At 46.6% G+C, this 144,179-nt stretch overlaps 2 protein-coding genes and 1 non-coding gene across 3 annotated transcripts; 1 reads left to right on the top strand and 2 right to left on the bottom strand.

The window, feature by feature from the left end:
• Nucleotides 1–40,480: 40,480 nt before the first annotated feature.
• DTL (denticleless E3 ubiquitin protein ligase homolog) lies at nt 40,481–71,735 on the bottom strand. The gene is made up of 15 exons (XM_040427581.1): nt 71,604–71,735; nt 67,719–67,841; nt 67,437–67,535; nt 66,766–66,827; nt 66,476–66,596; nt 66,030–66,095; nt 64,651–64,766; nt 61,150–61,223; nt 60,886–60,989; nt 59,709–59,813; nt 54,021–54,133; nt 45,289–45,375; nt 44,914–45,046; nt 43,254–44,056; nt 40,481–41,219 (listed from the first exon to the last, which is right to left on the bottom strand). The coding sequence occupies exons 1-15, from the start codon at nt 71,650–71,652 to the stop codon at nt 41,157–41,159; spliced, it is 2,118 nt and encodes a 705-aa protein (XP_040283515.1). The 5' UTR covers nt 71,653–71,735; the 3' UTR covers nt 40,481–41,156.
• Nucleotides 58,625–58,757, bottom strand: LOC121000220. Its single transcript, XR_005778844.1, has one exon. It is a non-coding gene; the product is annotated as a U6atac minor spliceosomal RNA (small nuclear RNA).
• Nucleotides 71,736–71,922: 187 nt separating the features above from the next.
• On the top strand, nt 71,923–136,353 carry INTS7 (integrator complex subunit 7). The gene is made up of 20 exons (XM_040430396.1): nt 71,923–72,086; nt 74,374–74,503; nt 77,081–77,227; nt 79,233–79,370; nt 88,802–88,848; nt 89,018–89,217; nt 92,661–92,783; nt 93,815–93,932; nt 95,042–95,176; nt 96,164–96,261; nt 99,144–99,383; nt 99,744–99,881; nt 101,614–101,820; nt 102,833–103,027; nt 105,457–105,560; nt 106,658–106,726; nt 106,981–107,113; nt 119,549–119,647; nt 132,189–132,374; nt 135,940–136,353. Exons 1-20 carry the CDS (start codon nt 71,987–71,989, stop codon nt 136,234–136,236), a joined length of 2,904 nt encoding a protein of 967 aa, XP_040286330.1. The 5' UTR covers nt 71,923–71,986; the 3' UTR covers nt 136,237–136,353.
• Nucleotides 136,354–144,179: the final 7,826 nt, after the last annotated feature.

Here is a 144,179-nt window from a genome sequence, read left to right as displayed (position 1 = left end):
ACCGACCCCTTATACTTTGTCATATTGCTTATTTAGGCCTCATGCACACGGCCGTTGTTTTGGTCCGCATCCGAGCCACAGTTTTGGCGGCTCGGATGCGGACCCATTCACTTCAATGGGGCCGCAAAAGATGCGGACAGCACTCTGTGTACTGTCCGCATCCTGTGCTCCGTTCCGTTGGTCCGCAAAAAAAATATAACCTGTCCTATTCTTGTCCGCGCTTTGCGGACAAGAATAGGCAGTTATGATAAAGGCTGTCTGTGCCGTTTTTTGTGGACCGCAAAACACACAACGGTTGTGTGCATGTAGCCTTAGTGGGCTTTATTCCTCAGCTAATGCTGGGTAGATTTGATTATCACAATTCATGGACTGGTATTTGGTGTTTTTTAGATATCTATGGTTTTGAATTATTTATTACATTAATTATATTGTTATTTATATTAATTTTATTATTACTGGTAACCCTTAAAGGGGTTGTCTCCCCTTACGCCATGACAAATGTTCACATGACGCAAAGGAATCTGATCACCGCCACGGCCAGCACGTCAAACCGGGTGTTTTTAGCGAAGGAGCCCAGCTGAGGAGATGGGACCCAGTGCTGGGGAGCAGGTAAGGCTTCGTTCACTTCTCCGGCAGCCTGATGGATCCCCATTGACTGCAATGAGGTCCAGCGGTGATCCGGGTTTGCCAGGTTTCAGCCGGATAAAAACCTTTGCATGCAGACATTTGTGCCGGATCTCCAAAATGGAGATGTGAACACAGCCTGCAGGTGTGCCTAGGAGGAGAAGGAGGGTAGCCAAAGATTTAACAGACCCCTTTAACGGATTAATGGCGAATTTGTACTTTAAAGCTGCATTGTGAGTACAGTTGTTAGTTCATTGATATTTCCTATCAGACTAGGGGCAGATTAGATTGGCTGGCACTTAGTGGTAATGCAGGCTGCACCGCCGACACGTGACAGGGAAGATGCTTATTCATAGATTAACTGTAACCGTACTATAGACTGTGCATTTATTGAATAAAGGGCTCCTGACAATCAGGATCCAGAGCATGAGTCACATCACCGTAGAGCAAGCCACGTCCCTGTGCGTTGACTATCCAGTGAACGCTGACGGCTTAGACGAGTCACAACAGCTGCGCCTGAAATTCGAAAAGGGAATGAAATAATAGCAGGAATCCATTCATCTACATTACTAGCGTAGTAAAGACTAATTGACGCCGCTGATCTGTTGCAGGATGATTAAATTCTGAAACAAAAAGCACTCGAATCCCCCACACAAGTACAAAGTGACACCTACAAATAGGAGCTTAATAGGAAGCCCTATCACTTTAATCAAATGTCTGTTCCCCCAGAGTCCCCACACAGCAACGTTTACTAAGGATAGTCACATAGATTCACAAGGTTGTGTTCGGATGTGCTGCAGTGGTGGGAGACGTGCTGCTGGACAGCTGCTAAGATTGCAATGCCCCATATTAAAGGCTAAAGCCGTGGTATGTTGCCTTTAACCAGGGCCGGACTGGGACAAAAAATAGGCCTGGGCATTTTTGACTGAGCAGCCCAATCACATGACCCCCAACAGGCCCCACCCCCTTGCAGTCTAGGGGCGGAGCCAAAACCGGAAGCACAATTGAGGGGCAGGGCCAGCCACCAGTAAGATAGGAAGGCTTCAGCCAACACACAAGCTTTGCAACAACCAGCATACAGACCTTGCAACAATATAGGAAGCTACAGAAAAGTCTTATAATATCCTCAGTGGATCTCAACCTCCCCATCCTCCACACCCTGTACAGGTCAGTGCCCCCGAAATAGCACTCACAGTTCTCCAGCAACTCTGGCAAATACCACCAATTCCGTACACAGGTGAACCACAACACCACCTCACTGACAGCTTTTTCCTGGTCTGTCAAAGACAATACTCTATTGGCTGGGAAGTCTGCTGTGATGCGCAATTTCCGCTCCAAATTGAAAGCTTTGTTGGTAGCAGAGAATGCTGACACTCAGGTGGATGCTTGCGGAATGTGGAGCTAGCATACAGGTAATAAAATGTTATCAGAGGCAGAGCAGACAGATGTAAACGAGCGCCGGTCTGTCAGGTACTAGTGCAGTATACATCAGCCTGCTCAGATGACCAACGCTCGTTTACATCTGCCTGCTCGGCCTCTGAGCAGGGCAATGAGAGGGAGGAGCTACCTCAACATCTGCATCGGGCATAACGGCCGTGCCCGGGAAATGGAATAGCGGCCGTGCCCGGCCGAACACAATCAGGCTAACCAGGGGTCAAGTCCTGGGAAAAAAAGTGTGGGAACTCACCCAAGTGCCTCCGCGTGATGTCACAGCGTGCGTCGTTCGCAAAGGGCAGGGGAGGTCGGCTGGAGCAAGCAAATACAGTATTTTTTGCCCTATTAGACGCACCGGCCCATAAAAAGCACCTAGGTTTTAGAGGGGGACAATAAGAAAAAAATATTTTTCATTACACCTCAGGTCAGACCACCAATCAGACCCCCAATGTTAATCAGACCTCAGCTAACAGCCCCAATAATATCCCCAATGTTAATAAGACCCCAATAAGACCTCAGATCAGACCCCAATATGAATGACCCCCAATCAGACCTCAGCTAATAGCCCCATGCCTCATAGCATCCCTCAATAGCCTCATAGCAGCCACCAGTGCCTCTCCATCAGCCCCCCAGTGCCTCTCATCAGCCCCCCAGTGCCTCTCATCAGCCCCCCAGTGCCTCTCATCAGCCCCCCTGCGCCTCTCATCAGCCCCACAGCACCTCTCATCAGCCCCCCAGTGCCTCTCATCAGCCCCCCAGTGCCTCTCATCAGCCCCCCAGTGCCTCGTCTCATCAGCCCCACAGCGCCTCTCATCAGCCCCCCTGCGCCTCTCATCAGCCCACAGCACCTCTCATCAGCCCCCCTGCGCCTCTCATCAGCCCCTCTGTGCCTCTCATCAGCCCCCCAGTGCCTCTCATCAGCCCCCCAGTGCCTCGTCTCATCAGCCCCACAGCGCCTCTCATCAGCCCCCCTGCGCCTCTCATCAGCCCCACAGCACCTCTCATCAGCCCCCCTGCGCCTCTCATCAGCCCCTCTGTGCCTCTCATCAGCCCACTGCCCATAATATATGAAAAAAAAACCACTTACCTCTCCTGCTCCTGGACGCAGACGCTCCTCTTCTCCTGCTGTCGGCTGTGCTGTGAAGACTGCGCACAGCATGACGTTGTCACATCACAGAGCGACTCACTCCTGTGCGCACTGCGCAGCCTGCAGAGCCGACAGCCGAGGACCAGGTAGCGGTGAGTACAAAGCATTCACCGCTTCCTTCCTGGTCCTTTTGCCCTGAAACTTTGGGAACGGCGTTCCTGCCATGAAAAAAGTGCAGGAACGCCGTTCCCACCCGTTCCCCCTCGACTCGAGCCCTGAGGTGGCCCGGCCCACCGGGCAAATGCCCGGTCTGCCCTGTGGCCAGTCCGCCCCTGATGCCTAGAGATGCGCGTCTGCCCTGTCGCCCTCACACAAGACTCCAGAATCATAATTAGGCTTTCCTTCACCAAGATTCAGTTCACTGCATAGCCCCGTACCTGGGGCCCAACCTTGGCACCTAACACAGGACCACTCCCTGCCAGCATTCCATCCTCTTACTCAGTGTCTCACAACTGATAGGGGTTACACACTGTAGTTCGTTCTTCCTGACTAGCAAAAAAAAAAATGACATCAGAACGTTGTATTTGGGCCTGGAATTCCCGTTCTTTTGGAGTAGCAAGGAAACCTGGCATCAGGACATTGTATTAAGGCTTGGGACTCCCCTCTAAGAGCTAAAACTGAGAGCTGCTTTGTATGAGCATCCCTGACTCATTCAGACTTAGGTCACCCTTCTATTACAGGGACAGCCATTCATCTGAAATGAAATACCTGGCTGGATGTGGATGGTCGAGGCGTCCCCCAGCAAAATCAGCTGTTTTCTAGAGATGTTGAGAGAACATCAGCTGATGACTCCAGTGGCCACATTTTCAGTGAACAAGGAGTGAAGGAGTGACAGCTCCTTTAACTTAGGGGTTTGCTACGAGGTCTGAATTAATTTAGGGTTCTGGTCAGAGGTTAGAATACATTTTTTGGCCTGGTTTGGGTCTGAATTAATTCAGAGGTCAGGTCTGGGGTCTCAATTACATATACAGCAAGCTGTAATGCACAGTGTGCTCTGACTGCTTTTTCCTGCTTCCAGTACATCAACTTCAGGAACTGAATGTTCACTTGTCACCTTATATGTATAATCCACAATTGATATTGACACAATATAATGTTATTCAGTTCACTACAGTATGTGGTTCCAATGTTATGGCTGATTGGTGTGTAATGTACTGTGCACCGCAGTTGGGCAGCCATATAGCAGAGCAAGTTTTTATTGCAACTTTAATTCTGATGCCCTTTCCTTAGGTTAGGCCATCAGTGTTTGATTTCTTGGAGTCTGCCATGTCCCCTTCATAGTATACACAGGCACAATGCACAGCCCCTTTCTGCAGACCATGCCCAATTCTAATAGGCCACACGTCCTTTTCATGACATGGCACTGCCCCCTCGGTGTACATTTGGGTGCCAGAGCTGCATCTGATCCCACACACAGGTTCATGGAGGACTGTAGTACGGGAAGTGCCAGAATGCCTACTCATGCAATAGATCTCTCCATTTTTCAGGAGCCTCCTGGATATTCTTCTTTTTTCTTTTCTTTTTGCTTTTTATCTCAAACACAGAATTAAATTAAACATATCGCAAAAAAAGTTAAATACAAAAGCAGAGAAATAAAAATTTAGAAAATTTAGAAAAAGAGTCTCTTAATGGCTTGGATAATTAAAGCATCCCAAAGTTACAGATTTTTAAAACTAGGCTCTGTCAGGAAGGTGAAAAATAACAGGAACGGGATAAAAATAGTGAAATTTAAAAAAATGTCTTTCTTTAACCATATGTACCCTGCTATAAACAAAAAAGTTGAAGTATTTCAGGGGAAAAAGAGCAAAAGTATGGACACTAATGGGAAATGTAATTTGCATCAGCCCTACCAACACTTTGCTATGGGGGTAATAATTGTTCCACCTCCCAGTCGCACACATCGGTTGTGCTGCACTCAGGGCTCGGACTGTTGTGTGCTCCTCCAGTCCCAGGCTGTAGAGAACAGAGAGCTGCTGATTGGTGGATTAGAATCTGATCAACCAATCAGCACTTCCCCTCAGAAACATGACTGATAATTGCTGTTACCAACTGTCATTCCTGGTTGCCGGCTGCAGGAGGAGGAAGATGTCTCCCAGCTCTGCTGCATCACAACCGCCTCTGTCTGCAAGAGAGAAGCATCCGTGTGTCTGTAGTGAAGTCTGCGCCCCCTCTTTAGATCATGGTAAGTTCTGACATTGCAGGAGGGGGATCATTACTGTACCAGGGAACTGTATGGGATGATTTATGTGTATGAAGAGGTTCATCTAAACCTCTGTATAAGACGAGTGGAGCTGTTCATAGCAGCCAATAAGGTTCCAGCTTTCAGACTATTTGGAAAGTGCCTTTGGTTCATCTATTCACTGCCCCCTCTATTGTACTGGTCACTTCCCACCCTAATTTGCAGATCACTGCCTTATCTTACAATTCACTTCCATATATTACTGGTCACTGTCCTAACTTACTGGTTTTACCCTACCTTACTGGTCTCTATCCGCCCTATTTTACTGCTAACTGTCCTATCTTCAATTCACTCAGATTGATGATATAGAACACCAAAGAAGATATGTTGGGAATTATGGGTTATCTCAATGTCATGTTTTTGGGTATGGTCACGAATCAGTAAAATCCGTTTTTTACACTACAATTGGGGTTATGGATGATATTTATTGTGACTGACTCTCACAACTTACCCATTATTAATTATTGTATCGCCCATTATCGTATGTATCAGTGGTCCTAATAGTCTGACATTTCCACTGTCCTGTCTTACTGGTCATTACCCTATCATACTGGTTATTATTCATCCTATCTTACTGGTCTCTGTCCTATCTTACTGCTTACCATCTCCCCTATCTTCCTGGATGCTGCTCTATCTTACTGGTAATTGTTCCCCCTATTTCACTGGTCACTGTCAATGGTCACACAAACAACAGCAACCATGATAACACCAAGGTAAGGAGAGGCGATGATTAAGGCTACTTTCAAACTGGTGTTTTGGCTTTCCGTCTTTGAGATCTATTCAGGGCTCTCACAAGCGGCCCAAAACTGATCAGTTTTGCCCTAATGCATTCTGAATGGAAAAGGATACGATCAGTATGCCTCAGCTTGCCTTCGTTACGTCTCCATTCCGCTTTGGTGTCCGTCTGACGAAACTGAGCCAAACTGATCCGTCCTGACACACAATGTAAGTCAATGGGGACGGATCCGTTTTCTATGACACAATCTGGCACAATAGAAAATGGATCCGTCCTCCAATGACTTTCAATGGTGTTCAAGACGGATCCGTCCTGGCTATGTTAAAGATAATACAAACGGATCTGTTCAGAACGGATGCAAACTTTTGTATTTGTATAGAGAGGACCGGCACTCGCTTTAGTTATGACTTTCAAGTAATTTTAATGGTCACATACAAGTGGTAAGTGACGCGTTTTGGCTACTATGAGCCTTTGTCAAACATAATCATTACAAGCAACAAACAAGTTTAAATAGCCCGCGATGGAGCCGGAAATTACGTAGGTAACCATGGCAACATCGTAAACAAAGGGCACAACAATACAGAAATAAGATTTTTGTAAAAGAATGTCATTAGTTGTCAGGGCACCATGCTTTATAGTGCTGTATTTTGCTGCACATTGTTATAGTGGTGTATAATGCTAGAAGCTGCAAAAAAATCCGCTGGAAAAAATGTCATAAATTCACAAGGCACCATGCTTTACACTGCTGTAACATGCTAAGCATTATGTTGTAGGTACAGAATGTTATATAATAATGAATATTAAATACTTCATGCTGAATGGTAAGCTTGCGTAATACTATATTATACTTTACAGTGCTAAACACCATACTTTACAGTGCTATATTTTGCTGCATATTGTTATAAGGGTGTGAAATGCTAAAAGCTACATACTGCAATGAATTCGCAGGTACAGAAGTCATAAATATACAGGACACCATGCTTTACAGTGCTGCAGCATACAAAGCATTATTGTGATGGTACAAGATATTAGATATTAAACACTATATACTAAACGGTGAACTTACGCCCTGATCAGACACTAAATGACACACATTTTGGAATGCAAGTTCCCTGTGGAAGAAAGAATAAGGGAACATGTTGAAAGGGTAACTACAGACTATATCTTAAAGGAAACTGTTCAGATCATAGTCACGATTTAACCCCTTAGGTTCTAGGGTTTGCAGGCGATGAATCCAGTAGGCTTCTCGTTTTTTAAGCATTTTAAGCCTGTCTCCTCCTCTCCGGGGTAGTGATACGTGTTCTATTATCTATAGTGTTTACTATCTAATATCTTGTACCATCACAATAATGCTTTGTATGCTGCAGCACTGTAAAGCATGGTGTCCTGCATATTTATGACCTCTGTTCCTGCGAATTCATTGCAGTATGTAGCTTTTAGCATTTCACACCATTATAACAATATGCAGCAAAATATAGCACTGTAAAGTATGGTGTTTAGCACTGTAAAGTATAATATAGTATTACGCAAGCTTACCATTCAGCATGAAGTATTTAATATTCATTATTATGTAACATTCTGTACCTACAACATAATGCTTAGCATGTTACAGCAGTGTAAAGCATGGTGCCTTGTGAATTTATGACAATTTTTCCAGCAGATTTTTTTGCAGCTTCTAGCATTATACACCACTATAACAATGTGCAGCAAAATACAGCACTATAAAGCATGGTGCCTGGACAACTAATGACATTCTTTTACAAAAATCTTATTTCTGTATTGTTGTGCCCTTTGTTTACGACGTTGCCATGGTTACCTACGTCATTTCCGGCTCCATCGCGGGCTATTTAAACTTGTTTGTTGCTTGTAATGATTATGTTTGACAAAGGCTCATAGTAGCCGAAACGCGTCACTTACCACTTGTATGTGACCATTAAAATTACTTGAAAATCATAACTAAAGCGAGTGCCGGTCCTCTCTATACAAGTATCTGCGGACCTTCCCTGGACACGCGCACCGCATCGCTGACAGCGGAGTGCCGTCTGTATCTTCTTTGGAGCAAACGGTTGTATTATCTGAACGGATCCATCTGTGCAGATCCATGACGGATCCGCACCAAACGCGAGTGTGAAAGTAGCCTAATTATTATGTCCACTGCTTTTGGTAGTTCACAGCACAAGGAGAGATTTATCATTCCTGTACACCACAAAACTGATAAACAAAAGTTGCAAATTCTGTTTAAAAATGTTTGAAGGCTACTTTCACACTAGCATTGTTTGAATCTGGCGTTCAATTCCGACACCGGAACTGCCCACTAGATCCGGAAAAACGTGTGAAGACTGATTACATTTGAATCCTGATCAGGATTTTGATCACAATGAAAAAATGCATTGGAGAAAACGGATCCGCCGTTTATGGACTTTAACTTTTTTTTCACATTTTTTCACATTTTTCGGGTTTAACATGCAAAAGCCGGATCCGGTTTGACTGAACACACGGCGCCGGATCCGGCGTTAATGCAAGTCAAAGGGAAAAAGACCAGAACCGGCGTTCAGTCAAAGTGTTCAGGATTTTTGGCCGGAGGTGCTACGGTTTTCTGAAATGCCTGATCAGTCAAAAAGACTGAACTGAAGACATCCTGATGCATCCTGAACAGATTGCTCTCCATTCAGAATGCATTAGGATAAAACTGATCAGTTCTTTTCCGGATTTGAGCCCCTAGGACGGAACTCAGCGCCGGAAAAGAAAAACGCTAGTGTGAAAATGACGTTTTTACTGCCAGCCTCTCCATTTTTTGAAAGGGGTGGGCTTGGAGATCAGCCCCAGAAGATTTACTTGATGTATGCCAGTTTTCTGCTCTAAATGATCGAAGTGCATCAGAGGATGCACTTCATTTTTAATCAGGCATGACCTTCATGATAAATCCCTCCTGCTCTTGATAAATCTCCCCTGAGATGTTTGGTGAGTGGAAAACAACTCCAAACATGTTCTGACAGTTGCAGGCTATTATGGGATGATGGGAGTTGTATTACTACAGCAGCACTTGCTGAGCCAGAGGTTGGAGACCATTGTTCTAGAAGTTGAAATAATTTCTTGCATCAATCGTTTTGGTTTTGGTTTATTTCTAGTTTATATCAAGTTTTATAGTTCTCCTCTCTGCCTCCACAATTGCCTGAAAATGATTTATATGTTGTATTCTTCCTTGAAGGTGTGCACATGTCCATTTTGTAGAAAGGATGACATCACAGCTACAGAGTTGACCGTCTGATAGCCTAGCTCGACTACCCACCTCTCCTGAAGACCCCTCAGTCGAGTGGAGGACATCATCTCTGAAAGAGGGTCCCACAGATGCATCCTAGCAGTTTGAGCACCACTCCTACAAGAAGAGTCAATGCCCTGAGTGATTTCACTGGGGAATTACTCCGGGTGGTACTTGTGTTGGGATGCACCTCTGGCTGACTATCATCATTCTATAAGATAATGATTTAGGTGTGTGCTGTCAATAACCCCATAAAGATTTGTGAATGTTTAGATTAAATGGCTACTATCAGACAACCAGGAATGGATGTATAACATCCCATGATCTATGCAGCTTATCTGGATACTTCATGCAGTACGGGAAGTCTAAGTGGCCATTTATGGACAGGTAGGAAAGATAGTTAGCTAACAAATGAGAAATGCATATATGAGTGATAATGTAATGATCAAAAGAGGAGAAAATGTGGCAGGAAATAATTAACTCTGATTTCTTGTATTAATCATTACCAGAGTTTTGGTTCATGTCTGGTTTCTTTCCACTTTCCTGCTTCTCCTCTATTGATATAACATTCAATTATTGCCTGGAAATGATTAATATGTTATATTCCTAGTTGATGGTGTGGATATGTCCATTTTGTAGGAAGGATGACATCACAGCTACAGAGTTGACCGTCTGATAGCCCAGCTCGACTGCCCACCTCTTCTGAAGACCCCTCAGCATTTTGAGAGTTGGGTGGAGGACATCATCTCTGAAAGAGGGTCCCACAGATGCACCCTAGCAGTTTGAGCACCACTCTTACAAGAAGAGTCAATGCCCTAAAAGCGTGATTTCACCGGGGATTACTCCGGGGTGGTCCTTGTGTTGGGATGCACCTCTGGCTGGCTGTCGTCATCCTTTTAGGTAGATAATGAAGTGAGTGCTGTAAATAACCCCATAAAGAAGCGGGAATGTTCAGATGACATGGCTACTATGAGGTGGTCAGGAAGGGATATCTAACATCCCATGATGTATACAGCTTACCTAAATACTTCATGCAGTACATGCAGTTTAAGGGGCCTTTTCTAGACAGCTAGGACAGATAGTTAGCTAACAAATCAATGAAAAATGCATATATGAGTGATAATGTAATGATCAAAAGAAGAGAAATTGTGAAAGAAAAGAATTAACTCTGATTTCTTGTATCAATTATTATCAGGGTTTTGGTTCATGTCTGGTTTCTTTCCACTTTCCTGCTTCTCCTCTATTGATATAACATTCAATTATTGCCTGGAAATGATTAATATGTTATATTCCTAGTTGAGGGTGTGGATATGTCCATTTTGTAGGAAGGATGACATCACAGCTACAGAGTTGACCGTCTGATAGCCCAGCTCGACTGCCCACCTCTCCTGAAGACCCCTCAGCTTTTTGAGAGTTGGGTGGAGGACATCATCTCTGAAAGAGGGTCCCACAGATGCACCCTAGCAGTTTGAGCACCACTCTTACAAGAAGAGTCAATGCCCTAAAAGCGTGATTTCACCGGGGATTACTCCGGGGTGGTCCTTGTGTTGGGATGCACCTCTGGCTGGCTGTCGTCATCCTTTTAGGTAGATAATGATGTGTGTGTTGTCAACAACTCCATAAAGATGTGTGAATGTTCAGATGAAATGGCTACTATGAGGTGGTCAGGAAGGGATATCTAACATCCCATGATGTATACAGCTTACCTAAATACTTCATGCAGTACATCCAGCTTAAGGGGCCTTTTCTAGACAGCTAGGACAGACAGTTAGCTAACAAATCAATGAGAAATGCATATAAGAGTTATAATGTAATGATCAAAAGAGAAAATGTGAAAGGAAAGAATTAATTCTGATTTATTGTATCAATCATTATCAGGGTTTTGGTTCATGTCTGGTTTCTTTCCACTTTCCTGCTTCTCCTCTATTGATATAACATTCAATTATTGCCTGGAAATGATTAATATGTTATATTCCTAGTTGAGGGCATGGATATGTCCATTTTGAAGGAAGGATGACATCACAGCTACAGAGTTGACCGTCTGATAGCCCAGCTCGACTACTCACCTCTCCTGAAGACCCCTCAGCTTTTTGAGAGTTGGGTGGAGGACATCATCTCTGAAAGAGGGTCCCACAGATGCACCCTAGCAGTTTGAGCACCACTCTTACAAGAAGAGTCAATGCCCTAAAAGCGTGATTTCACCGGGGATTACTCCGGGGTGGTCCTTGTGTTGGGATGCACCTCTGGCTGGCTGTCGTCATCCTTTTAGGTAGATAATGATGTGTGTGTGTGTGTGTGTGTGTTGTCAACAACTCCATAAAGATGTGTGAATGTTCAGATGAAATGGCTACTATGAGGCGGCCAGGAATGGATGTCTAACATCCCATGATCTATGCAGCTTATCTGTATACTTCATGCAGTACAGGCAGTCTAAGGGGCCTTTTCTAGATAGGTAGGATAGATAGTTAGCTAATAAATCAATGAGAAATACATATGTGTGATAATGTAATGATCAAAATGGTGAAAAACGTTAAAGAAATAAATTATTTCTGATACCCTGCCTGCCTGTAATCTAATTTTATTCATATTAATAATATATTCTGTTGTGCTTGAGAAAATTATACATATATACGAATAAAACCTTTTTTAAAAAGAATACCTCATATCTTGAGGACCCGTCGAGCCTACTATCAACACCCCCACATTCCAAGAAGACAGAAGACAAGGACACATATCTCTGGAATATGACTGCTCGCATTCTAATTAGTTGTTTACCATGTTCAATACTACATGCTCTTTGCATGCTGTATGTGACTATATTGTAATCTTACAATATATTGTCATATAACTTTATTGTAATCCCCTGCGGGAACCCTTAAAATGAGTGGAGAGGCAATTCTACTTGAACTAGATGATCGCGTTAATTATCTTATGAAGAATGCCTTCATTAAAGTGGGCAATGTTAACCAGTTGTTAACTGCCTATTTATATGCATCTGGGGGGGTGTTGCATTTAACTCCACAAGGACATTTCTGAGTGTCCTTGCAGAGTTAGGATACTTTCACATCTGCGCTTTCACTTTCAGCTATTGATATCCGTCATAGGATCTCAAAAGTGGGGAAAACGCTTCAGTTTTGTCCCCATTTTTTTGTCAACGGGGACAAAACTGAACTGAAGGGAACAGAGTGCACCAAAATGCATTCCGTTCCCTTTCATTGTGTTCCAATGACACACACAAAAACGATGCAAGCAGAGCTTTTGAGTGCGTCCTGGGATGCAGAGCAAAACGGATCCGTCATGACTCACAATTGTGACAGATTCGCTTTCTCTGACACCAAAAAAACTATTCTGTCATGGCTATTTTAGAGATAATACAATCGGATCCGTTCGTAATGGATGCAGAAGGTTGTATTATCATGACGGAAGCGTTTTTTCCTGATCCATGACGGATCCAGCAAAAATGCAGATGTGAAAGTAGCCTTAGCAGTTGCAAGGACATCATGCAGCTGCAGAAGCAGTATTCCCCCTTAGCTGGGGCTAATAGGTTGGCCTCTGTTACAGGAGAAATCAGCAATTAAAATAAATGTTAAAAAATAGATGTAAAAATGTATAAGAATTATAAAACACCACCAATCAGGGCCATTGCAGGGGTCCCAAAAGATCCAGGGCCCAAGCCCCAATTCATATGGCTCCAGTCGACACCCTACCGCTCGCACTAGCACTAAAGACATTTTAGGCTACTTTCACACTTGCAGTAGCAGGGTCTAGCAGGCATTATAGTGATTGGGGCCGGAGCAGACTTCCGGTGGCATGGTGGGCTAGCGTTAGCACGGATCCGGCAGGCTGTTCCCCCGCTGGAACAGCCTGCTGGACCCTGCTACCGCAAGTGTGAAAGCCTTAATTGCTTTACTTGCTGCATAGACACTATCAAACATACAGGACTATACAGCAGCACATACTTCTCATATCCAGACAGGGCCGATCCTACACGGGGTGCAGTGGGTGCCCCGCACCCCAGCGCTGCGGCCCTGGTGACAAGTGGGGGCGGCCGCGGCCGGCGGCAGGGCAGAGCAGGAGATGAGCGCCTCCATTGCGGAAGCGCTCATCTCCATAGTCATCTGTATTGCCGTCCTCAGGACGGCAATACAGATGCCTGTCTGTGCTGCGGCAGAGGAGGGAGAGGTGTGTCCCCTCCTGTTCCTCTGATAGGCTGCCGGCTTAGTGCTGGCAGCCTATCAGAGGCCGGTGATGACGCGATGACGTCATCGCGTCGCCTGAGCCGTATAGCGAGGGACACAGACGGAAGAGTAAATAATGACGCAATGCTGTGGGGCTGGTGTGCAACTTTTTCCAGGGCTGGTTTTTATCCCCAGTCCGGCCCTGGCCGAGCGAGCCGCCGGGACTTTTTTTTTTTTTGACTTTTTTTTTTTTGACTTTTTTTTTTTTGACTTTTTTTTTTTTTGACTTTTTTTTTTTTTAAGCCGAGCAGCCGAGCCGCCGATTCGTGGGGCTGAAGTTGTTGCCATAGAAACATTGTAAAGGGGAGGAGTTAGTAAGATAACCACGCCCATGTGGGGGCGCCAGAAATATTTCTGCACCCAGGCGCCTGTGACCCTAGGATCGGCCCTGTATCCAGAGCCTCCCAGGTGACGTCTACTCTGATGTAGATGTTTTCTTTCATCTTCTCCTAGGCAACTTATTTCAGCCATGCCTCATCTCTGCAGAGATTAACACATAGACATCTTAGGTTCCTCACTTTTCTATCATTCTCCCCATCCTCAAGTCCCACAAGTATTATACTGCTGCTCTCTGTGCTCCCCAATACCCCCAAATACTATCCAGAAAAAATAATAGTGCCAAAGAGATAGTTCCCCCCATAGTAATTGTGCTCCTCAAAGCCCCACCAATAATAATTCCCTTCATTAGTAATAGAGCCCCCTACAGTGCCCCTGTTATAGGATCCATCAATTATTAATATTTGGAATTTAATATTAATAATTAATATTAATAAATAGGCAATTACTACTGACTCCGCCTACTTCCTATCTCTATGTCTCTGTTCCTTTACCTTTCTGAACTGAGTGTCTGTACTAAACTATAGTGGTATTTTGATTACCGTATTTTTCGCCCTATAAGACGCACCTAGGTTTTTGAGGGGGAAAATAAGAAAAAAAATGTTTTAACCAAAAGGTGTGCTTTTGGTGGGTTTTGAACTAATGGTGGTCTGTGCATGACACTACTATGGGGGATCTGTGGATGGCACTGTTATGAGGGGATCTGTGGGTGGCACTGTTATGGCGGGATCTGTGGATGGCACTGTTATGGGGGATCTGAGGGGGGCACTGTTATGGGGGGATCTGTGGATGGCACTGTTATGGGGGGTGATCTGTGGATGGCACTGTTATGGGGGGTGATCTGTGGATGGCACTGTTATGAGGGGGTGATCTGTGGATGGCACTGTTATGGGGGGAGATCTGTGGATGGCACTGTTATGAGGGGGGTGATCTGTGGATGGCACTGTTATGTGGGGGTGATCTGTGGATGGCACTGTTATGGAGCGGATCTGTGGATGGCACTGTTATGGGGGGTGGATCTGTAGATGGCACTGCTATATATGTGTCACCCACAGATCCCCCACCCCATAACAGTGCCATCCACATATCCCCCACCCCATAATAGTGGCATCCACAGATGCCCTAATATACCGGAGCTAAACCTGTGGGAGGGGCCGGTGGAATGCAAATGCGGCGGGACCGGTGCGGTCACTGTACTCCGGCCCCACCGCTCACTCACTGCTTTATTGCCTAAACCTTTTATAATAATAACTTTAATTGAAGTTCCGATTCCCAGCCCCATCTGTACTACTTACTAAATGTCCTGTAGCAGGCAGAGCAGGGCGGATGGCCGGCCGTAACTCACTGATGTCACGTGCCTTCGCCGCCTACTTTATGAATGAAGTAGGCGGTGTAGGCACGTGACATCAGTGAGTTACGGCCACCCGCCCTGCTCTGCCTGCTAGAGGACATTTAGTAAGTAGTACAGATGGGGCTGGGGATCGGAACTTCAATTAAAGTTATTATAAAAGGTTTAGGCAATAAAGCAGTGAGTGAGCGGCGGGGCCAGAGTACAGTGACCGCATCGGCCCCACCGCATTTGCGTGACACCGGCCCCTCCTCCCTCCCCCCTTCAGCTGATACATCGCAGTCTGCGATGTAAAATGGCAGCATTCTCCCCATAAGACGCAGGGGGATTTTCCCCGGGAAAAAGTGCGTCTTATGGGGCGAAAAATATGGTAAATACATTTATTAAAACAATACAAAGTTTACAGTCCATTATTTTCTACTACGTATATATTTATATACATGAACTATAAATATACAGTATATATTTATACATATATATATACGGGGGGCGTGGCCTAGACTGGGAGCGCAATGGCTCACCAAAAACTTGGCAACCATCAACCCCTGTAAGACCCCACTCCACAAAAGATGCCTAAGAGGGGTAAGAAAGAAACTCCTAAGCTTCTTACAGCTTTTTTTCCGACGGCGAACAATGGTGCTCGCGATCCCGCCACCGCGAGACAGGCCGCTCCCGATGGAGACGAGCCGCAACAAGAGAGGACGGAGAAAGCACAGCTCAGTCCCACAGAACAATGCGGTACCTCTTCTCCCATAAGGTCAGATCATAGTTAAGGGGAACAAAGCCCGGGATCCTCTCCTTGCTCTTCATCCATGAGGGCCCCTGCTACGGGGCATAAAAGGAGCAGCAGACGTGCCAACAGTCCGCCATATTCTCAGCTAGAGTCACAGGAGTCCAGATTTGCTGTATTGCAAGACTCGCCTACCCCTGCCTCGGCCACCGCCAGCCCTCTCAAACAGAAAGCATGATGGGAGACTACATTATCCTTCTCTGCTGTGACAGATAATCAGGAGGGGGCCTCTGTTGAAACGCAGGAGGATGAACTCACCTTCACTACTACTAATCAGGCTGCCACCGAGGCCTTCCCGATAAACGCCATGAGAGCGTTAAGGCAATCTATCCAAAAAGACATTACACAAGCACTCACCAACATCTCAGCCACTGTAGATGGCTTGGGAGAACGTATTGACCATATACTGTAGAAACAAAATTGGGGGAATTCTCCTCGGCACACAACAAACTAGTTGATGCTCACAATACCCTATCAGGGGAAATGGAGGTCATGAAATCCAAAATGGCGGACCTAAACGACCGCAACTGCTGCAACAATGTAAAATTCTGCAGCATTCCAAAATCCGTATCAGCAGACAACTTGGCAAAATTCCTCCAGAAACTGATCATCACTACACTCCTCCATGCTACATATACGGATGTACAGGTGAAACTTGAAAAATTAGAATATTGTGCAAAAGTCCATTTATTTCAGTAATGCAAATTAAAAGGAATTGCATTAATGCAGCTTAAATCACAAATGCTTAGCCTAAACATTCTATCTACAGTCAAAAGTGAAATCTCGTCTAATACTCAATTCCCCTGGGCTGAACACTCCGTCACATATGCAGCGTCCCACTAGCTTATGTGAGAACTGCAAAAGCTTGTTTCTGTCATCTGTAATTTCATGCCGCATTGTATTATCATGTGAAATCCCTTTTTACCAGGCTGTCAGGTGCACCACATGCATCTCACCACTAGATGGGGGTAGCACCACCGTATATATAGTGCAGTTCAGGCCTAGTTAGGAAGTTGAGTCAGTTGAGAGAAGAAGTAGGAGATGAAGGAGTGAGAGTGCAGCTGCTAGCTGTGTTTAATGCAACGCAATTCAAGGGAAACAGAGTGGATATAAACACAAAGGACAACAGCCATTTATTCAGGCTTTAAGGACCTTTGGATCCAAGGTGAAGGACTTACTAGCTTCTGGCAGCCTCACCATTAAAGAGCTGGAGAAACAGAACCAGATTAAGGAGCTGTGAGGCAGTGACAGGCCTCACGGCTGCTAGAGGAGAGATATGGCAGGAGTTTCCATTTCTTCGCTGTCAATCAGCAGTTCAGAGGCCGCACTAGGTGGAACAATCAGTCTGGGATAAGAGCCCAGTCCAGACTGTTAGGAGGAGGAAGAGTCTGTGCAGCAGAGGCCTGGGAAGGCTCTGTACAAGTGGGCTCAGCTGAGCTGGCTGAGGGGGCACGGGGCTAGGTGTTAGCCTGAACTTTGGGGGACTCCGCGAGGTCTTGGAATCGACGGTCGCTAGGCCAGAGTCAGGAGGACTTCTGGGCCACAATCCCTCAAAAGGTACTGGACTTTGTTACAGCCTGGAAGTGCTGGATTGTTAGGCTGGGAAAAGCCGCATGTTCTTCCCGTGTGTAAACGGGGCTTTCAGTGAAGTAGGGAGTCCTCCTGTTTAGTTAAAGCCCAGCCGGGCAGGTGTTTTATTTGTATTGTTTTTTATGGTTTTTCTGAGGTGCCAAATAAAAACAATGCCCCTAACCCTGTGGTCGATGAAGATCATTGTGAGAATAACCCCCGAATAAGAGACGATCCTTTACATATGGTGGAGGATGCGGGCAATAACAACAGCAGGTTGCTAGGGGCAACGACCTGACGGAAAAGAGCAGGTGCTGCTGAATGTTGCCAAGGAATTGCTGTGTTGCTGTGCAGTGATTTAAAGGGCCGGAAGCCTGCTTGTTCGCTGGATCAGGTGCTGCTGGAAAACTGCTGGTTAATCTGGACCTTTTTTTTTCTGAGGTGAAAGCTGTGCAGGGATTTAAAGGGCACGGTAAAAGAAACTGACCTGTCAAAATGGCTGCCAAATGGTGGAGCGCGTGGGAAAAGTCCTGTATGATGATGATCGGGGGGATCCCGCTGGGGGTTATACTAGACTCCCGCCAACAAATGTCTCAGGTCCTGCCCGAAATTCTGGACTTTGTAACAAGAGGGCCATAGACAACAACTAAGGTGTTCCTTACCTTTATAACAGACTATGGCCCTGTGCAATGGGAGCTCTTAAAATGTGAGACCCTGGAGGTGGAGTTTGTGCTTGCCAAAGACTTCCCATTATTTTGGCAGCTGTGGAGCGGAGAAAATGCTACAAATTGTGTACCTGGAGAATCTGATGAACAGCAGATATGTGCCGTTGCCAAGGGCAACCGTCGGGAAGACAAAGAGGTGGAGAGCGGTGCGGTTCTCAGGAGTGCATATCTTCCCTGCGACTGTGTCCGGGGTCCTAGAGAGGAAGTGCGGAGGTGCAGTAAAGCTGTTGCTAGGAGCAACCACAACCTTGATGAGTCTGTGGGAGAGAATGTCACTGCTTTACCGGAATGGTTGATTACAACAAGGGGTAAGATCGTTCCAGCAATTACTTGTATAGCTGACAAAGTGGCAGTGAGCTCAGCTCTGGAGGGTGGGCATGTTAATGACCCGTGCCCTGGTACCTCAGAAGCCGTGAACTGGGGTGTGAGCCGGCAGCAATTGCTACCTGCCGAGTCGGGAGGTGTTGAGACACCGGAAATAAAGACTGCTAAACAAATGTGTGACATTATGGTAAAGGACAGTGCAGTCCAAGTGTTGGTGGACACCGAAAGCCAGGTGAGCCTGGTACATGCCAGCTTGGTAGCTGGGGACTATGCGAGGAAGCTGCACAATGGTTTAAGTGATATGACCATTGAAAACAATGGTGCCAAGTTTGCGGATAGGCATAATGGCAATGTGAACAAAATATATATAAAATATATAAAACAGCCTTTTGTACGTTGCCTTTTTGGTGCGTCGCGAGTTCCAATAGGGAAGTGGGCAATGTTCACATCTATAGATGCGTTTTCTTTAAGTGGACCGCGCTGCACCAGGACAGAGCTGAAAATATCCTCCCTTCCAGATCTCACAGGAATTTCCTGGACATGGGTAAGCAGTCAGTTCACTCGAATTCACCTTTTCTCCAGGAGGATCTGGAAGGGAGGATATTTTCAGCTCTGTCCTGGTGCAGCGCGGTCCACTTAAAGATAATGGCAATGTGGATACTAGTGAAAAATATATTCGGTATAAAAACGCTGATTGATGTTGAGAGCTCACAGCTGAGTAAACCCACTGTAGTGAATGTGCAGGAAACTGTGGCAATGCTGAGGGGTGTACCACACTTACCAGAGGTGGATGTGCAGTCTCCACAGGTTTCTATGATTAATAAAATGTCCCAGGTGGGGATTGACTCATGGGTGCCCCTAGAGGTCAGGGTTAATAATGACACGAGCAGTATAAGTGGCGTATGTGCCGTGACAGTTAGCAACTCCGAGAGTGAGGCTACCATGTCAAGACCCAGCAAAACTAAAGTGGTTACTAGTAGCGACCAGATGACAGTTATATCTGACGAGACGAGAGTTCAGTCGGGTGACAGCCTAGTGACTGAAGCTCATATCCAGACAGTTGTAGATGACCTGACAGGACAGTACAGCTACAAACTTGAAGATGTTTTCGCTCGCTCTGCACAGTCCCAAGATACACTAGAGATGGGGCTAGCGGTTCTCGCAGATCAACTGCAGGAATCTCCAGAGGAGTCACAGAATGAACTGAAGGAACTAGAGTCACTAATAGAAGTGGAAATTCTCCAACTTCAAGAGGAACTTGCAGCTTCTGAGCGATCCAGACTTCATGCAGAGCAAGAAATAGATGTGCTGGCTTATGAGGTTCTAAACAGTGCCTCAGAAAAATCTGCTCTCTTGGAGGAGAAAATACATTTGGAAGCCAGAATGGCTCAACTTGATCAAGAGTTGCGTGATTGGATGGTAGACCTGGACCACCAGAAACAAATTGTGTCTAAATTGGAGAAGAAACAGAAGATGTTGGACAAGATCCTGGCTGAAGAGAAAATCACCTCGGCCAGATATGCCGAAGAACGTGACCAAGCGGAGACTGATGCTCGAGAGAAGGCGACCAAGGCCCTCTACTTGGCCAGAGCTCTTGAAGAAGTACTTGAGGAGCGAGATGAATTTGAAGTCCTCAGGTGCTCCGTGAGGTCTTGGAATCGATGGTCGCTAGGCCAGAGTCAGGAGGACTTCTGGGCCACAATCCCCCAAAAGGTACTGGACTTTGTTACAGCCTGGAAGTGCTGGTTTGTTAGGCTGGGAAAAGCCGCATTTTCTTCCCGTGTGTGAACGGGGCTTTCAGAGAAGTAGGGAGTCCTCATGTTTAGTTAGAGCCCAGCCGGGCAGGTGTTTTATTTGTATTGTTTGTTTTGGTTTTGCTGAGGTGCCAAATAAAAGCAATGTTTGGCCCCTAACCCTGTGGTCGATGAAGATCATTGTGAGAATGACCCCCGAATAAGAGACGATTAGAGTTGAGCGAACACCTCTCCATGTTCGGGTTCGAGAAGTTCGGCCGAACTTCCCAGAAATGTTCGGGTTCGGGATCCAAACTCGACCCGAACTTCGCCCCGAACCCCATTGAAGTCAATGGGGACCCGAACTTTTCGGCACTAAAAAGGCTGTAAAATAGCCCAGGAAAGGGCTAGAGGGCTGCAAAAGGCAGCAAAATGTAGGTAAATCCCCTGCAAACAAATGTGGATAGGGAAATGAATTAAAATAAAAATAAAATAAATTTAAATTAACCAATATCAATTGGAGAGAGGTCTCATGGCAGAGAATCAGGCTTCATGTCATAGCAGAGAATCAGGCTTCACGTCACCCACCACTGGAACAGGCCATTGTCAGATATTTAGGCCCCGGCACCCAGACAAAGGAGAGAGGTCCCATAGCAGAGAATCAGGCTTCATGTCATAGCAGAGAATCAGGCTTCATGTCATAGCAGAGAATCAGGCTTCACGTCACCCACCACTGGAACGGGCCATTGTCAGATATTTAGGTCCCGGCACCCAGACAGAGGAGAGAGGTCCCATAGCAGAGAATCAGGCTTCATGTCACCCACCACTCGAACAGGCCATTGTCAGATATTTTTAGGCCCCGGCACCCAGACAGAGGAGAGAGGTCCCATAGCAGAGAATCAGGCTTCATGTCATAGCAGAGAATCAGGCTTCAAGTCATAGCAGAGAATCAGGCTTCATGTCACCCACCACTGGAACAGGCCATTGTCAGATATTTAGGCCCCGGCACCCAGACAGAGGAGAGAGGTCCCATAGCAGAGAATCAGGCTTCACGTCACCCACCACTGGAACAGGCCATTGTCAGATATTTAGGCCCCGGCACCCAGACAGAGGAGAGAGGTCCCATAGCAGAGAATCAGGCTTCACGTCACCCACCACTGGAACAGGCCATTGTCAGATATTTTTAGGCCCTGGCACCCAGACAGAGGAGAGAGGTCCCATAGCAGAGATTCAGGCTTCATGTCATAGCAGAGAATCAGGCTTCATGTCACCCACCACTGGAACAGGCCACTGTCAGATATTTTTAGGCCCTGGCACCCAGACAGAGGAGAGAGGTCCCATAGCAGAGATTCAGGCTTCATGTCATAGCAGAGAATCAGGCTTCATGTCACCCAACACTGGAACAGACCACTGTCACACATTTAGGCCCCGGCACCCAGACAGAGGAGAGGTTCATTCAACTTTGGGTTGCCCCGCAATATAATGGTAAAATGAAAATAAAAAAATGATTGAATGAGGAAGTGCCCTGGAGTACAATAATATATGGTTAAGGGGAGGTAGTTATAAATGTCTAATCTGCACAAGGGATGGACAGGTCCTGTGGGATCCATGCTTGGTTCATTTTTATGAACATCAGCTTGTCCACATTGGCTGTAGACAGGCGGCTGCGTTTGTCTGTAATGACGCCCCCTGCCGTGCTGAATACACGTTCAGACAAAACGCTGGCCGCCGGGCAGGCCAGCACCTCCAAGGCATAAAAGGCTAGCTCTGGCCACGTGGACAATTTGGAGACCCAGAAGTTGAATGGGGCCGAACCATCAGTCAGTACGTGGAGGGGTGTGCACACGTACTGTTCCACCATGTTAGTAAAATGTTGCCTCCTGCTAACACGTTTCGTATCAGGTGGTTGTGCAGTTAGCTGTGGCGTGGTGACAAAACTTGTCCACATCTCTGCCATGCTAACCCTGCCCTCAGAGGAGCTGGCCGTGACACAGCTGCGTTGGCGACCTCTTGCTCCTCCTCTGCCTTCGCCTTGGGCTTCCACTTGTTCCCCTGTGACATTTGGGAATGCTCTCAGTAGCGCGTCTACCAATGTGCGCTTGTACTCGCGCATCTTCCTATCACGCTCCAGTGCAGGAAGTAAGGTGGGCACATTGTCTTTGTACCGGGGATCCAGCAGGGTGGCAACCCAGTAGTCCGCACACGTTAAAATGTGGGCAACTCTGCTGTCGTTGCGCAGGCACTGCAGCATGTAGTCGCTCATGTGTGCCAGGCTGCCCAGAGGTAAGGACAAGCTGTCCTCTGTGGGAGGCGTATCGTCCTCCGTTTCCCCTCAGCCAAGCACCAGTGATGGGCCCGAGCTGCGTTGGGTGCCACCCCGCTGTGAACATGCTTCATCCTCATCCTCGTCCTCCTCGTCCTCCAGTAGTGGGCCCTGGCTGGCCACATTTGTACCTGGCCTCTGCTGTTGCAAAAAACCTTCCTCTGAGTCACTTCGAAGAGACTGGCCTGAAAGTGCTAAAAATGACCCCTCTTCCTCCTCCTCCTCCTCCTCCTCCTCCTCCTCCTGGGCCACCTCCTCTTCCATCATCGCCCTAAGTGTTTTCTCACTTAGACATAGAAGTGGTATTGTAACGCTGATAACGGCGTCATCGCCACTGGCCATGTTGGTGGAGTACTCGAAACAGCGCAACAGGGCACACAGGTCTCGCATGGAGGCCCAGTCATTGGTGGTGAAGTGGTGCTGTTCCGCAGTGCGACTGACCCGTGCGTGCTGCAGCTGAAACTCCACTATGGCCTGCTGCTGCTCGCACAGTCTGTCCAGCATGTGCAAGGTGGAGTTCCACCTGGTGGGCACGTCGCATATGAGGCGGTGAGCGGGAAGGCCGAAGTTACGCTGTAGCGCAGACAGGCGAGCAGCGGCAGGATGTGAACGCCGGAAGCGCGCACAGACGGCCCGCACTTTATGCAGCAGCTCTGACATGTCGGGGTAGTTGTGAATGAACTTCTGCACCACCAAATTCAGCACATGCGCCAGCCAAGGGATGTGCGTCAAACCGGCTAGTCCCAGAGCTGCAACGAGATTTCGCCCATTATCGCACACCACCAGGCCGGGCTTGAGGCTCACCGGCAGCAACCACTCGTCGGTCTGTTGTTCTATACCCCGCCACAACTCCTGTGCGGCGTGGGGCCTGTCCCCCAAACATATGAGTTTCAGAATGGCCTGCTGACGTTTACCCCGGGCTGTGCTGAAGTTGGTGGTGAGGGTGTGTGGCTGACTGGATGAGCAGGTGGAAGAAGAGGAGGAGGAAGCCGAGGAGGAGGCAACAGGAGGCAAAGAATGTTGCCCTGCGATCCTTGGCGGTGGAAGGATGTGCGCCAAACAGCTCTCCGCCTGGGGCCCAGCCGCCACTACATTTACCCAGTGTGCAGTTAGGGAGATATAGCGTCCCTGGCCGTGCTTACTGGTCCAAGTATCTGTGGTTAGGTGGACCTTGCCACAGATGGCGTTGCGCAGTGCACACTTGATTTTATCGGATACTTGGTTGTGCAGGGAAGGCACGGGCCTCTTGGAGAAGTAGTGGCGGCTGGGAACAACATACTGTGGGACAGCAAGCGACATGAGCTGTTTGAAGCTGTCTGTGTCCACCAGCCTGAATGACAGCATTTCATAGGCCAGTAGTTTAGAAGTGCTGGCATTCAGGGCCAGGGATCGAGGGTGGCTAGGTGGGAATTTACGCTTTCTCTCAAATGTTTGTGAGATGGAGAGCTGAACGCTGCCGTGTGACATGGTTGAGATGCTTGGTTACGGAGGTGCCAACGTTCCTCCAGAGGCGGAGGAAGAGGCCGAGGCGGCGGCAGCAGCAGAAGAGGTAGCAGGGGGAGCCTGAGTGACTTCCTTGTTTTCAAGGTGTTTACTCCACTGCAGTTTATGCTTTGCATGCAGGTGCCTGGTCATGCAGGTTGTGCTAAGGTTCAGAATGTTAATGCCTCGCTTCAGGCTCTGATGGCACAGCGTGCAAACCACTCGGGTCTTGTCGTCAGCACATTGTTTGAAGAACTGCCACGCCAGGGAACTCCTTGAAGCTGCCTTTGGGGTGCTCGGTCCCAGATGGCGGTGGCCAGTAGCACACGGACTCTCTTGGCGGCGGGTGTTATGCTTTTGCCCACTGCTCCCTCTTTTGCTACGCCACTGCCTCTTCCCACCCGTTCCCCCACCACTCGAGCCCTGAGGTGGCCCGGCCCACCGGGCAAATGCCCGGTCTGCCCTGTGGCCAGTCCGCCCCTGCCTGTAACGAAGACCTGTCCCCTCTCCTGACATGTCTATTTTAATATTCCCCCATGTAATAACAATTCTGGAGCATCTATTCTTATGACTCTTGGTTGTCCTATTCCTCTATTATTCCTAATACAGGTTAAAAATTAATTACTAGCAGTTTGCAGTGACGTTCCAGATGGGTGTTACGTGTCGGGGGGGGGGGGGGGGGGGGGGTGTCCCTGCACAGTCTGACACTATCCAATCAATGCTGCCTGTTAGAGATGAGCGAAGTATTAAAACATCTGATTCGGCTGCTTATGGCTTAGGCTACTTTCACACCAGCGTTTTCTTTCTGGATCCGGCAGGGTCCAGCAAAAACGCTTCCGTTACTGATAATACAACCGTCTGCATCCGTTATGAACGGATCCGTTTGTATTATCTTTAACATAGCCAAGATGGATCAGTCGTGAACTCCATTGAAAGTCAATGGGGGACGGATCCGTTTTCTATTGTGGCAGATTGTGGCAGAGAAAACTGATCCATCCCCATTGACTTGCCTTGGGGGTCATGACGGATCCGTCTTGATCGGTTTCCCGGGACGGAAAGCAAGATACAACATGTTGCGGTTTGCTCTCCGGTCTGGGAACGCAACTAAACGGAACGGAATGCATTTTGGTGCACTCCGTTCTGTTCAGTTCAGATGAGCTTACACTAGAGTTGTGCCTACATATAGCACAACCACACAAGGTGAGCCTCCTTTTTGGAGACATTTTCTTACTATATACTGTAGGGATTTCCCAAATGGTAGCCTTCAGATAAATACATAGCAGCCTTTATTCGGTGAAAATTTAAGTAATAAATGTATTTTATTGTTGGCACACAACAAGTCAACAGGCGGCAGTGATCGGCTTACTCCAGCCAACACGTAAAGAAGAAAAACAATTTAGTCTGGTGACATCACACAGGTATTGTTAAGGTACAGTACCGTAATCCCCACGGAGTGGAGGGGCATCTTGCTTTGTCCTCTGTCTCTCGGCAGAGACCCTCCGGCTTTCGCTCAGCTCAAAAACCACCCAGCTATCCAGAGCTCCACCGTCAGCCAGGTAATAACACAAACACCACCTGACCCTGCTGGCTGACTTTTTGTAAGCCAGTCAAAACCCGGCCTGGACCATTGGGAGTAGCCACCCGCCCAGCACTATGGCTACTCCCAGTAAGAGCTGTCCCAGATTAGTTTTTTCACAGCTATGCTAACTACTAAAGTGTCCATCAGCAACTGCTGTGGACATATGCACTACTGGCTCCTACTTCACCGAGGCCAGGAACCTCGGTGACACATATCTTCCATCTATAAAGGTCCCTTGTGCCTTTCTACATACCATTTTTGGATAGCTTCCCCTTTAGTTACTTGGGGTGTTATTATTCCTCTTCCTACGATATATCCCAAGTATTGAGCCTCTTCCAACCCCATGGCACACTTACTTGGATTTATAGTGAATCCGGCCTTTCGTAGCGCATCTAGGATGCTTTGACCTTTACTGAGGTGACTCTCCCAATCTTGCCTGAAGATCACTATATCATCCAAGTAAGCGGCTGTATATTCCCGGTGTGGGCGTAAGATTTGGTCCAGAGCTCTTTGGAAGGTGGCGGAGGCCCCTTTCAACCCAAAGGGCATCCTAATGTACTGGAAGGACCATTTCGGTGTAGAAAATGCAGTTTTTTCCCCAGCTTCTCTCGACAACAGAATTTGCCAGTATCCCTTTGTAAGATCCACCCTTTGTAAGATCCAGGGTCGTTATGTGTCGAGCTGGCCCTAGTCTCTCAATGAGCTCATCCACCCGGGGCATGGGATAAGCATCTACTTTGGACACCTCCTTTAATTTGCGGTAGTCATTACAAAACCGCCATTCTCCATTGGGCTTCGGGACTAGCACTATGGGACTAGATCACCCACTTTTCGATTCCTCAATTACCCCCAGTTTTAACACTCTCTGGACCTCTTTGGAAACTATCTCCCTTCAGGCCTCTGGTATCCTGTATGGTTTTAAATTTACTCGTGCCTGAGGTTCCGTAAAATCTCATGTTCCACAACCTTGGTTAAGCCAGGGGATTCTGTAAACCAGTCCCTATTCTGCTGTAACAGGAGCTGGCATTGGTATTTTTGGGAAGGTGACAGGATTTCGGCAACTTTTACATTGTCGATGGTGGCGTCTGGTTGGGTCAACAGACATGGGCTCCCAGGAGGGTCCCTATCCTTCCATGGTTTTAGCAAGTTGATGTGGTAGATTTGATTAGGGCTTTCTCCTACCTGGCTGATAGGTAGTTAACTTTGCCCACCCTCTCAGTTATCTTGTAGGGCGCTTGCCACTTGGCCAGGAACTTGCTCTCTACTGTGGGGACTAAGACTAGAACCTGGTCCCCTGGACTGAATTGTTGTATATGTTCGCTTGCGCCTCCTGTGCCTGGAGCATATGCTCTTTCACAATAGGTGTTATTTGAGCTATTCGCTCCTGCAATGTAGTAACATGTTCAATGACACTATTGTAAGGCGTGACCTCACTCTCCCAGGTCTCCTTAGCGATATCCAACAGGCCTCGTAAGTGCCTTCCATACAACAATTCAAAAGGTGAGAAACCTGTTGACACTTGGGGTACCTCTCTGATTGAGAACAGTAGATAAGGCAACAGGTAATCCCAGCCATCTTTCTCTACCACTTTTTTCAACATGGCCTTCAAAGTTTTATTGAAGCGTTCCACCAGGCCATCTGTCTGTGGGTGGTACACTGAGGTACGCAACTGGGTAATTTTTTAATACCTTACAGAGATCCTGCATGACCCTGGACATGAACGGGGTCCCCTGGTCAGTCAGGATCTCCTTGGGCAGCCCTGTTCTGGAAAAATCTGGAACAGTTCTCTGGCTATAACTTTAGAGGTAGCTTTCCTCAAGGGCACCGCCTCAGGGTATCGGAAGTTTGCGACTGGAGAGGTTACTTGGCACGTAGGGCAGGATTGGCAGTAATCCTTAATTTCTCTGTAGCACCCGGGCCAATAAAACCTCTGCAAAACCCTTTCAAGGGTTTTATCAGCCCCTAAGTGTCCCCATTATACATGGCTATGTGCCAGGTCCATTACCATACGTCGGTATGGTTTAGGAACCACGAGATGTTTCACTAATTCTTCCCGGATTTTAGTCACCCGGTACAACAAGTTTTCATTCATTGCAAAGTGAGGGTACCTTTCGTCTGCCCCTGGCTCTTGATATGCCTTATTGACTACCCCCATATTGTTTAAGGCCCCTTTTAGAGTCTCACCTCGGAACTGAACAGTCCCAAAGTTTCCACGAGACACCTAAGTCAGGGACCATCTCCTCAAGGGCAGACTCCTCCTCATTCTCGCCTACCATGGCGAGAATGGAAAGTCAGGGACCATCTCAGGGTCTAGGAGCACGGGGCTGTCTGCGGCCAGAAGGGAGTGGTTGCGGTACTGCCTTGGCCCACAGGTCCCAGAACACAGGACAGTCTTGCCCAATAATCATCTCGAGCATCAACCCCTGCACGACCCCTACCTGGTGGTACACCGTACCCTCTTCTGTTTTTAAGGTGACCTGGGCTATTGGGAAGACCTTGGTATCACCATGAATGCAGGTGACTCCCAAGGAACCAACTTATGAGGAATACGGGCTCCCCGAGTCCAGAAGTCCTGTTGTGGGGTTGCCATTCATATTAATTGCACAAAAAGGAAGTTCTTCCTCAACATTAGGAACCGCACTACACGCAAACATTGAGGTTCGTCTCTCCACAGAACAGTCCATTTGTTCTGGGCTGATGGGACATTGGTCTGCCATATGTCCCAGGCCATGGCACCTCCAGCAGATGACCTCTCTTAATGACGGTTGTGGCGTTGGTTCTGGTAGACTCTTGGCCTCATAACGTCCACCCTTCTGCACTTCAGAGTCAACCCGCGCCTTCCAGTAGGGGGAGTTCAAGGATAGCTAGGGTCGGCTCTACGGCATAGTACCTCTCTACCAAACCTATTAAGTCATATGCAGTCTGCGGCTTTCCTTGTGCACTGTACCGGCTTAGAGAGCGCATGCATGGATCGGTCCATTACGACCCGCTCCACCATTTTGGCTGGGGACGAGGTGCAGTAGATTAAACATTTGGGACCTGGGAGGCTTGCCTCTCTGAAACCCCCACTGGTGCACCCTCTGAGCTCGGACAGTGATGGTTACCCCCAGACGTGCCAATATTTCTGCCTTTAGTCTGGAGTATTCCCGTGCATCCTGCAACGATAAGTCATAATTCTCCTTCTGGGGTTCGCCTGAGAGAAACTCTTGTTGAAGCGCCGCTGCTGCTTTAACCCAGGACATCAATTGGAAAACTTCCTTTCAACAAAAAAAAGTCCATTCAGTAATTTAGGCTACTGGCCCTTTAAGAGTCCAACCAGAGGGGGAAAAACAGCTTCTGACATTTTAACTTGTTGATGCTTCAAGCAATCCTGGGTGTGCCCACATCCGACACCAATTGTAGGGATTTCCCAAATGGTAGCCTTCGGATAAATACACGGCAGCCTTTATTCGATGAAAATTGAAGTAATAAATGTATTTTATTGTTGGCACACAACAAGTCAACAGGCGGCAGTGATCAGCTTACTCCAGCTGACAGTACCGTAATCCTCACGGAGTGGAGGGGGATCTTGCTTTGTCCTCGGCAGAGACCCTCCGGCTCTCACTCAGCTCAAAAAACACCTAGCTATCCAGAGCACCACTGTCAGCCAGGTAATAACACACACACCACCTGACCCTCCTGGCTGACTTTTTGTAAGCCAGTCAAAACCCGTGGGGAGTAGTCACCCGCCCAGCACTATGGCTACTCCCAGTAAGAGCCGTCCAGGATTAGATTTTCACAGCTATGCTAACTACCAAAGTGTCCATCAGCAACTGCTGCGGACAAATGCACTACTGGCTCCTACTTCACCGAGGCCAGGAACCTTGGTGACACATATCTTCCATCTATGATAGTCCCTTGTGCCTTTCTACAATACGTAAGTTATCACCCTATGGTGCGCCTTTTTTTGTGCTTCCTAGCTGAACACTGCCTGCACAATCATCAGTAGTTGGTGCAATGACAGGGAGAGGCGATTGCACCACTCCCCGTCATTGTACCCCTCAGATGCTGCATTCAGGGGCTTTGCTAGGTTTAAACATTCGGGGCCTGGGCCCCTGATGTTTTGTCCCAGGCACCGAATATCCTGCCTGCCAGCTAGATACAATTGTATTGCAGAGGACGGCAATACAATTGAATCTAATGCAGTGGAAGAGCTAATGGACCTGTGGTGACATCACAGGTCATGTGATCAGTAAAACAGGCAGTTGTTGAGAAGGACCTGCAATGATGCCACCATCATGTGACCAGTGCAGGAGAGGAGGGCAGTGAAGAGAAGACCTGGGGGAAGAAGCTGTGGTGATGTCTTCTACATGAGGAGAGGTAAGTGAAGGGAGAGGCAGAGCAATACTGGGAGTTGTGGTTATTTAACTGGGACTGTATGTTAGGGCTAAAGGGAGGGATGTTATTTATATGGAACTGTATGTTGATGGCGGCTATGGGAGAGAGTGATGTTATTTGCATGGGACTGTATGTCGGAGCGGGCTGTGGGAGGCAGTGATGTTATTTACATGGGACTGTATGTTGATTGCGGCTGTGGGAGGGAGTGAGTTTTTTTTTACATGGGACTGAATGTTACCAAGGTCTGCGGAAAGGAGTGATGTTATTTACATGGGACTGAATGTTGAGGGGGTGATGTTTACATGGGATTGCATGTTGGAGGTGGCTGGGGAGGGGGTGGTGTTATTTATATGGGACTGGATTTTGGAGGGGTCTGTAGATAGAGAGGGATGTTATTTACATGGGACTGTATATTGGAGGGGGCTGAAAAGAGGGTGTGATGTTATTTGCATGGGACTCTATGGTGAAGGGAGGGAAATAGTGTTATTTACATGGGACTGTATGTTGGAGGGGGCAGGAGAGATGGAGTGGTTATTTACATGGGACTGTATAGTAGAGGGAGGAATATAACTACAGGGGGCACTGCAAATACAGGGGACATTAGGCGTTATTACTACGGTGGGCTCTATAGGAGGGACTTATAGATCTGCCTTATTTCTATATTTCTACTAAGAGCACTATGGGGGGCCTTATTACTACTGAGGGATCTGCAGAGAACTTTATTACCACTGGGGGAACAATAGGGGGGTCTTATTTCCACTGGGGGCTCTGTAAGGGTATTATTAATACTGGAAGGCTCTTCTACTAATGGGGCACTCTTGGGGAGCCAGAGCGTTATCACAGTTGGGGGCACTGTAGGGGGCCATATTACTATTGGGGCACTAATTTTTCTTCAGGATAGTATTTGGGGTATTGGGGAGCACAGCGAGCAGCAGGATAACACTGGGGGGGACTCCAGGTTGGGGGATGATGATAGAAATGTGAGGAAGCTAAGATGTCTGTGTGTCTCACTCTGCAGAGCCGAGGCGGCTGAGAGAAGTTGTCTGGACCAAATAGAGAAGATGACAGAGAAGATCTACATCAGAGGAGAAGTTAACTGGGAGGCCCTGGATGTGACAGGTATCTGCTGCTGTATAGCAAGTACATCAAAATGCAGTGTGCGGGGGGAGGGGTGGCCCTGGATCTTTTGAGACCCTAGCAACGCCCCTGGCCGCATTCATACATGATCGCAGCATCTGGTAGAAATAACAGTGTAAAATAAAATAAAAAAGTCATCCATTTGCTTGCAACGGGCCGGCCGCCACCATCTTAATTGAAGATCTACCCCACAAGTGACCCCATTTTGGAAAGAAGACACCCCCAGGTATTTCGTGATGGGCATAGTGAGTTCATGGAAGTTTTTATTTTTTGTCACAAGTTAGTGGAATATGAGACTTTGTAAGAAAAAAAATATATAAAATCATCATCTCCCGCTAACTTGTGACAAAAAATAAAAAAAAAATTCTAGGAACTCGCCATGCCCCTTAACGGAATACCTTGGGGTGTCTTCTTTCCAAAATGGGGTCACTTGTGGGGTAGTTATACTGCCCTGGCATTCTAGGGCCCCTAATGTGTGGTAAGGAGTTTGAAATCAGAATCTGTAAAAAATGGCCGGTGAAATCCTAAAGGTGCTCTTTGGAATGTGGGCCCCTTTGCCCATCTAGGCTGCAAAAAAGTGTCACACATGTGGCATCGCTGTACTCAGGAGAAGTTGGGCAATGTGTTTTGGGGTGTCATTTTACATATACCCATGCTGGGTGAGAAATATCTTGGTCAAATGCCAACTTTGTATAAAAAAAAATGGGAAAAGTTGTCTTTTGCCAAGATATTTCTCTCACCCAGCATGGGTATATGTAAACTTCCCCTGAGTACGGCAATACCACGTGTGACACTTTTTTGCAGCCTAGGTGGGCAAAGGGGCCCACATTCCAAAGAGCACCTTTCGGATTTCACCGGCTATTTTTTACAGATTTTGATTTCAAACTACTTCGCACGCATTTGGGCCCCTAAAATGCCAGGGCAGTATAACTACCCCACAAGTGACCCCATTTTGGAAAGAAGATACCCCAAGGTATTTCATGATGGGCATAGTGAGTTCATGGAAGTTTTTATTTTTTGTCACAAGTTAGTGGAATGAGACTTTGTAAGAAAAAAATAAAATAAAATAAAAAAATCATCATTTTCCGCTAACTTGTGACAAAAAATAAAAAGTTCTATGAACTCACTATGCCCATCAGCGAATACCTTAGGGTGTCTACTTTCCGAAATGGGGTCATTTGTGGGGTGTTTGTACTGTCTGGCCATTGTAGAACCTCAGGAAACATGACAGGTGCTCAGAAAGTCAGAGCTGCTTCAAAAAGCGGAAATTAAAATTTTTGCACCATAGTTTGTAAACGCTATAACTTTTACCCAAACCATTATTTTTTTACCCAAACATTTTTTTTTTTTTATCAAGGACATGTAGAACAATAAATTTAGAGAAAAATTTATATATGGATGTCGGTTTTTTTGCAAAATTTTACAACTGAAAGTGAAAAGTCATTTTTTTGCAAAAAAATCGTTAAATTTCGATTAATAACAAAAAAAGTAAAAATGTCAGCAGCAATGAAATACCACCAAATGAAAGCTCTATTAGTGAGAAGAAAAGGAGGTAAAATTCATTTGGGTGGTAAGTTGCATGACCGAGCAATAAACGGTCAAAGTAGGGTAGTGCAGAAGTGTAAAAAGTGGCCTGGTCCTTAAGGGTGTTTAAGCTAAGGGGGCTGAGGTGGTTAAATAGACACACCAACCTTTTTAAATTTGTGTAACTTCTTTTTTGTTCGGAAAGTTGGTAACCCTAACAGAACCCCTGCTCCCCGGTGACCCCCATAACTTTTTTTTTTTATAGCTATGTCTACAGAGATGTGTGGGGACTCATTTGAGGGAAATCTGTAAAAAAAAATTTACAATACCATTTTGGAGTGTGTATGACGATCACTTTTTATTCAATTTTCTTGGGAGATAAAGGGATTTAAAAAAGGGCAAATCAGCCTTTTTTTATTTATTTTTTCTGTTACATCCTTCACCATATGGGCTAACTTTTTTATATTTTAATAGTATGGGTGTTTTTGCATGCGACGATGCCCATAATTGTATTTTTTTTTGTTAATTTTTGGGGAAAGTGGGCTGATTTTATGCTTTAAGCTTTTTTTTATAATTTAAACACTATTTTAATTTTTTACTTTTTTTTTTTATTACTTTTCATCAGATTGCAACTTCTACAGAATAATGAAAACTGCTCCACTATTCTCGATAGAAATCACTATATCACAGTTTAGTGCTGCCTGAACTGGGATATACTAACCTGTTGCTGCCTGAACGGGGATATACTAACAATGAGCCTGGAAGCCTAGTACAGGCTGCAGCTCATTTGTAGAACAGGGTGCTTTCCCTAATCTCCGCTGGGGTAAGGCGCGTATGAGCAGGAAGCCCGCGCTTCCGTTTTTTAACACTCTCAGATGCTGTGGTGACATTTGACAAATGCCACAAGGGGGCTCACAGAGATTTATCGCCCAAGGGTCCACATGAACCTGAAGCCAGCCCTGATCACCTACCCAATACCATCCCTACAGTGAAGAATGGCAGTGGCTGCATCATGCTGGAGGGATAGGGAGACTGGTCAGGGTTTAGAGAAAGCTGAATGGAGCAAAGTACAGAGATATTCTTAATAAAACCTGATCCAGAAAGCTCTGGACCTCAGACTGGGCCAAAAGGTTCAGCTTCAAACAAGACAATGACCCTAAGCACACAGCGAAGACTACACAGTAGTGCCTTAGGGACAACTCTGTGAATGTCCTTGAGTGGCCCAGACAGAGCCCCATCTAACATGTCTGGAGAGACCTAGAAATGTCTGTCCACCAACCTGACAGAGCTTGAGAGGACCTGCAGAAAATGCCCAAACCAGGTGTACAAACCTTGTGGCATCATACCCAAGAAGCCTGGAGGCTGTAATCGCTGCCAAAAGGAGCTTCAACGAAGTCCTGAGAAAAGGCTCTGAATATTTATGTCCAGGGCAAGATTTTAGTTTTTCCTTTTCAATAAATTAGCAAAGATTTCTAAGGTGAGGTTTTCACTTTCTCATTATGAGGCATTGAGTGCAGAATGATGGGGGGAAAGTTTTTTTTTTTTTTTTTATATATTTCAGCGCAAGGCCGCAACATAAAATGTCAACTGTCTGAAAAGGTCTGAAGACTTCCCAAATGCATTGTATACAACTATGGTGTGATGGACTGCCCGTGACATCAGTGCTGTATATTCCCATTTTCTGAAAACTTGCAACAGTAGTGCACACATTTACCATTCAATTGCTGGCGTCTCACAGTACATGGTAAATCCCATATAATCTTAACTTGGCATATCATTGGGGCAGTTTCCGTGGCACAGTTAAGTGCTGAGAGATACAATAGCATGCATAAACACAATATAACACAGCTAGGTGGCATTGCCGCAAGAGGGTCAAACTGTAATCCATAGCAACAAGACACATTATTATTTTTTTGTAAGAGGTGCGAGGCCAATTTCCAACGCTCTTACATGCCTCAAGGGTGGTGCACAATTTCCAAATGGATGGAAAAACTGCTTATAGAAAAGAATTGTATTACTCATCCAGTGCTCTAGCCTTAGGGTAGCATCTCTGCAAGTCACTGTTGTGGCTCGGCGGCAGGGATCTGTATAGCAAAAGAACCACCTAACTGCCAATCAGGCATTGCTAATATTTCCTCTCCATACTCACAATGATTGCTGTATGGTTGAGAGCAGAGTTCGTGAACAGGCAGAAGTTTTTTGCATTGTACACAAGGGTATAAATGACTGTTTCCATGTTGGCTGCGCACTCCCCCTCCCCCTAAACCAAAGTTGTTCTTATGTAGTACAAAACAGAGCAGAGTTCAGCAACCTTCAGCTGTGAAACTACAACTCCCAGCATGCAAACATGCTCTGGTGTTCTTGTAACTCCCATTAAAAGTGAATGAAGCATTCTGAGAGTTGTAGTCTCAGAACAGCTGGAGAGGGTATAAAGCGCCTTCCTACCTATCCAGTGCATCTCCATCCCCTGCCGGCAAGGAGTGCGACATGCTAACTCCATGCACATTACTGGTGCCGTCAGCAGAAACAGCACATGACCACCGATTGGCTATGTGCGGGGAGTCGACATGTCACACTTCCTGACCGGTAGCGGCCGAGACAAAGTCACTCAAGGAACCGGGACGCTCAGAGAAGGCGATTTCCCCCCCCTCACTCTCAAACTGAGCCCGGCCATCCCCCAATTTTTTTTTTCAGGGTCAACGCAACCCCTTCCACTGCGATTTGAAGCAATAATCTTAACATAGTTTACAATGAATGTATAAACTGTAGGAATAGACATGCTGGAGACAGAAGTTACTGGCTGCCTTTGAGGCATTTGTATTTCCATATATATAAGAAAAGGTCACTTCTGTATTCATTACAATAAACATCTCGGTAGGTGTCGTATCCGAGCCACTGGACCGCCATGCAATATGCCATCATTAAACCCCTCCAGCCTTGAAAATCTCTCCAGACATTCAGAAGTCAAAAAGAGGCACAAACACTATTTAAATCATCCTCCCCTTTACTTTTAGCACAATGATAGCTTGCAGTAGGTATCACAAATTCTGTGACCAAGTCATAAAAGGACTACCACAGATGCCTCCCTATGTGATCAGGCACCAAGTTGCAGCTCTGTTTCGCGCAGAGCAGTAATAATGCTACCGTACTGTACCTTAGAATTAATTTTTTTCATGCCCAAATCCAACAACAAAAAAAATCACTGCACGCACCAGCCGATTTTGTATTTATAGAGAAACAATGCTTCTAGGAAAGAGTACCTCTGTACGTATAGTACCAGACAAAGCTTTTATGGCAGAGTACACTGCTCTGGATTGAAGAGGACTACAATCTGCAGGACCAAGGAGAGGGGAGTATCTACGGCGTCTGGTTTGGGTTATGGCTTGAGCAGTTTGGGGGATCTGTATTGGTCGAGTGGCTCAGGCGTGAGGACTTTATTTAGGGGGCATGTATTTGTTCAGGGTGTAAGGGATGCTAAACGTTGATTGCAGAACACATGACTATTTGGCTTCACACTAGTGGCACAAACACTTGATGGTTATAAAACATACCAAGTGGCAGAATAAGCTTGGTGGTTGCATGTTAGACTTGGTGGTTTTTGGAATGTTTCAAAACTTAAAAAGGGGTTGTCTCACAACCACTACCTCAAAAAAATGGGGCCTTGCCCTGAATGAAGAGTAAGCCAAGCATGCACACTGTCCTCTCCTGTCACTGGTATGGGACTTCCAAAAATATCCAGACAAGCACGATCTGCTGCTTTTTTTCAGAGTGGTGAATAGAGGGGTTGCTGTGCACTCCTCACTTGGGGATCTGTTCTTTAGACATTAACAGGTCCCAGAGGTGGGACCTGCACTTATCAATGAGCCACAAATTTCCCAAATGATAACACCCCTTACTCAGTCACTTGATCTTCCTTCATTCCAAAGTGGCCAGATCCAGGCCTACATCTCACAGTACATGTGGCCTCAGCCACACACAGACTCGCTTCCTGCTATCAGCTCCCTTATATTACCTCTTCTTGGTCAGTGCAATGAGAAAACTGGTAACTGCTAATATTAGAGTTTAAAGAGGACCGGTCACCACTCCCGACATGCTTGTTTTAATGGCTTATTGTATTCATCATGTAATAACCGTTCTGTAGCATCTAGCCTTATGGCTTTATGTTGTGCCATTCCTTTAATCTGTCAACTAGAAGTTATGAATGAATTGCTAGCAGTCTGCAGTAAGGGTACAGAGGGGTGGTAACCAGTCTGAAAATGGCAGCAGTACACCCCCCCCAGCTGGTTACCTCCCCTCTGTACCCTTACTGCAGACTGCTAGCAATTCATTCATAACTTCTAGTAGAAATAATAAAGGAAAGGCACAACATAGAGTCATCAGAATAGATGCTCCAGAATTATTACATGGGGAATGCATGAAGCTATTAAAACAGGCATGTCAGGAGCGGTGACAGGTCCTCTTTAAACACACCTCCCCAGTGTCCTGGAACCTGCAGCACCAGGAGGGCTGAGGTATGTCCCATTCAACTGTCTCTGCGTCATTAGGATCATGTCATCTCCCAGCTTCACCAGTCACCTGCCGGCAGCCCCCCAGCAGGTATTATAGGGTCACACGGATCACGCTGCTGGGCTGTGTAGGATGAGTGTGTGACCGTATCATGGCTGCAGGGGAGCGCAAAATATGCTCCTTCAGGTGGGGAATGAGCAGCAATTTCTTAGACACTGAGGTCTGCCCACAAGTAGTGAGCACCTTAGTTAAATCACATGGGCCAAGAGCTTCACATGAGAACAATCCTATTCGACTAATTGGGTGCCAGGTATTCTAGTGTAATAAAGTGCATTCCACAACACTAACCTTCTGGTATACAAGTGGAAACCTGCCAGTGAGTAGCGATAAGTGGACAGTAGCTGGCAGCATTATGTGCCGTTTCTGGGAATGCAGTCTTTTTTCAGGTTTCTTTCAAAATTGTTTTTGCACATCTTACAGCAGCAGTTTTTGTGGCTTAGATGCTACAGACAGAGGGGCTCTGAGGGAGATTTATCAAAACTGGTGTAAAGGAAAACTGGTCTAGTTGCTAATAACCAGATTCCACCTTTTTTTTTTTTTTTAAGAGATCCTTTGGAAAACCAAAAGATCAAACAGATTGCTTATAGGCAACTAAACCAGCTTTCCTTAACACTAGTTTTTTTTTTAATCTCCTCATGAGTCTATAAAAATAAAAAAATTATATACACTGCTCAAAAAAAATAAAGGGAACAAAAACAATGCAACTGCAAGTCAATCACACTTCTGTGAAATCAACCTGTCCAGTTTTGAAGGAAAAATGAATGTGATTCAATTTCTCCTGCTGTTGTGCAAATTGAAGAGGCAGAAGTGATAGGCAATTAACAAGACAACTCCTATAAAGGAGCGGTTCTTCAGACAGACCATTACTTTTTGGCTATTGTTCTGGTCAGTTTTGCATTTTATCATTGCTCTCACCCCTAGAGGTAGCATGAGGCAGTGTCTACAACCCACAGAAGTGGCTCAGGTAGTGCAGCTCATCCAGGATGGCACATCAATGTGAGCTGTGTCAAGAAAATGTAGCAGATACCAGGAGACATGGAGGGCGTCATAGGACGGCAACAACCCAGCAGCAGGACCGCTACCTCCTTTTTTCAAGGAGGAACAGGAGGAGCTGCGCCAGAGCCCTGCAAAATGACCTCCACTAATAGCCATGTGTCTACCCAAACAGTGAGAAACCAACTCCATGAGGGTGGTATGAGGGCCTGATGTCCACAAGTTGGTGTTGGGCTTACAGCCCAACACCGTGCAGGACGATTGGCAGATTCGACATTGGCGCCCTGTGTGTGCATGGATGAGAGCAGGTTCACACTGAGCACATGTGACAGAGTCTGGAGACGCTGTGGAGAACATCCTGCTGCCTGCAACATCCTCCAGCAGGACCGGTTTGTCAGTGGGTCAAGTAATGATGTGGTGCCCTGACTGACATTAGGTACCGGGATGAGATCCTCAGACCCATTGTGAGACCATATGCTGGTGCGGTTGGCCCTGGGTTCCTTCTGATGCATGACAATGCTAGGCCTCATGTGGCTGAAATGTGTCAGCAGTTCCTGCATGATGAAGGCATTGACTCTATGGACTGGCCCGCCCGTCCCCCAGACCTGAATCCAATTTGAGCACATGTGGGACATCATGTCTCATTCCATCCAACGCCACATTGCACCACAGACTGTCTAGGAGCTGACTAATGCTTTAATCCAGGTCTGGGAGAAGATCCCTCAGGAGAACCTCTGCCGCCTCATCAGGAGCATGCACAGGCGTTGTAGGGAGGTCATACAGGCACGTGGAGACCACACACACTACTGAGCCTCACTTGTCTTGAGGCATTTCCACTGAAGTTGGAACAGCCTGAAATTAGATTTTCCACTTTGAGTGAGTATCATTCCAAATCCAGACCTCCATGGGATATTAAACATATACACACACACACATTTTCACGTGGAGGAAATGTATCAAAATGGCTGCAATAGTTACCCATGGCAACCATTCAATTCAAGCTGGAGTTTTTCTCCACAGGCTTTTTAATATAAAGTCAAGACCATCTAAAAACCTGTTTATACAAAAAAGAAAATATCCATAAGACTTGCTGTTTGCTGTCTAATGCATGCTGCATCTTGAAATAAAAAATTAATGAACACCAAAAACACTACTGAAATGCCACAAACACTGCAGGTAGACATTTTACTATAGACTTTCAATGAGCATGTAGATGCAGTGCTGTAACCCTCTAGATAAATAGCAAAATGCCACTGCAAGCGGAGTGCAAATCCAGGCTTTTTAAAAGAAAAAAAAAAATTAAGTGCAGGTACCTTTATATGCATTTTAAAATACAGAAAAAATAAAATCATAACCTATTGAGTGGTAAAAACCTGAATTGAAAACAGTCTTCAGACCAAACATTTATTCACAGGATTGGTGGTTAGAGTCTGATCAGTAAGGGTCTGACTGCTGGGACTCCTACTGATCATAAGAATGGTGTCCCATGTTACCCCATCTGAATGGAGTGCATATCCACTGTCGCTCCATTCAACTCTATGGGAATGACCAAAATAGCCAAGCTATCCCCCCCATACTATAGTTAGTCAAGTTTAACACTACCAGATACTGCCTTTCCCCACCGGAACCTATTGACTATAATGGGACTCACCAGGACAATGCTGCTGGGCCCATTATAGTCAATGGGGCTTGGTGGTCCTCCGGCCATGAGGAACTCCGGCTGGCTGCCCCTGCCAGAAGATTTTAAACACTAGTGTCAAACTAGGGTTTGCGTGGAAAACCCTTTAAACAGACACTTCCCACTAAAAATACTTATTCCCTATCCACAGCAGTTCTCAGGTCTGGTTTCCTGTATTGAAATGGGTATATTCTCGCATTGTGGCATCTAAAGCAAAGTATTCACCGTTACAATGATGATCTAGCCTGAAACTTTCTATAAAGTACAAAAACCGCAGACCATGTTTCTATAACGCCTTTGTATTTACACAACTGAAATAATTAACAGGACAATATTAAAACAGTGCTATGCCCATGAACCAAACAATAAATACAATTCAGAATTCTAGGTAAAATTCTACAGCAGAAAAAGGACTAAAATCCTAAAACAGAAATAAAAATTCCTTAAAAAGATAAACATTAAAACTGATCAACTCGTGCAAGTGGAAACTGTTATATATGGCAAAATGGTGGATGGTAGAGGGTCGGCAAATCTTGTTAGTATCAGTAATGTGTAAAAGTGCTGTAACGGTAACGCATGAATCTATGACTTTCTTTCCATAATTATACTGGAAACAACAACTCCCAGCATGCCCTGACAGCTGGAGAACCACAGGATGGAGACCACTGCATTAAAGTGAATTAAGCTTACGTTATCAGGATCTGCTGGCATCTCCTCCATGCTATACAAATATGTCAGTATATTGAGCAGCACACCATGGCAGTAAGTGATGCCCCGATACAAATCATGGAGAATTTGATCAGACACTAGATGACGGTTAGATATATAATATCCCACATTGTTACAATGGCAGTGACCCATCATCCTATCAGCTTGTTTCGATTAGTCTCTGGTTCACAGGTGACACAGCATGTGCGAGCCGGACAGAACACTTCAGGACCAGCACCGTCTGGAGTCACATTCAGGTAGGGGCAGTGTTCTTAGAGACACCTTGGTTACTCGGTGAGCTTCTTCTGAAAGTACATGGAAATCTTCCTTACAGAATGTGGGGAAGAAGCCTGAAATAAAAAGCAGACAGAAATGACACTTATATACAGGAACACGAGACAAGCAAATCCATATTGTAGTGATCACAACATGCTTCAGGACAGACCATGCTGGGAGTAGTAGTTCCCAAAATAGACAGCCGCTGGTTGGATATTACTAGAGCTGCAAGACCTACAGGGAGCCATTTATCATTTGATTTGCACAGGTTTTATGTCATAAAATTGCCAATTTTGTAGCACACAATTTTTTGCGCAAATTTTCAAATCAGGTCTGTCAGATTAAAAAAAAAAAAAAAAAAAAGTTGAGTTCCAAAAAGCAAACTTCTCCAGGCAAAAGTGTTCAATACTGCAAAGAGGCGCCGACTTGAAACAATGTGTGATATTTTTAAAAATTTGGCACAAATTATGAAACAAAATGAGCTTCAAAATGGCAAAGAACTTGTTTTCCTCTCCGGCTTTCATAAAATTACTAAGTATACCCTGACAGCCTTGGAGGCTAGCAGTATGCTGGGAGCTGTAGTTCTACAACAGCTGGAGACCACTAGTACAATAGCCTGCAGTTAGGTAGTAACGTAGGGGATGGTTGCTTGCCTTTATATGCTGCTACTGAAAGTCTCAATATTACAGATTTCCTACAGCTACGAATCCGCTCAATTAGCAGTTATCATTCAAGTACAGTCTTGTAACTACTGTGTGGGCAGGTCTGAAGAAAGAGGCCCTGTGACTTATCTCCCAGAGGCAGTGCTGGAGGTGGGTGACTGCACATACCGGATGCTGTCCGAGTATAATGTAATCACACCAGGCAGGCTAAAATACTACACGGATCCTGAATATATCGGTAACCACACAAAGTGAGGAGCTGCAGGGAGCAGATGGCTCCACCAAAGTAGAGTGTGTCAAACCACATGGATTAGACATGCAGCCTTAAAAGGGTGTCTCCTGATATTGCCAGAGACAGTGATATCGGATCGTTAAGGGTCCGACACCTCGCACCCCCACGATCAGCTGTTCCCTGCAGCATCCAGTGCCGGAAGTAACACCGTGAATGGAGCAGTAAGCACAGCTCTGTTCAAAGCGTAGTGGCCATGAAGCTGACTGATGGGTGCAGGGTGTCAGACCCCCAATCAGCCTAAATGAAGATAATTCATCAATACATAAATCCTGGACAACCCCCATTTAAAGGGAACCTGTCACCGGGATTTTGGGTATAGAGCTGAGGACATGGGTTCCTAGATAGCCGCTAGCACATCTGCAATACCCAGTCCCCATAGCTCTGTGTGCTTTTATTGTGGGAAAAAACCCAGATTTTATACATATGCAAATTAACCTGAGATGAGTCCTGTTCCTGACTCATCTCACGTACAGGACTCATCAGGTTAATTTGCATATGTATCAAACCATTTTTTTGGTATTGCGGATGTGCTAGCGGCCATCTAGCAACCTATGTCCTCAGCTCTATACACAAAATCCCGGTGACAGGTTCCCTTTAAGAGTGCAGTCTATTTTAGCCTTCATTGTGCACCATGACTTTGTTGAGTAGTGATAAATGTTTGTTTCTAATACAATACATTTATATGCAACAGAAATTGTGGCATTTAAAAAAGATTGCTTTTGTGTTGCCTTTTCTAAGAGCCTTAACACTTTCCATTGCTGCAGGATGAGGTGAAATTTTAAATTGTCACCATTTCAGGGGTACATATAACATTTATATTGGTGTTTATTCAATTTTTTGGGGGGAGGTGAGGCAACCCAAAAACTTCAATTCTGGTACTGGGATTTTTACAGCGATCACTGTGCATGATAACTAACGTAATATTTTAATATCCTGTCAGCTGTATACCACCACCACCACCTGCCATGTATCGTGCAGGCTCAGGGGTTAAACAGCGAACGCCTCTAGTCGTGGCTGCTCAAACAGTTTAGAGACTGCCCCGACTGCAATCGTGTAATGAAATTGAGAAATTGGTGCAGAATTTTAGGAATACATATACAGTATTTAGACATTCACTTCAAGACATCATAGCCATTACATGCAGACATACTTACAGATACGGGAGAGTTTGCTACGCTTCTTGCAGGGGTCTTTTTAGCACTTCCACTACTTGATGACGGGCTGTTTGTTACTTTGCAGTGTGTTGAGGGCTTATCAGATTTCAGCTTGCTCCCCAGTGCAGACAGCCAGTTTTTCTCGGGTGTGCTGTTTTCTTTGTCTCTGTCTTGTGGTTCAGAATTTACAAGACAAAGTGATTTACTGGGACAATCGGCGACATCTATGGAACATTTAGGAGCAGGTCCTTCTACACAGTCTTTACTCAGGTCTCCAAGACTTAGACACCTGGTGTCGGTACCGTCCTTCTCTACAGAACACAGCTCCAGGTCCAGCTTGATCTTCTTCGTGTCCGGTTCCAGCTCTGTCACACAGTTACAATGAGGGAAACATTCATGCTCTGTACATTTGCCGCTCGTCTCCAGGCGCCTCTTCACCCTCTTCTCATAAGTAGGTGGTGCTCTGGATTCAGAAGCTGGAGGGTACTGTTCAATAGGAGTAAATGCCTTCCGTGGTGATGGGGTTTTATGAGTTGGTGTGAGTGACTTGGGTGTACGAGTGACCCACTTTTTAATAGTCACCTTAGAAACAGACTGCTGCCTGGGAGAAGACGTGGAGGTCTCCTCTTTCTGCCTCTTGGGGGTCTGCAGTTTAGACATTGACACAAAAGGTGATGTAGGTGTGCTTGAAGACATTGGGAGGTCCCCGGTATAGCTTGGGGCACAGGTGGCTGGTGTAGGTGAGGACATAAAATGAGGGCTTTGGACCTTGGGGGATTTTGCAGGAGTGCAGAGAAAAGCAGCTGTGAGGGAGAAAAAAAAAAAAAGAAAAAACACATTTCAGGACTTGTTCCACATACACAGTGTACTACAGATGTAACCATCTTTATCTTGACATATGTCTATACAAACTTTAAAGGTCTTCGGTCATCAATATCAGATCAGTGGGGGTTCAACACCAGTCATCCCCACTGAACTGCTCTGTCTTTGCCCTCTGTGTTCTGGCTGTGCCAGCGATATTGTAGATGGGCTGTAGTATGGGAGTACTATAAAACTACAGTGGATGGACTCTATAGTTTCCAGCACTTGCCAAAAACAGCTGATCAGTGGGGAGTGCCAAGTGTGGCAACTGAAGGGGCTTGATAACAATGACCTATCCTGAGGATTAGTCATCAATATCTAAGACACAGAAAACCCCTTTAAAAAAAAAAAAAAAAAAAAAGGAGGTCCCACCTGGACATCCACGTGAAATACCATCTATGTCCAATAGGTGCAGTTCCAGAGGTTGGACCTGTACATACCTCGTGAACGGAGCCTTGTCCCACGGCGGCACAAATGTACAAGAGCCATGAAAGTGCAGCTCTCTCCATTCACATGCTTGGATATTTTCTAAAGTCCCATAACCGTGAATACAAAGCATCACATGTGCGGCAACATTTAATTCCCAGCAGCACATGACAGGACCTCATTCTTGAGGTGGGACCCAGACCTATCGCACATGCCATGAATGACACCTTTGAACGGATCTAGGTTAAGCCATACACGTTTATCAGTAGTCTCCAAAATGTGACTAGCAAACATTCAGTCTCTGATGGAGACCACATCCTTTTATAGGTCTAGATGAAGAGAAATCATGATTTATTGTTGGGTGCATGCTCACCTGTAGATGGAAGTTCAACCTTCTTTGGACACGTCCATCCCACTCTGTTCATGGCTTCCTCTTCAACGCCCTTACTGCCTCCTCTCTTCAGTCTCCAGACTCTTATGGTGTTATCATCAGAGCAGGTAACAACCTACACAAAATCAACAGAAAAATGAAGGGGGTGGAGGGGGACAGGACGACAAAAAACACTGTCTACAACGTAGTACCCAGGGTAAATTAACACATGGCAGATAAGTTGGAGATTTCGGCGACTGCTCCATTGACATGAATGGGGCTTGCAGACGCCCACACGCTTGCTGCAGAACCAATCCCTGCCATCGGCAGACAATGGTTGTCTTAATACAAAACATTTCACGTATTGAAAGAACAGACCTTGGCGAAATCAGGAGACCAAGTGACAGAGGTGACTTCTTGACTGTGCCCCTGAAGCATTATAGGAGGAGCATACGGATTGGACACCTAAGAGACAGGGAATAAAAAAGTTAAAGAAAGATTAAATAGCTATGTTAAAGCATTTTTTCATTCAGTAAGATATGCGACTAATGCCCTATGTTAGGGGACAGTGGCATGTCCCTCACCTTCCAGAGTCTGTGCTCAGAAACCTCTGCAGTCAGTAAAAAGCCAATTCAGAAGTTGGAGGAGGAGGGGTGCGACGCTTCAGTCTGTGCATTAGACACATGCTGGGAGACGGGAGGGGGAGCATTAGGGAAAGGCTGCAGACTGTTCTGAACGCTTTTCGTTTTAGCAATCAGTGGGGGTATGAGCACCAGGAGATCCCAACTGATCAAAACTTCTGGCATATGTCACCGACATAACAAATTTTATAAAATACACTAAATATAATTTTTGTGCAAGTTTGAAGGAATAGTGATGGTACTAGGAAGTTGACAAAAAACCGTTGATATTTAGACAGAGGCATGACAATGCATTATATAAATCTGCTGGTTGACTGCTGGCACGTCAAACTTTGACCAGGGCATTTAATTCTGCCCAGATGTACGCTGCATCACACCTACAGGCAGTTCACATGACAGATCACAAGATGCTATGCGCGGGTCAGTGCATAGCAAAGAGAGCTCTTCCAGCAAGATACAGCTACAAACTTGCTAAAGAGACGAGCTGTAGGAAGATTCGGAGAACACACAGCATAATCGCTGCACAGCAGACCACAATCGTGCACATACAATGCCAACAGGAAGCCTCAATGCACCGCAGCCTAACAGATACTATATAAATCACCATCCCTCTTAACCTGCAAAGGAACGACGTTCTAGTCTGTAAAAACGAGATTTTTGTGAAATCACCTGTAAAATCTTTCTCGCTTAGTTCATTGGGGGACACAGGACTGTGGGTATAGCTGCTGCTGCCACTAGGAGGCGACACTAGGCTGAAAAGTGTTAGCTCCTCCTCTGGCTACACCCCCTCCCGCCTGGAGAGGGCATATCAGGTTGTGCCCAAGGAGTTTGAGAAAAACACACATGAAAGGAACCATAACCCAACCAATGTCAGTAGGTCCGAAACAGAACTGAGGACCCTACCGGTAAACCAAGCGCCATTCTCTGCGGCAATATAGAAATGGGTGGGAGCTGTGTCCCCCAATAAACTAAGCGTGAAAGAGATTTTACAGGCGAGTTCACAAAAATCTCGTTTTCCCTCTCGTATCATTGGGGGACACAGGACTGTGGGAGGTTCCAAAGCAGTCCAAGGGGCGGGAAGAACACACCCCTAAGGAAACTGCCTTGCGGAAGTTCAGGACACAGCTGCCTGCAAGACCTTGCGGCCGAGCGCAGCGTCCGCTGATGCAAAAGTATGCACTTGGTAAAACTTGGTGAACGTGTGCAAGAATGACCACGTCGCTGCCTTGCACAGCTGGGAAGCTTGGTGGAAGTGAGCTCAAAACGCACCCACCGCCCTAGTCGAGTGGGCCGTGATACCGAGGGGCGGCGCCTTGCCCCAGGAGCGGTATGCCTCGGCAATTGCCAAACGGATCCACCTGGCAATAGTCACCCTGGAGGCCGCCAAACCTTTGCACGGACCTTCCGGAATAAACAGTCCATACGGTGGAAAGATCGAGACAGGTAAGTAAATGCTGAGAGCTTTAACCACGTCCAACTGATGGAGAGCCCGCTCCCTAGGATGCGAAGGAGAGGGTCTGAACGATGGGAGAACAAGGTCTTCGTTGACATGGAAGGCAGAGACTTTCTTCGGCTGAAAAGAAGGTATAGGTCAGAGCACTGCCTTGTCTTGGTGCAGAATAAGGATGGGTTCCTTACAGGAAAGCGCTGCCAACTCCGAAACGCGCCTGATGGAAGTGATAGCCACCATGAATGCAACCTTCCTGGAGAGAATACGGGGGGAAACTGTGTCTAAAAGATCAAATGGAGCCACTTGGAGGGAACCCAGAACCAGGTTCAAGTCCCAAGAAGGCAAGGGGGGGTTTAACGACGATAAGGAGGGACGGTGTGGGACACCCCTTGCAGGAAGGTCTTAACCAGAGCCTGTAGTGTCAGAGGACACTAGAAAAAAAAATTGACAGCGCAGACACCTGACCCTTCAAGGAACTCAGGGCAAGGCACAAATCCAGACCCAATTGCAGTAATGAAAGGAGGGCGGGAAGAGAGAAGCGTAGCGGGGGGAGGCTACATTCTTCAGACGCAAAAAGGACTTCCAAAACAGGACCCTGAGAGAGAAGATCGGGCCTGAGCGGAAGGAGCCACGGTGCGTCTCCTAGGAGACGAACGATGTCTGTGTACTACGCGCAACAAGGCCAATCCGGAGCCGAGGATCGTTTGGATGTCCTCCATCTTGATTCTGCGTAAGACTTGGGGCAGGAGAGGGAGAGGTGGAAACACATACACCAAGGAGAACCCTTCCCATGGTGCCACCAGAGCATCTACTGCGCGTGCCCTGGGATCTCTTGTTCGAGAGAAGAAGGCTGGGAGCTTGTGGTTGAGTCTGGATGCCATTAGGTCCACCTCTGGTTGGCCCCACCGGAGACAGATTGCTTGGAACACCTCTGGGTGCAGAGACCACTCCCCCGGGTCCACTGTCGTCCGACTGATGAAATCCGCCGTCCAGTTCTCCACTCCCGGAATGTAGATCGCCGAAAGAGCTGGCACATGGGTCTCCGCCCAAAGCAGGATCACTGCTGGACTGCGGGTTCCTCCTTGATTGATATAAGCCACTGTCGTGGCGTTGTCTGACTGTACCCGGATCGGCCTGCCCTTCATAAGAGGAGCCCAATGTAGAAGGGACAGATGAATGGCCCGGAGTTCCAGTATTTTGAGGGGCAGTTTGGACTGCGACAGACCATACACATAGAAACATAGAATGTGTCGGCAGATAAGAACCATTTGGCCCATCTAGTCTGCCCAATATACTGAATACTATGGATAGCCCCTGGCCCTATCTTATATGAAGGATGGCCTTATGCCTATCCCATGCATGCTTAAACCCCTTCACTGTATTTGCAGCTACCACTTCTGCAGGAAGGCTATTCCATGCATCCACTACTTTCTCAGTAAAGCAATACTTCCTGATATTACTTTTAAACCTTTGCCCCTCTAATTTAAAGCCATGTCCTCTTGTATCAGTTTTTCTTTTAAATATTTTCTACTTTTACGTTGTTCATTCCCTTTATGTATTTAAAAGTTTCTATCATATCCCCTCTGTCTCGTCTTTCTTCCAAGCTATACATGTTAAGGTCTTTTAATCTTTCCTGGTAAGTTTTATCCTGCAACCCATGTACTAGTTTAGTAGCTCTTCTCTGAACTCTCTCCAAAGTTACACCTTGGACAGTCTGGGGCGGGAAGACTCCGCCCCAACCTTGGAGACTGGCGTCGGTGGTGATGACCGTCCATGAGATCGGGAGAAAAAAGATTTCCCCGACTCCAAGGTTGGGGGTCGAAAGCCACCACCTGAGTGCCAAATGCATTCCTGGGGGTAGGACGATGTGACAGTCCAGGGAATCCGGTGACTTTTCCCACGACTACAAGATTGTCTGCTGAAGTGAACTAGTGTGAAAGTGTGCAAACGGAACCGCTGCGAAAGAAGCGACCATTGCACCCAATACCTTTATGCAAAACCGAATTGAAGGGTACCTGCGCCAGAGGAGAAGGCGGATTGACCGACGAAGGGCCAGCCGCTTGTCCAGAGGGAGGCGCACCAATTCCGTGGCCGTATCGAGGATCATGCCTAGAAAAGTGATCCGTATGGTAAGACGCAGGGAAGACTTCTGGAAGTTCACCAACCACCTGAACTGTGCCAGAGTATCCAGAGTCATACGCAGGCTGTCCTTGTTCTGACCGAAGTTCGCCGCTTTGACCAGAATGTCTTCCAGATAGGGAATCAGGGTGATGCCCCTGGTACGAAGTAGTGCCAGGAGAGAGTACTTTTGTAAAGACTCGGTGTCGTCGCCAGGCCAAAGGGAAGGGCAACGAACTGATAGTGGTGGAGCCCCACTGCAAAGCGGAGGAAACGCTGATGTGCCAGGGCAATGGGGATGTGTAAGTATGTATCCCGAATGTCTATTGAAGAGAGAAATTCGCCTCGGTCCAGTGAAGCAATCACGGAGCGAAGGGATTCCATTATGAAGTGTTGAACCCGGAGGAACTGGTTCAGCAACTTGAGATTCAGAATCAGGTTATCTTACCCTTCTTTCTTGGGGACGACAAACAGGTTTGAATAAAACCCTGAGAATTTCTCCGTCCGAGGAACCGGGGCGACCACCCCCCGTGCGAGGAGGCCTGAAGAATGGCTTCTTCCGCTGGTCCTGCGTGGAGGATCTAGGGAGGGGCTGCTGCCAGACATGTGCCAGAGAAAAGACGAAAGTACTGGGCCCGGGCACTTGTCTGCTTAGCGCAAAACGTGCACCTGGACTTGCCCTGCAGTAGGTGGATACTTTTACCACCCATAGCCATGGATATAATTTCATCAAGCCGGGCACCGAACAACCAGGAGCTGGCAAACGGAAGGCTGGTAAGGGAACGCTTTGACAAGGAGTCCGCTGCCCAAACCTTAAGCTAGAGTTCGCGCCTCAAGGTTACCGCGAGAGCCGATGAGTGGGCAACAATTGCACCCGCGTCCAAGGATGCCTCACAGAGGTACTTCCCCACCTGTGAGATCTGCAGAGCCAAGGACTGGAGCTTGGTGAGCGGGAGGTCTGCCGCCAAGTCCTGGTTTAAACGGAGTGCCCACTGAGACCGCCTTAGCCACCCAAGGCGAAGATGAGCCGAAGTGCTGAGCCACTTGCCGCGAAAATGGACTTCGCCCAAGACTCCATGCGGCTGAGCCATCAGCCAGCGGAATGGCAGTGTTTTTGGCAGGGTCCACCTTGGGAGGAGAGGACCACTTAGCCACCCAATCCGCCGGAAAGGGATAAAGCAGATCAAGTTGCTTTGACGTGCTAAAGCGACGATCTGGATGGACCCACGCCTTGGCAATGACAACTGAAAAGTTGTCATGTAAGGGGAAGGCCCTAGGAGTTTGCCTGGCTTGGAGAAAAAAAAAAAAAAAAGACACTCCCTGGTGACTCGTGGAGGTGGGAGTCATCCTGCAGGAGCCAGAGGAGGAATGACGACCTGCTCTGGGCCGTTTGTACGAAGGTCTGCTTCTAAGGCGCTCTCCAGAGGAGGGTGTGGACTGCGCAGGTGGAGATTTATAAACCAATCGACCCATGAGAGAGGGTGGATTGGGATATTTAGAGAGGTCCTCCACTGCCCGAGATAAGGCACGGGCCTAGTCCGATTTCACCCGGTCATGCGGCTGCATGGGCGCACAGCATGCAGGGCAGACAGTCCAGCTGGCCGTGAGGGAACTTAATTTTGCATTTCACACATGCAAAATAAGTGGCGGCTGTTGGAATGAAGGTGTCACTAGTGGGTTCGGACATGGCTGCCCACTACTGTTCTCAAGGCTGGAGAGGGAAGGAACAGTCCTACCAACATGCAGGGGACCCCAGGCCCTGTGGTCCCTGAAGAATCGTGCTGCCGGCTGAAGCAGAGTCCACGCAGATAGCTGCGGTCCTGCTGGGTCCTCTGAGCTGTGGCGGGAAGCTTAGCCCCACCCCCTTGCATCATTGTGGGAGGCGCCGGTTGCAGCCTACACTTCCGAAATTTGTGGCACTTCCGGTCGGCCGGAGAGACGCGAATCGGTGCACGGAGGCGCCCGCTTGCATATACTGGACGCGGGAATAAACCAGTGGACAACGGAGCGAGAAATCCGGGTAGGCCCAAAATGAAGCCGGGGGCCTAAAGTGAAAGGTGACTGGACGGGAGGCAACAGGGGAAATTGAAACGAGGCGGCCACCCTCCCCCCCACGTATCCCAGTGTCCCTACTAGGGCTGCACGATATATTGCAAAAATAATCGAATCGCGATAATCGGCAAATGCGGTTTCGGCCGAGCCGAAAATGCCGCGATTATTATATATGAAGGGGCCCCTATTGATAAAAATAAGTCCTCTGTCCTATTGATAACAGGTCCAGCCTCTGTACTTACTTTCACAATGAATGCACTGCAGCGACGAGCGGGAGCGAGCGAGGCAGCCGGACGTCACTTAGTCACGCTCCTGCTTCCTGAATTAAGTGGGAGGAGCGTGACAGTGACGTCAGTCACGCGCCGGCCGGCTCGCTCTCTGCCGTGTGAGTGCATTCATAGTGAAAGTAAAGAGGCTGGCCATTTTATGAATAGGAGAGAGTTATGTGCGCAGTTTAGGACACATGAAGGGACACATGGGGGACCAGCATAAGATGCTATATGTGTGCCCTCCGCAGGTCCCCCATAACAGTGCCCTCCGCAGGTCCCCCATAACAGTGCCCTCCGCAGGTCCCCCATAACAGTGCCCTCCGCAGGTCCCCCATAACAGTGCCCTCCGCAGGTCCCCCATAACAGTGCCCTCCGCAGGTCCCCCATAACAGTGCCCTCCGCAGGTCCCCCATAACAGTGTCCTCTAGCACAATTCCCTTAAAATATTGCATCGCACATAGTTATCGCAATTTTTAGGGCCCTATATTAATTCCCATATCGTGCAGCCCTAGTCCCTACCCCCGGAATTAGAGCAGAAGCCGTCTACCCTAATGAGGTGGCCCAAAGAAAAACAAAAAGGAAGCCGCCCTGCAAGGGAGGTCTGCCTCCTACGACACTAAACTACGACGCTAAAAACGGATATGCTCTCTCCAGGTTGGAGGGGGTTTAGCTGGCAGAGGAGGAGCCAACACTTTTCAGCCTTGTGTCGCCTCCTAGTGGCAGCAGCAGCTAAAACCATGGTCCTGTGTCCCCCAATGATACGAGAAAGAAATTGCAAATATGACTGTGCCGATAGTAGTGCATGCCTTTGTGTTCAGACATCAGGATAACATTCCAATCAGCTAATCCATTTCTTTTCTCTACGGATCTGTGATTAGGAAATATTTGTTTTGCACAATGCATTCCTCTAAATCCCTTTTACTGGTAACCACCCCAGCCATTCCCCTGTAAACACATGTGACGGAGAGGAAGCGGCATCTGCTTCTCAGCTGACAGACACTCTTGCTTTCACTCTTCGTGGCTGCAAATCCAGTCCGTACAGCTGTTCTGAGCTCGTACAACACAACAGAAGTCCATTCATGCTTAACATGTGTCACCCCGTGAAGGGAGGGAGGTGAATGAGAAGCTTGTGACTCTTCTCCTTGTTCACCTCCCTCCCCAACTGGGGTGACACTTGTGAATACATTCTAAGATGCATCATGATCAGCTTTATAACCAGATACTGACACTTCATATCAAGTGTTTTCTGAGATTTTTTAAACTGATTAATTATCCTCTGGATAGGTCATCAGTATCTGATTGGTGGGCATCTGAAACCCAGGACCCCCACTGATTGGCAGTTTGAGAATGCACTGGTGCTTGCAGTAACACCGCTGCCTTCTCCATCTTTTCCTATGGCATGTGGCATCATGTTCAGTCACATGGCCTAGGTGCAGTTGGGGGTGAATGGGACTGAGCTGAGATACCAAGCTTCAGGGGTCTCTGTTCTAATTACTAGAACAGAGACCCCATCTGATGCATGCAGGATAGGAAAGTGAAAGGAAATAGTAGAATGTAAAGTCACCAGCTGCTTTCCCAGCTCACCTAGATTACAGTTATGGTCATGGAAGGTGTACAGGCACAAGTCTGGATAGAGTACAATAAATTTTGAACCATGACTTATAAAGTTTGGAATTTATTTGAAGCATTTTAAAACTGCATACAGTAGGTGCATGAACGTTTCTTGGATTATAACTGAACAAAAGCAAATTGTGGTGTTTGTGAGCCCGTGTAGTCTTGATTTAAAGGGATATTCCCAGAATGACAACAAAATCACCTATCCACAGGGGGGTGTCAGAAATGAGTTCCAGTGTCCTCTGAATGCAGCAGCGATCGAACATGCTTACTGCTGCCCCACTCAGTCTATAGGACTGCCATAGGTAGCTAAGTAAAGCTGTGTCTAGCAGTCCCATACATTTGAATGAATCAGCAATGCACATGCTTGACCACCATTCCATTCAAATAAGGTGCACATGATCCCTGCTCTCTGGTTCTGAGTGTGTTCCAGTTGTCGGACTGGCACTTGATACTTACAGTAAGGATAGGTGTTAAAGGGATATTCTCAGAATGAAAACTAAAAAGGGAAATCAGAGGCACATAAAACTCAGGTAACACCTGTAAATGGCCTAAAATTACAAATAAATGGATAAATCACCCATTTTCTCCTCTGCTTCTTCCAGTGCTGATCTCCAGTCTTCCAGCTGCAGACATCACCTTCCTGGGTGCAGCAGAGACCTGTGTGCACGGAACGTCGCTACTACAGCCAGGAAGATGACGTCAGCAGCAGGAAGACTGGAGCTCAGGACTGGAAGAATGGGCCAGTATCCATTTATTTGTTATTTTAGGCCATTTACATGGGTTGCCCAAGTTTCTTTACAACTTGGATAACCCCTTTGAAATTTACACACTACTTTAACTCATAATTGCCATCATAAGATCTCTGGAAATGGGATTTGTAAACTGGACGACCCTTTTATATTGCTGTCGGAATGAGCACAGTCTGTTTAGGCATTTACAAGCTCTCAGATCCCATACACTTACCTGCCAGATATAAGCGCTGTGGTCACTTGAGCCACTAAGAAGAAACTGACCATCAGGACTAAGGCTGGATTTTATATAAAAGGTGGAATTGTGATGACCGCCGAAGACAGAGACTGTGAAGAAAGATTGGGGGAAGCGGATCAGTCAGGTGCAGGGATTACAGGCACACAAACCATTACATGGGATATTATACCAGGCTGGGATCGCTGCAGATATACGTCATTAGAATTAGTATTGCACAGCTATGGTAACTGGCCTATTAGACTACATGTGTTTACATCTACTTAAAAGCATTAAGAGGGCCGCTGTAAAAAGAGCGGTTAAAGAGCAGAAACAAGCTAAAAATAAGCCGGTAACCAGGGCACACCGCGCTCTCTCCGAAGAGAAGGAATTCCTGCAATGTAATAAATCTTCCAGTCTGTTCACTTCCACATAAGAACTGGAGAGCTGTGAATTCCACTCAGACCTCTAACCAGCTGGACCTCAAATCAAGAAACGAGACAACACTCCTCTTGTAGACCAAGTGCAAACCTATTGTAAATTTATAGAGGTAATACTGCCCCCTGCTGCATAAAAGGGAATACAACACTAGTCATAAAATACCATTAAAAAAGAGGCTCTCCAAGAGATTTTATAAATCGCCACGAACATCATTCACATGACCACTGCTGCCAATCACTGGCATCAGCGGTCACATTCATGCACATTGAGGCCAGTGACCGGTAGCAGTGAAGGAAAGACATCACTGCAGACCCAGCGGGGAAGAGAGCACTGGGACATTTAAAAATTAAGGCTGGGTTCAGACCTGAGCGTATTTGATATGCGCGTTAAACGCGCGTTTGTCACGCGTTTTTATGCGCGTTTTTTGCAATAGTAAACGATCGTTTGACGCGCGTTTGTGTGATTGACTGCAGTGTCCTATGGCCACAAACGCGCGTCAAAAAGCCCCAAAGAAGCTCAAGAACTTGTTTGAGCGTAGGGCGTTTTTCAGCGCGTTCAAAAGCGCTGTAAAACGCTCAAGTGAGAACCAGGGCCATAGGGAAGCATTGGTTTTCATGTGTTGAGCGTTTTACAGCGCGTTCAAACGCGCTGTAAAACGCTCAAGTGTGAACCCAGCCTAAGGGATTTTTTTTTTTTTTTTTTATAATGCACCTAGGCTCTGCCATTTTTAAAAATGTCAAAAAATCAACTTAAAAAGGAGATTTTTGTATAACTTACCAGTAAAATCTCTCGCGCTCTTCATTGGGGGACACAGAAACCGTGGGTATAGCTATGTCCTCTAGGAGGCGTTGACACTAGTAAAAGCTGTTAGCTCCTTCCCTGGCAGCTATACCCCCTCCAGCCTGGAGAGACAGCTTCAGTTTGTGAGCACGCAGTAGGAGAAGCAAGCCAACCAAGAAAAAACATGGAACACCAACCATGCCAAAAGACCCAATGGGGTTCTAACCAGTAACTGCTACACTGTGGCCGAACAATAATACTGGGTGGGTGCTGTGTCCCCCAATGAAGAGCGAGAGAGATTTTACTGGTAAGTTATACAAAAATCTCATTTTCTCGCCCATATTCATTGGGGGACACAGAAACCGTGGGACGTTCATGAGCAGTCCACAGGGAGGAATGGGCCAGAGAACCGCCTTATCCTTGTGAAGACCCAGGAAGGGTTCTCTGCAAGAGAGCACCCCCAACTCGAACACCCGTCTGATGGATGTGAGAGCCACAAGAAAAAACTACCTTCTAGAACAGGAGCCGGAGATATCTCCCCAAGGGCTCAAAGGGAGAAGACTGGAACTCAGAGAACAATATTCAGATGCCAAGGCGGTAAAAGGAAGATTTCCATGGGCACCATGGGAAGCCACGCCGTCAACCAAGACCCTAAATGCCGATGTAAGACCGGACCCTAAAAAGGTAGTCTCTGAGTGGCAGTGACATCTCCTAGAAGGAGAACGAGATCGGCGTACCACGCACGACGGGGCCAATCCAGAGGGACTAGGATTTGTCGGAAAGCCCTCCATCTGATCCTCCGTAGAACCCTGGGTAGGAGAGAAGAAACACGTAAGGAGGGAGGACTCCCGCCAAGGAGATGTCAGGGCATCCATGTCATATGTTTTCTGCTCGGGAGAGAAGGTGGGGAGCTTTCGTGTAGATACCGTTAGCACACCCAGACCAATGGAAGGAGTCCACATAGAAGCAGGGATGTGGAGGGCGCCACAGCCCACCAGTTGGGACCGGAGCGTGCCTGGAATGGAAGGCCACTAAAAGAATACCCCCTGCAGATGAGGGAAGGTAGCAACATAGGAACTACCAAGGCATGCAGGGTGTCTATGAATCATGATCCAGAGGAGGAAAGGGACAGGGGAAGAATAGGCTAGGTCCAAGCCCATTTCCCGTAGAGACTGGCGCTATACATTAGTAGCCAAGGATTTCAGTTGTAGAAGAGTCCATCACCTGACGAAAAACTGAACAGACAGACCCGAAGTATGTAGTGGTATGCAATACCGCTCCCACCGTAATAGCGAGTGCTTGCCCCGTCAGCGCAAAAAAAAAAATATAATAATAATAATAAATCAGAGGAAGGCCTGAGACTATCCGTAGAAGCCACGTACCATACTGCCCCAGTTTAAGTAGAGCAACCTTAAAAACTCTACCTTGAACAGCGCTGAACAGGAGCAACTGCCATGCTGGCGCCAGGGTAGGGCCCCTACCCGAGTGGTAGATAGAGAATACAGTCAGTGAAGCACTTGACTCGCTGGAACGTACACACCATATATGTGCAATGGTGTACGCACTACTACTGATGCGGACAATATCATGACCGACTGGAACAATGAAGACCCATGGAGATGGGAGTCTCTAGGATACAAGTGATGTTAGTAAACCCCCTGAGAAGACAGAGGAGTTATAATCATGGCCAAAACCAGCACCAAAAAGAACACAATGAGAATAGCTACCGTATCCACTGGCGGCACTCATATAGCACTAGAGTAAGAGTACCGGGCACCGTCGAGTACCGACTGTTGAATTGCCGTATCTGAAGATATTCAGTTATTCCCTTACTAGTGGATCCCTTGCGAAAGGGGGTAAGGCAGGCAGGAAGCACAGTGATGTGTAACACTCCGCCTATGGGAGGATAGCGCGAACCGTATCCAATGGTGGTGCAACTACCCTACCTATGGAAGGTGGCATGCGTACCGAGTACTTAAGCCAGTGGTAGGAAAAATACCCCACCTAAGAAGGGGGATTAATGCCCACGGCAAGAACTAGTGCATATGGTGAGTCCTGTACCCTGTGGGAGTGCAATTAGCACCTAAGTAAGGGGGTAATGCATACAGCACACCTTGTAACCAGTGATAATGTCATCCCACCACCTGTGGAAGGAGCTAATGAATACGGCAGGTACTGAACCCAGTGGAGATGCAATTCCCCCACCTACAGAAGGGGGAATGTATACGTCCGGCACTGAAATCTGTGTTATTGTACTTAGTGCACCCATGACAGGGGACAATGTATAAGGTCATTACTGTATCCCAAAGTAGTGCAATTACTCCGCCTAAGGAAGGGGGTAATGCCTACGACAAGTGCTGCTGGCCACCGTAGACGCAATCTTAGGAGATTGCTTCGGATTCATGTCAAGGTCTGAATCAACCAAACGGCCCCGGAGGACGGATTGGGATCCTGCAGCGGTCCGTCACTGGACTGCGCATGTGGAGAATCATCAACCAAACGGCCCCGGAGGGAGGATTGGGAACTATGCGAGGTCTCCCTTACCCGAAATAGGACACGGGCCCAGTGTGGGACCACACAGACCGGGTGGCCCTGCGGCTGAGGAGGGGGACCCGAATGGACGCACATTTCCTTTATTATAATATATTTTAAATGACAACAGGCAGGAAGGGGTTAAAATCCTCCACTCATGCACTGTACTTAGGGGGAAGAGCCCCAGATCATCAGGTGCCAGCCTAAGAATGGTGGTGGCCAGGAAGGGTTAAGGCACTCGGGTGTCTGGGGGATGGGGAGATAAGCGGGAAGAATTTCGCGCCAGAGTCCCCCCCCCCCCCCACGGGGACAAAAGCTGCGGCATTCCAAGAGAGTGCCCCCCTCCGCCGAATGTTGCACTGGCCGGACTGACTGGGGGCGTTCACCGGAGGTGATACGCGATAGGGCAGAGAAAAGCGCGGGCCAGAACACTGATGCGGTGCATGGCCGATCACGCTGCAGTTAACCCCTTCCGGAGCGGCACGCCGGCGTCCGCTTAATGGGGTGTAAATTGTGGTAGGTGTCGGGGAGCGGAGCCTCCTCTGATGTGTGACAGAGCGTCTCGATTCTCTCCCCCTTCAGCTGTCCTCTGGTATTGCGCTGCAGTTAACTTCTACGCAGCAACCCGTGCAGCCGCCCGTCTGTAGCTCTAGGCCTCCGCTGGAGTCGCCGAGCTTAGGCACATCGCAGGGGGAGGTGGGTAAAGACCAGAGATGGTTGCCGACCAGTGACTATGTCGGACGCCATCTTTTTGTATAATGGCGCAGGCATTGACATTAACCCCCGATGGAGTGTGCCCTTGCCTAGTAAGAGGGGGAACTAGAAAGCCGCCACAACAGGGACTGCCCCTGGAATAGTTAAACTGGCTGGAGATGCCACAAGGTAGGTGGGGCAATGCCTTAATTGTACGTGTGCTGTGAAGGTCGAGCAGCCACTTCCATCCTTGTCAAGGGGAGTGCAACCTTCTCTCCTTTCCCCATTGCCCTCAATGTGGAGCGGGCCCCTGAGTGATAATGAACGAGGGAGGGAGGGGGAAGAGGGTTAATACTTACCTATTCCCGTGTACTCACCTCATCCTGCCACCATCTTCACCCCTCCAGCTACTGGCACCGTAGTGGCAGGACGCTGGAAAAGGGGGGCTTGGATGGGTGACCCCTTGGCTGGCGGGATGCAGGGGAGCGAGGCTGCCCTGATCCACCTTGTCTTCTGTGGGGGAGGCAGCAGAGCGGGTAACCGGCACTGGCGCAACTCGACCCCGGGAGAAAAAACTGAAGCTCTCTCTCCAGGCTGGAGGGGGTATAGCTGCCAGGGGAGGAGCTAACAGCTTTTACTAGTGTCAACGCCTCCTAGAGGACATAGCTATACCCACAGTCTCTGTGTCCCCCAATGAATATGGGCGAGAAAAGTGCATTCTCATCTTAAAGTGATTTGATATTGCTTGGATATGCCTTCACGTTATGATCACTGGGGGTCTGACCTCTGGGACCCCACCCAACCTGAGAATGACGGGGGCCACATCGCTGTCTTTATTTTTCCCTGCACAGTGATGCCCGCAGACCTACACATTGATGGAGCTGTGCTACAGTTCACTGAGAAAGGGGAGTAGCCAGGGAGTCACTGTGCAAGAAAAGGTTGGGGTTGGATGCAAACTGATTATAAGTGATTGCGTATAGTTGCAATACACCTTCAATTTGAGACTGAAATATCCCCTGAATAAGCTGGCGTTATGTCTGAAGACAACTCCTGTCCATATCCTCTATGGTGGACGAGTCATTTGCAGGAAAGTTTTATGGCATTGTTCAGTTGCCTGGCAAAAGAACAGCATGATCGCCCACCATCACATCTAAACTTCTGTCATAGGAGGTACCCTTTTTATTCACAGGTACCAAGTAACGACAACATCCCTGCACCGTTTGAAAACATTATCTCACTTACCAGGATCATTCTTTAACCCGGCTAAATTAAACATATAAATATTATCATCAGTACAGCTGGCGAACAGGCTGGTGCCAGAGGAATCTAAAATTAAGTTGGAATAACCTGAAAAAAAAAAAAAAAAAAAAAAAAAAAAAAAAAAAAGAATCCAAATGGTTAAAGTGGTATTCCAGTCTACAACATTTATGGCATAGATTAGATATGCCTGAAATATACAGTAAGAGCATGTCCCATCTCTGGGAATCGCTGCTAATTTCAAGAATAGAGCCTGGAAGTGAATGGAGAGGAAGCTCTACATGCACAGCTACAGGACGTCTGATGCGCCTCTCAGACTCTGCCTATTAGCAGAAGATTCACAACCGTCTCCCTGCCTGCAGCTGAGAAATAGTTTTCATATTTGACGTAGCTGTATGCGGTTTTGCTGCAGGACTTGTGCTTTATTTAGGTGCCATTTTTGATCCATACACAATAGCGTTTAGCAGATTACTATTCTAAAAATGTAGAAAGGCAGTCACTTCACTGCAGTTTCTATTTTCTATTACGGCATACACAGATCATAAATAGTTAATTTTTTTGTACAAGTACTTATGGTTGCAACGATTATATGTATTGGGCTACTTGCACACTAGCGGCAGGACGGATCCGACAGGCTGTTCACCCTGTCGGATCCATCCTGCCGCTACTTCGCCGTGCTGCCGCTTTGTCCCTATTGACTATAATGGGGACGGAGCTCAGGCACAGCACAGCAGTGCTCGGTGAGAGGCTGCTGGACTAAAAAGTCGGACATGCAGTACTTTTAGTCTGGCGGCCTCTCGCCATGCTGCGCCAGAGCTCCGCCCCCATTATAGTCAATGGGGACGGAGCAGCGGCCCGGCGAAATATCGGCAGGACGGATCTGACAGGGTGAACTGCCTGTCGGATCCGTTCTGCCGCTAGTGTGAAAGTAGCCTTATGGGGAAATTTAGTATTTTTTTTTTAGACATGATGTCAGTGATTTCACCATTAGAGCAGGCCTTGCTCCCGGACAACACTGGGCAATGTACTATGCCCACAGGATGAGCATGCGAGCCCTGATGTAGCAACTGTATGTCATCCCCAATGTGTTAAAGTAACCACATCATCCTCCAGAGATTATCCCCATTACATATGCCTCATAGAAGCAAAAAGATTAATTTACCAAGTTTCCGAGTGCTGCTCCCAGGATATGGAAGGAATTTTGCAGGTATGGGGTCCTGTCGGTAGGAAGTGTAGTTCTTTCTCAAGTCCCACATTTTGATCACGCTGTCAAGAAGAACCAAAGAAATACAAAATCATGAAGCAAGGTCCAAGAGGTTTTGGAGACAAAACGCTAAATGAACATTTTAGATGTTGGTTGTGAAGTATAAGACACAAATTCTGCACACAGGTCCTTGGTCGGCAGCTCATTCTGGGTATCACTTACCCATCAACTGCTCCGGCTGATATTATGGTGTACTCATCCTGAAAGACCACAACGGTCACACTCTGCTGGGAGTCCTATAAGCAGAGGAGGAAGATCTTCAATGAGAGAAACCACACAATAGGCAAGAATCTACTGATTTTAGATTTGAACTTGTATTCTAAAAACCACTAGTCACATTAGACTGCTAGAAAATCCCCCAAAATTGGCAGGTTCTACACAAAAAAAAAAAAAAATTGCTTATTTTATCGCTGACCATACAGGGTAGGGATGAACTAACATTTGCTCAATATCTAACAGATATCTTCCTCAAACATACATGCTTTGATTGGTTTTCTCAAAATGTTAATATAATAAAGGATAATATGAGGGAGGATAAGCAGTTATCCAGATAAACGCTGCTTATATCTAGCGGAACTAAAGGCTGGCATGTGGAATTTACCATGGAAAACCCTAGTCGGCTCTTGGACAGTCATGCTGCCCATACATATTAGATTTGGTGTATGAATAATAATGCGAGCCATGCAAGTAATGGGGAATTTTTCATACAAAATACCTGCCATAACCAAACCAATTACCCCTGAAGATGCTTGGCAGCTAAACATGTCAGGTTAAATCTGCAGCAGCTTATATGCTAGACTCTACACAGCCTCTCTTGCAATTTGGTATTAGTGATGATTTTTAACGTTTCTTATAAATTTGCCTCCGTCTATTTTTTGCATTTCAGGATTAGGCCTCTTTCACACTTGCGTTGTCCGGATCCGGCGTGTACTCCACTTGCCGGAATTACACTCCGGATCCGGAAAAACGCAAGTGTACTGAAAGCATTTGAAGACGGAACCGTCTTCCAAATGCTTTCAGTGTTACTATGGCACCCAGGACGCTATTAAAGTCCTGGTTGCCATAGTAGGAGCGGGGAGCGGTATACTTACAGTCCGTGCGGCTCCCGGGGCGCTCCAGAATGACGTCAGAGCGCCCCATGCGCATGGATGACGTGATCCATGCGATCACGTGATCCATGCGCTTGGGGCGCCCTGACGTCACTCTGGAGCGCCCGGGGAGCCGCACGGACGGTAAGTACACTGCTCCCCCGCTCCCCGCTACACTTACCATGGCTGTCAGGACTTTAGCGTCCCGGCAGCCATGGTAACCACTCTGAAAAAGCTAAATGTCGGCTCCGGCAATGCGCCGAAACGACGTTTAGCTTAAGGCCGGATCCGGATCAATGCCTTCCAATGGGCATTAATTCCGGATCCGGCCTTGCGGCAAGTGTTCCGGATTTTTGGCCGGAGCAAAAAGCGCAGCATGCTGCGGTATTTTCTCCGGCCAACAAACGTTCCGTACCGGAACTGAAGACATCCTGATGCATCCTGAACGGATTACTCTCCATTCAGAATGCATTAGGATAATCCTGATCAGGATTCTTCCGGCATAGAGCCCCGACGACGGAACTCTATGCCGGAAGACAATAACGCAGGTGTGAAAGAGCCCTTAGATGTGTTTTTTTACACTTTGGGATTTGATGTCACATTGTTATCCTGCAAGTATCTTCGCACACTGCAATTTTATGTTATTGGTTTTTGGTGTAGCGCATTTCTGTCACCTTATTAGGGATTTTGTGAAGACGTTATGTGTAGGGTTGTTCCATTATTTTTTCTATTTTACTCTATGGATTGTCTAACATTTGTTTGTGTAATGAATGTTGTGGTACTAATGAATAATTACATATTTTTATATATTTGGAAGCTTTTTGCTGTGCTCCGTTTTGCGTTGAACTTTTGTGGCGAGATACTACAGAACATGGAAATACACAATGCAGGGCTCCAGATGGCAACCAAAATGGTCGCCAATGCGACTTAGAATTGCAAAATGGCAACAAGACTTCGTAGTCTTGTCGCCATTCGCGCCTAGACCCTCCAGTCTAAGAAGAAAGGGTGTTCATCCAGCAGACACAGGCGAGTTGCACCGACATGGCAAGCGCTGCTCTCAGCGCACGCCATGTTCTCCTCAGCAGCACAGGGGAGAAGGCGGCGGTCCCTCTCTCCCCGCTGTGCAGCTGCCACCAATGGACTGATAGCAGGGAGGAGGGGGGGCTGTGGCCACTGCGCCACCAATGAATATATTTTATGCCTGAATACAAACGCAGGCTGTGGGTGCCGGCCATATCCCATACCTGGCCTCTGACTGCGCGTTGCGATCGGCCAGGTATAGGATATGGCCGGCACCCGCAGCCTGCGTTTGTATTCAGGCATAAAATATATTGACTTAAATTAATGTGTTAATTATATTCATTGGTGGCGCAGTGCGACGCTACTCAAGCGCTGGCTGCCATGGTAATCTCCCTGCTGCTGTGTGCACAAAGCACAGGGAGTGCGCAAAGTCCTAATAACCCTAATAGAGATCTATCAGGGTGAATAGGACAAGGGATTAAAAGATCCCAGGTTTAAGCCCCTAAGTGGGAAATAGTAAGTTTAAAAAAATTAAATAAAAACACATTAAAATATTAAAAGCATTAATCACCCCCTTTCTTAATTTTACATATAAAATATATAAACAATAAAAAAACAAACATATTACATATCGCCACGTCCGAAAAAGTGTGAACTATTAAAATATTTAAAAATATCCCCTATGGGGGTGAACACCCTAAAAGGAAAAAAACATAAGTAAAAAACACAATTTGCCATTTTTTGTCACCTTGCCCCCCCCCCCAAAAAATAGGATAGGACTGTTCCATTATGCTCCAGACCAGGCATGCTCAACCTGCAGCCCCCCAGCTGTTGTAAAACTAGAACTCCCACAATGCCCTGCTGTAGGCTGATAGCTGTAGGCTGTTTGGGCATGCTGGGAGTTGGAGTTTTGCAACAGCTGGAGGGCCGCAGGTTGAGCATGCCTGCTCCAGACGTTCCATAAAATGCGGAATGCATGCAGCTTTTTTGCCTTTTTTTTATTTTTTCGTGTTATCGAATATCGCAATACTTTTTTATGATCGCAAAATCGAATCAAAATTTTTGTATCGTGACAACCATAGGCAAGACATGTTTTTTTTAAATTATACCATAATTATATGTATTTTAAAATGTGGCGACAAATTTTATTTGGCTCCTAAATTTTTCAATGGCCCCTCTATATTCTGGAGTGCTGCAATGTCTGAGCAGTGAAGTGAAAAACAACCCCAGTAGACTAACATTTTTGAATACGATGGTGAGGGTGCACACACAGAGTGACCCATTTCAAAAGGGGGTTTACAGCCATCTGCCCCAAGATGGCATGACCACTACACCTAGCTCAGGTAGTACTCTTCCCTGGCGGCAAGTGGGCAGCATTCTGGTGAACATACAATCCATTTCCTAAGTTATCCCAAAGTTAATTCAGGGAAGAAGGGAGGACATCTCACTTTTCTCCAGACAGTAAAAGGTTTAAAGCACTCCTGCTAGTATAATTAGGTCCTACTATACAGTCACTTCCCCATAGTTTCCTGACCACTTTTAATTTGGTTCTTACCACAGATGGGGCGAGTCCCCTGGCTGCAGGCTTTCGCTTCTTCATTTTCAGGGGGGTTTGCTTAAGTGGGACGTTGTGAGCTCCAGTAATCTGGTTCACTTGCCTGTAGAAGCCATCTAAAACATGGACATGTGCAAATTTTAAAAGATGTTTTATTATGGTACATCAGGATGAAGGGGAGCGTAACCCCGCAATATCGGCTAAAGAGCAAGGAAGTACCTACCCGAAATGCACATTAAAGGGGCTACTAAATGCTTCAGGAGGAAAGGGCTGATTTGTTCACCTGCCTGTAGTTAATACTGTGAGCAGCTAATGAGGAATCAGCACGACAACCTATTACAGTTGATCAGTCAATGATTTTAATGACCTAACTAATGCTAAATTCTCCCTGCAGTGTAATTTAGGTCTGAGGCGAGCTACATAGAGACAGGCTGGTTTTAACCAAATGTCAGCTGCAGTCCACAAGACTGCATACAATTGGATGCATTACTCTGGACTGCAGCTGTACCCGCATTTATCAGACATTTATAGCATATCTTGTGTATATGTCAAAAGTGTTTAAGTGGGGAAAACCCTTTTAAAAGGAGCCACAAAATAGATGAGTGTGATTGTCGGAGGTCTGACTGCTGGGGCCCACGGCGGTTAGTTCAGGGTGGTTGCTGCTCCATTCAACTCTATGGTGCTACCTGAGATGAGTGCATGCATATCTGCTGCTCCAATCAAATCAGTGTCGGAGGGGACATGGGACCCCATGCTTAGCCTTGGTGAGTCCATAGAAATGTACACAATGTAATAGGTTTTTCTAAAGGGAGAATATGCCCAATGTATAATGTGCGAGTGTCCTCACTTGTCTCACTACTTCTTAGCCAGTCACAAAAGTAGGATTCCTTATTCCATTGTAATAAACTAATATTTATAAGACGCCAGCATAATTCACCACACTTTACAATCTGCAATTGTCAAAATAAAGTGGGACTCTAGCAAATATAATTAACACTGGCACATCAAATTGTTTTTGGCTGCAAATCTGCCCAGTCTCTCGCATTAAACCAAAAGTTACTGACTCATCAGGTGTGTATTGAAAAAGGACCTGCACTTTGACAATATGAAGAAACTTTTAGTCAAAGCATAATAGCATCAGTGACTAGTTTAGGCTCAAGCCTGAGCCTTTCAAACTGCAAGATTGAGCTGAAACTAGTCACTGATGATACTATTATGGTTTGAATAAAAGTTTCTTCATATTGTCAAGAAAGCGAGCGCCAGTCCTTCGCTACATACTAGTGGGCCGCCTTCCCTGGATGTGCGCACCACGTGCAAACCGCAGTGCCGGCACATCTTCTCCGACACTCACCACACGTGGGCAGGGAGTGTAAAAGTACCTCTCTTGTTGCAGCGAGTATCCCAGATCATAATGTTTCCATCTCGTCCCCCAGTGCTGAACACAGCTGTGGGAAGAATAATAAAATAAATAAATGTAGTACCATTAGGATTGTATTAGATCCATTACGTGCCCATTCACTCCTGTCACATCATTCATTGTACCCTGTGTGCACATTTAGCATTCTAGAACAGAATTTGAAGCAGATGTAATCTAATTTCAGGTACATTTTATTTCTGTAGATCAGGGGTCAGCGACCACCAGTATTCCCACTATTCTGAAACTTCAAGTCCTAGAATGCAACACACTCCTAGGGGAGTTATAGGAATAGCCAAGCAAGTGTGCATGCTGAGAGTTGTAGTTTCAGAACAGCTGTAGTGCAGAAGGTTGCTGACCCCTGCTGTAGATTACTGATGGACAGACAAAGCCGCTTTCTGATATATCTACCTTTCTCAAACTTGGAGAAGCTAACAGACTTCAGACTGCACTGGTGTCCTTTACATTCCCCTAGCAGCTCTCCAGCTTTCACGTCAAACAGCTTAGCGGTCTGGTCTCCAGAGGCTGTAACCTACAATAGAGAGGTACAAATGTATTCCAACCCTTCAATGTAAAGGTAGTGTGTGTAATGTATGAGCATATATGACTGTATAAATCATCATTACTGAATCACTGCATGCAAAGACTTGATAAAGCCAAGTGCAGCGAGAGATTTTAGAATCAAGTCTAAGATTACTTACTAGTTTGTGTTCTCCTGGCACCCAGGCGAGATCAAAGACTGCATTGGTGTGCGCCTGCCAGTCTAAAGAGGGGGAAAATGCTTTATTCATCTATTATGTACCAAAACGAAACTCAACAATTCCTCCCCGCCTTCCAAACTGCATCTTGCCGATATCAACATGTTTAAGGGAACCTGTCATCAACTTTATGCTGACCTCACTGAGGGCAGCATAAATTAGTGACAGAAATGCTGATTTCAGCGGTGTGTCACTCATGAGCTAAATGTAAGTGGTTGCTGAGAACCAGCATCATAATCATTGCAGCCCAGGCCTTGAAAAGAGTCAAATCTACCTGAGAGTGTCACGGTTATTTATAATTTCCAAATCCACAAAAAAAAAAAATAGACCCTTAAAACTATGATATTTTAATCTAAATGTATCAAAACCTAACGCACAAACTACGATTGGATAACATTCCCAATCAGTCCATATGATAATTACCAATAGTCAAAGGATACAAACAATGAACATATAAATATATACGGGAACGTTAGTATGGGCAGCATAAAGTTGATGACAGGTTCCCTTTAAATATAAAATAGAAAAGTTCTTCTTTTACTCGGGATACTGCTCGCTTCATTAATACACCCATTCACAGCAGTACAAATGCAAAAACGAGATGTAAATCTTACCTTTCAGTATCTTTCGCTGCATGTCCCGGCACTCTGTATCATACAGTCTTACAATGCCTTCCTCATTGCTCACCGCGACAACATGAGACATATGTGGAACTAAAAGAAAAAAAGAATCTTCACCAAAATATACAATGTCCCTATAGTTTGTGTGCCCTGCAGAGACACTGGCAAAGGTAAGGCCTCACAGATAGCACACCGACACCATGCCCTAATGTGCATTTGGGAATGCTAGAAAAAAATTGAAATATCGATTTGAATGAAGAACTGAAATAGTCTTACCTGAACTGAATGAGCATCCGAAAGGTGGCACAGGCAGACTGGCTTCACCGTAAGAGATGTGCTCATCTTCTCTGACGCACTGGAAGCACTGCAGCAAACTCTGAAGAGGGAATCCATAGGACCCTGCATTTTGAAAAATCAGTTTACAGGTTCACAGGTAATTTCCAAATTCAAAACCACAACACCAAATATTACCACAAGGGTGCACTACAGCCCAGAACCACTGAAAATAATACAGAAGGCTCTGTCCACATTTAGTTGTACACTGCACCATTTTTCCAGTCTAAAAGACGAACGCCATAGTGGAAACTGATCAGACACACCTATACACGAGCGGAACTTCCCATTGATGTGAATGGGACAGCTGAGCTGTAATTACACCGGCTTGTTGCTGCTGCGATGTTGAGCAGTGAAAAGAATGCAGCGTTCATACAAGCCCTGCGTTCTCTTCAAACAGCTGAAATGCAGGGATGCCGGAGATCTAATATTGTTAAACTATCCTGAGAACAACCCCTTTAAAGGGATTGTCAAGGTATTTTTCTTCTTTAAAGGGGTATTCCTAATGATCGCTTGGACCCCCACCGATCACAAGAACAGAGGCCTGGACCGCCCTTCATTTCCCCTAAAATGAACAGAGTGGTAGCTCCATTCATTGCTATAGGAATACTCAAATGAATAGAGCAGCCACACGCTTGCCCGACTGGCTGTTCTGGTTATTTCAGGGGGGCTGCAAGGCCTCCGTTCCCGTGATCTGTGGGGGTCTCAGCAGTAGGACCCCCCACCAATCTAATAGTTATACCTTATCCAATGGATAAGAGAACTTCTAACAACCAGAATACCCCTTTAATTCCCCCCGCAGTACCTGTGAAGAAATCCATACTTTGCTCTGTGGCTGCCAGGCTGTCTTCACTGAACTTCTGTGGCCTCAGCTGCAATGTATTCCAAGCAGCACGTCACTGCAGGGCCACCTCATCACTGAGGCCACTTGTTGCCTGCAATGGTACATGCGACCCTGTCCGGGTGAAGGCTGACAGGCAGGGAGCTGAAGTTCAGGAGATAGCCCAGGAGCTACTAGTAGGAATGGGATGAAGGGGTGGGCAGCACGTAAGTATAGAACTCTTCAGATACTAGCGGAAAATAATTCAGGCAACCCCCTTAAGTTTTGTAATCCAGAAACTTCTTAAGGCTGGGGCTACACCTAGACCTTTTAAGAGCCCTTTTAATGGATTTTAACTACTAAGCTACAGCAGAAAACTGACCAATGCGATCTTTTGCCTGCAGCTGTCACTAGATCAGGGATCAGCAACCTCCAGCACTCCTGCTGTTGAGCCACTACAACTCCCAACATGCTCCATTCACTTTTACAGGAGTACTGAAGAGCTGAGCAAGAGTGCATGCTGGAAATTGTAGTTTGACAACAACTGGGGGTTGTTGACCCCTTACTAGATAAGTCTAGGTGTAGCACCAGCCCAACACTGGAATACAGATTATAAACTGCAGCCAACATGAGAGATGAGGGTGCATACAGCTCTTCCACACAGTAAGACTGCTTTCACACACTGCAGAATTTTCTGCAACTGAAAATCAGCTCCATTCACCTGAATTGTGGCTCACAGAAATCCAGGTGCTTGCTGCCTCATTCAATTGAATGGAATTCAGTCGAAGAACATTCTGCGATGTGAATTGCAAGGAAGTAAAAACAAAAAAGCCAGGAGAGAGAGATATTACATTTACTTTCTCCACCCCTCTAACCATGAATTGACAGGCAGCTCCAGGCAGGATCAATGTCTGGGCAGGCCCCTGGGCAAAACAGGCATGCTCCATGTACGACACCCCGTATAACAGCACCCACTGTACCTTAAAGGTGTTGTCTTACTTCAGCAAGTGGTATTTAGCATGTACATAGTGTTAATACAAAGCATTGCGATTCTCCATATTGCTTCCTTTACTGGCTGGATTCATTTTTCCATGGTTACGACCACCCTGCAATCCAGCAGCGGTGGCTGTGCTTGTACACTACAGGAAAAAGTGCCGGGCTCTCTAGCGTCTGGGACCGTGGGAGCTCACATAAGCTAGTGATTTTTCCTACAGTGTGCAAGAACGGCCACCGCTGTGGGATTGCAGGGTGGTCGTAACCATGGAAACCGTGTATAATGGTGATGGAATATTGAATCAAGAAAAATAAATAAAGATAATGCACATAAAGTAGATGCAAGCATTATATATGGACCAAGCCCTCACTCTGATGTGATAAAATCTGAGACACTTAGCCAATATATTTTTTATCAACACACATCTGTGCCCACAAGGGGCGTAACTAGAAGTGCCTGGGCCCCCCACCCAATTTTTTATATACTATTTTTACCCCCACCTGTCCTTTTTATTTTTGATTAAAAAAATTATTTATATGCAAATTACCTTCCTAACGTGCCCAAAGGGCTGTCCCTCCGGCCGTTTGTGCCCAGCTGCGTCCATTATTGCCAAGCCTAGCGCCGTCCCGCTATTATTCACTGCTGTCCTCGTCTTTTTTTTTTCTAAGTTTGCCGTAGTCTCACGCAGTGTCCTGGCAGGAGCCTCAAGTAATGTAATCGCGCGTGCGCCAGAAAGCGGAGAAAGCTGGCGCATGCGTGATTACACTACTTGAGGCTGCTGCCAGGACACCGCATGGGTCCGGACGTGAGTAACATCAGCGCATGCGCAAGACTACAGCGCACTTAGCAAAAAAAAAACACAAGGACAGCAGTGAATAAATACCAGCAGGATGGTGGTGGGCTTGGCGATAATGGGCGCGGCTGGGCACAAACGGCCGGAGGGACAACCTCTTGGGCATGTTAGGAAGGTAATTTGCATATAAATAAAAAAGATTAAACTTGACTGACACGCTGTCGGGCCCCTTGTCAGCCCGGCCCCCGAAGCAGCCGCTTCCCCGGAAGTTACGCCACTGGTGCCCACCTAACCAGCGCCAAGGTGGTCTCCGGTCAGACGGGTCCTACGCTAAACCTACCTAAGCCATTGGGCTTCTATGTTCAGGAGCGCAGACGCCGCACATATGGTGTGCTGCTCCTAGTCACCTCCATGTGCGTCAAGCAACCAATGGGAGGAGGAGCGCACACACCTATATGTACCACCTAATCAAGGCGCTCTATTAGATAGGAAGGGCAAAAGGGCACAGGAATGCTACTCCCAGGATAAAATAGGAGCGCAATGAATCAAGCCAGCAAAGGAAGCTGTCACTTATACCGGCACAGCCGCCGCGCAGATTAAAACATCTGGAATTGGGCACAGCCAATAGCAGGCCGCAACGGTAACTATCCTCCCTAGAATCACCCGCAATGCTAGGGAGGCTCGTTCCCATTGCACCCTGCCATTGGCTGCCCCTTTGCCAGATGTTTTCATCTGCGTGACAGGGAGATGTGGCGGACGTGCTGGAAAGGTAAGTACAACCTCTGTGAGGGGTTCGGGCATATGGAGGGGGGGGGGGGGCACATTATAGATCTTGGATAACCCCTTTAACATTCTCTAAATAATAAATGCTATTTGCTTTAGTGACAGTGGTGCCTTGGAGCAAAGGACATCATCTGCAAGGGGTTTGTATGTCGCCTGGGTTTCCTCCAGACTCCTCTTTGAACAGGAATGTGGATTGTGAGCTCTTTGGGGTCCAGCAAGCAATGGCAGAATATATCAGCGCCATATCAGTGAGTAAAATACATAAATAGGCCTGTAAAGACATTGGAGCATGCTGCTAGTGACTAGGCATCCAAGGGTTAAATGGGGGGGGGGGGGGGGGAAACGCCATGTCCTGCAATGCTGGGCTCCGGGGAACAGTAAGGCCCAGCTGGTCTGTCTGAGGCTGCGGACAGCCGGCCATGTGCACCAGTAACTCACCACTGTGACTCCAGTAAGGCTTGTTCACCACCCGCTGGAACACGGACATGGCTGGAAAGCGAGAACCGACTATATCGAGACGAAACCGCAGCGCCGTGCCGCCCGTCCGCCCTCTCCAGCCGCTCAGCACTAGTGCAAAATTCCCGCGAATTCCGAAATGCAATCTCCCGCGAAAACCAAGCTCAACTCTTAATTGGTTCCCTCAGCATCCAATCCCTGAGCAGCAAGGGGTGAAGGCACGCCTACAGAAAAGTTCGAGCAATCAGAATGTACGTTCCAACGTAATGTTACGTTTCGCGCATGCGCAAGAGAAGGTGTCATGTCGCCCTGCTAGTCTTTTTATTTTTTGTGTGTGAATGGGCTCCAGGGAGAACTAGATCGACATGGCGGCTGGAGGGAGCGGTGCTAGGTCGTTTCTAGCCGATGCCGGTTATGGAGAGCAGGAGCTGGATGCCAACTCGGCGCTCATGGAGTTAGATAAAGGTAGAGGAGGGCGGAGGGTCAGTCATTTAGGACCTTACGTGAAAAGCGCATTAGAAAAAAATAAATAAATAAACAACAGGTGACATATGCCAACCAGTCAGATTAGGGCTTTCATTTTCTGACGTGTAGGCAAATTAAAGCTGTCTCCTGATTGGCTGGCATGGAAAGCCAGGAAATGAAAGCTACAGTCTGATTGGTTGCTCCAGGAAACTTGCTGCCTTGTTTCCACACGTGAAGCCCACACTATATACCCGTCCCAGCTACCAATCAGGTTGTAGGTTTATTTCAAGGAGAGAATGAAGCTGTATTCTGATTGGTTAGACTGGACAGCAGCACAATTTTTAGATAACATGTTGTAATCGGGTTACCCCTTTAAAGGGGGGTTTCCAGGAGTTCAGTATTGATGGCCTATCCTCAGGATGGGTCATCAATATCTTATGGATGGGGGTCCGACCCCTAGCACCCCTGCCAGTCAGCTGTTTGAAGAGGCCGGGATGCCCTAGTGACTGCCACAGCCTCTTCCTAGGCCAGTGATGTCACGGTTATTGGTCACATGGCCTAGGCGCAGCTCAGTCCCATTCAAATGGGAGCGTTGGGACCTCATTAGGCAGGAGTCGGATCCCCACTGATCAGATGTGCTAAGGAAACGTCATCAATATTGTTCTCCCGGGAAACCATTTTGATGGCCGCACAATTTTGCAAGTAAATAGCAGTTTCCCCCCCACATGGCCATTAAAAAATCAGATTGAAGACCTCGCCAATTTGTGTTGTGGCAATACCCTTAGTGGCCCAGGTTCATGCAGTTACTCTTGGAATTTGCGGTCAATTGCTTAAAAGGGTATTCCCATCTGGGACATTTATAGCTTATTGATACGGTATGCCATAAATATCCGATAAATGGGACCCGTTCCTATCTCAAGAACGTGGCCCCCGCCATAAATGAAAAGCAATCTGCGCGTGTGCAACGTCCTCTCCATTCACTACTATGGAGCTTCTGTGACTAGCTGAGCGAGCATGCTCGTCTATTATCGGAAGGTCCATAGCATTGAATGGAGAGCAAGCCTCCACCCCTCCATTCACTGCTGTGGAAACTCCGAAAATAGCCGAGCCAGTGCTTAGCTGATTTTCAGAAGTCCCACAGCAGTGAAAAGAGGGTGGACGCACATGCGCAGCTTGCTCTCCATTTACTTCCGGAGAGGCAGGGGTACCAAGAGCTGTGACCCGCATTTTATGGGACATTTATGGCCTATCCTACCAATATTCCATAAATATCCCAGATGGGAATACGCATTTAAAGGGGTTGTCCAGCCATTTTTAAGTGTTGGCCTATTCCGCAGTGATGAGCGCTGTTCACTACAATGTTGACGGTTGCGCCGCTGACTTGCAGCGACGGAGCTACACAGAGCAGCCGAATGTCAGGGGTGGGATAGACCATTACTTAAAAAAGACTGGACAACCCCTTTAAATCATAATACATCAGTAAGTATTAACTTTCTCTACATGATAAATGCAGTTTGCTGAAATGAGGCTGTGTATAGAGCTGAGGACATGGGTTGCTAGATGGACGCTAGCACATCCGCAATACCCAGTCCCCATAGCTCTGTGTGCTTTTATTGTGGGGAAAAAAACCGATTTGATACATATGTAAATTAATCTGAGATGTGTCCTGTCCCTGAGATGAGTCCAGCGTGAAGGAGTGCAGCACCGCCTCGCATCCTCAGAATCTCCTCCTTGCTCAGCGCCGTAATCTCGCCATGCGCGAGCTAGCGCATGCGCAGTCGTCTGTGTTCCTTCCCTGTGCTGGCATCAGCCTCGGGGAACGAACTGCGCATGCTCTAGCTCGCGCATCGCGAGATTACGCCGCTCTAGCTTTCTTACGTCGGGGAGCAAGGAGGAGATTCTGAACATGCGGAGCGGTGCTGCGCTCCTTCATGCTGGACTCATATCTGCATATCTATCAAATCTTTTTTTTTTTTACACAGTAAAAGCACACAGAGCTATGGGGACTGGGTATTGTGGATGGGCTAGCGGCGATCTAGCAACCCATGTCCTCAGCTCTATACTCAAAATCCCGGTGACAGGTTCCCTTTAAGGTTGTATTTACACAGGACTTTTTTGACCACGCGGTAAATAGCACATACAAAAAAAAAATTAATGGTAAAACCATTTGTGGGTTTGCTACGTTTTTTGATGCACTATATACAGAACAGTGTAACTTCCCCTAGATATCATCACATTGCTGTCAGTGTATTCAGTGGGTCATACAAATTCTTTTTTTTCTCCCCAGGATTAAGGTCTGGCAAGCTCGGGGAGCAGTGTGAAGCCGTTGTCCGTTTTCCAAGACTGTTTCAAAAATATCCGTTCCCAATCCTGATTAATTCTGCATTCCTCAAGCTGGCTGATGTCTTCAGAGTGGGGTAGGAGGTTGGATGTAAAATCTAGAGGACCTGAATGATGTACACCTTTTTGGGTGTAGTAGCAGAATTAGGGAGGTGTCACACACAGTTTTTTGTGTCAGTTATTGATGCAGTTTTTTGAGCCAAGAAGCTAGTAGTGGATCCAATATGAAGGAGAATTAGGCTAGTTTCATGCCTGCGGTGTGTATTCCAGCAGGCTGTTCTGGCAGAGAATTCTGCTGATCCGGCACTGCCGGATATAAACAGAATGCCCGTCGGCCTTATTAAATATAATGGTTTCAGTGGAGATCCAGCCGCGTTCCAGTAGAGTAGACAATGCAGAGAATGGACTGGACACAAACCTCTGCACGCTGCGGTTTGTGTCTAGCCGTTTCCCGGCATTGTCTGCCAGAATTCACACTGCAGGTGTGAAACTTGCCTTAGAAGTCATTCCATTGTATTTCTCATTCCCTTCCAGCCCACTTTTGGCTCAAAATACTGCATCAAAAACTGCCACAAAAAGCTGTGTTTGATACCACTCTTAAAGGGGTTGTAGATCCTGATACAGGAGTCCATCCACCGAGGGCAGGGGCATGCAGACTAGTGCAAGTCACTTTTCTGTACAAGACTCAGCTGAAGTATCATATTAAGAAGTAATGTGAAGGTTGGGGGCCACCGTCTGTGCAATGTAGGGACGTTGGTAGTCAGGGGCACTCTGGGAACTTAAAGTAGCCCTGGAAAAAATACTAAAAGTGGCCCCGTTTTGTAGTCAGATTGTTGGAAGGCAAGGCCAGCAATACCATATTTCGGCACATTATGCCACCCCAACAGAGCCAAATACCACAGTCCATCAAAAAATACTGCCAGCAGCACAAAATACATCCCCAAAAACTTCCACTAGTCGGCCGTGAGGAGGGCCCAGGTGACCCCCTGGGCATCGGCCCACCGAGAAAATTCCCTGTAAGGTCTAAAAAATTCCAAATGGGTTTGAATTGCAAAAAACACAATTCCTCCATAGTTTTATGGATTTTGTTTTTACAGCTTTACCTATGCATTAAAGCTGACCTGTTACCTCCATTCTCTGTTTTTTTAATTTTATTACAACGATACCACATTTATATAGTTTTTCTTATGTTTTAATACTTACATTTTTTTTTATATTTACGTCTACGTAGCTGTGTGAGGCCTTATTTTCTGGACTATATAGGGACAGTTATAATATATAGCTGTCCCTATATAGTGTAAAACAGCTTTTACAGCTCCTAATAGAAATGTACAATTTCAGTGATTTAAGTATATTACAAAAATGGTCAGTATCACTGCCCCCACAGCCCCCCAGGGGACCTGAACATGCGATCATTAGATCGCTTCTCCCATACACTATTGTGATTTCATACCGTAGTGTATGGGACATTCAGTATATTCCTATGGAGCACTGCCACCTGCATGCCTCCATAAGAATACACCTGTGATAGACCTGGTAGCCTTGCACAAACTCCAGCCTATCACCACAACTGAACAGCTTCCCGAATATCAGTGCTGCCTCAGAAGTCGTAGTCACAATAGACCATGGCATCTGCGGAGCTAAATCTCTGCGATTGGCATTATCACCAATCACAGAAATTATCCCCGGGTGTCTGCTGTGTAAAACAGCAGAAACATGGCAGCTATGGCATCCACTCCGCTTTGGAGCAGGTGGCATCTTTAAAGTGCTAAAGTCACTTGTCGTGAAGGGGTTAAAGGATATTCATAACTTATAAAGTAATGGCCTATCAGTAGAACATTTCATCACTTTATGATCGATGGAGGTTCAACCCCTGGAACCCCCATGGGCCCTGAGATTTAAGAGCTTGCAGCGCAGATGTATTGCCATGTCCCCTTCTAAGTTTTCCCTGCACAGTTGTGTTTTTGGCCATCCGCTGCCTTTCCCAGTACATCGGTTGGCTATCTTGCTGGCCCCTGCAGTCTCAGGATCGGTGGGGGTTCCAGAGGTCAGACCCCCACGAGTCATAAAGTGATGGCAGACGGGGATACACCTTTAGAGGGATTGTCTCAAGAAAATATCACCTTTTTAGATAGAAGCTGTAGGTCCAGCTTGTATAACCCCCAGCGTGAAGATGTGGGCTGCCAAACATTGTAGTCTTACATACAGCTGATCATGTATTATATAGTCTGCCAGACTGAGAGTGACTCTTTGTGGACTCTGCTCTGGATTGTAGAAAAGGTACATGGCTGACAGCGGGTGATGATTGCAACTGCATGGCATAGAGTTGCATATGTTAGATGAAACCATCCAATTTTGGGGGGATTGTCCAGCTAAATGGGTCTTAAAGGGTTGGGTTTTATGGAAATATATCCCAGTGTTGGCGTTTCTGGGAGGGACGGGGCATACGGTATTCAGAGGCTAGGGATACAACTGTTGGAAGGTATGAAGAGGCTGAATTATGGTTTGACAGATGCCTCAAGTGCAATGTGAATAGAGCCTGATATGCTCATGAACGGTAGTGAAGTTTGATACTATCTTCTGAAGTCTTGACGCCTCCTGAGAATTTAGCCATATCCACTGCTTTGTCCTAAGGAGAACTATCTTTCTTGCAGCAATAATTTTCTCCGACTGTGTGTACTGAAAGTGACCCAGCAGAGCGAGAAGCACCTCGAGAAGATCCTGAATGTGGAGGAGTTTGTGAAGAGGGTCTTCTCTGTTATACACAGCAATGACCCCGTCGCTCGAGCAATTACTCTCCGGTAAGTGGTCAGCAATCGTAATGCACTGAATGTGTCCTTGTGTAGAAGCCATGATGTGAAAAATGTATGGAACTGGAAAAAAGTGAATACATAAAAGTAAAATACTGCACTGTGATAACCCAGATAGAACAGAAATGTGAAGTAAATGCTATGTGTTCAAGCACGCCTCCTCGTAATCTGATCGCTGTTGCTCGGCGCATGGCCAGTGACACTTTTGAGGCTGTTGCCCTCAGGGGCTTTATGATCGCGCAGGCAGACGGTGGTACTGCGCCTGCGCGAGATTTCCGGCGGCCAAAGGAAGAAGCAAGGGGCGTATATGGAATGTATTAGATGACGTAGCGGAGGGGGCGGCGCCATCCACCTCTTCTGTGGGAGGATATTTCTTGATGAGGAGGCGTGCTTGGGCTGGAAATTAAGGTGGGCCGGGCACTGCAGGGGGGCGTTACTGGGCTCAAGAGAAGAAGAATAACGCCCCTCTGGGCACCTTGGAGGTTCATTTAGATAACAGAAAAGTGGCTTTTTTTTTATCAAAATGACACCATGAAACGAAAAAAAGAAGACCACAGCAGGAAAGAAGGTAGTTTATTGCACATGGCAATGGTGACAGCTTAATATGCTAAAACCTGGTGACAGATTTCCTTTAAGGAATGACTACTACCTTAAAGGGATTGTGCCACAAAACACATTCTACATTTCTTCAAACCAGCATCTATATCTGAATACTTTTGTAATTTCATGTAGTTAAAAATGTATAATAGCTGCTGAGCTATTCAGTAAAATGTATCTGTATAGCACCACCTGTTTTTTTTCCTTTTCCTTATTTCTCTGTCCACCTCACTGAGGTGGTCACACACACTCAGTTTAAATCTTCAGCTGTCACCAGCCATATCTTCTGTTAGAAGCTTAGGGCTCTTTCACACTTGCGTTCTTGTCTTCCGGCATAGAGTTCCGTCGTCGGGGCTCTATGCCGGAAGAATCCTGATCAGGATTATCCTAATGCATTCTGAATGGAGAGAAATCCGTTCAGGATGCATCAGGATGTCTTCAGTTCCGGAACGGAACGTTTTTTGGCCGGAGAAAATACCGCAGCATGCTGCGCTTTTTGCTCCGGCCAAAAATCCGGAACACTTGCCGCAATGCCGGATCCGGAATTAATGCCCATTGAAAGGCATTGATCCGGATCCGGCCTTAAGCTAAACGTCGTTTCGGCGCATTGCCGGAGCCGACATTTAGCTTTTTCTGAATGGTTACCATGGCTGCCGGGACGCTAAAGTCCTGGCAGCCATGGTAAAGTGTAGCGGGGAGCGGGGGAGCAGTATACTTACAGTCCGTGCGGCTCCCGGGGCGCTCCAGAGTGACGTCAGGGCGCCCCAAGCGCATGGATCATGTGATCGCATTGGACACGTCATCCATGCGCATGGGGCGCTCTGACGTCATTCTGGAGCGCCCCGGGAGCCGCACGGACTGTAAGTATACCGCTCCCCCACTCCCCACTACTACTATGGCAGCCAGGACTTTAATAGCGTCCTGGGTGCCATAGTAACACTGAACGCATTTTGAAGACGGTTCCGTCTTCAAATGCTTTCAGTACACTTGCGTTTTTTCTGATCCGGAGTGTAATTCCGGCAAGTGGAGTACATGCCGGATCCGGACAACGCAAGTGTGAAAGAGCCCTTAGTAGTTACAGGGAGAGAGCTGCAGCATGAGGGACACACCCCTCTGAGCTGTGATAGGGAGAGAGCTACAGCAGAAATGACATGCCCCCTGAGCTGTTATAAGGAGAGAGCTGCCAGCCTGAAGGGAATCTAGGAGATAAATTGGGGCAATGAAAGTAGAGATCTCTGGATCCATGTGAGGTACAGGGCTGGTTTTAGCTTTGTTAGAAGGCGATTGTCATGTACTATATGAGGTCTGATTTTCATTTTTTACATCAATCTTTGCATAACCCCTCATGGAATATCCCTGTGAGCTGTTTGATTACAAGATCATGTATTATCCGTTTCAGAATGCTGGGCAGCATGGCATCCATAATTCCCGATCAAAAGAACGCCCACCACAGTATACGGCAAAGCCTGGATTCTCACGACAATGTGGAGGTGGAGGCCGCTATATTTGCTGCGGCTCATTTTTCTGCACAGTCAAAGTATGTTGTTGCTAATTCAGTGTCTTGTCTGTGTGCGGTCTAATGCAGGGGTGAAATAATAATAATCTTTATATAGCGCCACCATATTCCGCAGCGCGTTACAATTCAGAGGGTTCATGTACAAAACAAAAGACATCACAACATAAGCGGCCAATATACAACTGAAGGACTAGGAGTGAGGGCGCTGCTCGCAAGAGCTTACAATCTATGAGGAGTTGGGGTGACACATAAGGTAGTTGATTGTGATCTGTAGCAGGCAAGCCGTTTTTGTACTGAAAGCCGTAGTGTAGGCCGATCTGCTTCAAGTGTGGGACTGTTAGAAGATTGAGTTCAGGCCGGAGGAGTTGGTGGGGGAAGGTTGTACTTGGGGGACAGTCAGTTTAGGAAGCTTGATAAGCCTGCCTGAAAAGATGTGTTTTTAAGGCACGTTTGAAGGTGGAGAAGTTGGGAATTGACCTGATATCTCGAGGCAGAGCATTCCAGAGAGTAGGTGCAGCTCTTAAAGACCGGAGTGAGAAGTACGAATTATGGAAGATTTTAATCTTGGACCATTGACAAAACGGAGAGCACGAGTAGGGGGGTAGACGGAAATGAGGGAGGAGATTTAGGGGGTGCAGCACTGTGGAGAGCTTTGTGGGTGATAAGTTTAAACTGTATTCAGTGGTGGATGGGCAACCAGTGAAGTGACTGGCACAGGCTAGTAGCATCAGTATAGCGGGCAGATGGATAGATGAGCCTGGCTGCAGCATTTAGGAGAGACTGAGAGGGAGACCGATTAATGATGAATTACAGTAGTCAAGACGAAAAATTAAAATGATAATACAGCTTGTCACCACAATATACACTTCTACATAGAAGTTCAGCTTCCTGTATAATCTTTAGAGCATATTATTTATATAGAGGCTGCATATTACAAAGCACTCTACAAGTATATGCGTATGCACAACAATGAAGTGGGTGCAGAGGGTGGAGGATAGCATTGAGTAAAGGGAGCAGGTTCTGAAGAATAGCGGTGATGAAAGGAAAAGGAGTCAGTTTATAAAATGATAGGCCTGCATTAAAAAAAAAAAGTCTTTTAAGGATGTTGGTAATTAACCTGATTGTGCACTGGTGCTGCATGAGACAAATCTTTAACCCTTAGGCTACCAGCGCCGTACATGTACGGTGCTGGTGCGATGTGTAAACACCTCGCACGTACAGCGGGCGTCATGACCGGCAGATCTCTGCTGTTTCATACAGCAGAGACCTGCGGCTAATTACCGTGACCGGCAATAATGCCGATCGCGGTAATTAAATGCTTTAGATGCCGTGATCAAGTGACATAACGGCACCTAAATGCGCAAAAACCCGGAAGCTCGCGCTTCCGGGCTTCCTACCTATGCCCCGTGTGTCCAATCCGGGCATAGATCGTTGCGCTGAATACTAGTAGCTTTACTAAATAAGCTAGCAGTATTCAAACTGCAATTCTTATTTTCTCGCCCAATTTCCTTGGGGGACACAGAAGACCTTGGGTATAGCTCATCTCCCTAGGAGGCGTGACACTAAGTGAAGACTGTTAAGCCCCTCCTCCACAGCTATACCCTCAGCCTGGAGAGAGAGACTGCCAGTTTTTGCTTAGTGTCCAAGGAGGCAAGACACTCCCTGCTCTGCAGGGCTGGTTTCTCCTTGTTTCAATTTTAGATTTTTACTTTGTTTTATTTTCTTTTTGTTCCAGATCATCAGGGATAACAGAGACGCACTAGACCTCTCTGTTCTCCCGGGGTTGAGCTGCGCCAGTGCCGGTCACCCGCACTGCTGCCTCCCCCACAGAAGGCAAGGTGGACCAGGGCAGCCCAGCTCCCCTGCATCCCGCCAGCGCAAGGGTCGCCCGCACGCCAAGTCCCTCCCCCGGCGTCCTGCCACTACGGTGCCAGTAGCTGAAGGGGCGACCCTGCTGGAACGGACCGAGGGTGAAGACGGCTATGGTGAGAGATTGGCTTCTCCAGCCCTACGTCCCCGTCCCCCCCCCTCGGTCTCCTGCGTGCCTGACCCTTACCTGGGCCTATGGACCCTTCTGTCCCTGCTAGACCTAGGCTGGCCCTGGGCTGCCGCAGGTCGACATCTGCTCCCTCTCTCCTGGCCTCCAGGACATTGGCACCCTTGTTCCTACAAGAGGAATGCCTAGGGAGCTGCGGAGGTCCGCACCTAGCTGCCCCTGACGGAGGGGTCATGCAGGCGTCCCACCCTCACAGACCCGGTCTCAGGGTCCCCCTCCCTCTTACCGGCCACTACTTCAGGGCCAGAGGGCCCGCGCCTTGCTGCCACTGACCCTCCCTGCTCTCACGGGCACCGGTCCAGGGGAAAGGTGGTTGTAGCTGCCGGCAGGGGTGAAATCATATGGAGCGCTGTTCTAGGCCAAGGGCCCGCTCCAGGGGTAAAATGGCTGCCGGGTGCAGGGTCCTGACTTCCGGACACCTGGGTGGGCACCGCGGCCTGCAAAGGAGCGCTTCAACAGCCCCAGCCGACCGTCGGAACCTTCCGGTCGGCCGGGCGCCGAAGTCTTGTGTTCCACTTCAAGACGATCCCGCTCTATCCGGGTCCCCGGCTCGCGGGGTGGGCACCCGCGGCCGGTATGTGCCGCTCCGTAGGCCCGGCTGGTACTTTAAGTACTTGCGGCCCCGGTCAGCCGGGCGCCGCTAAAAATTTAGGCCCCGGCTCTTCCGGCCCGCGGGGTGGGCACCCGCGGCCGGTATGTGCCGCTCCGTAGGCCCGGCCGCTACTTTAAATACTGTGCGGCCCCGGTTCGCCGGGCGCCGCTAAAAATTTAGGCCCCAGCTTCACGGCCTACTAGGCCGCAAAAATTCAGGCCTCTGTTGGAGGGGGCTGGAACTTCTCCAGGCGCGAATTTTTCCCGCCTGGAGGTTCCCCCGCCCACAGAGGATGGGCCTGTATGGGTGGATCTGTGCCCTGTAGGTGGCATCTGCCTCAGTGAGGCTGTGTGTTTAAAAAAAAAAAAATAATAAAATAAATATTTATTATATATATGACTTGTGGGCTGCGCAGGACGCTGCAGCCTCATCTCAGAGTGCTGCCTGTATACATGCCCCCCTTCCATAGGCGGCATGGTGTCGCGCTCCCCGGCTGCGGCGCTGCCAGGTTCTTTTTTTCCCCTTCTGGGGGTTTTTTTGCCCTCTCCGCGCTACGGCGCTGGTCAAGGTGCATGCTTTTTCCGTAGGCAACATTCGTCACCCTCTCCAGTTATGGTGCCTGCCATGTGCAGGACCCCCCTCCTGGGCGGGATACTGCACTCTCCCTAACTGCGGGTTGGCCTTGTGCATGATCCCCCTTTCTTTGGCGACCTACTGCAGTTTCTCCGGATACAATGCTGGCCATGTGCACGACCCTCTTACATAGGTGGAACACGGCACTCTCACTGGATTCGCTGCTGGCCATGTGCGTGCCCCCCTTCCATAGGCGGAACGCTACACTCTCACTGGATTCGTTGCCGATCATGTGCATGACCCCCTTTTTTAGGCGGAATACTGCACTTTCACCGGATACGGTGCTGGCCATGTGCACGACCCCCTTCCTTAGGCGGAACTCTGCACTCTCACTGGATTAGCTGCCGGCCATGTGCGTGCCCCCCTTCCATAGGCGGAACGCTACACTCTCACTGGATTCGTTGCCGATCATGTGCGTGACCCCCCTTTTTTAGGCGGAATACTGCATTTTCACCGGATACGGTGCTGGCCATGTGCACGACCCCCTTCCTTAGGCGGAACGCGGCACTCTCTCTGGATTCGCTGCCTGCCATAGGCATGACTCCCTTCTGTGGACGGCATTCGGCACTCTCACTGGATTCACTGCCAGCCATGTGCATGACCACCTTCCATAGGCGATATGATGTACTCTCATTGGATTCACTACCGGCCTTGGGCATGCCTCCTTCCCGGGTGGCGGCATACATACACTCCCTCGGTCGGTGGTTGTTCTCTCGCCTGTACATTGTTGGCCATGTGCATGACCCCTATACATGCACTCTCTCTGGATCCACCGTCGGCCACATCATGACCCCCCTTCCGTGGGCGGTGTACGCACTCTCACTGGATTCGCTGCCGGCCATGGGCATGCCTCCTTCAGGTGGCATACACACATTCTCACCGACTGCTCGCATTCTCCCTGAATGCGATGCTGGCCTTGTGCATGATCCCCCCCCCCCCCTTCCTTTTCTGGGCGGCATACTACGCTCACCAGATACGTTGCTGGCCTTGAGCATGGCCTCTAACATGGGCGGAACGCTTGCGCTCCCCTTGGATACGGTGCTGGCCTTGTGCGTGACCACACCTCATTCCATGGGTGGAATTTTGCACGCTCACAAGATTCAAGGCTGTCCTTGTATGTGCTGTACTGGACTTGCACATGTTCCCCTTCATTGGCGGAGTAGTTACACTCTCACGAAATTTCGGTGTTGGGTGAATTGTTGCACACTCACTTAATGCTAGGATAGCCCTATGCATGTCCCCCTTTTCCCTAGGTGGACCTCCTGCGTTTCCGCTGGATACTGTGTGGCCATGTGCATGGCGCCTTTCTGGGCGAAGTATGGTATGCCCTACTTCTCTGACGTAGGTCCGGCCTTGGGCATCTCCCCCTTTTTGGGGCAGGCCTTTGCATTCTTGCCCACTGCAGTTTGCCAGGTACATTTCCTCCCTTTCGCGGCGGTCAGTTTGCGTTCCATCGCATTCCATATTAGTCTTGTGCATAACTCCTTTCAGTTTGCACTCCCGTAGATACTGTGGCACTCTGTGGCTGGCCCTCTTCGCGGTGTTATATTTTTGCAGTGAGCGGACGTTCTTGTGCGTTGTTTGGGCCGTGTATGCCTTCTCGTCCTGTAGGTGGGTTGGCCTTCTCACTGCTTACGGGGCTACTCGTACGTAGCCTCCTTCCTCCTGCGACATTCTTTTTCTCTTGGGATACGATGATTGCCGCAAGCCTTGCACTATTCTCTAAGGAGATCATTCTGGTGCAGTGTGGTATGATTCTTTCCGGATTGGCGCCCTCGGTGCTTCAGTCTGATCTGCTACCAGGTTCGGGCCGCTCTTCTTGGGAAGGTCACCCAACTTCTCTTGGGTGCTCGCTTATACAGGTCCGGGGGACCTCCACCTTGGGTTCTTCAGGGTATTCGCCTTCTGCGTGGCGGTGAACCGGGCGTCTCTGTGTAGCGGTGTTCTGCTTTTGAGCTGTCCTATGGCCTCTCTGTTGCCCACTCCCCCTTTTTTGGTTGGAGGGTGTTATACCGGCCTCTGTCTCGCCTGCCTTTTCTCGCCGGCTCTGTTTGACTCCCACTCGGTACAGATCATTCCGATGTGGCGTCTGTTCCGGCCACGCTTCAGAGGCTGTTCCTTCACTGCCCTTCCCTCTGGGGAGAGCATGTTTGTTCATTTGGATGGTTATGGTGTTCCTTTTCAGTCTCCCTTGTCCACACTGGCTGTACTAGCTGTGTGCCTAGTTACCGGGTCTACCGCTTTCTGTCCTCCCGCTGGGTGCAGATTGCGTTTTTTCCATTCTAGGCAATGTTTCGGCTTTGGATTCACCTTCTCGGTAACTTGGGAGGACTACCATTTGGTCAGGAGTGTCTTTTGATCTCCCACACCGGAACTGTAGTCTGTCTTCCTGTGGTGGCTACATTGGCTTCGGCTTTAGCCTGTCTTGTCCTGGCGGTTGCTGGGCGGACCCTTCGGTTCCTGTCCGTTTGTCCTTCTGCTTCCCCACTCTGGGGGGATACGGGACAACCTTGCTCGGGGGCCGACGGGACCAGTTCTACCGACTGTTCTACCCGTGTTACTGGTCCGCGCCTGATCATTGGGTTTTCACCCGCTTGCCCAGGCGACTCTAGTGGGCTCGCTAGTGTTCGCTTCTAGCCGAGTTTTCGTCCAGGATCTGTGGTAGGACTTAGGGCTTTACCTGGGGTTCTGTGGGAAGCTGGGCGTTCCCCCACTCTGCCTTTCTCCATGGTTCTGTCTTTCTCCAGTCCGGCCTGGACCTGGGGCTGGGACTCTGTTGCTTGAAGTATCAAGTGTCATTCCTGTCCTTCCTCTTTCAGCGTTCCCCGTCCCTCTGGGCCTGTCAGGAACTTCTTCCATGGAGCGGCTCTTGGGTTCCTTTGTACTGCCCTCCGGTACCGTCCTGGGAACTACATACTGGGCTCTTGGCGCTCCAATTTTTCCTTGGAGCCGTTACAGAAGTTCTCTCTACTCCTTCTGTCCTGTACGGTTGGGTTTCTGTAGCCATCGTGTCTCTGACGGGTGCCTGAGTGGCGGCCCTTCTTGTTCCGAGCCTTCTGTCTTCCCCCAGGACAGGACTGTTCTCCATTCCGTCTCTTCCTTCCTTCTGAAGGTGGTATTTGTCCTTCATTTCATTGAGGCAGTCGTCCTCCCCTCCCCCCCCCCGGGAACGGACACTTCACCGATTTGGACGTTGTTTGGGCCTTGCAGTTTTTACTTGGAGATCTCCGACTCTTGTCGAGTTCGGTCTCTTATGTTTCCAGGAGGTCCGAGCAAAGGGTTGACGGCCTCCAGGGTGGCTTTCTTCCGCTTTCTCAGAGTGGCTCTTGTTGTGGTTGCCGCACCAAGGGCAGGGTCCTGCTTTTGGTGTCACCATTCATTTGGCCAGGGCCGTCGGTTTTTTCCTGGGCCGGAGGCTTTAGGCTTCGGCCATCCATTTGTGCAAGGCGGTCACTGGTCTTCCTTGCACACCTTACCGAGTTCTACAGGGTGCATACGCGGGCTTCGGCGTATGCTGCCTTGGGTTTTTTTTGATGCCTTCGGGTGCTTCGCCTTGGTGCTGTGGTCCCTCCCCCTTTGGACTGCTTTTGAACGTCCCAAGGTCTTCTGTGTCCCCCAAGGAAATTGGGCGAGAAAACGAGATTTTTGTATAACTTACCAGTAAAATCTCTTTCTCGCTCTTTCCTTGGGGGACACAGCACCCACCCATTCTTTGTTCTTCTCTGACTGTTTCCGAGTTTGTTTTACCCTTAGGGTAGTTGGCTTGTTGGTTCCAATTTTTTTTTTTGGACTTTGCCTTTTCTCACTACTTGGACACGCAACTGGCAGTCTCTCTCTCCAGGCTGAGGGTATAGCTGTGGAGGAGGGGCTTAACAGTCTTCACTTAGTGTCACGCCTCCTAGGGAGATGAGCTATACCCAAGGTCTTCTGTGTCCCCCAAGGAAAGAGCGAGAAAGAGATTTTACTGGTAAGTTATACAAAAATCTCGTTTTTGCCACCAGATGGCATGCCAGGATAAGAAATGAGCAAAAGTGAGCAAAATAAGCTAATAATAAATTCCTGATAAAGCATAATAAAAAAAATTTAATCTCATATATGAGGCACATAATGATCACCAAAAAAAAGTCTAAATATATATATATATATATATATATATATATATATATATAATATATAGAGACGAAAGAAGTCAGACTGCACTCCAAAATGATAGTGAAATAAAAAAGTTTAATCACCCATAGTATGGCAAACTTGCGACGTTTCGGCTCACAAGAGGAAGGCTGGTGCTCCCGCTGGATTCTCTCCTTTTTCTATATATATATATATATATATATATATATATATATGTGTTTAAATCGCCCCCCTTTCCGTATAATTAAAAAATAAATACCTAAATAACAATAAATTTAAACATCATGGGTATCACCGCGACTGAAAATGCCCATACTATTAAAATAGAAAAAATAAATTCCAATACGGCGAATGGCGTAATGCAGGCATGCTCAACCTGCGGCCTTCCAGCTGTTGCAAAACTACAACTCCCAGCATGCCCAAACAGCCTACAGCAGGGCATTGTGGGAGTTGTAGTTTTACAACAGCTGGAGGGCCGCAGGTTGAGCATGCCTGGCCTAACGGAAAAAAGGGCCAAAAGGGCCAATTTGCAATTTTTTCATTGCTTCTCTTACCCAAAAAAATGTAATAAAATGTGATCAAAAAGTCACGCATACTCCAAAATGGTATTAATTAAAAGTACAGATTGTTCCGCAAAAAATGAGCCCATAAATCCCTAAACGGCTCGGTAGACATAAGTATAATAAAGTTATGGGGGTCAGAATATGGATATATATATTAAATTCTCGACGTTTACATTTATTTTTACACTATTTAGACATACAGAACCTATGCATATGGGGTATCATTGTAATCGTACTGACCCAGAGAATGAAGGGCATGGGTCAGTTTTGCAGTAAACAAAACCCGTAAAACGGTGGAGGGATTGTGTTTTTTTCCCCAATTTCAAAAACTTCGAATTTTTTTACCGCTTCCCACAACATTTTATGCCATAATTAATGGTGGCATTAGAAAGTACAACTTATCCCGCAAAAAATATGCCCTCATACAGCTATGTGACCGGAAAAATAAATAAGTTATGGCTCACTGAAAATAGGGAACAAAAATGAAAATGCAAAAACCTCCGGTATCCAAAGGGTTTAGGTGAAAGCTTTGAATTATGGAGGAGGATGATCTCGGGTGGTTGGCTGAACGAGGAGATATGGGGTGGTACAGCACTATGGAGAGCTTTATGGGTGAGCCATTTAAAGGCTCACCTATAAAAAAAATTCTGATTGCATTTTACTCATTTTGGGCTAAAAAAAAAATTTTCAATAAGAAAGAGCTACACATGAGCCGTCAGACGACGGAATTTAAAGAAAACAAAAACTGACAGCCTGCAAACAGACTGATTTTTAACCCTGTATCTCTGAAACATCTGAACATTTTTAATAAAGACCAATTGAAAAAAATTCTTTTTAGCCCAAAATGAGTAAAATATAATCCATAATAAAATGCGCCTTAAGGTGTGCATAGACATTTATTGTATAGTGCAAGAGTAGACAACCTCCGGCACGCCAGCATGCACTCTTGCTCATTTCTTCTCAGAACTCCCATAGAAATGAATGGAGCATGCTGGGAATTGTAGTTTCACAGCAGCTGGAGTGCCGAAGTTTGCCCCTGCTATAGTGGATGGACAACGAGTGAAGCGACTGGCACAGGATAGAGCCATCGGTGCAGCGGTTGGACAGAAAGATGAGCCTGGCTGCTGCGTTCAGGATAGATTCTACAGAGGAGAAAGTATGGAGGGGGAAGGCTAGTCAGAAGTGAATACCAGTAACGAAGATGAAAATGAATCAGAGGAACAATAAGAGTTTTCTCTATGTCCTCAGTAGGAGGTTCTGGAGATGTCTTTGGGCTGACGCAGACATGAGCGTGCCCGTATGCATGTCTAATGCTTTCCATACACAGCCACTTCTGCAGTCTGCTGTAGGGAGAGATAAAAAGGATCCGATCACTGACCATTCTAATCCAGAGTAATCCACAAGATCACTGTAGTAATTCAAAGCAGTGTAAAGCCGCTCTCATGTGCATTTCCTCTCGTTTAATTTTTTTCTTCAGAGATTTTGCTGCTGGAATCTGTAACAAAATTGGAGAAATGATCCAAGGTGAGAGGTTTTTCTTTTCTTCATCTTGTGCTGATATTCTGTCACTTTGATGCTTTTCTCATTCGTGTACAGTCTATAGCGGAGGTTAAGGCCGTGTCCCCCAGTGCACTGGACAAGGAAAGGATTTTGCAGTGAGAACAGAAATCCAGGAATTCTTTCTTTATCATAGGCTTGGCCACCCCAGTCGATTTAAAGCTGAAGCTGATTCCCATTCTACAGCACATGCACCATGATGCCATTTTGGCTTCTAACAGCCGACATCTTCTGCAGCAGCTTGTCACCTCGTACCCCTCTACAAAGATGGTGATTGTCACACTGCACACCTTCACCTTGCTCGCTGCATCTTCCTTAGTGGACATTCCTAAACAGGTACATGGGGGGTTTGCATAGATTTTTCTTAAAGGTGGGGTTCCAAGGCTGTAATATTGATGGCTTTAGGATAGGCCCAGGATCAGCAATCTCTGGCACGCCAGCTGTTTTGAAACTACAATTCCTAGCAGGTATAGTTGCTAGGATAGGATGTTCACAAAACTCCCATAGAAGTGATTGGTGCATGCTGGGAGTTGTAGTTTAACAACGGCTGGTGTACCTGGAGATTTCTGACCCCTGGGATAGGCCATCAATAACGGAATGTGGGAGCTCCGATTACCAGCCCTGACACAGTCCCATTCATCTGCCTCCAGAGCTCTATACATTGTCCTATAGTCCATCTGCTGGGGTAACGACCACACGGAGCAGCCATGCTGTGCTTGGAATGTGGCCACCAGCGGCCCAGTACCGCGTGGCCATATGAGCCACAGCTGCTTCCTATTAACTAATTCCAAATGCATTGTTTCTTCTGTGCGGTGGCCATTACCAGTGAAGACAGAAGAAGCAATACGTTTGCAATTTGTTAATACAATGCAGCTGCAGCTCATACGGCCTCATGGTACTCGCTCCAAGCACAGCCGCTCAGTGTGGTCGTACCCTAAGGCCTCCTGCACACGAACGTTGTGTGCACCCGTGGCCGTTGTGCCGTTTTCCGCTTTTTTTCACGGACCCATTGACTTTCAATGGGTCCGTGGAAAAATCGGAAAATGCACCGTTTTGCAGCCGCATCCGTGATCCGTGTTTCCTGGCCGTGAAAAAAATATGACCTGTCCTATTTTTTTCACGGCCAACGGTTCACGGACCCATTCAAGTCAATGGGTCCGTGAAAGAACACGGATGCACACAAGATTGGCATCCGTGTCCGTGATCCGTGGCCGTAGGTTAGTTTTTATACAGACGGATCCGAAGATCCGTCTGTATAAAAGCTTTTTCAAAGCTGAGTTTTCACTTCGTGAAAACTCAGAACCGACAGTATATTCTAACACAGAAGCGTTCCCATGGTGATGGGGACGCTTCTAGTTAGAATACACTACAAACTGTGTACAAGACTGCCCCCTGCTGCCTGGCAGCACCCGATCTCTTACAGGGGGCCGTGATCAGCACAATTAACCCCTTCAGGTGCGGCACCTGAAGGGGTTAATTGTGCTGATCACGGCCCCCAGTAAGAGATCAGGGCTGCCAGGCAGCAGGGGGCAGACCCTTCCCCCCCCCTCCCCAGTTTAAATATCATTGGTGGCCAGTGCGGCCCCCCCCCCCTCCCTCTATTGTAATTATTCGTTGGTGGCACAGTGTGCGCCCCCCCCTCCCTCCCTCTATTGTAATAATTCGTTGGTGGCACAGTGTGCGCCCCCCATCGCCCCCCCCCCCTCCCTCTATAGCATTAACAACATTGGTGGCCAGTGTGCGGCCTCCCATCTCCCCCCCCCCCCCATCATTGGTGGCAGCGGAGTTCCGATCGGAGTCCCAGTTTAATCGCTGGGGCTCCGATCGGTAACGCTGGTTGCCATGGTTACTTAGCAATAGTACAATAGTAGAAGATTCATACTTACCGGGCCGGCTGCTGCGATGTTCGTGTCCGGCCGGGAGCTCCACCTACTGGTAAGTGTCATTGCTAAATGAACTGTCACTTACCAGTAGGAGGAGCTCCCGGCCGGAAGCAGAAATCGCAGCTCCCAGGTAAGTATGAATCACTACTGCTAGTAACCCGCTGCCACCAATGATGGGGGGTGGGGGGGGCTAGATGGGAGGCCGCACACTGGCCACCAATGTTGTTAATGCTATAGAGGGAGGGGGGCCACCAACGATTACAATAGAGGGAGGAAGGGGGGGGGCGCACACTGTGCCACCAACGAATTATTACAATAGAGGGAGGAAGGGGGGGGGGGGCGCACACTGTGCCACCAACGAATTATTACAATAGAGGGAGGAAGGGGGGGGGGGCGCACACTGTGCCACCAAGGAATTATTACAATAGAGGGAGGAAGGGGGGGGGGGGGGGGGCGCACACTGTGCCACCAACGAATTATTACAATAGAGGGAGGAAGGGGGGGGGCGCACACTGTGCCACCAAGGAATTATTACAATAGAGGGAGGAAGGGGGGGGGGGGGCGCACACTGTGCCACCAAGGAATTATTACAATAGAGGGAGGAAGGGGGGGGGGGGGCTGCACTGGCCACCAATGATATTCAAACTGGGGGGGGGGGGGGGGTCTGCCCCCTGTTGCCTGGCAGCCCTGATCTCTTACAGGGGGAGATGATAGCACAATTAACCCCTTCAGGTGCGGCACCTGAAGGGTTAATTGTGCTGATCACAGCCCCCTGTAAGAGATCGGATGCTGCTAGGCAGCAGGGGGCAGTCATGTACACAGTTTGTAGTATATTCTAACTAGAAGCGTCCCCATCACCATGGGAACGCCTCTGTGTTAGAATATACTGTCGGAAATGAGGTTTCACGATCTAACTCATATCCGACAGTATATTCTAACATAGAGGCGTTCCCATGGTGATGGGGACGCTTCAAGTTAAAATATACCATCGGATTGGAGAAAACTCCGATCCGATGGTATAAAAGGGACTCCAGACTTTACATTGAAAGTCAATGGGGACGGATCCGTTTGAAATGGCACCATATTGTGTCAACGTCAAACGGATCCGTCCCCATTGACTTGCATTGTAATTCAGGACGGATCCGTTTGGCTCCGCACGGCCAGGCGGACACCAAAACGACTTTTTTTTCATGTCCGTGGATCCTCCAAAAATCAAGGAAGACCCACGGACGAAAAAACGGTCACGGATCACGGAAAAACGGGACCCGTTTTTGCGGACCGCAAAAAAATACGTTCGTGTGCAGGAGGCCTAAGAGATATATCTGCGAGACTCTGTGAGATTCACTAACTGATACCTTGAATAAGAGCTCAAGCACCTCATCCCATCTATCCACTTTGATATCGGTGGTTATTTGAAGCCCCATTAGTAAACCCAAGAGAAATCAGAAGGGAAATGCTGTTATCAGAATCCCTTAGTAGTGCAACCTCAGGCTTCTTGCTGGATGTTCTCATATGCTAGTATAGATGTGAGATCTATAAAAATGTTAATGCAGTATACACTTATGGGGGTTGTCCAGGTTCTAAATATTGATGACCTGTCCTCGGGCTAGGTCATCAATATCAGGCTGGTGTGACACCCACCACTTGAATGGAAGCTGTGCTGCAGAATGCCGGCACTGCCACTACACGGTCAACTGAGCTTTCTGCTTCCAGCACCATCCACTTTGTTCTTTCTAGTGCAGAGACTGACAAAAACAGCTGATCAGTGGCAGACAACCCCTTTATAGCACATTTACATGTTTCTTCAGGGGGTGGGGTGTCTCTTTTAGATATTGGAAACTTCTTCCATTCCTAAACTTTTGACCTTGCTTGACGGCCTTGCCTTTCTCCCCTCAGATTCAGCTGTTGCTGCAGTACCTGAAGAATGACCCCAGGAAAGCAGTGAAGAGACTTGCTATTCAGGATCTGAAATTTCTGGCCAACAAAACTCCCCACACCTGGAACAGGGACAATATACAGGTGCGGTGCTTTATAAAATATAAAAAAACTGAACTTTTTCATGAAGAGAACTATGAGCACAGATGCCTCTCAACATGACTGACCTCCCGGTGAGCCTGTGGAGGGCTTGTGCTTATATTCAGCAGCTAGGCTGCACAAGCAGAGCTGCAGTGTAAGGCTCCATTCACACGTCCGCAAATGGGTCCGCATCCGTTCTGCAATTTTGCGGAACGGGTGCGGACCCATTCATTTTCTATGGGGACGGAATGGATGCGGACAGCACACAGTGTGCTGTCAGCATCCGCATTTGCGGAGCGCGGCCCCGATCTTCAGGTCCGCAGCTCCGCAAAAGATAGAACATGTCCTATTCTTGTCCGCAGCTTGCGGACAAGAATAGGCATTTCTATAGGAGTGCCAGGCGGGTGGCAATTTGCGGGTCCGCAACACACCACGGACGTTTGAATGGAGCCTAAAGTGTATGGAGGCTGTGGCTTGAGAGCTGTCTCTGAGACAGCATTTGGATTTCAGACTTCTTCTTAAACATTTAACATTAACCCCTAAAAAACAGAGTATTTCATTCCTAATTGATTAGATACCTTTTTTAGTGATTTCGGACACGTGATAGTTTGATGGTCCTGATACTCTTTGGGGATTTTTTGTGTTTTGTTAGGAGTTTAGTGTGCAAAAAGTAAAAGAAATCTATGTAATAGTTATATTTATAGTATCATTATTTCCGAGTCGGTCCGCAAATGTAAAGAATAAAACACTGTTGTGACATTAGTCACTGGCAGAGCTGATCTGGATGTGCTGAGGGGGCATCCGGCGATCACTTGATATCGCTGCTGCCTCTGTTTGCTACGTAGCGCTCATTGAGAACTCTGTAGGCTACAAAAGAAAAGACAGAAGTTGTTCAGAGGAGTTTAAAGCTTTTGTGGTCCTGAATCGGATAATGAAAAGTAGTGAATATTGTTGGGAACCTTACCAATGTTGCCCACATTTCTATTAGTGTGCTTCATGTGGAGATCTGTGAGCTGACCCTTTCTCTCTCTTAGGCTTTATGTGAATGTGCTCTTCAGACACCATACGACAGCCTGAAACTGGGAATGGTCTCTGTGCTCTCTACTCTCTCCGGCAGCATCTCTATCAAGCAGTACTTCAATTCTGCCCCAGGTACAATCCTCCCCGAAGGATCAAAATTGTGACTCAATTAAAGGGGTATTTCACTATTTTAATATTCATGACCTACACTCCTGGCCCCACTCCCATCAATCAGGTGTTTGAAGAGACCACAGACCACGGCCTCTTCCTAGGCCTGTGACATCACTTCCATAGGTCAGATGGCTTTTGTGCAGCTTAGTTCCATTCAAGTGAAATGCATTAAGGCCTGTTTCAGATTTGCGTTTGCTGAAGCTGTTCTGGCCGGGAGCAGCCTGCCGTATCCGGTATTGCCAGACACTACCGGAATGCTAACTATAATAGGGGTCCAGTGGTGAGCCAGCCGCGATCTGACAGATATGCCGAGAATCATGGCATTTAATGCCGGAACAGGTTGCCAACAGTGTGAAACAAGCCTAAGATATAATAGCAAGCACAACTGCTAGACAATGTACTTTGAAGAGACCACAGCGCTTGTCTGAGCACTGCAGCCCCTTCAAACAGCTGATCGGCAGGGGCTGCTGGTAGTCAGACCCCCGCAATCACCTATAGATGACCTATCCTGAGATTAGGTCACCAGTAAACCCCATTAAACTGAAGGCTGAGTTTACTCATCAAGATTCTTCACACAATCAGGCTGGGTTCACGCTTGAGCGTTTTATAGGGCGTTCAAACGCGCTGTAAAACGCTTAACACATGAAAACCAATGCTTCCCTATGGCCCTGGTTCTCACTTGAGCGTTTTACAGCGCGTTTGAATGCGCTGAAAAACGCCCTACGCTCAAACAAGTTCTTGAGCTTTTTTGGGGCGTTTTGACGCGCGTTTGTGGCCATAGGACACTGCAGTCAATCACACAAACGCGCGTCAAACGCGCGGTTACTATTGCAAAAAACGCGCGACAAAAACGCGCGTTAAACGCGCATATCAAATACGCTCAGGTCTGAACCCAGCCTCAGACCAATTTCCACTAAATCTTACAATGCATTGTAAAAGTATTTTCATCCAGCAACAAAAAATCCTCGTAATATAAGGTATGACCAAAATAGTCCCTTGCTGGACTAGCAGGCGTTTTGGATTTATTTTTTCTGCATTCTGTCTATTTTTACTTATGCTTTATCTTTTAGGGGCCATATCGGGTACAGCCAGGTATACTGACCTGATTAAGCTGGCACAGGAGTGCAGTTATCACAGTAATCGCGGCATTGCTGCTCACGGGGTGACCGTCCTCACCAATATTGTAGCTTCTTGTCAGGATATAGGTGAGTTAATACGTTAATATAATTCAAAAAATGTCCACTTTACTCATTTAGCCCATACATACACAATATGGAGTAGTTGCACTAGTAAGATGTGTATGCATAGTTGCTTCCAACAAGATTAATCTTGTGGACTAAAATGTCATTCTGTGGGTGTCCATTTTTTCTTACAGGCCATGTAGTGGGGAGCATCTTTTTTGTTTTTAAAGGGATACTCCAGCCAGAGGCATTTATCCCCTGTACACTGTATATAGCTGCTAAATGCTGTATCAGTGGATGTGCCACCACTGGGACCCCCACAAATCACTAGCACCAGGAACACCAGTCCCCCTGTTTCCTCCAGTTCCTCCGCATGACCAAAGTGAGAGGGCATTTGTACTGACTGGTAGTCAAGCTTGTGCCCTATTGCTCTACTCTAAGTCTGTGGCACTGATTGAAACAGTCAATCGCTATAGTGCATTTTTGCAGCGGGGGACCATGGCGGGTCTGACTCCCTCACTTCCGCCAAGGCAACTGTTTGAAAATGGCACTCTAGTGAGCACCATGTCCTTTTCCACATGGTCACATAGCTTAAACACAGCTCAGACCCATTCAAGTGAACGGGGCTCAACTGCGTTACCAAGCACAGCTGCTCTCCAATGGACGGTGCTGTGCTTGGTAAGCACAGGGAAGGCCACAGCGCCCACAGGAGCGCCGGTGCATTCTCAAACAACTGACCAGATACTGATCAGATACTGATGACCTATCCTGAGGATAGATCATCAATATCAAAATCCCAGAAAACCCCTTTAATCTTCAAGGACTCTCCAAAATACCAATTGCATGTCAGCGACGAATGTAGTCTTCTATTCACCTTAAAGTCACTTTGACACGATCTGGAAAATGAAATTGTTTGGTATTTGCTTTATGGAATTGGATTATAAATGTGATAAATTTATGGTCACAGATGCTTGCCTAAACCGAATGATTCACTTCCTATTTTACTTTCAGATCCTTTGGCTCTGGAGAAGGATGCTGTATTTGGCCTTGAATCTCTTCTTGTCCTGAGCAGTCAGGACAGCAGCGCTGGTGCACAGCAGACTTTAAAGGTGCAGTGAACTAATGAAGGGTGAAGGGGTATGGCGACAGAACTGGCATTGTGCGTTATGTTATTATAGCTGAGGACATTCATTGCTCTCGAAGCGCATGTTCACAAAATTAGATGATTATTTTACCTGTAGCAGAAAGCAGAGTCTGGGCCTCAGGTTTCTGCTTCTGATAACGGGTCTGCAAGCTGATTAGCTCCATTCATTCAGAGACTGATCAGTGTGTGGCCCCTCACCAGTCTCACAGCTCTTTAAAGTGCAGAAACCTCAGCAAGATAGGGCAGGACGATTCTTTTTTGAGTGTGCTGAAAAAAGAAGCACTGGTCACTGTCTCCCATTGAAAAGGCAGATTTAAAGGGAGTCTGTCACCTAATCTGAGCCTTTCAGACCGCTCAGATCAGGTTATAGACTCCTGCGCTCTCATTACAATGGTGCCTTTATTCGTTCTGTCCCTTGCCAAGATCTTTAAAAGAAGACCTTTTTAAACTTATGCTAATGAGGTTCGGGAAGTGTCCAGGGGCAGCGTTACTGCAGCAAGTGTCCAGGGGCGGCGTTACTGCAGCAAGTGTCCAGGGGCGGCGTTACTGCAGCAAGTGTCCAGGGGCGGCGTTACTGCAGCAAGTGCCCAGGCCCCTCAGCCATGTGCCGAGAAAACCACACCTCTGGCCGGCCCTTGTTTCCTATTATTACAAACTACTCTCCAACCAAGATCTTGCGCCTGCGCTGCTGGCACATGCGCAGTCCAACTACCTGTTCCTCTGCCCATAATGGGCAAATCAGTACGCAGGTGCCGGCAAGTGTAGATCGGCGCAGGTGTGCGAGATCTGGGAGGGAGAGGTAATAATAGAAAACAAGGGCGGGCCATAGGGCTGAAAGAGGTGTGGTTTTCTGGGCACATGGCTGAGGGGCCTGGGCACTTGCTGCAGTAACGCCGCCCCTGGGCACTTGCCGAACCTTATTAGCATAAGTTTAAAAAGTCTTTTTTTGAAGATCTCGACGAGGGACAGAACAAATAAAGGTACCATTGTAAAGAAGGCACAGGAGTCTATAACCTGATCTGAGCGGTCTAAAAGGCTCAGATTAGGTGACAGACTCACTTTAACAATTTAAAAAAATATATATGTTTGAGTGAGGCCTAAGTGCGTAATCTCTGGTACCAATCAATGGCTGAGGTAATGTCCACATGATTAAAATCCACGGCAAACAATCAGTAGCTGAAAACAAGATGATAGTATGCCAATGAGCTCTTAACAAGCTCTACCTCTAATGTAAGGTAGCTATGGCATTAGAGGCAGAGCTTGCCAAGAGCTTATTTGCATACCATCTTCCCAGACTTCCAGAGGAGCGTTGACTGGTCTAGAAGACTTCTCATGCCGTTTAGGCACTCTCCATAAGGCCCCTTTCAGACGAGCGAGTGTTTTGCTGCGGACTCGCAGCGCAAGATCAGGCCTGAACTTCCCGCACTGCCAGGGTCGCATAGCATTATATTGATTTATGATGCTATGTAACCCTTACAGTTCTGGAATGTATTGGATGACAATTACATAATGCTGTCAGTGTTATCCAATACATTCCAGAACTGTAAGGGTTACGTAGCATCATAAATTAATAGAATTCTATGTGACCTCGGCAGTGCTGGAAATTCAGGCTGGGTGCTGCGCTGCGAGTCCACACGGAGACACTCGCTCGTCTGAAAGTGGCCTAAGAAGATATAGTAGCCCCTGAATCTTGACCTAGACCTTGACCTAGGCCGCTTAGTTATTTTGCAAGTCATGGCTCAAGGCTTGTTTAAAGGGAATCTGTCAGCTCCAAAACACCCCCCCAACTAGAATCAGTGGTGTGACACTGAGTCCGGTTATGTCATTTTTATCCTAATACTCACTTGCATTCTGACGCTGTGTTCCCACAAACCAACAGTAAAACGCATTGAGGGGACTCCAAGGCTCATGCACATAATGGATAGGAGCACAGAGTCGAAATGCAAGTGAGTATCAGGATAAAAAGGACCTCACCAGACTCAGCGTCACTTACACTATACACCGCTAACTCTAGTTGGGGGGGTGTTTTGGAGATGACAGATTCCCTTTAAAAGGTCAACCATTGACTTATAGGATAGCTGCCTTACATCTTATACCATTCCCTCTTCCCAGAATTCCAGAATTCCAGAGGAGCATGTATGTCCTATAAGACTCATCACACACATCAAGCGCTCTCCATAAAGAGACAAAAACAGGTTGTTTTTGGTGGCAGATTTCTAATTTAGTGGTGGATTTAGAGGAGTTTTTACAAGCATTTCAGAAGCGTTTTTGGTGGCTGAAAATGCTTGTAAAAACTGCTTCTATAACTGCTAGGGTTTCTTCTGCTTCCCCATTGACTTCAGTGTAAAAACCACTCTCAATCCGCTTGCCACACATGCCACTTCTGGATTTGTAATTTGCAGCAGAAGACAATGCTACCATTTCCATATAGTGGCGTTTTTCAGTTGAAGGTAATGGGAGGCTGCTGTTAGTGTGTCCTGTGGCAGAAGATGGACATTTTCCGTAATGGAATCCGCGGCAGATTTTAACCATGTAAACAGCCTGACACTCAGATTTCTACAGTGGATCTGCAGTTTGTCAAGCTGAGGTTTTGCACAAGGTTTTAGCCCCTTAATCCTCATGTGACCACCCTCCGCTGTTTCTGTGCAGAAGCTGTGGAAAGAATTGACATGATACTTTTAATGAGGAAGTGGATAAAATCTGCCACCGTGTGACCCACTGTGTGTATTTCTCATCAGAATCAATGGGATGCAGTTTGTGGCGCAGATTTCATGTGGATTTCATGAAAATTCCTCCACCTAATCGTCTTTATAGATTATATGACATCATGTTTCCCCGTTTCTTTAGACCGCGTTGTCCTGCATGGTGAAGCTGGCAAAGTGCCGCCCGTATCTGAGCCAGTCTGTAGTGGAATCCCTCCTCACTCAGTTACACAACGCACAGGACTCTGCCAGGATCTGTCTGTGTCATTGTCTGGCCTCTGTGGCCATGCAGCTGCCGGTGCTCGGGGATGGGATGTTAGGGGACCTGGTGGAACTGTACAAAGTCATTGGCCGATCGACCACAGACAAACAACAGGAGCTGTTGGTAAGTAGCACAAAATATCTGTGATAACTGGTACAGCTGAAGAGCTACAGGATTTCACTGCAGTGTAGCTTTGCTTTTAAATTAGCTTTCCATAGGACAGCTGCTATATGTCCTTTTAGGCCCACATTAGACCCACTTAGGGCCCACCTGTGTTATCCAGAGCAGAGAACTTTTCATCTCCATAAATGAGGGCTACATGATGTCCACATTGGCCCTCTTTAGGCCGGGGTTTTGCTGTGCAATACATTCATTTCTAGATCCAAACATACAGGGCTAGAATCCCTAGTCTTAGAGGTAGAGTATAGCTGACAACCACTTTAATTTATTTACTAATTGCCCATTATGCTGTCTTTTTACCAGGTTGCCCTTGCTACCGTTATTTTTGTGGCGAGCCAAAAAGCATTGTCACCTGAAGTGAAGACTGTAATAAAGCAACAGCTGGAGAATGTCTCTAATGGTTGGACTGTGTACAGAATAGCCAGACAAGCCTCTCGTATGGTAAGATTAAAGTGAACCTGTCACCTGCAAAACGCATATTAAACCGACCACAGTACCTTACAGCATCCCCCAGTGTGTTGCTAATCATATTTTTCTTTGCTCTTTGCGTTTCTTCATACTTGTTAAAAACGTTGTTTTAATGTCGGTTGGCGCCGTCTCCGAGTCAGGCTTGAAGTCAAGGGGGCAGCGGCCTCCTTGCTTCAAGTAAAGCTAAGCCCGCCCCTTACCCCTCCTCTACAATTAGATGGACATGCTGCCCGGATCTTCTAGCGCATGCGCGGTACGCTGCCTGTTACAGCGCGATCCTCACTCACCTGCCTACGTTTTGCTGACTGCGGATGCTCTGGACAGTTTGCGCGCGCGCCCGGCCGTCACGCTGTAACAGGCAGCGTACCGCGCATGCGCTAGAAGAGCGCGATCCCGGCAGCATGTTCATCTAATTGTAGAGGAGGGGTAAGGGGCGGGCTTAGCTTTACTTGAAGCAAGGAGGCCGCTGCCCCCTTGACTTCAAGCCTGACTCTGAGACGGCGCCAACCGACATTAAAACAACGTTTTTAACAAGTATGAAGAAACGCAAAGAGCAAAGAAAAATATGATTAGCAACACACTGGGGGATACTGTAAGGTACTGTGGTCGGTTTAATATGCGTTTTGCAGGTGACAGGTTCCCTTTAATGATCATTGGTGGGTATTAGTATACTGTGTGCTGTGAAGATGGTTATTGATTATGATTAGAGCACTGTTTTTTGAGGATTGGGTGAATCCTCTTGGTAGGTGCACCCATTTCCATTCCTGAGCATTAGGTGAGCCCTCTCTAAATTCTTGTATTTTTATTGATTATGATGCCTATAAGATCACACAGGCAGCCATTTATATGACCTTAGACGTGTGGCCTGTTCTCCCTGTCTCTTAAATTTGGCTAATGGGGTTGACTGGGAATACCTAAATACCTGCCTCTGCTATTTACAGATTTATACTTGCTTGCTCCCCACCACTCTGGTCCTGCATGCTGGCTACCGTGTGTCCATCTTCTGGTATGTGGCTTGTTTACTTCCTCTCCGTCATGGGAATGGTCACCTGCTCCACTGCAGCCTACCACTGGCTTCAGCGGTAACGTGTCTTTTCTGGACACATCACCAGTGAAGCCAATCATTGGCTGTAGTGGAACAGGTGACCATAACTGTGATGCAGAGAAAGTAAACAAGCCACATACCAGAAGATGGACACGCAGGAGCCAGCGTAGAGGACCAGAGCAGCAGGGAGCAGGTAAGCATGAATATTTCAACAGTGGAGGCTGCGGGCATCAGTTTGTCAAACTTAGGTGTAAAATACCACCTCTCACTTCAGCAAATAGCATTTATCATGTAGAGAAAGTTGATACAAGCCACTTACTAATGTATTGTGATTGTCCATATTGCCTCCTTTGCTGGCTTGATTAATTTTTCCAACACATAAGACACTGCTCGTTTCCAGGGTTTACGACCACCCTGGAATCCAGCAGCGTTGGTCGTGCTTGCACATTATAAGAAAAAGTGCTGGCTTCTATGGTGGCTGGCACACAAAGGCACACTTGCGCAGCAGGTCCTTGCCACCTCGTATCTGCGCTGCAGCAGTGGTGGTAACCCCTGAAAACGAGCAGTGTATAATGTGATGGAAAAATGAATCAAGCCAGCAAAGGAGGCAATAAAAGGATTGCCGGAAAAAAAGGATTGTCCCCTATTTCTGTATTTCAGGGGAACCATGACATGGCTCAGGAGCTGTATCAGAGTCTTCTCACAAAGGTGGCTTCTGAACATTTTTACTTTTGGCTGAACAGTCTGAAGGAATTCTCTCTTGCCGAGCAATGTCTGACCCAGCTACAGGAGGACGACATTGGCCTGGCCCTGTCAGCCATTGCTGATTCCCTCAAATCCTACCACAAAGGAATAGCTTCACTTACGGTCAGTAAATCTCTAGAACACACCTTTATATTCATGGAGACAACAGACACCACTTTATGCACAGCCTTAAAGGGGTTGTCCGGGCTTTTACTATTGATAACCTATCCTCAGGAAATATCAGATCGGTGAGGGTCTGACAGTATGAGGAGACAGCATGTGTAGTGCAAAGACCATAGACAGCAGCAATGGACGGGTAGAGAGATGGGAGACGGCACGTGCACACTTGCGCGCGCCATCTCCTCATACAGCTGATCGGCGGGATCAGACCCCGCCAATCTGATATTGATGACCTATCCTGAGGATAGGTCATCAATAGTAAGCACCTGGACAACCCCTTTAATTTAAAAATAAATTATTAGCTGGTTTCCCTTTAGGTGGTACTTAATCATTCTGCAGTGGGAATCCACTCTTCGTGCTTTGACTTCCTGACACGATGAGGCAGGAGGTGTCAGACTACCTCCTGTAGATACCATAGCTAAACTGTATTCACAGATCATAGCTCTGCCCTAATGGAGATGTGCTAAAAATCAGCTGCAAAGTCTTGATGCAAGTATTGAGCTGGTTGGCATTCCTTGACCTACAGATTATATAATTTTTGAGTTTATGGCTGAACAGTCTCCTTAAAGGGGCTGTCCAGTTGTTGTTTTTTTATCTTCCCCCCCCCCAGCCAGAAGGACCTGTGGAAAAATCCATACTCACATGGTCACTGCCACTCCGTTCCAGCTTCCAGACTGTCTACACTGGACTTCAGGTGCCTCTCTATGGTGCAAAGATGGGGTCATATGTGCTGCTGCAGCCGGTGACTGACCTCAGTGGTGACATGTCCCCCACGTAATCCAGCAGTAACTTGCTACTTGGGGACACATCGCCGCTAAGTCCAGTGAAGAAATGTCTCCACAGGTACCTCTGGCTGGGTGGCAGATTAAAAAAAAACTGACAACCCCTTTAAGTATTTTTTAAAGAACACTCATTGAAGCTATGTTAAATGACTAATTTCTACATGTCCCTATAGGCAGCCAGCACCCCTATGAATCCACTGAGCTTCCAGTGTGAGTTTGTAAAGCTGAGGATTGATCTCCTTCAATCTTTTTCTCAACTGATCTGCACCTGTAACAGCCTGAAGACCAGCCCTCCTCCAGCCATCGCTGCAACAATAGCCATGACCTCCGGCAATGACCTCCAGCGCTGCGGCCGCATCTCTACGCAGGTGACTAGAGCTTGTTGTATTAGTTGGGTCAGAAGAAAGCAACTGTAAGGCTCCTAGGTAAAGCTTACGCCTCCTATTAGTTGCCTTATTTTCTGCTAGAATTGTGTGGCAACATTTTTTGCGTGGTTTTGCATCTTAGACCATGCCCCCTATCACAATGCCCGGTATAAGACACTTACCGTATTTTTCGCCCCATAAGACGCACTTTTTCCTCCCCAAAAATGGGAGGAAAATGCCCCTGCGTCTTATGGGGCGAATGCTGGCAGTTTTACATCGCTGGATGCGATGTACGGAGCGGGGGCCGGGGGAGGGACTGGGAGGAGGAGCTGGGGGCCGGCAATAGCGGTGGGGCGGTGTGGTCACTGTACTATAGCCCCGCTCCGGTATTGTAATATAAAATATATTATTGAATTAAACGTTATTAAACATGCCCCCCTCACTTCTAATAGTACCGTATATCCTAATTGCTTCTGTATAATGCCGGCAGGCAGGCCGGGCGGGCGGCAGCGTAACTCCCTGATGTCTCGTGCCTGCACTGCCTCCTTTATGAATGAAGCAGGCGGCGCAGGCAAGTGACGTCAGTGAGTGACGCGCCGGCGGCCCGTCCTGCCTGCCAGCATTATACACAAGCAATTAGGATATACGGTACAATTAGGAGTGAGGGGGGCATGTTTAATAACTTTTAATTCAATAATACATTTTATATTTGTATACTGCGGCGGGGGGGGGGGGGTTTACACAGAATCTGTGGATGGCACAGTTAAGGGGTGGGGGTCTGTGGATGGCACTGTTATGGGGTGGGGGGTCTGTGGATGGCACTGTTATGGGGTGGGGGGTCTGTGGATGGCACAGTTAAGGGGTGGGGGTCTGTGGATGGCACTGTTATGGGGTGGGGGGTCTGTGGATGGCACATATATAACACTGCCATCCACAGATCCCCCCCCGTAACAGTGCCAGCCACAGATCCCCACCCCCCCCCCCCCCCCCCTGTAACAGTGTCTGTCATCCACAGATCCCCCCATAAGTGTCCGTCATCCACAGATCCCCCCCCATAAGTGTCCGTCATCCACAGATCCCCCCCCATAAGTGTCCGTCATCCACAGATCCCCCCCCATAAGTGTCCGTCATCCACAGATCCCCCCCCATAAGTGTCCGTCATCCACAGATCCCCCCCCATAAGTGTCCGTCATCCACAGATCCCCCCCCATAAGTGTCCGTCATCCACAGATCCCCCATAACAGTGTCCGTCATCCACAGATCCCCGCCATAACAGTGTCCGTCATCCACAGATCCCCCCCATAACAGTGTCCGTCATCCACAGACCACCATTAGTTCCAAACCCACCAAATTTTTTTTTCTTATTTTCCTCCCCAAAAACCTAGGTGCGTCTTATGGGCCGGTGCGTCTTATAGGGGGCGAAAAATACGGTAATAAATGTGGCCTAATTTAATTAGTGAATCTGCCCCACTGATTATACCTAGTGTGGAGCCCGAGGGAGTGGTACATAACACAGGGAGTCTTCTCAGACCTCTGTATCATTTTTGCCTGGATAAGTGTCCAGAATCTCAACTTGTCACCTGTCCATAGGACAGGGGGGATAAGTGTCTGATTGGTGGGAATCCAACCCCTGATACCTCCACTGTCTCTATAGCCCTATTCACATGGACGACTGACCTTTTTGGTCTGCATCAGACACGTTGGTATGTTTTTTTTTGTTTGTTTTTCTTTTACCTCATCTGTATTGAATTGCCTGTCTGCTGCAGCTATTCCATACAGAATTATTCCACAAAAAAACGTATACCACACAGAATGCATTTGAGTCTGTTGGGCGACGGGTGCCACTGAATGGTTTGTGAATAGATCCTAATTTCCTATACGCAAATGGTATCCATTTTATTACTCAGCCTGCAATATTCGACTTCTTAGGGTACTTTCACACTAGCGTTGTGAGTATCCGGCAGGCAGTTCCGTTGCCGGAACTGCCTACCGAATCCGTAAATCCCTATGCAAACTAATATCTTTTTTTTCCGGATCCGTTAGACTTATTTATTGAAATACCGGATCCGGTATATCATTTTTTTCAAAGCTAGAAAGAACTGCACATGCGCAGACCGGAAAACCAGATCCGGTGATGCGGCAATTTCCGGGACACTTGGTACCGGATCCGGCATTAATACATTTAAATGGAAATTAATGCCGGACCTGGCAAGTGCGGTAGTGTTCCGTACTAGGGACGGAACGGAAGACATCCTGATGCATACTGAACGGATTGCTTTCCATTCAGAATACTTTCCGGTATTGAGACTTTTTAGCGGATTTCAATACCGGAAAAGAATAACACTAGTGTGAAAGTACCTTTATACTTTTTTATACTTCCTTTATATGTCTGAGTGACATTTATTGTATTTTTATTTTTTTATTTTTTTCAGATGAAGCAGTCTACGGAGGATTTCAAGAACCTAGCCACACGCTATGGAGACCTCTATCAATCCTCTTTTGATGCTGATTCTACAACACTCAGAAACCTAGAAATGTATCCAGAACATTGAATATGATTTTCTCTTTGTGTGGATAGTCTCTATGTGGTAACAATGGTTAGAAGAAGTCACTGTCATTCCTCCCTGGAAAACTCTTTTGATAAGTCCTCATATGGACGTAATCTGTCTGTGTCAAAACTTAAAGGGAATGTGCCATCAGAAAATGACCTATTGTTTTAAATCACGTTTTTATGTTTCATATAGTGTTAAAGAATTTTTGATGTTTTAAATTTTCCATGTCAATATCTATATTTAAACAGAAAAACATAAAATCCTGCCGTTTTCACACTGGTCACTAAGCCTAATAATAGGCAACACTTCCTGGTCTGTACAGATCACTTTACTGCAGTTATCTGCTTATCTGTTATAGATAAGACAGGATCCACCATGATTGTCAAATCTATTCTTTCTTTGTACAATGATCTCTTCACAGGTCATGCCTAGAAAACTCTCCCATAGAAGTCAATAAGGTCCCCTCCTTCCCTTGGGGCTGCCATAACGAATAGCTCAGGCAAGATGGCTGCCCCCCATAATAATGTTCAAGAAATAGAATTTAAAAAAAATCTGCAATCAGAAAATAAAAACTGATTAGATAACAAGTATATGTGTTTTTAACTGACAGATACATTTTTGGTGACACATTTCCTTTAAACTGGATTTATACTGCTCGACTGAACAGGCAAGTATCTGGAAGGGACCATTCCTTCCCAATAATTGGCTGCTCGGCAGCAGAGGTGAATGCAGCGATCGCCTCCACTGTATAGCAGTGAGCAATGGGTACTGCCATCGCTCATCCTCATACAGATTCATTGCTTTTAAACATTGATTGAGTTATCTGCATGAAAGATTATTTTGTCCGATGAACAAACGTTTTGCTTGTTAATCGGGTGATCTTCAGCACCGTTACAAGAGCAGATTATCGGGAACAAGCCTTCGTAATAATGTTCTTTCCCAAAAATCAGGTTCTGTAATCCAGCTTTAGTCTGCAGTGTCACCCATCTCCTTGTAACCTATAATAATTTACATTTTCTTTGCGTCCATATGAGCGATCTCCAGAATCCAGTTACTTGCCTTAATCCTAAATCTTTACCAGACAACAGCAGAGCTGCCTTTTAATCTCTCATACTGTAGAAGCCTTGATCTTGGATCCAGACTCGTGCAGGTAGGAAAAAATAAAGCCACATTTCTTTTTTTACTTTTACAATTGGCATAAAGGTCTTTTCCAGTCTGGTGAGCTGTGGTCACTAGTGGATTGCAGCTCCGTACTCAAGAAGTCCCGCACTGCATTCCAGTGACATGAGTTGCTCATAATTGTAGTTAATAGGGGTGCCCCCTGCCTACTTAGCCCTCTTTTAATACCTGTAAATCCAAGAGATTTCCTGTCCTTTCAGTTCTTATAATTTTTTGCATTTGTAGTTTCCAGGAAAGCAGTTTCAGCGGGTCTTTACAAGCTGACAGTGAGTACGAGCGCAGGATGATGTCTGTCTTCAACCAGGTTCTGGAGGAGGTCGAGCTACTGAGCAGAAAGCATCAGCCGGTCTCCTATCTGGTAAGAAGAGATTGCATGTAATAGTGGCGCAGTAACGGACAGTTTTTAGTGCTATTGATTGATGAGTTGTTGACTGTTGTGAAATTGCTCTGAACGCAAAAGTTGGATTTTTGTACTTACCGCAAAATCCCTTTCTCATTCAATTCATTGGGGGACACAGCACCATGGGTATACGCCCAGCTACCACTAGGATGCGACACTAGATATCAAAAATGTTGGCTCCGCCCAGGTGGGCTATGCCCTCTCCACAGCCACTAGGCTAATCAGTTTGTACCAGTAGCAGTAGGAGAGAGAAACAAAAGCGAAGAACCAACATGTCCTGGACCGGGGAATAAAACGAAAACAGCAGCCCGGTGAAAGGGAGAGAAATTAAAACAAGGGGTGGGATCTGTGTCCCCCAATGAATTGAACGAGAAAGGGATTTTACGGTAAGTACAAAAATCCCAATTTTCTCGTTAATGCCATTGGGGGACACCGCACCATGGGACGTCCCAAAACAGTCCCCAAGGGTGGGAAGGAAATCTCATGCAGAAAGTTGGACGCACAGGTGCTGGAGAACCCTGTGACCCAAGCAGTAGAGGCCATAGAATGAAATGGTTCCAAAGAAAGCATGAAATGGTTCCAAAGAAAATAAAAAATATGGGAGACCGTCAGGATCCCAAGGACAAGTTGCCTGGGAAAAAAGGCCTGCAAGAAGGAACAAGGTAAACACCCAGCTCCAGCCAAGGTGGGAAAAATAAAGCGCTAGAGGATAGGACCAAGAACTCAACAAGTGCGCACTAGAGAGCCCGAGTAAGGATCCGGAAGAACCAGAGCTCTCCCTGAAGAAACAGGAGAGCAGCACAGCAACGTCAGTTGATAAAGACCTAGCGCTCTGCATATAGAAGGATGCTCCAGGAGGAGAATCCATAAGAGGACAGACCCAAAAAGAAAAAATAGACTATGAGGGTGCCTGGCAGGAGAGAAAATGCCTGGAAAAAGGACGGAAGCAGTCCTTAACCGAGGAAAAAAACTTTCTGGAAACAGGCTAAAAGACCCTGTGGACCACCCCTCGGCAAAAGGAAGGCGATTCAGAAGGCCTGGAAGCAAAGGGACCCGACCAGTAAGAAGACCCAGCAAGGAAAAACTCTAAATTGTCTCAGACTAAAAACACGGCCTGTCTGTGGCCAACCCATGTAAAGGCCAGGGTAGAGAGGTAACAAGGAAGCACTGGAGGCTAAACGATTGAAAGAAATCATAGCAAGGACTCACCATGGGAAGGGAGCAAGCCTCCTTCCACAGCAAGGCAGGTGGGAAAAGAGAAACACCTTATGAGAAGGTGGAAACCATCCTGCCAGAGAAAGCAGCCAACCCCTGGGGGAGGAGGGGGTCCTAGGTAATGGCCAGAGGAAGGGAACGTAAAGACCTGCTTCCAATAAAAAGGAGGCGAGGATCAAGCCTCTGATAAAACTAAAAAAATATCGCTGAGAAATGTATGACCGGAGATATCCCTGGCCACATGAAGTCTCAGGGAAAAGGAAACCAGTAGCAGGCCCTGGTGATACAAGCAGAGACACACTTGTCTGAGAGATATTGGAGTAGAAGGGAGAGGACTCCAAACAGCCTGAGGAGGAACAGTTCTCAAAATGAAGGAAAGCTCCATCCCAGAAGTGACCAATACGATGTAAATTGCAAACCGCAGCAATAAACTTCCAGATACCAGGTACTTGACCTGGAGGAACAGGAAGAGAGGATAGAATCTCAAGAGGGCAACAAGCCTATGGGGACCCAGGAGGGAAAAGAACCAAACCGGGCCCAAAGCAGCAGCTGTCATACAGATTATGTGCAGTCAGAGATGCCGTGAGTAGATTCCCCAGAGGGAACCGGCCAGCTAGATGGTGGAAGAATCATTGGGGCAGGGACTCCAAGCAGGAAAACCCAGTCAGAGGCTCAAGTATGGTCCACAGAACTGGACCACATGAGGACAATAATAGCCAGAATATCAAATAAAAATGAAATGTATCCGCCCTAGGGGAAAAAACATTGGCCATGGTTAACCAACCCTCCCAAGAAGCAGTCTGTATTACACTGCCCCAGAAGGGTCAAGTACAGCAGCCTGGATTTTGTAAAAGAATCGCAAGAAATTCATATTTCAGAAAGGATTCCGAAGTCGCCAGGGGAAGCCGGGAGAGACTACACTGACATGTAGAAACCAGCTACCAACAGAGCACAATAAAACCCCCAAAGAAAGGGGAGGAAACTGACAGGTGCAGACAACGGCAAGGCCCAAGGGAACGGCACTTCTGTCATGTAGCACAACTAATCAGAGAACATAAGGGTGTACCAGAACACCCGGACCATGGGAGAACCACGGGAACATATCCAAAACCAGAGCGAGCAGCGGAAAATTCCACCCACCAGGTAGGTGTGTGGCGCTCACTAGTCCTGTCACAGCCATATCAGAGAGGACATCCAGCGATGACCCGAAATCTGCAGTAGCGGCTGGTGTTCGCAATGCTTCGTACCCCTGCAGGACAGAACATCCAGTGGTGATCCAGGTACTCTGCCAGGACTGGGCCATGTAACTCTGTGAAAACAAAGCAGAGAGGCAGTAACAACAACGCGAGTACTCCATAGTGAAATGGAGTAACGCGGCTGTGTGGAATACAGTAGCACTTTATAGGGTTGACAAAGAACGAACTTGGCATGACAGCCAACAACCTGCCCATGGTGGAGGTAGTGTGGTTGTCTAGTGCATAACAGGACTGAGAAGTCTTGTTAAATAGTGCGTCAAGCAATAAAGTAAAAATCATGCCTGGTACAGGGACAATCAGACTGATCAGGCCAGCCATATACTGGATCTAACAATTGCAACTCTACTCCGCCCAGGAAGGGGGGAGAACATATGGTTACCAGGTACCTACTACAACCAGGATGGTATGTTGTAGACAGCTCCTTGAGATAGTATGAGTACACCGCCGAGCACGACAGTAATGGGGGTACTAGATGCATGCCATGACCAGAAAAGAGTGATGAATACAGCGTCTGGGGATGGAATCATCACTCCGCAGGAAGGGGGGCAACATGATTGCCTAGCACAGATTAGAGCCAGGGAAGGGAGGGAAACACCCAGTAATGAAGGAGCCGTATGGGCCACAGACTGTACCAATAGGGCACAGCACTTGGAGATACTACAAATACTCTGCCTATAATGGTAGTATTCTGGCTGCGTAGTGCGCAATATAATGAGAGTGGAAACATAGCTACTGCATCTGGAAATGCTACAGTATTTGGAAAATACGGCTGTGTAGTGCAGACTTAAAACCAGACAGGTTTAATGGGCACACTAGAACCAGAGAGGTGCAATGGCTACTGCATTTCAAGATGGCATCTATTCTTCGCCTGGTAAGGGAGAAATAGGGCTGCATGGTGCACCATAGAACCAGACAGGTGTAACGACTACAGCATCTGGAGATGGTACAGGTACTCTACCTATGAAGGGGGCAATATGGCTGCTTGGTGCACACTAGAACCAGGCAGGTGCAGTGGCTACGGCAATTAAAGATGGCATGTATACCTCGCCTGGAGAGGGAGAAATACAGCTGGTGCACTGTAATGGCTACATCTGGAGATGGTACAGACACTCACTCTGGTGAACCAACGGTCCCCTGCAATATGGTAGCGCCAGAATAGTTGTATTGGGTACAGCGTCTGGTGGGAACACTCTCCGACTAGGAGGGTGTGTTGAATATAGCCCCTGGTATAGTGAAATGACTCCAGCTAAACATAGGAACTGTCGGGGGTTATAATTCAATTAAGAATTATTAATTATGGTCAGAAAAATAATTAACCATAAAAAACATTTTTTTAATAAAATTTGTTATAAATTCTTAATCATGACCTGGTGAATTGTAGACAACCTAATTGATACAATTCACATCTGAGTCCGACTATTTCCTCAGATAAATAAGTTCTTTTTGACGTGAGATGACGTTAATGATAAAATGTAGTTCTGCATTATACAATAATACACAGGTATTGTAACCAATAAATCTGCATATTTTTATAAGATTATAAACATATATAAGTAAATAAACACAATGATACATGCAAATGAATATATATATATAGTGTTAATATAAAGCATTACAAGCTTAACAATACATGTGAGTGGAAATAACTTGTCACATTATAACCAAGCTATTATTAGGTTAGGATATCAAAGTAGGAACATAAGTTAATACATTACTTCTGTTCAGAGAAAACCTCATGATATCAGGATGGGCATGTCTAATCCTAGACATCATTATAGAATGCTAAATACATTCCACCCCCCTCTAACCAACTACACATCACATGACTTCAAGATGGGCAAATCCATCCAAGGATATAACTTAGAAGAGATAACTATATCCTTCCGCCCCATCCTGGACTATTTTCACGTATATGACTTTGGTAACACTATTAAGACAAATAACAGGGATCTAGGATCTTAAATGGGAAGGACTTGAAATAAGTCTTTCCTGTGGGAATCCATCACTTAGCTTGGCGAAGAATGTTCTATCAATATATATATATATATGCAATTATTTAATGCTTTGCTAGATTGAGTCTTGATTCTTCTGCAGGTAGAATGAAGCCTCACAATATCCTAAGACTACATCTCAATATGGAGATGATCAATTAATTTAATTATTTATTTATTTATTCGCCAATCTAGATGGTATAATTCACCCACACTATCAAATTAGTCTTAATAAAATGAAATATTATTTTCTGTGTCTCTTACCAAGTCCTAGTAGGAATCTCACTTCTGCTCCTAGGAAAGCTGGGTGGTCTATCATAGCGCATCTCACTTTAGTTGATAGACCCCTCTAGAGAGCTCAACATCTCTTCTTCTCTCTTTCTCCTCTTTTCCTCTCCTCCTTCTATCTTCTGTGTCTGGTTTCTGATCACAAACTTATCAGTTAAACACACCTTCCTAGTTTGGAACTTTCCAATCATTGTCGGATGGGCGTGACCATTGATAAAAAATGTGACATCATAACCTTACCCAGAATGCACTTTTGCTACTGTTGTAATGTCACCTACTCATACCTAGGTGGCACTGCTGTGTAAGCTATTTGCATCATAGTATAAAGGGTTAACTTATGTAAGTCTGAATAAAATGTATTCTATACATTTGACCTTAAAAGCTTTAATTCAAAGCCATAGGGATTAATTCTGACACTTGTAGCAATTAGAGACAGACCTCTAGGCGTCTCTCTGAATGTTTCTCACACTGTTGATTTATGGACCATGACAGTATGAATGGCCTTGTTTTCTCACAGAGATATCAGTACCTCCTGTCATACCAAAGATGTGAATAATTGTTACAAAACACACATCTTCACAGACACTCTTTTAGAGACGAATATTCTCCTAATGAGAAATATATATAATATACTGGATACATGTCGTCTTCGTAACATATAACAATATAATATGAACAAATATATATATATATATATATATATATGTGTCCTACTGATTATCTTATGCTAAGGACTAACTAAGGCTCATTAAATGAATACATGAATATTATATATTTTGCTTCATTAATAAATGCCTAATTGTATAGGTAATTATTACCAGCTGCATAGAGCTTATCTTTATCTCCCGTCATAAATTTATAAGTAGACAAGGAGGATTCTTCTCAGACTGGTACATTCATGAGAAGAATAACACTAAAGGTTATAAACCTTTGTACGACCTTACTTTGGCCTACTCAAGACATACAAAATTGTAAATATAGTCGAGCATGGCTCTTAAAGAAAATGAACATCCATCTTGACTAGAAGGAATTGGATATCAATGCATTTACCTATGAAAAGACACAACAGAACCAGGAAAGTCTGTACCCCCCCCCCCCCCCGTTAAGGGGAAGGCGTACGTACCTGGGACACCACATAGGTGTGCCGGCATGCTAAACACGTGGCGGACTGGGGAGTGCCATCTGAAAATCCACTAGAGGGGATACCAACCCTGGAGAGGAGAGGTTCCTCAGTGGACATTTGTCTTTGACCACCCAGAGAGGATCTGTATGGTGGAAGAGCACCTGATGCTCTGTTCCGAGAGAGAATCGTTGCAGAGGTGTCCCCCGAGGCAGCGGATGGTGCGGCAGGGAAGGATTTGTCACCAGCCTCAGACCTGTCCTGGGACCCGAGGATGCCTAGGAGGAGCGGGACATAGTTGTGACAACCCGAGGTCGTTTACGAGAACTAGTGTCTGAACGTTAGCGTTCCCCATCCGCGGAGGGGTCCTTAGAAGGGCAGAGGTTGCCACAATTTGGACAGGCAAGCGGTCCATCGACTCCACCATGGCAAACCTTTATCGTAATGGGTGCACGTAAATATGTGGCAACCCCTGAGGGGGGCTGGGAATGGGAGTCCTCTGGAAGAGGACATGAGGGCTGAGAGGGAGCCTTAAAGAGAAAGCAACCAGCCAGAGGCTGTCCTACTGGATCCCAGGTGCCGAGTCCCCAAAGAGGTGCTGCAGCAGCTGCAGAATCGTGCAAGGAGGTTTAAAGAGAGAAAGGGCCCCCCCCCTGCTGGCAATATAGAGGCTTTCTTCTAGAACAGAAGTTACGTGAAAACTAGCACCAACAGGGTTAAAGCCCGTGCTTGGCTGACATAGGAGGAGGGAGAACCCCTCCCAGAAGCCGAGAGGCGCGGGAAGGGGCCAGGCAAAAGCGAGGGAAGGGGGGCGGCGGAGAACGTGGCCTAGGTGTGAAAAAAGCCGGGGCCTCGATTAATGAGGTGGCCGGAAAAGGAGTGCCTCCGGAACGAAAAAAATGGGTGTTGGGGGCTCGAGAGGAGGAGCGACACTCAGGGAGGGAAGAAACAAGGCAAAAAGAGCACATTGGGCCTGAGGACAGGCCAGAGAAGATGCGGCCTAGTCCCGGCAGAAGCCAGGGACTAAAGTAGCTGTGTACCCAAAGAGGTGAGGGAAGAGACGGGAGAGGTATGGGTGGCCAGGGAGGAGAAGGATACCCAAGGGAGGAAGGGGGGAAGGAGGAACCTACCCAGGTCCCTCTAATACAGGGTTTCTCAACTCCAATCCTCGGGACCCATCTACCGGTCAGGATTTGAGAATATCCCACAGAAAGAATACCTGTCCTGATGCATGGACACTAATTATATCACCTGAACAATACTAAGGAAATCCTGAAAACATGACTGGTAGGTGGGTCCCGAGGACCAGAGTTGAGAAACCCTGCTCTAATAGAATGAATCCCATCCCCTGGCCAGAAAAAAAAAAGGGGGGGGGGCTAACCCGGCGGACCTCCTGGGGCAGGGACACAGAGGAGATACTTACCATCCAGCGTCTTCAGGCGCCACAGGGTCACCCCTTCAGCAAACTCAACACTTGCGTGGGATTGCCGGCATGCCACTGCAGATGCAGTAATGGGGGACTGGGTGACCGGCGAAGGTACTCAGAGTACGCGCCCGCAGGGGGTGCAACTAAAGTGGATACCCACGATGGAGCCCCATCCTGCAGCAGGTCGAAACCTGCAGAAGAAATGAAAAAAGAATAAAATAAAAATAAAAAGCAGCAAGACCTGCAAGAAAACAGAGCAGGTCATGTCTGCCTCCTACGGATACTAGACTAAAACTAATTAGCCTAGTGGCTGTGGAGAGGGTAGAGCCCACCTGAGCGGAGCCAACCTCTTTGATATCTTGTGTCGCCTCCTAGTAGTAGCTGGGCATATACCCATGGTGCTGTGTCCCCCAATGACCTTAACGAGAAAGATAAATGTACATCCACGAGGGTTGCGTTTGCTGCGGATATCCTACATCCACACAGAAAATTGAATGGTGGTAGCCATAGGAGGGCTTGTTTCTTGCAGCATGGGTTACAGTTTTTTAGTACTGTAGTAGTTTTTGACTATTTGTATACTTCTTTGTAGGGATTGACCGATATAATTTTTTTTTTTTTTTTAGGACCGATATAGATTTTTATTTATTTATTTTTTTAGAACCGATAATCTGTGAACTTTCAGGCCCATAGCCAATAATTGATACCAATATTTTATATCTTATAATATATCAGACCTCAGATCAGTCCTTTGTTAACCCCCTATCAGACCTCAGATCAGTCCTTTGTTAACCCCCTATCAGACCTCAGATCAGCCCTTTGTTAACCCCCTATCAGACCTCAGATCAGCCCTTTGTTAACCCCCTATCAGACCTCAGATCAGCCCTTTGTTAACCCCCTATCAGACCTCAGATCAGCCCTTTGTTAACTCCCTATCAGACCTCGCTCCCCTGTCTTATCCGGCCCGTGCTGCACTGTCACCTGACAGCGTGTAGCGTCAGGTCATATGCGCGCACTACGTCCTGACGCTCTACGGGGTCAGGACAGTGCAGCGCGGGTCCCATCAAAGAAGACCAGGGAGGGTGAGTATCGAAAGCGTTTGCTGCGCTTCTTCCCCGCTCCCGACACCCGATGCATACTAGTGTGTGCTTCCATAATGCCCGGCACCCGATGCATACTAGTATTCGCTTTATACGCATTATCGGTATATCATTAAAGGGGTATTTCAGGATTTCTAACATTAACGGCATCAATATCAGATTGTCAGGGACCGAACACCCTGCACCCCCAGCCGGTCAGCTGTTCCAGAGTATCTCTGGTGTTGGAACTACACAGCTGTCTACTGCTGGCACAGCTGAAGGGAATGGGATCTGCGTGCAATTACCAGCTCTGTCCGCTACACAATGGACAGAGCCATGTAGTTCCGCTGCCAACTTCCAGTGCCAGATCTGTAAGGTAACAGCAGATCATTCTCCGTGTTGGATCACCCATCAAGTATTGATACTTATCCTGAGGTTAAGCCATTAATATTTATTTGCCGGAATACCCCTTTAAGCAGTTAAATAGACGGCACAGTGTATGATCGGAGCATTGGGGGTACTTTGATGCAATTTGTTTAAATGAAAGGGTGCTTGGCTTAGGCATGCTCATATACATTACTGCGATTTGGCATTGACTGTGGCTTAAGCCGTGGTTGTTGGAAATGTGTTATTGGGGTATCGCGGCACACCTGTGTTTTTTAATGCCATTGCTTTTCCCCGCTGTAGTAATGCAGCTACACCATGAAAGGGTGGCCTCCTGCAGTTTTAAAGGTACATGACATAAACTTGTGGGTGTGGGGAAACTGAAAAAAAAAATATTCATCCATACATATATGATGATTATAAATTAAGGTAAGACTTCTTTGTTCTGAGCAGTTTGATGATAAAATTACTAATTGCATACAGTCATGTTCTGTTTAAGCCAGCACATTGTGTAGGTATGATATCAGTCTCCCCCGACGAACCCCATAAAAATACACACCCGGCCTGGCCAAGCATGCATGTTTATTCAATTCGGAGTATGGATATACAGTAATTGCCTGCCCGCAGAACAAAAAAGATTGGGTATGTTGAAATCCAAAGCGTTCGGTCCTCGTTTACCCCCCATATCTGGCACTGGGACCCAAGCAGGAAGCCGCCATACACATTGTCGGCGAAACTAGTCAGCATGAACTAAATGTGTGTGCAGCCTTATAATGTATGGGCAGCCTTATAGTGTATGCCTGCCTGCTATTATAGTACTGTAATGTCATAATGTGGTCACTTTACGTTTGAGCATTTTGCATTATGGTATTTCATTTGTCCTCAAATAAAAACTAAGAGGAGTGCAGTGAGAGGAAGACTGGAGGAAATGCCTTCCATCTAAAGACCCCGTAACAGTGACGTTTTTTCCGTCTTTAATTCCTCTAAAAACAACGCAACTTTGCTTACAGTTTTGATTAAAAATGACCTACCATTCTGAGCTCACAGCTGCTGTGTAGACTTATGTGCATCTTACACCCTTCCATGTATCCCTTATTTCCTACTGATATACCAAATGTCTGTTCAGGAGAAGTAGGTGACAAATGGAGTAGGACTGCAGGATCGGACTACACAGGGCTTGTCGTCTGACACCATGAAGGCACACAGGTCTGCACAGCAGCCGTCGGCACAAAATGTAGGACATTTATATGGAGGCTAATTGCAAAGTTGCTTCTTTTCTCATTGTACATACATTGGGTTGTAAAGGTGTACATTTCCTTTAACATAAGCCAACTATAGAAAATTTTAAAGGTTTATCAAAGTTCTATAATGCCCCCCATATGCCCGGGCACCTCACAGAGGTTGTACTTACCTCGCTCCCCAGCAGCCGTATCGTTCCTGATGCCGCCGCAGCCACTGCTGCATCTCCCCATCGCGCGGATGAAAACATTGCACGGGGTGGGGGGGGGCCGGGGTGATGACGTTTTTTACTGCCTGGCCCTATCAGTCAAAGTACAGAGGACACAGTGTTTGCAGAGAGAGCAGAGCCTCTAGGTGTAACGGTAACGCCCCTGTTGCTCCTAGAGGCTCATTTGAATATAAGAAAACATAATTTTTCTCAGCAATGCGGGCACATATGAACTTAGGACCAACACAGATGCCATCAGCTGCCAAGCGCACATGTAACAGGTCAGCCAGTGTCATAGGTACAAATCTGCTGACAGACACACAGGAGCTTTTCTGCTCTTCAGAAGCCACATAGAGGCAGGCAGTGCTTCAAGGGGTTATCTAAGACCTATAATGCCCCCCTTCCCCATATGCCCAGGCCCCTCACAGAGGTTGTACTTGCCTCGCTCCCCGGCTTTTGCTGCATCTCCCCATCTCGCGGATCAAAACATCCAGCGATGGGGGGGCTTGGGAGGCAATAGCAGGCCGCGACGGTAACAAGCCTCCCTAGCATCGCGGGTGATGCCTGAATTTTAAGTTAGGTGAAAGTGAGACCCCTAGTGGCCATGACATTACAGCTTTTTTTCTGGAAGATGCAGGCAGATTTTTTAAATGAAGCGATTGTGTGAAAGTACAGTGATTCTTTAAGATACCATTTGCCATTTCACCCTTTAAAAACTGCCATATTGTTTTTCCGGCAGCTGTTCACAGGACTTTATTTGATGCTCTGTCTTCTTGCAGTGCTTTGCACCGTAGAATCCCGATGCCCAGGCTGTTGTGAAGAGCCTTGGGCACCAGGCATTAGTTATACCCTAATTGAGTTGGTCTCTGATCACCTAATGTCTTACATGCAGCAATCAATAGTGAATGCTGCTTTTATGGTATTTGACAGAGGGAGGGGGCTGCCATAAGCATCTGGCTAATACTTTGCCTGCCAGTGTCACATTGACAGGCAATATTGTGCTGAATTATGTATTTCAAAGGATTATAGAAGCAATCAAAAAAAGTATAATGAAGTTTAAAAAAGTAAAAAAAAAAAAAAAAAAAGGCCTCATTGTTCTTTTTACTGCACAGAAAACCGTAAAAAAAAAATTGTAGATTTACCTGGTTTCTTGCATTTCTTCCTTCTTCAGTTTTATAACTCAGTCCATAAGGCCTCTTTCACATTTAAGTGAATTGCAGATGTGTGCTGTCCATGGTCTCAGCAGACCACACACGTCTCCATTTACTTTAATGTGTGTATTCATTCACACATCAGTGGTTTTCCACAGATCATGCCCGTAGTGACAACACGGAAGCTTGCCCTATTTTTGTCCGTAATTATGGATCCCTCACACACATTATAGTCTATGGGTCCACACAAGGAACTGCATCCATGTTTGGTCCATGGTTTTCATCAACCTTTGGAGCGAGATGCAACCACTGACCATCTTGTCACGGGTGTCATCACAGACGTGTGAATGAGGCCTAAATTATATGTAATAGCCCCCCCTTCCCCCAACACAACAAGCCATCATATGGTAACCTCGATAAAAATATTGTAATTGTGGTAAAAATTTTAATAACTTTTTTTCCTATGGATAGGAGATAACAAGCGGAATACCCCTTTAATAAAGTTTTTTAATACATTATACTGTATGTGCCCCAAAATGGTTCCTATATAAACTGCAACTCGACCCGCAAAATTTAAGGCCTCATACGTCGGCATTAAAGAAAAATAAAATTCCCACGCTGGAGCACAATGCTAATACATTGAAGTCTATGATGGAGGGATCTAATGATCTCTTGTTCAAGTTCACTAGGGGAAATTTTAAAAAGCGTTAAAAAAAAATAATATATATATATATAACTGTGGTGGAAGTTTTTCCAGTTCCACCCCATTTGGAATTTTCCAGCTTCCCACTACATTGTATGCAATATTAAATGGTGCCATTAGAAAGTACAAAAAACAAACCGTCATATAGCTGTTTAAACAGAAAAATAGAAAAGTAATCTCTCCGGGAAGGCAGAGAGTACAAAAATGGAAAATTCACTTGAAGTAGAAAGGGTTAAGGCCTTTTCAGGCCTGGTCATTTAGGGGTTAAAGTTTACAGTATTTCGGATATCTTGTGTGGTAACCTGCATTTTTCGAATTATTTTGCTTGTTTTTCAGCACACCTCGTGCCTGTGTAACGCAGCCATCCGCCTCCTGAAAGTGCCTCTCTCCTTCCAGAGGTATTTCTTCCAGAAGCTGCAGTCTACAAGCATCAAGGTAAGTCCGTGGTAGGTGTTCTGTATGCCGAGCGGCGCGGCTGCAGGGGGGAGGCATCTCCCACCCCTATATATATATATATATATGTTAATGTGTTGTGGCAAGCTGCCACAGGAGCGCTCGCGTGCATTTTACATCTGCAATATCCACCTTATTTTTGGAGAAGGAAAATTGCTCCTTTGATGAAAAGCCTTTCGAGCCGGGGCGCAGAACGGAGAGGGGGCGCCTACGATGATTGGATTTGTAAAACGTGTGTCTGGTTTAGGTAATGGCGGCATTACATTTGTAAATTTGTTCTGTAGAGGAGAGGTCTTGTGCTGATTATCCCTCGCTCGCTGCCGGAGGAATCTGCTGCCGCTCTGTCAATGTGAGAGAAGAGCATTCGGAGGACATGGGGCAGGATGAATGAGCATTAAAAATAATCCGCTCCTTTATAATGTACTGTGGGAAATTACCGGTAATATTCTCCTTACACAGGGGCTCCTAGCTGCGACACAATGCACGGAATTGAGGTTTTCACCTTTTAGATTGCTACTTATTTCTAATGCCGCACATAAGAGATGTAATCCCGCTCTTCATGCACGACATCCTGCGGAGGAGGGCCCGTTATTGCTTTCGCCCAGTGCCCTTAACCCCTTAGTGAGCAGCTATTTTTTTCAGTTTTTGCTAAGCAGCCATAACTTTATTATTTTTTCATTGACCTGGCTGCATGAGGCCTAGCTTTGTGCGAGAGAAATTATGTTTTTTTGGTGCTGTTTGAGGGTACATAATAATAAATTACTTTGTACATTATATACATCTTTGTGCGTTGCAGATATAGAAAAGGCTTTATCGCTTACTCTGCAGATATTTCACACTGAATAACCTGTTACATGGAGGTTATTTTAGTCATGCAGATACCCAAGTGTTTTTTACAGTCGGTAAAGGTATTTCCATATTTTTCGCTCTATAAGATGCACCTATTTTTTTATTTTTTTAACTCTTTTATTATTATGATGAAAACAAGCCCTATCTTACTGGGTCAAAAGTAATAAATGTTGGGCAACCCTCTCAACAGAATATATAACCACAAAATGGGTGACCTTGTTAAAGCTTAACTTTTAATCAACACTAGTATAAAATAATAGCCCATAAGTATAATAATAGACAAGAATAGGTGCTGCACGAATGTGCCTAAATTACCAGTGCTCAGTAAGAGAGGGAACAGTCTTACCACAGTCTTTCAAAGTGGTGCTACCACTGGGGTCTCCATGATTCCAGTGCTGGGTCTCTGACCCTTATCTTACCCTACTTGACCTGGGCTTATACCCGTCAGAGGAGCACCACGATCACCCTATTGTTGGTGACCCCAGTGGATAAATAAAACTCACCTATCTGGGTATCCCTACCAGTTCCCCTATGCAGCCTAGTGACTGCCCAACTTCGTCAATAGAGGTGGGGGGAGACCCCAGTGTCGGACCTATTCATCCCTACGTGTTTCACTGGCCGTCGCCAGATCATCAGGGGACCATCAATCCAGGCTGAATCTAAGTAGTAAGAGCATCAGACGTATAGTGCAGGGGTGGCCAACCCGCGGCTCTCGAGCCACATGCGGCTCTTTACCTCTTCAAGTGCGGCTCTAGTGGTAGAGCTGGGAAGCAGTCAGACCAGCGCACTCTCCACCCCAGGCTCAGATCTCATTTCCTGATCGGGCACTGTTGCTACTCTGCAGCTCCAGCTCGCTCGCCACTATGTCCTGATGCGTACAGTGTCAGAATGTAGTAGGTGGAGACACGCACTATGACCTGACGCTGTGCGCATCAGGTCACAGACCTGTAGAGTAGCAGGTGCCTGATCAGGAGCCCTGTGCCTAATCAGGAGAGGTAGGCAATTTCTTTAAATTATAGTACTAAGCATGGGAGGTTCTGATCTAAGCATGGGAGGTTCTGATCTAAGCATGGGAGGTTCTGATCTAAGCATGGGAGGTTCTGATCTAAGCATGGGAGGTTCTGATCTAAGCAATGGGAGGTTCTGATCTAAGCATGGGAGGTTCTGATCTAAGCATGGGAGGTTCTGATCTAAGCATGGGAGGTTCTGATCTAAGCATGGGAGGTTCTGATCTAAGCATGGGAGGTTCTGATCTAAGCATGGGAGGTTCTGATCTAAGCATGGGAGGTTCTGATCTAAGCATGGGAGGTTCTGATCTAAGCATGGGAGATTCTGATCTAAGCATGGAAGGTTCTGATCTGAGCATGGGGGGGGTCCTGATCTCAGCATGGAGGGTCTAATCTGAGCATGGGAGGTGTCTTTTTTTGAGCATGGGGGGTCTGATCTGAGCATGGGGGGTCTGATCTGAGCATGGGGGGGGTCTGATCTGAGCATGGGGGGGGTCTGATCTGAGCACGGGGGGTCTGATCTGAGCACGGGGGGTCTGACACTGGGAGTCTGATTAGTGTTGTCTGATCTGAGCATTGGGGATCTTATCGTAGGTCAGATTAGCATTGGGGGTCTGATGAAAAAAAATATATATTTTCTTCTCTGCTAATGAAAAATGAGAAAAGACCTCAGATCAGATGGAAAATATTTTTTTTCCTTATTTTTCTCCGCTAAAACCTAGGTGCATCTTATAGGGTGTAAAATACGGTGACTCGTGTGTAAATGTATAGCTTGTGGCTCCTGGTAGTCATACATGTTTTTTTTTACCTGGCTCTTTGTGTCTATAAGGTTGGCCATCCCTGGTATAGTGCATATACGCACCTCTAACTTCTGCTAGTGACACCAGGCGAACCTATGTCTGGTGCCGGCTTCCAAATCCTGCACTATACATCTGATGCTCTTACTACTTAGATTCAGCCTGGATTGATGGTCCCCCGATGATCTGGCGACGGCCAGTGAAACGCGTAGGGACGAATAGGTCCGACACTGGGGTCTGCATAGGGGAATTGGTAGGGATACCCAGATAGGTGAGTTTTATTTATCCACTGGGGTCACCCTCAATAGGGTGATCGTGGTGCTCCTCTGACTGGTATAAGCCCAGGTCAAGTAGGGTAAGATAAGGGTCAGAGACCCAGCACTGGAATCATGGAGACCTCAGTGGTAGCACCACTTTGAAAGACTGTGGTAAGACTGTTCCTCTTTTACTGAGCACTGGTAATTTAGGCACATTCGTGCAGCACCTATTCTTGTCTATTATACTTATGGGCTATTATTTGATATCTAGTGTTGATTAAAAGTTAAGCTTTAACAAGGTCACCCATTTTGTTGTTATATACTTTTTTATCATTACATAATGAAAAGTTACATAAACAGTTTTACAATATAAGAAACAGTCGGTACAATTTGCATCTCAACTTATTCTGGCACATTGCTACACAATTCTTGTAGTTTCAGCAGACAGTGGTGTGCATAAAAATAATACATTTTAAGTGATTGAACAAACGGGATTATGGGCATTTGTCAAGGCCTTGCACAGTCTCGACACGGAACACTGTGTGTGTGGAGATCTGCGCCATACGCCCTAGACCCTGTCAAATTTCTGAGGTCTGTTGCGGTGTTTGTATACCAAAGAAATATAGGGTAAGATCTGATTTATTTGTGTTTTCCACATACTTAAGGTTGGCACATTTGGGCTGTACCACCTCAAAGCAATACATTTGCGTGCTAGGAACAGCGACTCCCGCAGGAAGATAGACATGAAGATCCAGCTAATTTTAAGAGGAGTAAAAAAAGAAAAAATATTTTTCATGAGACCGCAGATCAGACCTGAGATGAGACCCTCAATCCTCATCAGACCTCAGATCAAACCCCAATCTTCATAAGAACTCTGATCAGACACCCAAATCAGACCTCTCACCAGACCTCAAATTAGACCCCCAATCTTCATCAGACCCCAGATCACACCCTAATCTTCATCAGACCTTAAATGAGATCCCCAGTTTTCATCAGACCTTAAATGAGATCCCCAATCTTCATCAGACCTCAGGTCAGACCCCCAGTCTTCATCAGACCTCAGGTCAGACCACCAGTCTTCATCAGACCTCAGGTCAGACCACCAGTCTTCAGCAGACCTCAGGTCAGACCCCCAGTCTTCAGCAGACCTCAGGTCAGACCCCCAGTCTTCAGCAGACCTCAGGTCAGACCCCCCAGTCTTCAGCAGACCTCAGGTCAGACCCCCCAGTCTTCAGCAGACCTCAGGTCAGACCCCCCCAGTCTTCAGCAGACCTCAGGTCAGACCCCCCCAGTCTTCAGCAGACCTCAGGTCAGACCCCCCCAGTCTTCAGCAGACCTCAGGTCAGACCCCCCCAGTCTTCAGCAGACCTCAGGTCAGACCCCCCCAGTCTTCAGCAGACCTCAGGTCAGACCCCCCCAGTCTTCAGCAGACCTCAGGTCAGACCCCCCCAGTCTTCAGCAGACCTCAGGTCAGACCCCCCCAGTCTTCAGCAGACCTCAGGTCAGACCCCCCCAGTCTTCAGCAGACCTCAGGTCAGACCCCCCCAGTCTTCAGCAGACCTCAGGTCAGACCCCCCCAGTCTTCAGCAGACCTCAGGTCAGACCCCCCCAGTCTTCAGCAGACCTCAGGTCAGACCCCCCCAGTCTTCAGCAGACCTCAGGTCAGACCCCCCCAGTCTTCAGCAGACCTCAGGTCAGACCCCCCCAGTCTTCAGCAGACCTCAGGTCAGACCCCCCCAGTCTTCAGCAGACCTCAGGTCAGACCCCCCCAGTCTTCAGCAGACCTCAGGTCAGACCCCCCCAGTCTTCAGCAGACCTCAGGTCAGACCCCCCCAGTCTTCAGCAGACCTCAGGTCAGACCCCCCCAGTCTTCAGCAGACCTCAGGTCAGACCCCCCCAGTCTTCAGCAGACCTCAGGTCAGACCCCCCCAGTCTTCAGCAGACCTCAGGTCAGACCCCCCCAGTCTTCAGCAGACCTCAGGTCAGACCCCCCCAGTCTTCAGCAGACCTCAGGTCAGACCCCCCCAGTCTTCAGCAGACCTCAGGTCAGACCCCCCCAGTCTTCAGCAGACCTCAGGTCAGACCCCCCCAGTCTTCAGCAGACCTCAGGTCAGACCCCCCCAGTCTTCAGCAGACCTCAGGTCAGACCCCCCCCAGTCTTCAGCAGACCTCAGGTCAGACCCCCCAGTCTTCAGCAGACCTCAGGTCAGACCCCCCAGTCTTCAGCAGACCTCAGGTCAGACCCCCCAGTCTTCAGCAGACCTCAGGTCAGACCCCCCAGTCTTCAGCAGACCTCAAAACAACATCTTTGCCCCAGGTGAAATTAAGAAGTCCTAACTTCATTCCTTGGCATCATCATGCTGAAACAGAAAGGATTTAGTTCAGATGACCTGCTGCAGATTTGCAGTGTAGTGTTACATAATAACAATTCACAAAAATACATGAGGATAGGGTTTAAAAACCCCATTCACATATAGCAGAAAAATGCTGCATGCTCAATATGGTGCAGAAAAGCCATGAATTTTAAAACCTTCCATATCATCAGTGCAACATATCAGGTTTATGGGTTTTGGCAAGTTGCTTTAATCATCACCCAGTAGGTTATGATTGAAGCGTACCTGAGTTTTCAACAAAGTTTGCATAATGGCTGTGTTTCTTTGTACATTTATAACTGTGAAGGAACAGGTCTTGTTTGGGATTCCCTAATGTCTTTTTCAGCCTGATTATTCCCCTCTTCAGCTGCACATCTAGATGCATTTCTCTCAGCAGCAGGGGGTGTCTCCCTTCTATTGAATCTGCCAGCACTCTACTGCTCAAGCAGGCTTCAGTAGCTATTACTAGAATATACCAATACAGGTCAGCAGGTGACAGCACTGTATTGGTATACTATAAATGGAATGTTCTGTGATGGCTATTTAGCCATCACAGAACACAATGGGCAGTCTAATGATTGCCAGTTATAGTCACCCAGGGTGACAAAAAAAAAAGTAAGAAGAAAAAAAAGTCAACATTTTTTAAAAATCTCAAAAAAAAAAAAATGGCCTCCTTTCCCCAAAATAAAAATTCATAACCAATAAAAAATACACAACCATGGGCATCGCTTCGTGCAAAAAAAAAAACTCCTGCACTATTAAAATATAACAATATTTATCCCATCCAATGACAAAAAAAAAATGGCCAATTCGCCATTTATTTATAACTTCACTTCCCCCAAAAAAATTTATAAAAATTTATCAAAAAGTAGCACACACTTCAGATTGCTATCACTGATAAGTACAGATCATTCCACAAAAAAGTCCTCACACAGCTCCGTATACATACAGTAACTACAAAAAAGTTATAGGGGTCAGAATATAGTGATGAAAATCGCAGGGTCCTCTAAGAGTTAAATGAAGTGAATGGTGGTGGAACTAGAAAATGAAATAGTGTGAAAGTACAGGGACTAGCCAAAAACCAGCCTGATATGTTGCCCCGCTTTGGAAGATTTGAAGATCCAATAAAGAGATTGTTTTAACTGGACATCATATTGTACCTACATGTGATAGCCGTGTCTATAAACTGCTCTATGGCAAAGGTGAAGGCAGGTTACCTCCCGGTCATTTCTTTATCGGAGAAGAATCTGCAATGTTTGAAGTTAATATATCCTGACTCTTCAGAAACTGGGCCACCAGTTGTAATCCCGGCAGGGTCTTGCCTTAGGATAGTTATAGTTAATACGGTTAAAAAAAGACAACTTCAGATACTGCGGACATCGGCTGCGGAGGGGAACACTGACGGTGGGTCACTGGGGGGCTGGGGAGACCAAATGCGACTCTGCCATTCTGCTTATCGGTCCATTGCAAATGATTTTTCTCCCCCGTACCCAGATCTGTGAAATTAGAGGGACCACATTTTTCTTTATTACAATTTTTACATATTTTTTCTTTTCATTTTTTGCAATCATATGTTTTGTTTAGTCCACTGAGAAAATGTGCTATATTCACTACTGGGTTTATTGAATCTAGGCTGTTCTTGTAAGTATGGAGGTACACGTCAAGAGGGGAGTGTACATCAAGAGGGCTGCAGACTTTCCCAATGTATAATCAAGACAAGGAAACCACGGCACTCAAAATGTAATAGTGAAGATTATTTATTCCATCCAAAATTTCAGGTTGGCGCCATCCTGAAACACAAACTCCCGGCAGCCGCATCTTTGGCCGTGTACGAGGTCTAGGATAGACCGAAACGTTGGCCAATGGCTCCTTGTTAATACATTTTGGATGGAATAAATAATATTCACTATTACATTTTGAGTGCCGTGGTTTCCTCGTCTTGATTCCACATTATACCTACCACTGAGCACCACCTTCAACGACTAGGCGTGCCGACCAATTCAGCCGTTATTGTTTCCCAATGTATAGGCAGTCTCCGTACACTTAACCCTTCCCTAGCTGATGGATCTTCATACACAGATTGCACATGGTGAGCTCACAGCACGTGCATCAAGGTTTAAAGAGGCTGCAGGTAAGGGAAGAGGTCAAGGATTCACACAGGACCACACCTCGGGGAGAGCACGGAAGACTATGCAACACACATCCAGGCACGCTTATGGAGCCTGCTTGCCTGCCACTATTACTCCTTCTCTGACCAAACTGAGGGGTTTAACGGCAGCGACGATATCGAGGTACTCATGGGTGCTTCTTTTGAGCAGGGGGAGGGAGCAAAGGGGGGACGGAAGGTGCTCAGACAAGCGGCTTTATTTCCAGCAGGGCAGAGTGGAGCTCCTCTCACCAGGTGTAGATGGGCCATAGACCTTACAGGGAAATTTTCCGGTGGAGTGATGCCCAAGGGGCCACCAACCAGAAAAGTAATGGTCTGATGCTCCCCTCCTGACTCTCTAATTCAACTGTATTGCCATCCTGAGGCAACTGGAGTAGGAGGACAGAACATGGCAGCTGGTGCTGGCCACCACAGAGGGGGGCAGGTACTGGGTGGTGTTTTATGCTGTTGGGGCATTATTTTGTGCTGCACTGTGGAATTTGGTTCTACTAGGGTGGATTTATGTGCCGCTATATAGTAATGGTGGCTCTGCCTAATTGTGTTGCCCCTCCTTCTGTCAATTTGGACTCGCCTACAACATGTGGCCACTTTAAGTTCCCAGTCCGCCCCTTGCCTCTCACAGGATATTAAAGGATAACTGTCACATTTAGACCCTAATTTCAATTTTCATATATGTAGTTACAAATAACATGATATTCCAAAATCAGTTACTATTAGACTGACTTACCCCATATTTAATAAGATTCAGCCCTTAGCAACCAGTCTGCATAAAACAGCAATTTCCCTATTCAGTTAAGATGGCCGCCACTGCCCTCACCCTGAGGCTAATCCCCCCTGCCCTCACTAGCCAGTAACAATAGCCCCCTAAAAGTGTCAGTAACCAGAGCCCTCCCCCCTAAAGGGTTAATCTCCTGTAGCACAAAGGGGTCCTCTTACCACATGTTGCTTTCATTTATACACTGAGCAGACAGATCTCCCTTCCCTGGTCTGCGCTGCTCCAACTCTGCCTTCTCCAGCTCTGCTGAGTGAGGGAGCGTCTGCCAAGCGCAGGGACAGGGAGAAGTGCACACAGCCCAGGCACTGTTATCAGCTGCTGGGGAGGACCTGGCTTTAATCATTTACTTACAGTCCCTGGCTGTCAGTAATCTGACCCTGCACGCTGCGTCCTCCGTCTATCTTTTCAGTCCTACCATGCCTAGCAACCCTATTTTAAGCACAGTTAAAAGTAGGCAGTACAGGGAACAAAACTGTGGAATTAAGGGGTAATTGAATATACAGTGAAAAGTTGAAATAGGGCCACCAAGGAGATATTACTCACCACAATCCAATACTCCAAAAAATAAAAAATATGACAGTTATACTTTAACTTTCCAGCTCTTCATTTATCTATTAGGGACTCCTCTGTTCTGTCTACCTCAGGAAGCTCTGTGATACTGGCCATGAGGAATCCGGTTAATGGAGGCTAGTAACATACAGTGGTATCCGTCACCCTTAGGCTGCCATCGTAAAAAAAAAAAAAGTAGTCTTCTTCACTACTCCTTACCTTTTTTTTTCCCTCTTGTGGTATAATAATGTATACTGGGTAGAGGAGGCCAAAAGGACGCTGAAGGGCACATCGGTACGTTTCCCTTTGTGCATAAGAAGCTTGATGTGAACAGACCCTTATCCGGTCATTTCATATCTAACCTTGGTCACTTCTTTTAAAGAGGACCTGTGCACTCTTCTGACATGTCTATTTTAGTAAATAATCCCCTTCCCCATTATGTATCAAATCTGGGGCATATTGTCTCATAGCGGCCTTGTGGTGTTCCTGTTATTTCTTCTGGAAATGTAACAATAAATTGACAACTAGATGTGTGTCCCTATACACTGACACTGCCCAGTCACCCCCAACTGGTAACCACACGTTGGCCCAGTGGTCAGCACTGGTGCCTGGCAGCCTCCAACCGGGAACGTTTATACACAACTGTGTGATATGCTCGATTTTTATTATATATATATACACTGCTCAAAAAAATAAAGGGAACACTTAAACAACACAATGTAACTCCAAGTCAATCACACTTCTGTTAAATCAAACTGTCCACTTAGGAAGCAACACTGAGTAACAATCAATTTCACATGCTGTTGTGCAAATGGGATAGACAACAGGTGGAAATTATAGGCAATTAGCAAGACACCCCCAATAAAGGAATGGTTCTCTAGGTGGTGACCACAGACCACTTCTCAGTTCCTATGCTTCCTGGCTGATGTTTTGGTCACTTTTGAATGCTGGCGGTGCTTTCACTCTAGTGGTAGCATGAGACGGAGTCTACAACCCACACAAGTGGCTCAGGTAGTGCAGCTTATCCAGGATGGCACATCAATGCAAGCTGTGGCAAGAAGGTTTGCTGTGTCTGTCAGCATAGTGTCCAGAGCATGGAGGCGCTACCAGGAGACAGGCCAGTACATCAGGAGACGTGGAGGAGGCCGTAGGAGGGCAACAACCCAGCAGCAGGACTGCTACCTCCGCCTTTGTGCAAGGAGGAACAGGAGGAGCACTGCCAGAGCCCTGCAAAATGACCTCCAGCAGGCCACAAATGTGCATGTGTCTGCTCAAACGGTCATAAACAGACTCCATGAGGGTGATATGAGGGCCCGACATCCACAGGTGGGGGTTGTGCTTACAGCCCAACACCGTGCAGGACGTTTGGCATTTGCCAGAGAACACCAAGATTGGCAAATTCGCCACTGGCGCCCTGTGCTCTTCACAGATGAAAGCAGGTTCACACTGAGCACATGTGACAGACGTGACAGAGTCTGGAGACGCCGTGGAGAACGTTCTGCTGCCTGCAACATCCTCCAGCATGACCGGTTTGGCATTGGGTCAGTAATGGTGTGGGGTGGCATTTCTTTGGAGGGCCGCACAGCCCTCCATGTGCTCGCCAGAGGTAGCCTGACTGTCATTAGGTACCGAGATGAGATCCTCAGACCCCTTGTGAGACCATATGCTGGTGCGGTTGGCCCTGGATTCCTCCTAATGCAAGACAATGCTAGACATCATGTGGCTGGAGTGTGTCAGCAGTTCCTGCAAGACGAAGGCATTGATGCTATGGACTGGCCCGCCCGTTCCCCAGACCTGAATCCAATTGAGCACATCTGGGACATCATGTCTCGCTCTATCCACCAACGTCACGTTGCACCACAGACTGTCCAGGAGTTGGCAGATGCTTTAGTCCAGGTCTGGGAGGAGATCCCTCAGGAGACTGTCCGCCACCTCATCAGGAGAATGCACAGGCGTTGTAGGGAGGTCATACAGGCACGTGGAGGCCACACACACTACTGAGCCTCATTTTGACTTGTTTTAAGGACATTACATCAAAGTTGGATCAGCCTGTAGTGTGTTTTTCCACTTTAATTTTGAGTGTGATTCCAAATCCACACCTCCCATGGGTTAAAAAATGTGATTTCCATTTTTTAATTTTTGTGTGATTTTGTTGTCAGCACATTCAACTATGTAAAGAACAAAGTATTTCAGAAGAATATTTAATTCAGATCTAGGATGTGTTATTTTTGTGTTCCCTTTATTTTTTTGAGCAGTGTGTTTGTGTATGTATGTATATGTGTGTATGTATATATATATATATATATATATATATATATATATATACCTGCTGATTATTAGTTTGATGTTCCCCTTAAAGAGGACCTGTCACCTCTCCCGACGTGTCTGTTTTGGTAACGACATACATTCCCCCCCAAAAAATTAAAAAATTCTGGAAGATCTTTTCTTATAAATCTAGATGTGTCGTTCCTCTGTTGTTCCTTCTGGAAATTTGCATGGAGGTTGCTCTCCCCAGGTTTGCTTGGCTTTCGTCTGGCTACACTCCAAAAACATACTGATAGGGAAGTTAGATCATGAGCTCTACTGGAGACAGTGAGTGGCGAGAATGTCTGCAAAGCACTGCGAAATATGTCAGCACTATAAAAGTGCGTAAAATAAATAACACCGGCTTTCCAGAAGGAACAACAGAGGAATGGCATAGCACAGATTTACAAGCAAAGAGGTTCCAGAACTCTTATTTTTTTGGGGGGGGAATACATGACGTTACCAAAACTGACGCATCAGATCATTTTTATAAACAATTTTCCATTCACAAACAGAAAAAAGAAGAACCCTTCAGAAGATATAGGGTTGGGTATATACAGTCCTGTTGGTTATTCAGACAGTCATCAAGACATTTTCATAAATGACAGCCAGCTTTCAATAATAAAGGCACACTATACAGAGACATACCCTTCACTTGTGGTACAAAAGAGTATTGAATAATCCGCCTCTAACCCTCCCCCACCCCCCTCCCCCTTCACTCGACGAGACGGGTACAATACCACTAATATAGGTGCAAGTTATCATGGCATCGAGGAAGACACAACCGACACTCCAAGTGTAAGCTCATCCTCCACCCTCTCCATGGTGAGCTATTCTCGGGACTTCTCCACTCCAGGTCGCCCACCATAATGTCTCTTCCCAGTCCCGGTCTCGTGTATATATGCATGATCCAAAACCCCATGTATCACTGAAACCACTCCTCCCAACACAGCCTAGATATTCATAGGCCAAGTTACACCGCAGTAGTCCTATAAGATACCCACTTGTCCCGACAGGTCCTCTTTAAGGGACACCAAACTGGTTGTCGGCAAATATAGGAAATAATGGGTGTCACACAGTTGTGTATAAATGTTCCTGGAGGTTCTCTGAGCTGGAAATGGGAGAAAAAAGTAAAGATCAAAGGAGCTGGGATCCTTCTGGACTAATTGTAAGTAATCCATTGAAGAAAACTACCTATGTATAGTCAGCCTGATAACGGGGAGCAATAGATTGCACTCAGCTGCACAGTAAATGGAAGATAGTCTCCTGGTCCTAGTGTCCGAAGTAAGTTTTGGTTTGTTTGTTTGTTTGTTTTTTACTTGCATCCACTTTCATCTAACTGCAGATAGCCATGATGCTATGTTAAGGTGTGTACATACTGGCCACCTACCTAAAGCTTCACCTATGCAGACTACAACTAATGGCATCTTCTTTCTTTTGGATTAGCTGGCCTTGTCTCCATCACCACGAAATCCTACAGAGCCTATAGCTGTACAGAGCAACCAGCAGATGGCCCTGAAGGTGGAAGGGGTGGTTCAGCACGGCTCCAAACCGGGGTTGTTCCGTAAGATCCAGTCTGTCTGCCTCAGCGTCTCTTCCACACTGCAGAGCAAACCGGGACAAGACTATAAAGTAAGTGGAGGCTCTCCTAGCTCAAAGTATGTTCCCTTCAGTGGTTTTAAAGTGGACCGCCAGCATAGTCTCTGGCTTGTGACACCCACTAGTTCCCAGACAATAGAAATAGCTCTTATTGTGATTGCTGTAATTCCTCAGAAGTGATTTGTTGTTCTACAAGGACAGAATGTTAGGAATGTGTCTGTACAGAGTATCCTAAATAATAAAATCCCTGTGTGAGTGCGCTGTGTCCGTGTGTGTGTGTCTGGGAATTGAAGTCCTGATGAGCGGCCATGAAGGAGACGCGTGCATGCGCAGTACTAAAGCCTCTGGGCATGCGTGGACACAGAGCTCCACACAATCGCTGCGGCAAGCTGGATACAGCGCTGCAGAAGCCGCCTGCACCACCCACGTGCCATTCAGTTCGTTGACGCCGCCTACAGCAGCGCGTCCAGCGCGCCTGCACCACCTACATGCCATTTAGTGTGCTGCGTCGGTGTGTACCCAGTATTACACTGGGCATGCGCGGACACAGCGCTCCACACAAGCGCGCCAGCAAGTAGGATACGGCGCTGAAGAAGCCGCCTGCACTGCCCACAATTCAGTTTGTCGGCAGCGCCTCCACCAATTAGGATACGGCGCCTGCACCGCCCTCACCTGTGCGCTGGCAAGCAGGTCGGACTACCACCATTTGAGTTAGTCAGTCACAGGTCCATTTCTGTTCGTCAGTCACAGCACTATAACCCATGTTTATGCACTACTGTTCTAGCGCCCGTTATTGTAATGGGCTTAATGTCTAGTATAGTATAAATTCAGATTTCTCTTCAAAAGGGTTCTCCACATTTTTTTAAGTCTGCCCAGACTACCACAAACACTGCATATTTTTGCCCCATATACCTGTTTTCCATGTCAGCACTTTCCTTCCCCTGTTCTCGGCATCACTGCATCCTGGCAGGATGTTTACATGCAGAACTTCCTGTTTTCATCAGCTTCCTTCTGCATTATGTAACCTATCCCGGCATGATTTGCCATAAATGTCTAGAGGAGAATAATCGTTAAAAGGAAATCTGCTAGATTTATTTCAAGCTGTCAGCTTAGAGGGTGTGTCCTTTCTGCTTCAGCTGGTGGCAGTTGAAGGATAGAACTGGGCATGTGCTTCCGTCTCTGAGTAGGACAGATAAGTTAGAAAAAGAGCAAACAGCAGGTGGCGCTTTACAGATAGATTTTATTGAATAACTCAGCAGCTGGAATACATTTTTTATTACAGGTAGATCCAGGTGCTGGTTTGAAAAATGTAGAATATTTTTTTTGTGGGACAACCCCTATAAGTTCATAACTAGCAGATATATAAATGACAAGTTTTACTGAATCTTTCCCACAAAACTATATATCAGTCTGCTCAGCTCCTCCTGCTCTATAACATGCATTTTGCTGTGACAGATCCTCACTAAGGCCATAAAACATCTTCTACAGGATCTGTATAATTAGTACCAAGAACAGGAATGGATTCCTTTTAAGGACAAAGGTTTTGTTTGGGGAGCAATTAGGATATGCATAGCATAACTAGTAGGACACGGTATCAGTTCCCCTTGTCTAAAGTCATCACCTGGCTCTAGCCAAAGCTGCAGCATTCACTGTGCATTAAATGTGTTACAATATTAGCATCAGACTTCTTTTATATATGTAGATTTTATTTTAGCATAAAAAGAAATCTGTGCACCGCTGCCGCTGTGAAGAGTTATTTTACATTCATGTATTCAGAACGTCACAGATTTCTGGCCTCGGAGCAAGACCTCATGAGGCAGCTTCATCTCTAAACCAGCACATGGCCGACGGCGCCCTGATGCCAAGTGACAAGTCTTGGAGATGTATTCATTGGTAATGCCTTGGCGCAGCCCTTGCAGATTTTCCTCCTGGCGCTGCTCCTCACTGAACCTTGCCTTATTAAACTGAACTTCACCAGGATTGTCTTGTAAAGGGTTAATAAAAGGGGGGGAAGTAATGGTGCGGGTTCCAGGCTGCACAATGGAGGGACATTTCCAGAGAAAATAGGTTTTCCACAGCGATGGCTTAGAATCCGGCAGTCCATTTACTGAGGTAGGTTTGAATTTACTGACTGCAGGTAGGACAATAAGGACTTCTTTGTAAAAATTTGTGATTGCATGTAGTTCTTGTTCATATGGTTGATCAGTGGATTGCATGGTAATGGAAGAAGACAGAGAAAGGCGGTAGTATTTGTGGCTTGTTGGTCCGTAGCCATAAGTGTCACCCAACATGACTGCCCGTCTCTCAAGGTTCCTCTCAGACATAGATATGTATAACCTGAAGGACCTGTTCACAATACCAATGTTTGAGGGAGACATAATACACAATGTAAATATAATATATATATACATACCGGTAAATATAAAAATTCTAATATAAAATAAGCTGCCAGATGCTACCATTTTTTGCGCCTGGTATGGAGCTCAGTGGTTAGCATTGATGCTTTGCCTGCATCTGAATGGAGCCGGTATGTTCTCCCTGTGGTTGCATGGGCTTCCTCCCACAAACCAAAAAGTTAACTTAGAATTCATGCTGTAAGGCCGAACGGGGACAGGTGCTGATGTACAGGAGGCAAGTCTCTGTACAGCACTGTGGAATATGCTGGTGCTGTATAAAATAATAAAATCTCTCCCGTAGACTTCAATTGAGAGAGACCGTTTTTTGGGGCCACCTCTTTGCTGGGGTCAGACCCTCACTGATGAGATGTTGATAACCCATCTACTGTATAATTTGTCTTTGGTGGAAAAAGTCTTTTGCCTTCTGAGGGTCCTTCCACCATACTCCCACCGCCACCCATCAGCTCTTATCACTGGGGAAAGCCTCACCTGACCTCTGTATGGCAACCACTGAAATGCATAGATGAGATGCCTCACTTAGTGGCACCTTGTGTGGGCTCATAGGGGGGACCCTTTTCTATGACCTCTATATGCTCTAGTATAGAGGGTTGTCTTATCCAAGTGGCCCCTTTAAATTTGAAGTACATTAAAGTGTATTTAAAGGCTATGTACACCTTTTGGGGGCAATTTTTTTTTATTATTGCATTGTACTTCTTTTTAGCTAAAAAAAAATTCTATTGATCTTTATTAACAATATTTTTCTGTACAGAGCTGAGATGCTCTAGTAGCTGCCTGTGGATTTTTTATCTTTTCCGTCATCTGAGGAGCTGAGGGACTCCTTATCTCTGCTCTCTTATATTATAAACACTCATTCAAGCTCAATCCTTATCTTACTGATAAGAATGTGGCTTAAATAAGTGTTTATGACCTCACAGTAGTTTAGAGATGAGGTTTATTAGATGACCAGCACAAAGTGAAAGTACCAGTCGCGCAGTTAGAAAACCAGTTTACCCTTTCTGACAGAATGGCTCAATATTTTTAATTAAGACCAATTGAAAATATGAATTTTAGCCAAAAATAAGTTAAATGTAATTTAAAAAAAATTGCCAGCAGAGGTGTACATAGCCTTTAAAGAGACAGTCCTGTTAAAATCAGTAATGCCTCTGGCTTTGACAAGACAATTATTTTCTGTTCATATCTAGTTGCCAGCAGAAGGGGTGAGGAGTGAGATAGAGCAACGGGTCGAACCCCACAACGACTACTTCAGCACCCAGTTCCTGTTAAACCTGGCTGTCCTCGGAACGCACCAGATCACCGTAGAAGCATCTGTCGTGGACTCCAACGGCATTCTGTGGAAGACAGGCCCTAAGACCACCATCTTCGTAAAGTCCTTGGAAGACCCTTACACTCAGCAAGTAAGACTGCAGCAACAGCCCCAGGTCCAGCAGCCCCCGCAGCAGCCGGCGCCGCCGCAGCGAAACGCGTACTCGAGATTCTAAGGATCCGGCAGGCAGAAGGAAGGCTTTGTTCCTGCTGAATGAATTAATTTCCTTTTTATGTTTCTCACAAGTATAGAAAAATCTTTTTCTATAAAATATTAGTGTAATATACCCGAGCATTGTGTGCGTTGTTCATTTCATTCATAACCAGGAGTGCACTCTAGCGTTGCACTTACAATGCGGAGAGATCACGTCAAGGTGAGCCGCATTATATGAGACAGCAGCCACGACAGCCTATTCTATGGAAACACTTGTGAGGTCATTGATGCCTATGAAGACCTTGGCATGATTTAAAATTAGTACAAATTCATGTGAGACAGAATTCACTTTGTTGCCGACCAGAAGAGAGAGAGGCGCACCATAGTTGGCACGCTGTGTTCACATCCCCTTGTCATCATTGTGCCGTCTCACCCTCCTTTGTTCTAATGTTCATGCCCTCTGTATTACTTCTCATGGGCACACGTCTTGTATCTGTTGATCACATTCATTGCAGTTATAGAACTTGACTTCATACATGTATGCAAACCTTGACTTCTCTAGTAAAGTTGGGGTCAAACCAGCTGGCGGTGGGGTGCCGGCCCCGAAAAGATGCAGTGCAATGGTGCATGAAACCTTGGTCTTTCCTTATTCAGTCTTAGGTACCATGTCCTGGACTGTTTCCCTGGTCACATGCCAGGCTGGCAGTCAAAGGTATCATGGCAGCTGCATTTTGCTTTTCTTAAAGGGGTCTCCATATTTACAAATTTCACATATCAGTAGGTGACATTTGTGTTTAATCCATTTACTGTAGGGAGCCATCACTATGAGGTTGATTTGTCATGGAAGATGCAGTCAGGGTGGTGAGCCTCCCTAGTGACTGCTACAAAGAAGAGCTCAGCTGATCTGATATGCCCCCTGCATCTTCTGCTGTCCATGGGGAGCTGTGTAGAAGTCCATAGCTGTAAAAGTCTATGGCAGACTTCCATAGGAGCACACAATCTCCCATAGGCTGCAATATCAATTCACTGCAGTCTATGGGAGAAGTGATCGCATGTTCTATTCCCCTATGGGGACTTTAAAAAGGGAGGGGGGGGAATCATGAACAATTATATATTTATATATATATATATATATATATATATATATAATGTGTAATATACAGTATACTGTATGGAATATCAAAAAGAGCTTATACGGTGGGAATTGACAACCTCTAGCACGCTGAAGATACTGGTAAACCAAGTGTGGTATCCTGAAGGCACCTTGAGTGTGCTCTTCAGTTGAATACATGGTAAGAGCAATACACCAACTTAGTATCCTGAAGACCCTGATGTGTATCCTCTAGCCATCTTCTGTTGGATAGTATATTTACAACTCTACCACCTTCTGGTGTACCACGGGCAGCATCCTGAAGATGCCATGACATAACTATGCTGCTACTTAGCTGTCAGGTTTGATCTGTTGGTAACCAACGTAGGAACTATGTGAGGCTACTTTCACATCAGCGTTTTTTCTTTTCCGGTATTGAGATCCGGCAGAGGATCAATACAGAGAAAAATGCTTCCATTTTGTCCCCATTCATTGTCAATGGGGACAAAACTGAACTGAATGGAGTGCTCCAAAATGCATTCCGGTCCGTTGGGTTGCGTTCCCATCGAGGACAGAAAAACGCTGTAAGCAGCCTTTTTCTGTCCGGCATGGAATGCGGAACAAGACGGATCCTACATGAAACACAATGCAAGTCAATGATGGCAGATCCGGTTTCTCTGATACAAAAGTAAACGGATCCGTCCCCCATTGACTTACAATGGTTTTAGTGCCGGATCCGTCATGTTAGAGATAATACAACCGGATCTGTTCATAACTGATGCACCCGGTTGTATGATCATGACGGAAGCGTTTTTGCTGATCCATGACAGATCCGGCAAAAACTCAGATGTGAAAGTAGCCTGTGTTTGGTTTGTATTAGGGATAATTGTTATGGTGACACATTATAGAGGACATACAGCGGGTGTCCTTGGGATGTGCAACAGCTAATTAGTAGCACAATTGAATGTGTATTGCCATTAGGTGGTCTGAGGGTCAGCTTTGTATCTTGTCGATATGGTTGTAAACAATCTATGAGCGGTTACAGTCTCGGGCCTCATGCACACATCCGTGTCCGATCAGCATTTTTTGTGGAGCTCATACACACGCACACATACACCATTTTATTACTATAGGTCTTCAAAAAAACGGATGTAATTTCTTTGCTGTCCGCATCCGTATGTTTGTTCCGCATATTATAGAACATGTCCTATTCTGGTTCGTTTTGAGGACAAGAATAGTCTAGTGATGGGAGTGAGAAAAAGGCGGATTGCACGCAGAAGGCGACCGTAATACGGATACAGTTGTGTGCATGAGGCCTTACTCACTCTGAAGTAGTGCGTGCGTTGTGACTACTGTCCTTCCTTTTGGCCGCACGTCGTCCCTGGCTACGTCCCTGGCTATTGTAACCTATAATGTGCCGACTCATACCAGGTTTTCTGCTCCGATGAGCTTTTAAAGCATATCAACAAGGTTTATGTCTGTCCCCTTATACACATGCACACTCGCCTCTTCTGAGCATGCACGTGTTCTCAATGGGGAGAAAGCTGCTGCCAAAGATCGGCGAAGTTGAAATCCAAAAGGAGAGTCGGGAGGACCCCATACACATAAGACAGTTGGCGCTGCTCCTGCAAGAATCCGTGGGTTACCTGTGCTAGCAATCCCTCCAGCAGCTGGTAATGGTTTACCTTCAAAGGCATCAGGGGTCATATATTATGTTCGTCCTGCGTAACAATAGTCGCAGAGGGCATTTTTGCGGTTATTTTAACACCAGTGCGACAATATTTTGTTGCCAATTCCAACAGATGGGTGGAGTGGGAGCATGTTGGGACCGGAACTCCAGCTCCAGCAAATTTACTAGTTTTTCACCTGGAAAGAGGCAAAAAAGTAGACAAAAATGACACCAGCCATGGGCTGGAAGGGTTTTTAAGACAGATGCACTGACTGCAATATATGTTCTCCACCCTCTGAAAACTTTAACATCTGCTGCTCTGGAAGAATTCACACGTCTCTGCATTGCTTATATGTAATATATAGTAATACATAATAATTATAATATAATTTGCATTCATACCAGCCATGCTCTTGGGGCCAGTGTCAATACCTGGCAGATCTAAGCAGATTCCCGGCCTGGGTGGCCCATGGAGATTTGGGTAAACATACTCCTGGCTTGTCAAACGAGCACGTGGTAATCAGTGGGCGCAGTGCCCAAGTGCCAAGTACACTTAGACCATTGCACTAAGATACATTGCTTTCTCCTGTGCTTAGTCCAATAAGTGATGTGGTAGTCATACATCCATTAGATATAATTCTGATCTGGGTGGATTCCACTTCCTCTTTCCTGAGAAACAAAACCCTGGCTAAGGTTTCACATAATGACACAGATGTGGACATTAACTGTCGAATGCTCAATAGTTAATATAGCAATGGCATTTTATTCCCTATACAGGTACCGGCATAGCATTTACCATACTGTCATCCTGCTGTTTACTTCACTCATCCTTTTGAACTTTGCATCAATGAAGAACCCATCTGAAGGGAACCCATCACCAGGACAGACGTGCCTTGTGAGAATGCATCCTATTCTGGTTGGAAGTCAGTAAAAGGGGTCAGGAAGGCGTAAAGGGGGTCATTTATTAAGACTGCAGTTTTAGACGCTGGTCTTAATAACCACTATCACTGGCGGTGGATCTGCCGAAGTTATGAAGAGGCGCCAGCCTCTACATAACTTTGACGTATCTAGCACCAGTCTAAATGTAAGCCAGCTTTCTTGCTGGCGTAGATTTATACAATTTTCTGCGCCTAAAGCTACTTTCACACAGCCTGCTGGATCCGTGCTAACGCTAGCCCACCGTGCTTCCGGAAGTCCGCTCTGGTCTCATTCACTATAATGGGAGCGGGCCAGAGGTCAGGCCGCAACGCGGCAAACAAGCCGAGAGGCGGCCGGACAAAAACCGCAGCATGGTGTAGTTTTTGTTGGGCTGCTTCTCTGCATGTTTGCCATGCTGCGTCCGGACCTCGGAGCGAACTTCTGGCGGAACGGTGGGTATTTCTGGCGTTTTTTGCACCCCAAACAGTTGACTCTTATTACCAGACAGAACCTACATGCAGCAGTTATTGATAATCAAGTTTTATATGTGTTGCAAGGTCAAGACAAAGACCGGGTTGTGCTATTGGAGTCTGACTACAGAGGAGACTGCTTGTAGTCAGGATCCAATACTTAACTACAGGATTCTGTACACCGGCAGCACATAGACTCAGCAGAGAAATGGGACCAAGATGGCAAAATAGATACATTTCAGCCTGGATCGAGCGCTACTAGTTGCATTACCTTCTACATGTTATATCCATTTTTAGAATATATGGGTGACAACCAATATGGCCGCCAGTACAACTCTCACAGGCCCTTCAACTAGTTTTGACACACCTGAATTGACAAATCTGCCAAGATAAGCAATAATAATATTCTGAGAATGGTGGGTAATAACATGCAAAGACCTCTACACCCCCAGTTTGTAGGTAGGTGCTCATGTTAGTACCAAAATAACAGTTAAAGGGCTATTACATTATATATAATTAAAATGTGACCAATTCGCAAAGACAAAAAAAAGGATAAAAACATCCTGCACAATCTGATAAATAAATATGCAGATGTATATGGCCATCACTGAAGAAAAAAGCAATATCACAGCACCTCATAACATTAAGGCCCCATTCACACGTCCGCAATTTCGTTCCGCATTATGCGGAACGGAATTGCGGACCCATTCATTTCTATGGGGCCACACTTCCGGGTCCGCATTTCCGTTCCCGAAAAAAATAGAACATGTCCTATTCTTGTCTGCAATTGCGGACAAGAATAGGCATATTCTATTAGTGCTGGCGATGTGCGGTCCGCAAAATGCGGAACGCACATTGCAGTGTCCGTGTTTTGCGGATCCGCAAAACACGTTATGGACGTGTCAATGGAGCTTTAAGGGGTTGTGTCACTTCAGCAAATAGCAGTTATCATGTAGAGAAAGTTAATTAATAAAAGCACTTACTAATTGTGATTGTCCATATTGTCTCCTTTACTGGCTGGAATAATTTTTCCATCGCATTATACACTGCTTGTTTCCATGGTTAGGACCACCCTGTAATCCAGCAGCAGTGGTCGTGCTTTCATACTTTAGGAGCCCATAGCTTTTTTCTATAGTGTGCAAGCACGACCACCACTGATGGATTGTAGGGTGGTCGTAACCATGGAAACAAGCAGTGTATAATGCGATGGAAAAATGAATCCAGCCAGCAATGGAGGCAAAATGGACAATCACAATACATTAGTATGGACCTTGTATTAACTTTTAACTTTATCTACATAAGTGCCATTTGCTGATGTGAGACAACCCCTTTAAATACAAAGATTATATATAAACTAATACCCCATTTTTATATGATAAATAACTCTGGGCAAATATATTTTGATCAAAACACATTTGTGCCCACCTAGCACGGCAAGGTGACCTCAGTCTACACAGAAACCTACTCTATTTAATACCTATCTCTATGACAGTGGGCATCTACATTCAGGAGAGCAGAGGTAACAAGTAGCAACACAGTATATGTGCATGTTATGCTCTCCTGAATGTAGATGCCCACTGGCTTAGAGATAGGTATTAAATAGTGTAGGTTCCTGTGTGGACTGAGGTCACCTTGCCGTGGTAGGTGGGCACAGATGTGTTTTGATCAAAAGATATTTGCTCAGAGTTATTTAGCATATCAAAATTGGGTATTAGTTTATAAATAGCTATTATATTTAGTGCTATAAGTATAAAATATAAGAAAAAGAACTGGATCGCACATCCTCAATACTATGCTTTTATCTAACTGCTTCTCAGCATAATTAACATTGCTTCTCAGCGCAATGTAACGCATACCTACCCCTATGCTATATATTGTGCATGAGGCATTAGTATACAATTTGATCAAAAAGCATAGGCCCACTCACCGCAACAAGGTTGCCTCCCTGAATGGGACCCTAAACTAAATTTGGCGCAGCACTGCACGGCGACCACCAACGCAGCAGCATCGCCCCAGCAGGCAGCAGGACCCAGAAGCCAAACAGCACCCCCACTGTCTGGTAAAGTCACACCTTGGCACTAGGCCCCACCAACCCATCAGGACAGCACCAAAGCAAAAAATGGCCGCCGTGCAGTACTGCACCATGTGAACAGGTGTGGAACCAACCCCATCACATACTCTCACCATGTGAACAGATATGGAACTCACCCTATCACATCCTCTGAGGAACTCCAACTAAGAGGTAGGAAATTGTACCCTTAGGCCTCATGCACACGACAGTATTTTTTCACGGTCCGCAAAACGGGGTTCCGTTGTTCCGTGATCCGTTTCCGTTTTTTTTTTCGTGTCTTCCTTGATTTTTGGAGGATCACCAGACATGAAAAGTAAAAAAAATCTAAGTCAAGTTTGCCTTGAAAATGATAGGAAAAAAACGGACACGGATCACGGACTTGGATGACAATCTTGTGTGCCTCCGTGTTTTTTCACGGACCCATTGACTTGAATGGGTACGCGAACCGTTGTCCGTGAAAAAAATAGGACAGGTCTTATTTTTTTGACGGACTGGAAACACGGATCACGGACGCGGATGACAAATGGTGCATTTTCCGAGTTTTCAACGGACCCAATGAAAGTCAATGGGTCCGCAGAAAATCACGGAAAACGGAACAACGGACACGGAACCCAACAACGGTCGTGTGCATGAGGCCTTATGCAGACTCCTGCTAATTAAAAGCACCTGGGCCGAATGGGGAGGAGTGCTGATACCAGTGGGTGGAAGAATATAGATTGTACTGAACGTATAAAATATAAGAAAAAGAACTGGATCGCACATCCTCAATACTATGCTTTTATCTAACTGCTTCTCTATTTAGTGCTATAAGATTGCTGTTATATTCTGTTTTATCATTTTCCAATTCGCTTTCAATGTAAATTCCTTGCAGTATCAAGATCTCTGCTTGTCTTGCAATTCAAAACTAACATTGTTTTCTTCCAGGGGCTATAAATTACAGGCACCTGATTCGTTATAGTACAGTATTTTGTAACAGACCGTGCACATCCATTCAATGACTACAAGCGGAGGTTTTGAAAACTGTTAGGGATCAATATAGAAGGTATATTGGAATATTGTAGAACATTCTATTACAGAATAAAGCCATTTTTTGTGAAACCAAAATTAACTTTCTAATGTCTTGAATTTTTGGTTACCTGGGGTTGTAAATCAACCCACTTGCCCCATAGAAAAACTAGAGAAGATGAAGCAGGGTAATTATGGTGTGATACATCCCTGAAATCAGCCGAGCACACTCTAATAGCCAATATCTCTCCATAATGTTATTAGAAAATCTGAACGATGAAAGACAAGCTGATATTCCGTAATGGATAGCAGAAACTAGATACCTATGTAATACTCTACAGGGCACACAGTAATGGTGTCTGGTACATACATTGATTTAAAGAAACATAAAAAGTTACCTTTAAATGAGAATAATTTAATATGTCAATAATTCAACACTTAGAAGGGTATTCCAGTAGGTACAAGTTATGTGTGGATAGGGGATATAACATGGTTAGAAGGGAAAATAGCATTCTTAATACAGAATGCTTAGTAAAATAGGGCTGGAGGGGTTAAAAAAAAATAATAATAATAATTTAACTCACCTTAATCCACTTGTTCGCGCAGCCCGGCTTCTCTTCTTTCTTCTTCTTTGCTGTGCAGGGGGGATAGGACCTGTGGTGACATCACTGCGCTCATCACATGGTCTGTCACATGATCCATCACCATGGTGATGGATCATGTGATGGACCATGTGATGAGC

The sequence above is a fragment of the Bufo bufo genome, chromosome 4, assembly GCF_905171765.1.
Source record: "Bufo bufo chromosome 4, aBufBuf1.1, whole genome shotgun sequence".
Classification (NCBI taxonomy): domain Eukaryota; kingdom Metazoa; phylum Chordata; class Amphibia; order Anura; family Bufonidae; genus Bufo; species Bufo bufo.
Note: the sequence above shows the minus strand (reverse complement) of the source record. Positions and strands in the feature narration are given on the sequence as shown.

What these genes read in the sequence shown, in the direction of transcription:
- INTS7 (XM_040430396.1), top strand. Translation starts at nt 71,987, where the DNA reads ATGGCGGCTGGAGGGAGCGGTGCTAGGTCGTTTCTAGCCGATGCCGGT. An exon ending in AGCTTCTTGTCAGGATATAG is followed by an intron (nt 95,177 to 96,163) that starts GTGAGTTAATAC and finishes TTTTACTTTCAG; the next exon opens with ATCCTTTGGCTCTGGAGAAG. An exon ending in AAGGAATAGCTTCACTTACG is followed by an intron (nt 101,821 to 102,832) that starts GTCAGTAAATCT and finishes ATGTCCCTATAG; the next exon opens with GCAGCCAGCACCCCTATGAA.
- DTL (XM_040427581.1), bottom strand. Translation starts at nt 71,652, where the DNA reads ATGTCCGTGTTCCAGCGGGTGGTGAACAAGCCTTACTGGAGTCACAGT. An exon ending in TGCCAGGAGAACACAAACTA is followed by an intron (nt 66,597 to 66,765) that starts GTAAGTAATCTT and finishes TCTCTATTGTAG; the next exon opens with GTTACAGCCTCTGGAGACCA. An exon ending in GGTCTCCTGATTTCGCCAAG is followed by an intron (nt 45,047 to 45,288) that starts GTCTGTTCTTTC and finishes GATTTTGTGTAG; the next exon opens with GTTGTTACCTGCTCTGATGA.